The sequence below is a fragment of the Lissotriton helveticus genome, chromosome 2_2, assembly GCF_964261635.1.
Source record: "Lissotriton helveticus chromosome 2_2, aLisHel1.1, whole genome shotgun sequence".
Classification (NCBI taxonomy): Eukaryota; Metazoa; Chordata; class Amphibia; order Caudata; family Salamandridae; genus Lissotriton; species Lissotriton helveticus.
In genome coordinates, this window is record NC_136060.1 from 503,553,528 (window position 1) to 503,697,706 (window position 144,179).

Genomic DNA, 144,179 nt, shown 5'->3' on the forward strand with positions numbered 1-144,179 from the left:
TCTTGCTCCAGCTCCGGCGGGGAACCTGTTGCGGGTGGTGGTGGGTCGCAGTTTTTCTGAAGCTGAAGTGGACGCAGCTATGGTCGGTCCAGTGGAGTCCGGTGGCGTGGCTGAAGGAGATGTGCTTGCTGGATGAGAAGACGGGGTCAAGCGTGTGGCCGGCGTAGTGGGTGGGAGTGTTCACCAGTTGCTTGAGTCCGAGGTTGGCGAGGTTGTCCAGCAGGGCGGTGGTGTTTCTGTCGTTGTTGTTCTCCAGGTGGAAGTTGAAGTCCCCTAGGAGGATGTAGTCGGTAGAGGGCAGGGCGTGCGGTCTGACGAAGTCTGAGATGTCTTCGCTGAATTGTGTGCGTGGTCCCGGGGGTCTGTAGATGAGGGTTCCTCGGAGGGTGGTCTTGGGGTCAGTGTGTATCTGGAAGTGCAGGTGTTCGGCGGCGGTGGAGGTATCGTCGGAGTTGGTTGTGATGTGGATGGTGTTCTTGTGTACGATGGCGATGCCTCCTCCCGTCTGGTTGATGCGGTCCTTCCGGGTGATCTTGTATCTGTCCGGGATGGCTATGGCGATGTCGGGCGCTGAGGAGGCGTTCATCCAGGTTTCGGTGAGGAACGCGACGTCCGGTGCTGTTGCGTCGAGCAGGTCCCAGAGTTCCACGGCGTGCTTGTGGATGGAGCGGGTGTTCAGCAGGATGCACTTCAGGTGGTTACTGCTGGTGCTCGACTTGGCGGGGGTGTAGCAGGTCCGGAGGCAGGTGAATCTGCAGGCTTGGCAGGTGAAGGGTCCGTGGGTGTGTCTTGGGGCGGCACGGCAGCAGGCAGGGTTCCGGCCAGCATTGAGTGCGTTGAGGGTGGCGGCGTCGTAGGTCCGTCGGTTGGTCTTGCATCGCTGGGGACCAGGGGTCCTGGCGCTGGGTGCGGTCCAGGCGCGGACCGGCGCACAATCGGCGCGCCCGCTGCGCGTCCGCGCGGTCGCCATTTATGGCGAAGTGGGAGGGAGGGAGGAGCAGCTGGGAGGCTGGAGCGGGGAGGGCACAGAACAAAAAGGGGGCGTGGCCGCTTGGACGGCGGCGGGAAGCGGGGAGCGGGGCTGGCACAGGGGAACTGAAACGAGCGACAGGTCCAACACAACAATGAGCAGGGGACAGCAGCAATAAAAAGGCAAAAACAATTAGGGAACGAAAAAGTTTAAACACAATCAAAAAGGCAAAAGGAAAAAGGCAGACAAGGCAAAAACAATTAGGGAAGGAAAATAGGGTTACAACACAGTAAAAGCAATCACGCACACGCAAAATACGGCGGGGGGGCGGGGAACAGAGAGGCAGGTGCAACGAGGCTGTGGGCAGCAGCGAGGAGAGGGGCACACACACAGCTGGTGGCCGTGCGGCGCGGGGGTGTCCTGAGAGCAGGTCCCACTCACCTGCGCCGCGCCGTCGCCATTTATGGCCAAGTGGGAGGGAGGGAGGAGCAGCTGGTAGGCGGGAGCGGGGAGGGCACAGAATGAAAAGGGGGCGTGGCCGCTTGGACGGCAGCGGGAAGCGGGGAGCGGGGCTGGCACAGGGGGACTGAAACGAGCGACAGATCCAACACAACAATGAGCAGGGGACAGCAGCGATAAAAAGGCAAAAACAATTAGGGAACGAAAAAGTTTAAACACAATCAAGAAGGCAAAAGGAAAAAGGCAGACAAGGCAAAAACAATTAGGGAAGGAAAATAGGGTTACAACACAGTAAAAGCAATCACGCACACGCAAAATACGGCGGGGGGCAGGGAACAGAGAGGCAGGTGCAACGAGGCTGTGGGCAGCAGCGAGGAGAGGGGCACACACACAGCTGGTGGCCGTGCGGCGCGGGGGTGTCCTGAGAGCAGGTCACCCCATACCCTCTGAGACGCTCCCCTCTGACACGCCACTCGTCTCTAAAACACTCGACTCCACTCTATGCCCTTCCACTCTACGCCACCCCATTCTGTGCTACGACACTCTGTTCCACTCTATGACATGCCACTCCATTCTGAGACGCTCCCCTCTGACACGCTACTCGTCTCTAAAACACTCGACTCCACTCTATGCCCTTCCACTCTACGCCCCGCCACTCTATGCCACTCAACTCCACTCCACTTTACTCTACGCCCCTCATCTTTACACCCCTCCTCTCTGCACCCCTCCTCTCTGCGCCCCACCACTCTACACTACTCTACTCTACAACACTCGACTCCACTCTATGCCCTTCCACTCTACGCCACCCCATTCTATGCTACGACACTCTGTTCCACTCTATGACATGCAACTCCATTCTATGACGCTCCCCTCTGACACGCCACTCGTCTCTAAAACACTTGACTCCACTATATGCCCTTCCACTCTACGCCCCGCCACTCTATGCCACTCAACTCCACTCCACACCACTTTACTCTACGCCCCTCATCTTTACACCCCTCCTCTCTGCACCCCTCCTCTCTGCGCCCCACCACTCTACGCTACTCGACTCTACAACACTCGACTCCACTCTATGCCCTTCCACTCGCCGCCTCGCCACGGCGCACCACGCCACCCCACTCCACTCCATTCTATGACACTCCACTCTATGAAATTCCACTCCACCCTAAGACACTCTGCGCCCCTCCATTCTAAGAGTCCGAGTATGACTTTGGCGGTGTGGCACCAGCTCCGCTCTGCTGCACTGTCAAAGCCGTGGCCAGACCGCCTGCCAGATTAGGAGTTATTTCCTGTCAGGCGGTGTTTGTTTTTGACGTTCCCACGATGGTGCCCTGTACATGGGCACTGCAATGGAAATGCCAAAAACAGTTCCTGTGTGGCATGCACTGAAATGTCCATGCCGTGCAAGAACTGCTGTGCATCACACAGGGGGGCTCATGTTGAGCCTGTGTGCATCCACAGGGCATGAAGCACCAGGGGGCCCCCCTTTGTTTTCTCTCTGCCACGGTTTTCTTGGCAGTGGAACTGCCATGAAAACCATGGCGGAAAGGAAATTTGTATTAAGCTTGGCAGGACCACAGTGGTCCCACCAAGCATATTACTACCTCCTGACTTCTGCAACACTGCCAGGGAACCGCTATTCTGCGGCAGGGCTGTGGGCGTCCCACCGTTGTATCAGAGCGGTTGGGAGCCTGCCACCGCTGCGTCCCTGCGAGTCTTGTGGTCCGTGGACTGCCAGATTCATAATCGGGGCCTAAGACACTATGCGCCCCTCCACTCTAAGACACTCCACGACACACCACTCGACTCCACGCCACTTTACTCTACACCTCTCCTCTCTATGCCCCTCCACTACACACCACTTACCCCTCTCCACTCTACTCCATTCTACCCTGCTCCTCTCCAATCTATCCCAATCAATCCCACTCCATTCCAGTAGAGCCCACTCCACTCCACTCTAATCGATTTCACTCCACTCCAGCACTTTTTGCTTTTTTGCACACTTTAGAAATCAGCCAGAACACGTTTTCGACTTCCTCTTCTGCGCTCACGCAGTTTAAGTTCTTTTCAGCAAGGTTTTAGATTTTGCCAGGTCCTGGACTTGCCAGAGATTTGCCGTCCTGTGAGAAGAAAGCCACTTAATATCAGAAAAAGATATTGTTAATCGGGGTGGCTTTTGGTCTTGGCGGTGGGATCTTCTATTGTCATTGATATTTCTAACCCATGTTTTGTATGTTGAGATTTTAAGTGTTTTTACTTGTTTACCTTATGAAATTAACTGTGTTTGTAATATGCTTGTAATTTGTATTACAATTTATGACTGACTGACTGTAGGTGTCTGTGGTGTGAGCACTGTGTGTTCTTGTAGGTGTCACTGGTGTGAGCACTGTCTGTTCTTGTGGGTGTTGTTGGTGTGAGCAAGTTCTGTTCTTGTGGGTGTCAATGGTTTGAGCACCGTGAGTTCTTCTGGGTGTTGGTGGTGAGCACCATGTGTTCTTATAGGTGGTGTTAGGACTGCCTATTCTTGTGGGTGTCGGTGGTGTGAGGACCAGCTGTTCTTGTGGGTGTCGGTGGTGTGGGCACTGTGTGTTCTTCTGGGTGTTGTTGGTGTGAGCAAGTTCTGTTCTTGTGGGTGTCAATGGTTTGAGCACCGTGTGTTCTTGTGGGTTTTGGTAGTGTGATGACTAACAGTTGTTGTGGATGTCGTGTTGTGAGAACTGTGTGTTCTTGTGGTTGTCGTTGGTGTGAGCACTGTGTATTCTTGTGGGTGTCGGTGTGAGGACCATCTGTTCTTGTGGGTGTCGGTGGTGTGAGCACCGTCTGTTCCTATGGGTCTTCTGGTGTGAGCACTATCTGTTCTTGTGGGTGTCAGTGGTGTGCACATTGTGTGTTCTTGTGTGTGTCGGTGCTGTGAGGACGTGTGTTCTTGTGGGTGGCCATGGTGTGATCACTGTTTGTTCTTGTGGGTGTCAGTGGTGTGGGCATCGTCTGTTCTTGTGGGTGTCGGTGGTGCGAGCACTGTCTGTTCTTTTGGGTGTCTGTGGTGTGAGCACTGTCTGTTCTTGTGGGTGTCGTGGTGTGAGAAAAGTGTGTTCTTGTGGTTGTAGTTGGTGTGAGGACAGTGTGTTCTTGTGGGTGTCGGTGGTGTGAGCACCCTGTGTTCTTGTGGGTGTCTGTGGTGTGAGCACTGTCTGTTCTTGTGAGTGTCGGTGGTGTGAGAAAAGTGTGTTCTTGTGGTTGTAGTTGGTGTGGGGACTGTGTGTTCTTGTGGGTTTTGGTGGTGTGAACACTGTGTGTTCTTGTGGGTGTCGGTGGTGTGAGCACCGTGTGTGCTTGTGGATGTCGGTGGTTTGAGCAGCATGTGTTCTTGTAGGTGTCACTGGTGTGAAGACCGTGTGTTCTTGTGGGTGTCGGTAGTGTGGGCCGTGTGTTCTTGTGGGTGTCAGTGGTGTGAGGACCGTGTGTTCTTGTGGGTGTCTGTGGTGTGAGCACTGTGTGTTGTTGTGGTGGTCGGATGTGTGAGCATTGTGTGTTCTTGTGGGTGTCATTGTTGTGAGGAAAGTGTGTTCTAGTGGTTGTAGTTGGTGTGAGGACCGTGTGTTCTTTTGGGTGTTGGTGGTGTGAACACTGTGTGTTCTTGTGGGTGTCGGTGGTTTGAGTACCGTGTGTTCTTGTGGGTGTCGGTGGTTTGAGCAGCATGTGTTCTTGTGGGGGTCGGATGTGTGAGCATTGTGTGTTCTTGTGGGTGTCATTTGTGTGAGGACCGTGTGTTCTTGTGGGTGTCGGTAGTGTGGGCTGTGTGTTCTTGGGGGTGTCTGTGGTGTGAGCACTGTCTGTTCTTGTGGGTGTCGGTGGTGTGGGCACCGCCTGTTCTTGTGGGTGTCGGTGGTGTGGGCACCATCTGTTCTTGTGGGGTCAGATGTGTGAGAATTGTTTGTTCTTGTGGGTGTCGTTGGTGTGAGGACTGTGTGTTCTTGTGGGTGCCGGAGTGTGGGCACCGTCTGTCCTTGTGGGTGTCAGGGTTTGAGCACAGTGTGTTGTTGTGGGGGTCAGATGTGTGAGCATTTTATATTCTTGTGGGTGTCGTTGGTGTGATGACCGTGCGTTCTTGTGGGTTTCGGTTGTGTGGGCACCTTCTATTCTTGTGGGTGGCGGTAGTGTGGGCCGTGTGTTCTTGTGGGTGTCAGTGATGTGGGCACCGTCTATTCTTGTGGGTGTCAGTGGTTTGAGCAGTGTGTGTTCTTGTGGGCGTCGGATGTGTGAGCATTGTGTGTTCCTGTGGGTGTCGTTGGTGTGAGGACCATGTGTTCTTGTGGGTGTCAGGACCGTGTGTTCTTGTGGGTGTCAGTGGTGTGGGCACTGTCTGTTCTTGTGGGTGTCGGTGGTTTGAGCACTGTGTGTTGTTGTGGGGGCGGGATGTATGAGCATTGTGTGTTCTTGTGGGTGTCGATGGTGTTGGCACAGTTTGTTCTTGTGGGTGTCGGTGGTGTGGGCACCGTCTGCCACTGATTGGGCAGGACAAGGTCTCAAGTACATGTCTAGGGTTCTCTGTTGTGGTCGTGAGTGTGTGGGGTGGTTTTGTGCACACATTTATTTGTTTTTCTGTGTGAAGTGTGTACCCCTAGTGTGCTGTGATGGTATTGCGTCAGTACTTGTCAAACCGCTTGGCTCTGGTGCCATGTAAGGATGGGGCCAGGTCTGTGTAACATGTTCAGTTTGGCTTCAGAATCACTTGTGTGTCATGGGTGGTGGGGGCACGAGGGGGGGTGGGTGACATCAGCAAACCTCAGTTAAAGGAGAGGTTTTCCACTCACAGCCCTACTTGTGCTGTTGAAATTTCTTGCCACAACGTTTGGCCTGGCAATTCTCATTTTAAACGCCGGCTGATACATTTTAGGAACCTTTTCTTCAATTTTGTTCAGACCGTTGCAAACATTAAGGTGGATATTCTCAAGAACTTGTGTTAATTATCGCAAAATTAGCTTAACGCAACTTTCAACACCGCAGTCTATCGTATGAAAATAACGCTGTGCCAACGTGGTATTCTCAACACGGCGGTACCATGCGATAGTCTCACGATAACGCATCAAATGACCGCTGTAATATTACCGCGACTCCTAAAAAATGTGAAACACGAACGTGAAAAAAGCGGCGATGTCCCAAACAGCGATACCAAAGCCAGCGATAACCAGCGACAGCCCTGGAATTCCCACGTGACATGCGTAAAAATGCACCAGAAAAGCATCGACAATAAAATATGAGATGGCAATGTACGAGTACATCACATCCGTGATGTAGTACACATGTCCACTGTCCCGCATCAAAAAGGCATCACCACACAAACATCCACAATGTACATTGTCATGCAGTCCGCATGGAAACTTCGCCAATGCGTAAACATACATGGAGCACACTGTGAAACTGCATCTCCCCATCACATTGGAGAGGGACAATCAACCCCTCCTGCAGATCAGACCCTACATCACATCAGTGATGATGGAGACGACCCCCAGGACATCGTCCTAGACGAAACCCAACGCTTCACGGACAACCTCCAATCCCCACCTCCAGTAGCATGGCAGCCCAGCACTATCTAGGTGAGTCTCCCCACTACACAGATCACACAGCAGGAAGCACCCACCACCACGACTGGCTCCCAGCACCTCACCTGAGAACACATGTCGTTCCAAAGCTGTGCGTTAGACCGCCAGAAGGAGCCGGCTGAACAGGATCGGTTGGGTTTTGGACTCATGGCAGCCAAACTAGATGCCATGCCTGGGTTACTAAGTCCCATCATGGACCACTTACACTCCCAAACAGACACCAACAGTCCTCCACATGCCCTACAACAATGCATGTCTGTCGTCGCTGGAGTCATGACTCGGAGACAACAACTGTCCAGTCAGAGTGGGCACAGCGATTACATCTGTGACTTGGGAAACATAAGGAGAACATGGAGCGGATATAGGCACAAAGAATGGCTACCACGGATGCGAACGAGAAAGCCGTAGATGGGATCAGGCATGCCCTGCAGATCCTCATCATGGGAGTGATGCCACAAGACAGTGTGCAGAAGAATGCTGCTGCAACTTCCACATCCACATCTCCAGCCCATGATGTGTCAGTGTCACACACCGCTGCAGACCAAACACCATCACCCACATGTGAGGCACATGAAACCTCAGAGGACGAAGGTGAGGGTGAATCTGCATTCAAGAAGGAAGCAGTAGCACTCATCTCCACCATATGGCTTGTTTCTGCTTGGCCCTGCCCTCTGCATCATGCCCTGGATGAACACCTTCCACCATCCCCCTATACACTCAGCGACACTAACCTTGAACCTCAACATGGACTGCCATATTTTGTTTGCTCAACAATGATACAGCAATCAGCCTGTGGACTGGAGACTTCCCCATCCGAGCAACTTGTCAGTCCCAAAGGACTTCGGCGGGCCCTCCACGTGGCAACAATGTAAAGTGTTGTCTGCATGGCCCAGTACTAAGACAGCTTCAGCACTCCACTGAACATGAATAATACGTACTGATACACACAGATGTGTCATTTCCATGATTCATCAAGTATGAAAGCCTGGACGAATGTAGGGGAAGTGATTCCCCCTTAAGTCCATGTCGCACATGTTATGGGACTTGAGTCACAGGGTACATCCCTTCATCATGGTGGTACATATCTGACCCCAAAAGAAGCCCTGTTGGTAACTGTAGGCCACAAATGACAGCCTATGTGTAATTTTTGGGGACACGTGTGAAACGCTGATGAGTGGGATTCCCTACTATCTGAGACACACAGAAATTGCATTTCGAAAACATGATACCCCAAACAGCCTCTCTGTACAGAGGTGACACACCAACCATCTATTCCCAAATAATGAGTCTGTTAGCACTACATGTTGCACTTACACTTGTCAGAGTGACGTGCCTGTACGGAGGAGTGACATGCACACAGGCAATGTGTTTCGGAAATAATTTATATTCACATGCTGTGCCCGTGGGCATTTTGGACTGTCACATGATTGTTGAGAACTGTGACAATGTTATGTGCTCATGTGAAGAAATTTGCAATGATGGTGTTCCTTTGTGCAATTCCTGCTGCGGCTGTGGTGGGGTTTGGTCCATCTGCCTCATCTTCCTCGTCATCGTCCATTGCTTCTGGAACTTGTATCCATGGGGCCTTGCTGCATACACATATGTTGTGCAACACACAACATGCAATGATCATCTTGCACACGATGTCTGGGCTGTACAGGAGCCTTCTACCTGTGATGTCCAGGCACCTGAAACGTGACTTCAACACTCCAAATGTGTGTTCCACGATGCCCCTAGTGCGTTTGTGTGCCACATTGTACTGCCTTTGGGCCTGTGTATTAGGGGCTCAGAGGGGTATCATCATCCAAGGGCAGAGTCCATATCCTTCATCACCTGTGACAGTGCAGAGAGACATGAATCTACAATTGGTACTGCATGATGTGTTGGCAGGCTCACTGGTTCATCGGTATGTGATATGTGTGACTTAGTGATTCTGGTTTGACATGTAATGCATGTAGCAAATGAGCGGCATCAATGTGTATTACATAGCCTCACTGCTGCTCCTCCCTCCCCCTGAGCTTATTTACTAGTGTGCGCTGCGTGGTTGCATCACTTGCACTCCTACGACACATCATTGCTCTGCCTGTCTGCGCATGTCCACAAGCCTGACAACGACACTGTGATGATGTGCATTGAAGGTGGGCAGCCACGTGTGTGTAGGCCCATGGTAAGGATAGGGCAGACACAGATGTAGAGTTCATGGCTGGCTGAACTCGCAATGAGGTTGGGCATAGACCTTTGGCTAATGGTGCCATAATAGCGACACACATAGCAGTTGGCATGTATGATCCCTGACCCTGGGGGCTTGGGCTCCCTCATCTACACCTTCGTCCGAGCACGGACCCCGTGTGCATTCTATATTGCAATGTTGGCCAATGCAGGATGTGTGGGGCTGACACTACAACAGAGACGCAATAGTAACTTCCTTGGCAAGGCCAAAACTTTACCACGCCCAGAGCAACCAGTTGATGGAGCCACACACCTATGCTCGACTGTCGTACGCCAGTCCACTCTGCTTACACTTACAGGCGGGTACGATGCAGCTACATGGCCCAGGTCTACCCCACTGCCTGAGGGTACATGATTGAGTCTGCTATACACAGCACAATGTAATGTGGTAGGGCCCGGGGCCCTCATGCATACATAATGAGCACACGGACACACTTATATGGTTTGTGGGACTAGCTCCGGGCACGTGCCACCGACCGCTTTTATTGCCAGGGTCACATGGCCAGTGACGCCTGTGCTGGATGGATGTGGGGTGAGTGTAAGCCTTCCCTCAGTGGTTGTTGCTGGCAAGAACTACAACAGTGATCAAACAATCAGAAGTTCAAAGTTCAAACAGCAAGGGTCTCTGACTTGAGCAGCACAGAGTTAGTGGCCCTGGAGGCACTGCGACCGGCACAGGCACACCGCCACGGGACGGAGACTTGCGGGTGCACTGAGTTAGGGTCACTGGAGCTGAGCGGGTCCTCGTTGATGTCCAAGGTGAATGTTCCAGGGCATGATGCAGAGGGCACAACAAGGCAGGAACAGGCAATATGGAGGAGTTGAATGCTATAGCCTCGTTCCTAACACAAAGTCTGCATCTGCTACATGATGATGAAGACAACACCAAGGCCATTTACTCAGATGCCACCAAAGTTCAACCAGAGTGTGTCCATGAATTCCGGGGAACAGAGTTAGTGGCACCAGTGCTGGAAGGGGATGCAGTCTGCGATGAGGCCTGTGCACTGATGTAACCTCTGCCCTAAATAAATCAAGGCTCACAGCCAACTGTTTGACCTACTTCACCACAGTGCAGGCCTGAGGCAGTGGTCAGCATGGGCCCACAGACACGTGTTGATATGATGCTATGCACAGAGTTGCTGGCAACAGATCGAAGGGAGTACAGTGAGATAAGGGCTGCCATAAATATATGACCTCGGACATCTTGAAATCAAGACTCAGGGCCTCATTTATGAAAAGTGACGCATTGCTGCGTGAAAATGGTGATGCGTCACTTTTCATTGCGCCCTCCTAGCGACGCCACTGATGCGTCATATTTACAGTAAGAAGCATCATGTAGCAAGGAGTTACAGATACCTCAGTATTTCTGACGTATCCGTAGGCGCAAAAATGACGCATTGCTGGAGTGTGTCACTAAAGTGAAGCAACTCCATCAATGAGTCATTACACATGGGCAAGTCCCATTTCAATGTGCCTGCTTCAATCGTATGCCTGCTGTGAGGCAGGCGTAAGATAATGATGCATTTGCGTCCTAGAAGTGATGCAGTGAAATCTGATAGATTTCACTGCGTCATTTCTACGAGGCTTACTTGCGTTGGAACGCACACCCTGCATACATTATACCTTGTGCAGGTATAATGTGGTGCAGGAGTTTACAAAGTGATGCATCTACCTGGATGCGTCACTTTGTGAATATGACGTAACATTGCACATTTTTTACCCCGCTGGTGCATCACAAAAAGTGACGCAACGGCGGCGCAAAAGTGACGCAAGGGCTCATAAATAAGCCCCTTAGTTCCATATGTGTGACCTACTGGACCGCAGTGTAGCCCGGAAGCAGCGGTCAGCGTGGCCCAACCGCTGTCCAGCCAGCTCCTCCTCGAACTCTCACACACGACTTTGGAATGGCATGTGGTGTTGATTTGTGGTTGACGGAGGTAGAGGCACCAGAGCTGGGCGTGTGTTCAGCCTGCGACGATGCCGTGTCCTGCCTGTTCCGGACTGGGTTGGATTAGTTTGAGGCCTGCTGGTCCTCAGTGTAGGCTGAGGCAGTAGTCAGCAAGGGCCCACAGCCACGTGTCATTGGCTTGTGATGCACAGAGTTAGTGGCACCAGAGCAGTGTTCGACCACCTCCGTAACGATGATACTTTTTTCCTCTGGACTGAACCGCGTCTTCCTCTTACTCCTCTCCGTGCGTACAATGTTATGAACTCTGCCATGAAGAAACCAAGACTCAGTTCCAAATGTGTGACTTACTCGACCGCAGTGTAGGCCAAAGGCAGTAGTCAGCAAGGGACCACAGACAGGTGTCGTTGGAATGCTAAGCACAGAGTTGATGGCACCACATCGAAGGGAGTATAGTGGTTTAAATGCTGCCGTTGTGTAATCAAGACTCAGTTCCACATGTATGACCTACATGACCGCAGTGTAGGCCGGTGGAGTATGTCAACGAAGAAGGAGTGCTGGGGGCCTGTGTCGCGGAGGCAGTGTTGGTCTGAGGAGGCTGCCAAGGTCGCGGGCCTCAGGCTTGGAGCTTGCACTGGCATGTGGTGGGCCCTCTTTGACACACACCGGTGTGGCAGGTGTGCGGTGTGGCCTGGTTGCGCATGGGTGGCCAAGACGGACCTGGGGACCTGCGGCCTGGGCTGCCGCAGGCGCACATGATCGCAGGCACCGCCGCTCACGGCGTTGGCCTCATGGTGGGCTGTGAGGCACAGCACTGGCAGACACGTTGTCCATTGCTGGAGTGAACCACGTCCAGAGCAACAGGCTTTTTATTCACACCCCTATGTTGGCCTGGCGTACGCTGGGCCAGCCCACTCCGCTCACGCTTACAGGCGGGACGTAACAAGCTATATTTCCGCGATCTTCCCCACATCCTGAGTAACATGGTTGCGTCCACTGTTCACTACACTCCAGACACCAGCAGTACATGTCGACATGGGCATGTCTGTGGTCTGCATACTGCAGTCTTTCCAGCACATCCACGTCCCACTTGGCATTGTGTACATTCTCATTCGTGTGTCACTTGCCTCCTTCGCACATTCTGGTTTCCACCTCTCCACACATTCTGCTATTGTGTGGCTGAGGTGCCATGCCGTTGTTGACTTGTGTACATGGCTAGCCCAGGTGAGCACAGTAAGTTGTGCTGTCGTGTCTGGTAAGAGTGCATATTGTTTGGCATGTTGTATGTGAGTTTGTAACGTGTGCATTCCCAGAATAGTGATTGGCATGATTGTGAAGTTGAGAAGTGTGGTGTGTTCTTTTGGTACTTACCAACAAACAATACATTCACGTAGGTGCCAGTCTCAAAGCACTGGTTGATGATGGACTGTCGGAAGATGAAGGAATCATGCACACTGCCTGGGTAGTTGGCAACGACATTGGTGAAGAGTCCCCGGTGGTCCACTATTGCCTGCACATTGATGGAATGCGTGTGCTTTCTGTTGCGGTAATTGTGTGCAGTGTTGGCAGGGGGCACAAGTAGGACATTTGTGCAGTTAATTGCCCCCAACACTTGCAGGAAGCCTGCTATGGCGTAGGAGCCTTGCTTGGTCTCCAACTGTTCCTGCACAGTGTGGGGGAAGTATAGGTACTGGGTTACCAAGCTGATGATGGCATCCAGGACAGGTGTGAAGAACTTTGATAGGGCTGGCTGTGAGACTCCTCCGACTCTGGCAGTTGTTGGTTGGAAGGTACCAGAGGCCACAGATGCAGCACAGCCAACAGCTTTGTCTGTGGAGGGATGTTGGTTGTCCGCTGTGTTGATACCGTCAGCCTGTGGGCAATGATGGTCAGGATGCGTAGGATGGTTGTCCTTGTGAGCATGTAGTGGGCAATGACACACTCTGGTGTTAAGTCTGTGAAGCTGGTGTGCTTTCTGAAGGTCCGCTGTCTTTGTCTGCCCTGCCTCTGTGGTAGTACAGAAGGGGTGGGGAGTACGGGAGTAGCTGGCCTGGGAGTGGTGGCCGTGGGTGTTGTGGCCCTCTTGGGGCTCCGAGCTGCATGATGAGTGGCTCCATGGCACCTGTTGTTCGTCAGGTGTGGCTCTGGGCTGGGCTCCCTTTTATGGTGCAGGTTATCGTCCGACTTTACATCAGACCGGAGCAGGTGTTAAATCCCTGCTGCTAACGCGCCCTATCTCCTGATTTGTGATCTTATCGCCAATCTGGCTGGTCGTTGTGAATGTTGTGCAGTGGTGTTGCTGTGGCTTTTTGCACGGGAACGCCTACTCTGCATCTCATTAGCGTTAGTTGCCGGTGTCATCTGTGGTAATGTTTTTTGCAGCTGCTATCGCAGGTAAACTGGGGATATCAGCTGTTTGCACCAGCTTGTGAATGGGGCGATGACTTTATCTCCAGTTTGGCTGTGATAAAGTGCTGCTAACTCGGCGATAAGTCCTTGAGAATATGCCCCTAAGTTGTTTACAAAAGTTGCAGTTTAAAAACCCCTCCTGTGGACTGCCCTGTTAGAGTTAAATAATGCATTTTTGCTCTTGCTTACGAAACAGTGTGTTACTGGACATTGTAGCCATGTTGTGTTACATTATAACTAAGGCTGCCAGTCTTCCATTTTTAATGTTCTTTACAGAAAAATACAGACAGAAACATATCTATTTTCCTTATTGTATTCATTTTTCTATATATAAAAACACGTAGAATAGGTCTTCTTTTGGACGATTATCACTGCTGTCAATCATGGGCGGCAGGTCAGTGTGTGAACATTGATAGGCAGTGGAGTTAAAAAAAGAACAAAGATTTCCTAATGAAGATGAAATGTTTGAAGATGTGCCGATTATTTTCACTATTCTGCAATGTAAATGGTTTCAGGTGATTGCATTGCACTGGAAATGGATAAAACCTGCATCATTCATGAGTATATATTTACTGGTTAAATAAATGTGAAATAGACCAATTGCAGCTTCATTACAAAATAAATATAGATAAAAACATATAAAATGATAACAAAATAAACATGGATAACTACAAATGGAAACATCGAAAAAATAAACACCATAAAACTGGGAGCCCTAGTTATAATTCATTATTCTTGCTTATGATAGTTCGTTGTGTGTGAGGGGTTGAATTGAATGAGCACTCAAGTTTAAGTCAGATAGAAGCTGGAGCTCCTTCACTTACTTAAAAACACAGGGCCCCAGTCAAAAAGGTAAATTTACATGCATAGATTTACTCATGTGTAAGCGTACATCTTTAATTTTATGATCTAATAGAGACTTCTAGCTGGAGATTACCTACCTTTGAATTTCCCAGGGGTCAGGGTGGATCTGGAAACGGTTACTGACCAATACCCCTTGCGCGCGATATCGGGTGGCTCCATTTGGTTCTGCGTGCCGTCATCGGCATTGTTAGCATTGGTTATGACGTTGCAGTCCCAACATAGGTGCCAACCAGGCGCGTGGACTTCAGTTCTTTTCTATCCGCACCAGTTAAGCGCCGATGCGGGAAGAGCTACCGCTCTGTCACTTTTTGGCAGGCTTTTTCTCGACTTTTGTCAAAGTCTTTTGGATTTTTTGACTTCGTGTTCGAGGGATGTCTTCAAGGAAGACAGGTTTCAAGCTGTGCGTGACTTGTTCCCGCATGATGTCACTCACCAATCCCCACGGTATGTCTGTGGTGACTCGAGCACTACCATGATATGAAGTCATGCTCGGACTGTCTGGCGATGGCTCCGAAGACCTTGAGGGAGCGGGCGATGAAGTTACACATGGCCCGGCAGTCGACACCATCAAGCGAGAGTATGAGGAGGTCACTGTCCCAATCGAAGAAGAGGAGGTTACGGGACTGCCCTAAGTCCTCTTCCTCCCATCCAAGGTCCTCTGGACACTCGGGAAAGAGGCATAAGAACAAGAAGAAGAAGAAGTCCAAGCGGACTTTGTCCTCACCTCAACTGGCATCCGTCATCTAGAGAGGTAAGGAGCACTGACGCTCTATGCATGGTTCCCCGGAGTTGAAGCCAGAGTCGACTTTGCGTCGCCCCCCCTTTCCGGGAGCCGGAGCGACTCCTGCTTCCCTAAAAGAATTGTATGAGGCCATGCATCACGTATTTGAGCGGAACAACCCTGCTGATAAGCCTGCGAGCCCCGCGGAATTGGAAGGAGCCCCATTGGGTTTGATGCCGTTGGCTCCATCCACAACGCTTGTGGGGCCCCAGGGATCCGGTTTGTTGCCGGTCGTGCCAACGCGACCTTCCCCAGCATCAACTCCGAAGTCAGTGCCTGCGACGTCACCGATGCCCGTCCGTGGTGCAAGCCCCATCCTCATTCCCAACGACACGGAGCCAGAACGGCGTCAATCGACGCAGATTCTGACATCGACAGAACCCAGAGGTTCTATGTTGTACCCTAAGTACTTTGAGGATGTGCTAGGCTCAGGAGAGGAATAGAAGGGGTCTGGGGACCCACTTGAAAATGAGGAAGTCTCTGAGGAGAATTTGGACTGGTATGTGGAACCTGGGGAGGCAAGTGGACTGGATACTTCTCCAGATACTGGCATGCTCTCTCCGCCAACAGTGGCTACGGAGGAGGGGGCATCCTACGCCATGGTGTTAAGAGGGCAGCCGAGGTCCTTGGACTCGAGCTGCCCTGGGTGCAGGTCCGGACTAATCTCCTGACTGAAGTGCTTCAACCTGGGGCTTCCACGCCCGAACCCCTGTTGCCCTTAAGAGGCACTTACAGATTTCCTTCTAGGGACATGGTCCAAACCTACCACAGGGGCTCTGGTGAATATGAGGATTGCGCGCTGCCATTGCCCAGCTCCGGGTGACCCCAAGTTCCTCAGCCAACACCCCACCTCAGAGAGTTTGGTGGTGCATGCCTCTACGTCCCAAGGTGCATTCCCTTCTGCTCATCCGGATAGGAAATTCAAGAGGTTGGATTCATTCGGAAAGAAGCTGTTTTCTTCCACCAGCCATGCTTATTGGGCCGTTTCTCCCATTCCCTTTGGGAGACGGTTGCACAAGTGCTGCCACAGGTCCCAGGGGAGGCCCGGGCTGTGCTCTGTCAAGAATGGGAGAGACGCAGCAACATTCACCATACGGTGTGGCCTAGATTTGACCAATTCGCTTTAAGAGGCCAATTTAAATGTTTACTAAAAAACTGTTTAAATATTTAGGAGCAAATATTACCCATTTTCCAACTATTGCGCCTTGTTCCTCGCAAATTCACACCCAATATCAGGATTACGTTCACGGGATCTCTGGCACTGGGGGAACATCCTTTACGACGCGGATGTTACCCCGCGCTACCATTACGACGCGTCTCTTACAACGCAAGTCGTAACCACGACTTGCGCTGGAGGACGCTCAAGGACAAGGAATAGTTAATTTACTATTCCAACACATTCCCAACGTTCCACGGGGACTGGTGTTGGAATAGTAAATTAAACTATTCCTAAGTCCGCACCCTACAGCGCAAGTCGTGGTAACGACTTGCGTTGTAAAACACGCGTTGTAACGGTATGCGTGGTAATAGCCCACGTCGTACCGTCATACATCCCTGGCACTGTGGCTGAGATGGGTGCTTAAGGCTGAGACGGAGGTCTTAGCATGTAGCTTTGTGAATAGCATTTTGTCGCACTACAATGACGCTTGTGAACAGACCCCACAGAGGGAAGGTCGGCGAAGGTTGACTGATGGGAAAAGATTCTTAGAATCGGGTTCAGGCTTCTGTTTCCCTCAAAAGGCTCTCTTGTGAACTGCACGCCACCGTTTACAATTTAAGTAATACATGTAAAGGGTTTTTGGATCTTGCTTATTTATTTATTATTTTAATTCTTTCTGTAGCGCTGATCTACCCCAAGGGTTGTCGGTGCGCTTTACAGTCCCAATAACCAAGGACCGCAGCCTCAATAAATATTTAGAAATTGTAAAGCAGCAAGAAAGCATGAAACGTATGAGAGACTCAATATAACATTAAGGGGGGAGATAGTGGAGGGTAAGGGAAGGAGGGGGGAAATAAAAGTGAGAGGAAACAGAGAGAGAAACATGGACTGGCCGAGAGGGAGACGGGGTTGGCTAATAGATGGAGATATTGTCCTGCCACAAGTGTGACATTGTCCTGATCACGTGCACTCCGTGGAGGATGTGATAATTATGGCACATTTAATACATGATACCACAGGAATCAGAATTTATGAAATGAAAATATAACTCCTATTTCTAGTTTTACCCTTTAAGATGCCGCGTAACGGGCAGTCTTTGGGGCTCTGAGCACTAGAATCAGCATTTACCCGAATGTACCAGGAGTTGTTTTCCCAGTACCTTGCCGAGTAGGTAGTAATTACTACAGAACTTGCAATTGTGATTCTGTGTCAACAGGATTTGGTGCAAGGGCCCAGAAAAGAAGGAGCCACTGGAAACGGGGATATAGGATGCTAAAGGTTCAGCTGGGGGCCAAAGGGCGCCTTCGGAGGTTTTTAAACTTCTCAAGTCGGATAGAGACAGAGCCAGGGAGGAGGCAGCCATAGCTTTTAAATGTGCATTCACCAATTCTAAACTCAGATATAGCCCGCGGGGTTAATGCACCTGCTGCAGATACTGGTGTGAAGGTCGCAGGTTCTAATGTGGGTGAGATAGTCAGAGGGGTTAATGCACCTGCTACAGATATTCGTGTGCAGGCCGCAGGTTCTAATGCCAGTGAGATAGCTCGAGGGGTTGATGCACATGCTGCAGAGATTGTGTGTAAGCTACAGGGATAGGTTTCAAGTCCATCCAGCCAGCCACCAGTGTATGTCCACCACACTCATGCCCTTCAAGGGCCTTGTGGCACTACCTGCATGTAAAAGTGAGGCACCGGCCAATGGGAGCAGGTGCTGGGAGGACATCACAGCAGTTTAAGTGACAATATTAATTTTCTGAAAACAAGGCATGATGTGCTTACAAAATGAAACACTTGTATGTTTTCCAATGTGAATACTGCAAGCCACGCATAAAGACAGGCGCGTGGCCCCATTGTTAAAGGGAAAGCGCGGCACGGGGTGTTTCCTGAAATAAAGACTTTGTTTTCCAACGTGAATATGGTGCACATGTCTGTTTGGCCGGGCCTCTCGGGCCGCCCAAAACAGTCATGCGCACTGTCCTTGTTTTCCATGCAGGCTGCATTACAGGCTGTGTGGAGAACATGCCCAGGCCCCCATTCCCTGGCTGAGTGTCAATCAGACCAATCATAAAGCTGCACTGCAGAGTTGTGATTGGTCAGTGAAGCCTGGCTGTGCTTCCTGTTCCTCAAGGCAAGACTTGGAGAGCGGGAGCAGAGATGTGGGACCCAAGGTACGTGTTTTTTTTTTATATTGTGCACAAACGCCCCCCATGTGCCCCCCTGCCTCCGCCACCCGCAAGTTATGCCGGCCGCCACTGTGAAATGACAGCAGCACCCGAGAACAAAACCTACGCCCAACCACATCTACACACGACTGTGTGTCCACCAGCCTGGAAGCAAGTCACCACTAACCACAACATTGAACAGTGGTGGGCGAGAAACCCCAGGGGTATGTGGCGGGCTGAGACAGAAAATAGGCCCGGGTACCATAATAGAAGTGGCCCCGATTAGGTAATTGCATAGCTATACAAGCATTTGCAAAGCAATAGGTCTCGCATTAGTGAGAGTTTGACCTATTGGCGTTGCAAATGTTAATGTTTGTTAGATTTTTTTTTTTTTTTTAAATATGCCAAGCAGTATTATAAGTAATAAAGTAAAATCCAGGCAGCAAGGAAAGGGTGCAGTACCAGAGGCTGTTACTAGGTGTCCCTGTGGAGTTGTGAAGGGACCTCTATCGGCTACATAAGGTACTGCACCCTTCATAATTGCTTTAAGGTTGCAGTACCTTATGTGGCTAACAAGGGTCCCTTTGTGAGGAAGGATTAATAAATGGAAGGACTGACCTGATGCTATGACCCGGGTATGATGGGGGCCACCATTTGAAGCAGGGGAAGTTTGGCCAGTTGCATAGGAAGGATGGCAGCAGTGAACAACGGGGACGCTAAAGTTAAAATGTAAATGCAAGTCACCGGTCAATGGGAGGAGGTGCTGGGAGGACATCACAGCAGTTTAAGCGTAAATATTATTATTGTGAAAACAAGACATGATGTGTTTATAAAAAGAAACACTTGGATGTTTTACAATGTGAATACTGCAAGCCGCGCATAAAGAAAGGCGCGTGACCCCCATTGTTAAAGGGAAAGCGCGGCACGGGGTGCTACCAGAAAAAAAGACTTTGTTTTCAAACGTGAATATGGCGAACCGCGTATAAAGAAAAGTGCATGGCCGCCATTGTATAAGTGAAAGCGCGGCATGGGGCGCTTTAAAAAATAAAGACTTTCTGGGTCAAATTTACAAGCCCCCTGCGCCACCAGTACGTCACTTTATGTGACGTACTGGTGGCGCAGGGGGCTCCTCCATATTTACAAGGACTGGAAAAGCCACCCTGCGTTACCTTTCCTCTCCTTGTAAATACGGCAGCACTTTGCGTTGAAGGGGCGCTCCATGGGTGTTGCTGTGGGTGTTCCCATACAACACCCATGGAACGAGACACATCTCCAGATTTACGAGAAATTAAAAATCTGGAGATGCGTCTGAACGCTACGCCACCCTAGAGGTGGCGTAGCGAGGCTCAACGAGGAGAAATGTTTTCATTTATCCTCATTTTTTCCTCTTTCAATGTGTGCTGCATTCCACAGCACACATTGAATGAGGAAAATGCCTGCAGTGATTGTTTTTGTGCGGAAGGTGCCCCTTCCTGCACAAAAGCAATCTCCCCACGACGCAGGCATCCTTGCACCATGGTGCAAGGGTGCCTGCATAGGCGCATGGCTGCAGTTTGTGCACCAGCACAGGGAGAAGCACAGAGATTTGATATATTCTTGTAAATAAGTTGCATTCCTGTGCTTCGGAAGTGCCGCAGCGTGGCGGAGCCAAAGGGCTTCCGGTGCCGGGCTGCGGCACTTCCTTGTAGATCTGTCCCTTAGTTTTTAAATTGTAAAATAAAAAAACAGAGCTGCCACTACTGTGGAGAAAGTTCCAGACAAGGTCCTATGAGACGCCCCCCTTACACTACAGAGGCGTCCAGTGCACGTTAAGTCACCTTACAGCATGTGAAGTTATCGCCCCTCCTTACTCAATGGGCAATTTTTGCCATCTGTAGGGGGCGCCACAGCACACACCAGTTGGCAGCTTCCGAAGCTGTTCATTGAGCACGGCAGGCAGAATAGTAAATTCGTCGTCCTAAAATGGTGACCTAGGGAGCTATTGTAGGAAATCCATATTTTCACTCCAGATTTCTCGCCTTTTTCTTGGCTCCCATACTTTTGCTGGTTCTAAAATGTTATACCCTTTACCCCCTAACCAGTAGGGAAGTGCTTGTGCTCGACCTTTAACCATAGGTAAATGCACGTATTCTTGATTGGCGCATTTAACTAGCCTGTAAGTATTTGGGACCTCATTTATAAGACCCCTTGCGCAGTCGGAACTTCACTTTTTGTGGCATTCCATGGGGCAGGAGCCTACTCCATATTTACGAGACTCCACTTTTTTGGGCGTAATGCTGCCTTGTGAATATCCTTCCCTTTAACACAGTTTTCTGCGTTAAAGCCTTAAAGGGGCGTGCAATGGGTGTTGCTGGGGGCGTACCCAGCAACATCCATGGCTTCTTGACACTACCCCATATTTACAAGAAATCGTAACTCTGAGGCAGCGCCAAAAACGTACGCCTCCCCAGGGGAGGCATTAAGGAGGCATAATGAGGAGAAATATCTTTATTTCTCCTCATTTTTCCTTTTTCTGTGTTTGCTTCATTCTGCAGCACACATAGAAAGAGAAAAAAGCCTCTTGTGATTGTTTTTGTGCAGGAAGGTTCCCCTTTGTGCACAAACATAATCATCCCTGCAACGCTGGCACCCTTGCACCATGGTGCAAAGGTGCCTGCGTTGGCACATGGCATCCCATAGTGCGACGGCGCTGGGGAAAAGGACAGGAATGCACCATATCTGATAGGTACCAATGCCTACCATCGTTTTTTTACTAACAAGATTTAAGTTTAACCAAATTAATTGTTTTCTAGCTGTCCCCAAATGATTTTTAAAGTTAGGTGGTTTAAAACCATGGCCCTATGACATTTTTTCAAAAAAATACATTTTGCACTTTGTTCTTTTGTGATTTTTACCAGCCACTAAGGTCCATATATATCATACCACTGGTAAGGAATAACCGATTTGCTCAAGCAAGGCGAGCCTTGATGTACCTACAAATGTTTACTTCCCCCATAGTCTGCTTTGGGGTAGCAAGTTTTCTTTCCGGAGCAGTGAGACTCAGGAAAAAGCTATTTACTAACAAGAGTCCATCTTTTAGCTGCAATAGACCGCGTCAAATATGGCTAGCATAAGGGATGCACTTTTTATTTGCACATAGTGTCTACTGGTATTGTAACGATGTGTTTGCACTTTATATGACTGTATGTTACAACCACGTTTGGTGCCATTTTTTAATTTTTAAATAGTTGACTCTTAATCTAATGTACACAAATTAATGGTTTCAGGTAGCCCCGATTATTTCCTGCTAACATAGTGGGCCCTAAATACGAGGTATTTGTTGACAGGTTCTTAGTAGGATGAGCCGCCATACTGTCCTATTTTTTAGTTGTTTCGTTTTTTAATTGCACTTTGAATATCATTTTATGGGATGTTCCGTATTTATGTCAGTAATGAATTTGGATATGTTCTTATCTTGCGCGACATCTGTGTTTTTATACTAGTTTTGTACACCTATGATAAGATAAGTTTGTACGTATAGTTGTGATAAGATTAGATTCATGGGTGTTTTTATGTGCTTTTATGGCCTACATTAGCCGAATAAAGAGATAATGATGACTGACTGATAGATACAGCACATTCCTGCTCTTTTCTTTTGTCATAGGGCGGTGCTGCAGGAAGGCCTGCGGCACTGCCCTACGGCAAAACCTCATAAATGAGGCCCTTGGTATAAAAAGTGCACCCAGGGTCTGGAAGTTAAATGCCACTTGTGGACTGCAGCACCTGTTGTGCCAGACACTATGGTGGCAGTGCAAACCCATCACTGTGTAGCCTGAGTGTAAGCATGCACTGCAACCAGTAAAGATAAATGCTTTATGACAAGTAAAAACCATGGTTGTTGATTCACCAAAATACCTAGGGTAGCGGACAAGACATCACATACACGTTGACCTTAATGACATCACAGGAAGTGACATCATATGACCCGACCCTCATTATTTTCACTAGGGCATGTCACATAACCCTAAAATCACAACAATTGAGTCTTTGCGGTGGACAGGATCACGAAGTAACTCAAAGTGGCACTACGCGCTGCTTTGCAGTTCTTTCTATCAAGGGGCGTTTCATGGAGGGCTCATTGGCGGTCCCATGCAACCACTCACGGGTTTTGACGCAAAGCCCTGTCTGCAAACATTGGTAGACAGGAATTTGTGGCAAAATCAAAAGGCCTAACAAGGAATTTGATTTCATTGCTTCTTGTTTTTCTATCTTTGAATGTATTCTGCATTGTACCGCACAGATATAAAGTTGGGAAAGCATGAAAGCATAGTGTTTGTACTGGAAGGAACCCCTTTCAGCACAAAAACTGTGCTTCAGACAATGCACACACTTTGCACTTTTGCAGAAGGGTATGTGCATTGGTGCATAGCTGCCAAAAGTGCACCAGCGGACAGGGAGGGAAAAAATGCACAATATCTCACTGGATATGGAACATTTTCACTCTACCCTTTTGACGCAAGACAGCGCAGCATCTCTGGTGCAGCGTTGCCGTGCGTCAAAGGATAATAAATATGGGCCTCAATCTCACACAATCTCATGCACTAGCTGTCACTTGACCCTCACTCACTTTCACTCACTCACACACAACCTTACAGAAGCATTTTCTTACACCTACGTGTCTCTCACTTAGGCATATTCATACTAGCACACATACAACATACATTTAAAGCATGTTCCACTTTTTATTATATTAAGGAATGAGGAGGCATGGGGTTGCAAAAGCACAGCCAGTGGTCACAAGGGGCAAGCCAGCGGTTGCAGCTGCAACCTCTGCAGACCCCATAATGATGTCCATGGTAAAAACCTCCCTTTTAAATTTTAATAAGTTACCCCTATGTAAATCAAATCAAATCAAATAAGCTTTATTCGATTTATCAATAAATCATAAAAGCATACAAATACAATTTATGCAGACAGTTTAAGAACAGTTTTCATATGAACAAAGTTACAAAAATAGATAAAACGTTTCTCCAAAAATTAAAATCTAGAGCAATCATTCGGATGAAGGGCCTCGTTTTGCACTAATCAGTCAATATAAACATGTATTAGTTACCTCATTGAGTTTCTAAATTTCATCACTGACATTAAGAAGCGGGAAACAGCAAAGATAACATCCACATCTTCTAAAAGCAATCATTTTAAATATGCAGATTTACATGTTCTTATCCCCCAGCGTTTAACTAAAGGTAGAAGAAATGATTTCCTCGGGCTGGTATATAGATTACAAAAGAACACGACGTGAATGTTACTTTGTGTTGAATGGTCGTCGCATGGACATATTAATTTCAATGAGGCCCAGTCATTCTGTTTCGGCAAAGTGACCAGGCGGAAGAAAATCCCTAGACGCAGCCTGGTTAAAAGCATGCGAGCATAGGGTGCTTTTTCAATCCCAAGATAAGATTGCAGGCCTTCAGTAGGGGTAATTTGCTGATAGCTCAGGGTTGTGCCTTTAAGTTTCTCAGAGTCCCATCTAGCGCTCTCTAAGTGTATGGATAATAGTTTTTTAAGGGCCGGTCTGGTCAAGGTTTGTAGGGTCTCTGGTTCATCGTAAAATTCAGAGTGCCCAATGTTAGTAAACATAGTTTGTACGTATCGCAGCCACTTGACTTTTGCTGCACCGTCCAAAGCCATACAGTCTTTTATGAGATTTCTATTCAATTTGCACTCCTCTGTGGTCCAAATCTTATGCCAGAGCAAACAGGGTGATATTTTTATAATGTCGCTAAGGTATTTAACGCCGGTCTCAATGTGAGTCATAAAAGTCGACGTGGTTTTAGACACACCTAATAAGTAGCAGATGAAAATGTTCTCGCAAGTTTGTAATGAGGACACATTCTCAAACCCCCAGAGACCTGCGCCATATATACCCCTATGTAAGCCTTGTGGCCCCCAAGGCTGAGTGCATAGTATTTAAAAGTAGAACATGCAGAAATGTAATGTTAGCATGTCCTTACAGTGGACAAGGATATTTCACTGTAGAAAGGATGGGTTGCCCATAGAGAAATAATGGGAACCAATATTAAATATTGATATTGTATCCTGGGAATGGGACTGACTAGAAAAATAAACATACCACTATTTTTTAATAGTTATAAAAAATCCAAGTCAATAGTAAAGTGAGATTTTGAATAAATATTAACAAAAATTAACTTTGAGAAAGTTACCCTCTACCCATTATTAAACCTCTCGATCAGTTCGATAATGGTCCCATTAGACTGGAAAGCCGCCCAGGTTATTCCTATTTGCAAGAAGGAAAATCTACCAGCCTCTGAGTTGTCCAATTATTATCCCATCTCACTGCTCCCCCATTGAGAAAATTACTGGAAGGGCATGTCAATAGACGACTTAGGAAGTTCTAGAATCTAATAGGATTCTGGACTCTTCCTAGTCCGGGCTTAGACCCATGCATAGCACATAAACTGCGCTCAGTGCGGTCACGGACTACATCAGATGCTCTCTGGATGAAAACAAGCCCTCACTGTGAGTGCTGCTTGACTTGTCGGCAACATTCGACAGGGTGTCTCATCTCAGATTGCTCCAGAGACTAGAGGAGAGAGGTATTTGTGGCACAGCTCTGCAATTGTTCACAAGCTTCCTATCATATAGAACCAAGACCAAGACCATCAATCTAAGTCCGTTTAAATCCTGTTTTATGCTAATTTGCTGCAACGTTTGGAACTCATAGTACGCGCACAAGGAAACACTCGCTCTCTCACCCTTCTTACGCTTCGCTGGGGCCAAGAGTATCCAGAATCGGTTGTGTTGTCAAGGCGTAGACTTTTATTCACATTAATCATATAAATCTACACAACCACTACGGGAGAAAATGAGTAAAATATTATTTGGATAAATATCAATTTGCAGCAACATACTTTGCAATCTCCACATGTCAAATGCAGTAAGGAAATTAGACACATCATTGTAATTGATTTCAGCTTAGCCATGCACATGTACTTAAATTTGTTGGCTGACTTGGCCGATCCACTCAGCTGCGCACCTCGTGCCGGCAGGCCCCAACGTGCTACAGCCAACATTGCATTACTTGAATATAGGGCACCACATAGCTCTCCGGCCCACCGAGGTACCTGACCACAGGCCTCCTCCCAAATAGTCCACACAGTCCATATGTTGTGGGATAAGGCAGAAGCAGGACCACCGGCAGGTCAGTCCTAACCCTGCGCCTATCCTTGGCAGTAGAGTCCAGGACCACCAGCAGGTCAGTCCCCTCTCCGCTTATCCAATGTACAGTTCCATTGTACCCCCTCTTGGGGTCCCTCCAGTCGCTGAGCCTCCATTGCTGCGCATGCCCCCTTTGTGTTAACTGTCAGCGCTCCGCCGAGCCCTTCTGCCGGGTGGGAGGGTGGCTTTAAAAGTTGTTGCGGCTTCCCCGGGGTCCCAGGAGACAAAGCGGAGGAGACCCCAGGGGAGCCACCTTATATAACCGATACTCTTAGGTTTCGGTTTCCAGACGTGGCTCCTACGTCATCCTCAGAAAAAGGCCGGTGGTCGCAACCAGCCCTTCAACTAAGCTTGGTTTCCTGTCGCGACTAAGGGTGCCCCTCCTCTAGGTGAGGGGAGCGCCTGATCATAGTACGCGCACAAGGAAACACTCGCTCTCTCACCCTTCTTACACTTCCCAGCTTCACTGGGGCCAAGAATATCCAGAATCGGTTGTGTTGTCAAGGCGTAGACTTTTATTCACATTAATCATATAAATCTACACAACCACTACGGGAGAAAACGAGTAAAGCATTATTTGGATAAATATCAATTTGCAGCAACATACTTTGCAATCTCCACATGTCAAATGCAATAAGGAAATTAGACACATCATTGTAATTGATTTCAGATTAGCCATGCACATGTACTTAAATTTGTTGGCTGACTTGGCCGATCCACTCAGCTGCGCACCTCGTGCCGGCAGGCCCCAACGTGCTACAGCCAACATTGCATTACTTGAATATAGGGCACCGCATAGCTCTCCGGCCCACCGAGGTACCTGTCCACAGGCCTCCTCCCAAATAGTCCACACAGTCCATATGTTGTGGGATAAGGCAGAAGCAGGACCACCGGCAGGTCAGTCCTAACCCTGCGCCTATCCTTGGCAGTAGAGTCCAGGACCACCAGCAGGTCAGTCCCCTCTCCGCTTATCCAATGTACAGTTCCATTGTACGCCCTCTTGGGGTCCCTCCAGTCGCTGAGCCTCCATTGCTGCGCATGCCCCCTTTGTGTTAACTGTCAGCGCTCCGCCGAGCCCTTCTGCCGGGTGGGAGGGTGGCTTTAAAAGTTGTTGCGGCTTTCCCGGGGTCCCAGGAGACAAAGCGGAGGAGACCCCAGGGGAGCCACCTTATATAACCGATACTCTTAGGTTTCGGTTTCCAGACGTGGCTCCTACGTCATCCTCAGAAAAAGGCCGGTGGTCGCAACCAGCCCTTCAACTAAGCTTGGTTTCCTGTCGCGACTAAGGGTGCCCCTCCTCTAGGTGAGGGGAGCGCCTGATCATAGTACGCGCACAAGGAAACACTCGCTCTCTCACCCTTCTTACACTTCCCAGCTTCACTGGGGCCAAGAATATCCAGAATCGGTTGTGTTGTCAAGGCGTAGACTTTTATTCACATTAATCATATAAATCTACACAACCACTACGGGAGAAAACGAGTAAAGCATTATTTGGATAAATATCAATTTGCAGCAACATACTTTGCAATCTCCACATGTCAAATGCAATAAGGAAATTAGACACATCATTGTAATTGATTTCAGCTTAGCCATGCACATGTACTTAAATTTGTTGGCTGACTTGGCTGATCCACTCAGCTGCGCACCTCGTGCCGGCAGGCCCCAACGTGCTACAGCCAACATTGCATTACTTGAATATAGGGCACCGCATAGCTCTCCGGCCCACCGAGGTACCTGTCCACAGGCCTCCTCCCAAATAGTCCACACAGTCCATATGTTGTGGGATAAGGCAGAAGCAGGACCACCGGCAGGTCAGTCCTAACCCTGCGCCTATCCTTGGCAGTAGAGTCCAGGACCACCAGCAGGTCAGTTCCCTCTCCGCTTATCCAATGTACAGTTCCATTGTACCCCCTCTTGGGGTCCCTCCAGTCGCTGAGCCTCCATTGCTGCGCATGCCCCTTTTGTGTTAACTGTCAGCGCTCCGCCACAGGGTGAGAAGGTCCCTGGCGCACTCGCCCTCCCCTCTCAACCTGGCGCTGATTATGTTCGGCAATAGCTCCCAGTACAGTGTGGATGATGATCGCTATTCCTTTGGCAGACAGATGCACCCCATCCTCATGGAACAACTCTCTCATCCCAAGGTGTAACAATTTATGCCTAATAGCGCCCATGGATGACCTTGCCAAAATGCTACTAATGGACTGGTTCAACTTCTTCACCGATTCGTTCATGGCTTTCACCGAAACTCCACCTGCCCAGGTTGTTCGCGGAATAACTTCCGACCACAATATTGTTGCCTTTGGTATGCAGTGTCGAAATTTAGCCATGACCGAAAACAAGGCCTTGCGCACCCCGCGCCTTCCTATGGATGCCATATCCTCCCCGCCCACGTGTATGACTACTATGTCCGGTCGAGGAAATACTCCAGATCGCAATGCCTGCTCAAAATGGCCAAACACCTGTTGCATATTTTGCCCCTCCACCCCCAACCAATGGTGCGTGAACCCTGCAGCCTTTTGTGATTCCTCCAGACTGGACCCCCGGAATTGCTGCTCCACTCTGCAAATCAAGGAATGCCCACACCAACATATGTGCACCGGGCTACTGGCATCAACTGAAAGAAAGAGAAAATTGCTGTTACCCACCAATCAATTTGTTGTGCCCCGTGGGCGTTCTCGCTTTCACTACACGAGGTCTGGCCTCACGTACCGCTGAAAACATGCTGACTGCCATCGACCCACCCTTTTTTTTTTCACAACAATTTTATTGATAAAGATGAGCATATGAAATAGAGTGGTACCCCACAGTCAGGATGGTACCACCAACATACCGATACAATCATGAAATAGGACTGAGTGTCCAGTCGAGGAACCAATGTAACTCAAGGATACAAAGAAACATTTTCCCCTTCTTTATCTTTTCGGTTACTTACCCACCCAACTCCCAGTACCCTCCCTGGAACCCACCCTAACCCCATGCATGTGTGTACGTACTGTGCCGATGCAAAGTCCTGATGTGGCAATTGTGTGTGTGGGAAACGGGGTCACCGGGCCACATGGGGCTAAAGGTCTTCCTCCTGTTCCGCTGGGGGGTCCAGTGTCAAGCCCCTGTAGTCCGCCCACCTCCTCCATACCTTAAAGTGCTTACGGGGGCATCCCCGTGCTTCAAAGATCGGTCTCTCCAGACCCATGCAGAAGTCCATGCCAGCCTTCCATGCACTCAGGGGGGGGGGCCTCACATCTTTCCATGCTCGGGCTAGGTCTCTTTTGGCTACCACTAGCCCCAGAAGGAGCAGGTGTCTCTTGTAGACATTGCCACCAACCCCCTCCAGGATGTGCAGTAGGCCCAGACGATGAGTACGGGGGAGGGTCCAGCCCAGCACCTCCGACAAGCAGTCCCATACACCCCTCCAGAAGCCAACCAGTCTGGGGCACGACCATACTGTGTGGAGCAACGTACCCATCTCCACCCCACATCGCAGACACTCCGGGGACTCAATCAGACCTGCCTTCCACAGGCGCTCACGTGTATAGTAGGCTCTATGAAGAATTTTAAATTGTATGAGTCGAAACCGTATTGCAATAGCCGCTCCCCTCGGGGATTCCAAGGCCTCTCGCCAATCATCTTCATCCAGCTGACCGATATCAGCCTCCCAGGCCGTCTTCAGTGGAAGAAGGGTGGAGGAGCAATGGGTGACCATTGTCTGGTAGATGCGTGAAACTTTTTTATCCCCAAGGTCACCCATAAAGACCTTCGCTTCAATTGGGCTAAATTCCGGGAGTGAGTCAAGGTTGGCAAGACTGGGCATCAGTGCATGCCGGAATTGTAGATATCGAAAAAATTGAGATTGGGGCATATCGAATTCGGTACTAAGGGCCTGGAAAGACTTGAGCGTCGCTCCGGACATCACATGGCCCAGCTACGAGATACCGATCGCGTCCCAGCCATCGAAGCCTGATAGCTTGGACAGTTCGGGCAGCATGCCGTTACGCCACAAGGGCGTTTCCGCGGTCAGTCTGCCCCACCAGCCCATGCAACGCAAGGCCTGGCGCCACACTGCAAAGACAAGTCGAGTAACCCTCGGCAGCGAGCGACGCAGTCGGGGTGAGTAGAGGATGGTGTGGAGCGAGTTATCGCCCATCAAAGCACGTTCCAGGGCATAGGCTGGATCCCCACCGTCACCATACCACCATTCATTCAGAATGAGAAGATGCGCGGCTTGATAATACGACTGTAAATCTGATGTGGCCAAGCCCCCACAGTAGGTGGACAAAAAACACGTACGCAGCGCCACTCTGGCGGCACCCCCAGCCCAAAGAAAGCGGCCCAACACTGAGTTGACCTGCTTAAACCATTGAGGCGGGATAGGATACGGATGATTCTGTAGTTGGTATAGGAGGCGCGGTAGCGCCACCATCTTGAAAATAGCGGATCGGCCAAAGATTGACAGGGGCATCCGAGACCAAGTCTTGACATCCGTCTGTACCCGCTCCCAGACGGGCATTAGATTACGTTCCCAGGCAGTGTCCGCCGAGTCCGAAAGAAACACTCCAAGGTACTTCAGACCGGTCGTAGCCACTCGCAACCCCGAAGCCCAGGGATCCGTCACCGTGCCTCCTCCCAGTACCCACAGCGTGGATTTATGTAGGTTCAGATATAAGCCTGAAGCCTCCCCAAACAGTTGCATAACCTCTAGGACACGCGGGCCCGAGTGCTGCAAGTCGGTAAGGAAGAAGAGGACATCGTCCGCGTATAACGCAATCCTATCCGACAGGGTGGCATTCCACTGAAAGCCCCGTATCAGCGCATCTTGGCGCACTCTGGCAGCTAGAGGTTCCATGGCCAATGCAAATAAATAGGGGGAAAGAGGGCATCCCTGTCTGGTCCCACGGCCGATGGGGAACATCTCCGATACTGCCCCGGCGACCCGCACCGAGGCTGTGATGTCTGTATAAAGGAGTTTGATGTATGACAGGAAAACTGGGCCCAGGTTAAGACAGCGCAGTAAGGCAAATAGGTACGACCAGCTAACAGAGTCGAAGGCCTTGTTGATGTCGGCCAGCAACAACGCCGCCTGGTCCCCCAAGACCCCAACAGCGTCGATCGCCGCCTGTGCGCGTCGGATATTATGTCGCGTTGCCCTGTGAGGCATAAAACCTGCTTGGTCCGAATGGACCAAGTCCGAGATATGTGGAGCCAGACGGTTCGCCAGGGCCTTGGCCAAAATCTTGGCTTCAACATTAATTAATGAGATGGGTCTATACGAGTCATGGCTATCTGGGGGTCTGCCCAGCTTCAAAAAGACCACTATTTCCGCATGGCGCCAGTCCGGGGGCAATACCCTCCGTGCACGTGCCACCTCAAGCACCCGGCGATAATGAGATCCGAGCTGCACATGAAATTTTTTGAAAAATTCGCACGGGTAGCCATTTGGGCCAGGGGCCTTACTAGTATTGAGTTGCCCTAGTGCGTCTCCCAGCTCTTCGGCTGTGAGGGGTGCATCCAGGGCCGTCTTGGTCTCATCTGAAACTGGTACAGGCGGCAACTCTGTGAGAAAACGAGCTAAGTCGCCTTCAGACAATTGGTCGCATGGAGCGTATTGGGCTGTATAGTACGTGGCGAAGCTCGCCGCCAATTCGTTTGGGTCGGTCAGGACCTCCCCACCGCCATTCGTGAGACCTGGCAGCATGAGGGGTTGGAAATTGTGTTGGCACAGTCTATGGAGCATTGAACAGGATTTGTCCCCCCATTGGTACACCCGACTTCTGGTGGCCAGCCATGCCTGTCTGGCTTCATCCATCAAGAGGGACGCGTATGATTGCTGTGCCTGCAGAAGCAGCCGTATCCCGACTTCACCACCTCCCTTGCGGCTTTCCTGCTCCAGGGTCGCCACTCGCGCAGCCGCCTCGGTAGTCTGTTCTCGATGCTTCTGACGGGCCGCCGAGCACCATGCGATATCCACCCCCCGTATGGTAGGCTTCATAGCCTCCCACACCACTCCTACATCAGCACCCTCTACCAGGTTTTCTCGCCAGTAGTGGTCAATGGTTTCTCGCAGGTGTTTAGTATATGCTGGTTGCAGGAGATGCCACGAGGACATTCTCCATCTAAACGGCTGTCGTCTCCGGAGGAGTTCCACCCTAACTGAGACGGGGGAGTGGTCAGATAGGCCCCTCGGCAAGATGTCAGCGCCCTTCACCCTATACAAACATTCCCTAGGCACAAACACACAATCAAGCCTCGAGAACGAGCCGTGTACAGCTGAAACATAAGTATATTCTCGGGCTGCAGGGTGCATATGTCGCCAAGCATCTACCCAGCCCAACCCCTCACTCATTGCATGCAATCTGGTGGGTGGAGGGGAAGGGGGGGGGATCGCGGTCTCCTCTAGGCGCCTTCGGCGATCCACACATATATCCATCACGTCATTCCAATCACCCCCAATCACTGCCAGCGATCCGGAGATGTCCTCCCACACTGCAAACAACCTCTCGGCCAGGGCCCACTGTAGGGGGGGGGCGTAAACACTGCCAAATACCACAGATTCCGTGCCCACCATGCCCTTAACAAACAGGTAGCGACCCTGCGGATCCACCCACTGTTTCTCATGGACGTACGCCACCCTGCGGTGAATCAATATGGCCACCCCCCTGGACCCCCTAGAAAATCCCGCATGGAAAACCTGTTGATAACCAAACCTCTGCAGGCCCAGAGTCTTCGTGCCCATCATGTGAGTTTCTTGAAGCAAAAGCACATCTGCAGCTTCTTTCTTCCCCCAGCGTAACACAGCCCCGCGTTTAATTTTGTCTAATAAACCCCTGACATTCCATGTAATCACCCGCATAGAGTCTTCAGGGCGTCTATGAGTCGATTCAGCCATGGTCCATTAAGATCCACCATACGAGCCCTCCATCCCCGCACCACCCACCGCACACCACATGGAACATTATTGCGACACACACATGCATACTACTGTCTACCCCAAAAAAGAAACCCACCAACCCCTCAGTCCCACAGCCCCAAACAGTCCCCATCCCCAACTCAGCGGCCACATCCCCGACCGCCCACATCCCGCCTCCCCCCGCCCTATACCTCAATGAACTATGAAGTACCTGTCGCGGCATGGGTGGTCTCGAGACCAAAACATAGGGCCCGGGCCCACCCATACCAATGGATCCCAACATCCCCAAAAGGAACAGTAAAGTCACCCCCCCTCCCTCAGTGTCCCTCTCTCTAACGGGAGAGTGGTAGCCCCTATCACGTAGTCCCCGAACCCCCACCCCACAACTCTATCCACGATCAGGAGACAGAGGCAGTACTGTCCCAGGGCAGCAACATAGCCAGGTAATCAATGGGTCTCAGGCGACCCGGTGAGCCCAACCAGAATTCACAGCATTAACAGTAGAATAGGGGAGCCGAGGCCCCGGAGCCCTCAGTGATCTGTCCCAGATTGTTCCGAATCCTCGGTTCTACCACTGTTCTGTGTGCCATCGACCGAGGCCGCGCGCCTGCGCGAGTTGGAACGTTTGTTCGGACCATTCTTCGTCGTCCGGTGTCTCTGCGCCCGTGGTGATCCCTCAGGAGAGCCTGGATTGAGCCCTGGTTGAGAATTCGGTCTGAGCCGCACCGTTTCATCTGTCCATTTGAAAAGGTCCTGCGGTGTATCAAAGAACAGTGTCTGTGATTGGAAGATCACCCTCAGGCGCGCCGGGTACAACAGGGAATATTGGAGCTTAAGGCCTCTCAACTTTGCCTTGGCGGCCAAGAAAGAACGACGCTGCTGTTGCACAAGTTTAGTATAATCAGGGAAAATCATGATTTTACTGTTTTCATAAAGGAGGGCTTCCTTGGTTCTAGCTTCCCTCAGTATGGCGTCCCTGTCGTGATAATTCAGCAGTCTAGCGATTACCGCCCTAGGCCGCTCGCCCTCAGGTGGCCTTTGCGTCAAGGCGCGGTGCGCTCTTTCAATAATGAAGCAAGCAGATAGCGTCCCTGGGGGCATCCAGGACTCCAGCCACTGTGTGAGGAATTGTTCCATGTTGCCTTTGTCACAGCGCTCCGGAAAGCCAATAAAGCGGAGGTTATTGCGGCGTGCCCGCCCTTCGGCATCTTCCACCCGGAGCGCTGTGTTTCGTTGCGCAGATTCCATCGCCGCCATTTTCTTTTTAAGGGTATTCACGTCTTCTTCTACCACCGACACCCTGGATTCGGTCTCGGTGATTCGCGCCACGGCATTTCTCAGGTCCTGGCGCAACAGGGTCACATCCACGCCAACTGCCCCTATCTTGGCGTCTAGCATGTCCCTTGACTGGGTGATGGCCGCCATAAGGGCTGCATTGTCCGGCCCCCCTCCAGGTGGAGCACCCCCCGACGGTCCAGGGCCCCCACCGGGCCCCGTAAATTTATCGATTGTCACTTGCTTGGTGGGGCCACCGCCTCCTCTGGTCATGACTGCCGAGGTTATAAGGGCCCCAAGATGAAGCTGAATGTGTGGGACTCCGACCGCCCCCGTCGAAGTCTATCCAATACAATGGGAGGGGGGGGGAAAGCAATGTCCTGTCGCTGGCCCCAGGGTGGGTCCTGGAGGGTTCGCTCTGGTATGGCCCAATGTCAAGTTTAGAGCGGGGCAGGCCTCAATGACCGCCAACGAGCAGGGTCTCCCACGACCAGCAACCCTCCCCTTGAAAGGTGGATAGTCCAAGTGTAACCTGCGCCACAGCGCCGGTGTCTCCTCTGGTCCGGGGGGGTTATGGGGAGGGCCACTACTCACTGTTGCCGCCAGTCGCCCCGCCGGTCATCTGTGTCCCGGGCCACCCATCGCCGGGCGGGATCATCAAGGCGTCCGACCCCCTCCGAGTCCGTAGGCCCCTGGTAGACGCGGGGCCGCGAAAATCGAGGTCCCGGCTGCGCCTGGGCCGCCAGGCCGTCTCGGCTGCCTCCGGTCGTCTGCTGCCCCTGTGTCTCCTCTCGATGCAGCTGGGCCCTGGAAGAGGAATCCTGCGCAATCCTTTCGCGTCTTCGGTGCCCCGGATTGCTGAACGTCGCGGCCGCCACTAGGCCAGGCGACTCACTGCATGGCTCCCCGGCCGGGGAGCTCCAAAATCGAGGCCCCGGCTGCTCCTCAGCCCTCCAGGCCGCACCTCTCGCCTCGCAGCCCAGTCCGGTTCCGGAGCGCGGGACCACCGCTGAGCACACCGGAGGGTCCCCGGCACTCCTGGCCACAATCGCCCCGCTTTGGTTGTGGGTTTTCGGGGTCAGGGACCAGGATAAGTAGTCGGATTAATGGCGGGCTGGCGGGAGCTCTAGCAAGCTGCGACCGCCATCTCCGCTTGCGTAGCCACGCCCCATCGACCCACCCTTTTAATTGCTTCTGACGGTAGGCCGAGTGCCGCCGCTGTGGTGGCCGCCCCTATCCGAAAGGAATGGGAAGAAAACTGGGAGGCATCCTCCCCCAGGCGAGCTAATGCCCGCCTGCACACTTTAGTGAACTGATATCTCGTCATTGGTGTCCCATCCTGGTGTACCAGGAAGAGGGCCGAGGCCACCATTGCCGCCCTTTAAAGTAATCTTGTGCCAGTGCCACAGGACATACCACCTTATTATGCGCTGCAAACAATTTAACCCAGATGCCTCTCTGCAACTGATCGGTTTTTGACCTCCGAATCCTGATATAGAGTGCCTCTTCTTCAAAGCGAACATCTATCACGCTTAGCCCGCCTTCACCCTTTGCTGACTGTGGCACTTACTCAGAAATGCGAAGAGCCCCAAAGAAAGCCAGCACGTAAGCAATACTAAATAACTTAGGGCCAGATGTAGGTAAAAAATATTTACCGATTCTTAATTACCGAATTTTACCGATTCGGTAATTAAGAATCGGTAAATATGAAGGGTGGACATGTAGGTCCATCCAGATGTGTTTTTTACCGATTCGGTAAATATCTGTATTTACCGAATCGGTAAATACCGACCGGTAATGCTCCATTCATTCCTATGGGCTTTGAAGCCCATAGGAATGAATAGGGCATTACCGGTCGGTATTTACCGATTCGGTAAATACCGATTTTGACAAGGGTGCAGGGGGTGTCACTTTGACACCCTCTAGCACCCCCAAAAAAGGTTCGGGGGCCATATGGCAGGCATACCTGCCCTAAGGGCAGGTCTGCCTGTCATATGGCACAGGTGTGCATGCACACATGTGCATGCACACCTGAATCGGTATTTTAACATCAAATACAATTTGATGGTAAAATACCGATTTTGTAGGCCTTGTGGGACTCAGAAGAGTCCCACCTACATATCAATTTTACCGATTCGGTAAGTTTACCGACCGGTATATTTACTGAATCGGTAAAATTACCGATTTGCCCCGTTTCTGTCCCCCTACATCTCAATAGCCAAATACCGGTCGGTAACGGCCGAATTCGGCCGTTACCGACCGGTATTTGGCTACCTACATCTGTCTCTAAGTCTCATACTGACACCGACACACCTGGTGTAAAGCCCCTAAAATCCTTCCCAGCCTTTCCATGTTTATGGGGCGCCTACTGTCTGGAGCACTAGGTGCCATACGCTCCCAACCTCTGATAGCCTTCTTTACTCTAAAATCTTTTGTGGGATCTCTAGCTCCCCGCAGCCCAGCAAAGAACGCAATGGCGGACAATTGCCGGCGCATTAATGACGACTTCCCCTCTTCCTTCTGCCACACCAGAAAACCCAGCACCCTCTCTGGGTAAAACTTGTCTATATTTGATTCGAATGATGCGGAGTACACCCCCAAGCTTTTTCGTACATACGTTTAGTCTTGGGTGCCAGTGATGCTGCAATTAGGTCTGTTGCAATGGGGCACCAAGCTTCCAGAACTCCTCTGGGAAATCCGCCATCACTTCGTCTGCCTGCGGCCACCGTGCCCTGAACTCGAGATCGAGACAAAGCGTCAGCCACTGCATTATCCACCCCTGGTACATGTTTGGCAGAAAAATGCACATTATGCAACAGACATAAGTGAATGAGATACTTAAGCAACCGCAGCACCCAACGACATTTGGCACTTTGATTATTTATGGCCATCACTGCAGACATACTATCTGACCAAAAAATAATTCTAGCGTTACCAAGTGATGCCCCCTAGATGTGCAGGGCGACAGTAATGGGGAAACAATTCTAGAAAGGTAACGTTGCATGTGAGCCCAGACGCAATCCACTCCCGGGCCAATGTTGCATGCACCACCGTGAGCCCAGCACTGCCCCGAAACCAATGCCACCAGCTGCATCTGTGTAAAGGGATATCTCTTTATTGCTCTGAGCTTGTCGCTGCCATAATAGTGTCCCATTGAAATTTTTCTAAAAGTCCTGCCACGTTTTTAAGTCCTCTCTTACCTCCTCAGACAATTTGGTATGGTGGTGCTTCGCCCGTAATCCTGACATTGCTCGTGCTATGTTTTTTGAAAAAACTCTCCCCATCGGAATCACTCTTAAAGCAAAATTCAATTGTCCCACCAACACTTGCAGTTGGTGAAGTGTGACCTTCCTAACTGTTAAACAGGCAGTTATCGCCTCCCTGAATGCCCTCACCTTTGCCTGCGGCAGCCGACAATGGCCGATCAGGGAATCTATCTCAATGCCTAGGAAGCATAAACAGGTGGTGGGGCCCTCAGTCTTATCTTCAGCTAAGGGGACCCCTAATACCCCCGCTAACTGTTGTAAACCTTGCAAGGCCCTTCCACACGCCTGGTCCCCAGAAGGACCCATGAACAAGAAATCATCAAGGTAATGCACGACATCATCCGATGACACCAGGTCCCTCGCAGCCCACTCTAAAACACTGAGCAAGCTATGGAACACCTCATGGGCATGCATCGATCCACAAAGTAGTTACCCTCAAAAATGAAACCGAGCAAATGAGTGTCCTCTGGGTGAACGGGCAAGATGCGGAAGGCAGACTGTATATCAGACTTCGCCATCAAGGCCCCCCTGCCTAATATCTGTAGTTTTGCCACAGTGTCATCGAAGGTAGTGTATCGGACTGCGCACAGAACTGGGTCCAACCCATCATTGACAGACAAGCCAGCAGGATAAGAAAGGTTGTGAATTCATCGGAACTTGCCAGGCTCTTTCTTGGGCACTAAACCCAATGGTGAACATACTAGGGAAACCCATGGCGGGGAACTAAAAGGACCCGCCGCCCTCCCGGCATGCACCTCCTTCATGATTTTGTCTCGCACCAACTCCTGATGACGTAAAACTGACAACTGATTTTTTGGAGGTACTGATGTGGGGGGCGTGTGTGAAGGAATGCGGAAGCCATCCCTGAAACCATAGTACAACATATGAGCATCCCTGCTGTATGCATAAAGGCTGAGGAGATGAGTGAGAACATGCAGGCGAATTGGCGTAGGGAGCGTTGCACCATTAGTTGGGCGGGAGTTGCCCTTTGGGGGTTGTTTGTTCCCCTCGTTTGCCAATCTTCTTGAAACATTTGAACTCTGGGTGTCCTTGCACTCCGCAGAAAGGTGCTTAAACCTACATGCTGTCTCTTTGCTACACTCCTTCCTGTTGTAGTGCCAGCAGGCCAGTTTTTTTTCTCCCAAGGTTTTGTCGAATCGAAAGGACTGAATCGCCCTCCCTGGTGACTGTGACATCTGAAACTCTGCATGCCAAATATTGACCTCTCTCTGGTCCCACGCCATCTCTAGCCTAACCGCCTTCATGTGACGAAACTTAGTGTCGTACTGCATCCAGGCTGGACCTGTAAACTCAGAGGCCGCCCCATGTATGAGAGACATGTACCCAAATAATTGTGGGGCCAGCGAGGGAGTTTTCTCTGTAAGAATGGCCGCATAAATGGCAAACCCCGTCACCCAGTTTCGCAGGGACCACTCTACCCAAACAGTTTTCGGTTTTGAATCAATCCCCTTGCCTGTTCTAGGCCTATTCGGAACGGATCACTGACATAACCTCGACAGACCGAATATCGACTGGACAAAATATCGATGACTAATTATCGACAACAAAATTATCGATTTACTATACTTACACAACAAACATCAAAAATATCGACTACACAATATCGACTACTAAAAACAACGACTACAACAATATCGACTCACAACATTATCGATTTCTAAAACACCGATTATTAAATATTTATATAACAACAGTCAAAATATCGATTACACAAACATAGATAGCAAATTTATCGATTGTAAAAAAATCGACATTAATAGATCCTAAAATAAATGACTTTATTATTTAATAATTAAGTCATACTGATCATAAAAAACCAGATTTAGTTAATATAAATAGATGACATATATTATTTATTTTCATAACATTTACAATACACAATAAATACTAACATACATTTTATAATACATAAACAATGTTTCGACCTTCTACACATTTTTTACAACTAATTATATATATTCCTCCACTTTACAAATATCAAAATAACATTACCTACAACATTACCTATACAAAATAAATCCTTACACATTCTATAAACGTTAATTGGCGTCACCCATATAAGGAAAACAATTAGCATAACAGAAAAAAAAATTCAAATCAACAAATAAAAACAGACTATCCATTTAAACAACCAATCCTATTTCTGAAACAATTAACCTAATACTATATAAATGAAATAATAAGTAACTAAAAACGCAGTATACATCTCCTAAGTAAAGGAAGACGAAACTCTGCTGGATTTCTGGAAGAAAACTGATGGACTTCAACAGAAAGACACCTACACATATCTAAAGTAAGTACTACTACATTATTAGTCAGCGAAAATGTAACTCTCAAAGCTCACACCTATATTTTAAAGCAAAATACATCAAATATATCTTTTTTTTTTAGCACTCATCCTACAGATGAAAAAAAATAACAGAAGACCTACACAACACCTGGACATCAAAAGTTACATATAAAAAAGTAAGTAGTTGCTTGGAAGGCACAATGCCTTCCAAGCAACTACAGGCCGAGGAACGCCTACCCTTCACAAATTAATACAATCCTTACAAAAAGAACAAAGTTACCAGGAGCTCCGAATGGAGCAATCAGTAACTTTGATTGGACCTAAACTCACCAAAGAAACTAAAAAAATGTATAACACACTCCAAAGTCAAGTTACCCTCTATCCAACTAGCAAAGGACTAGAATATCTATCAATGATTGCCAAAACTATTCTTTAAAACATTACATAACTATACACGTAAAACTAAACATATTTTTCCTAAAATTCTTCATTATAATATGTAACAAATTGCAATTAAATTATCAAATACATAATATTAACATATATAAAATGTATTTAGATAATGTATTTACAAAATGTTACATACAACGTAAGTAAAGCAAAATTAAAAACAGTTTTCCCACCCATTAAAAATCCAGAAAATACTTATATTTCTGATGCAGCTTCAAACGTAATCCAATTCCAAGCAATCCATAGGACACCATTCCAAAAACCCATACAATCCATGAAAGCCCAAAAAAAATGCAAAAATACAAGCAAATGCATAGCGACTCCTTTCCACTTCAGTAGACACCAGATACCATAGAAACCCCAAAAATCCGTAATGGCGAAAAATAAACGCTCCAAGAAAATGTAAAAACCCAAAAAATAGTGTGCAAAAATAAGAATATAATACTCGTTACACAGCTGTGATCAAAAAAGAAGGGAGTCCTCCAAAACAGCAAAACGCGACGATAACCTAGAAAAAATAAATAACATACCCACCCACATAAAAACACCCATACATATATAAAAACACATATTTATACATCAAACATATTATCTTAGTAACATTTAAACATATTACCTCACCTCACACACCTACAACAAAAACGCGGTAAAAATCCAATATCGTACACTCTACCTAACACCGAACACACAATCTTCTCTAATTAACTCTACCTACATAAACATAAACACAGCACACATACACTAGCAATAAGTTCAGAAACTTATAAAACACAATTAAAACAAACTTACCCTCTCTAACGCGAAGCAGCACCCAACCGCGATCTGTTGAAGCACCAAATACGCCTAAGTAACATTACGCGGTTAAAAAGTAGTCCCTGTATACAGCTAAATGCTATTTAATTTCTATATTCCAACACTTTAAAAAATACACAGAGTATTATATTAAGTGTAAATATTTTTTTTAAGTGTATAAAATTATTTCATAAATATTCATAAGTTAGAAATAATTATTCAACTGTTATGTTATAGTTAAAAAATTAATTTTTGATTTATAAATACATTTAGTAAATAATGTTAATGTAAAATAAATTGCATATATAAGTTTGTTACAAGAAATGTTTTTTTTAAATTTGCAAATATTATGTAAAACATTATGTATGTATATAATAAATGTTTTTGGTGTTTATGTATTTAAAAATGAATATTATAAATATGTTCAATATTCATAATAATTATTTCCAAAAATATAACATGACTTGGTAATAAACAAAAATGTTACAATTACAAGAAAATGTACATAATTTGCAATCACAATAAATTCAATGTGTATCTGAATAAATATTTTGTTATTAAATAAAAAGTACATATTACCAATTTGTTTCAGAAACTATTTAAATGTTAATATATGTAAAAGATAAAAAAATTATGTTAATATAATTTATGTGTTAAAAACATATACATGTACTTCATATTTTTGTTATGTTAATAAAAACATTGAATGAAATTTTTTGATTATAAATAAAAAATGATTCTCTACTTACAAATAAATTTTTATATGTGAATAAACAATTTATCATTTATGGCATTTAACCCTGACTATGTTTCCTTCTTTATTATTGTATATAAATATTATTTGCATATTAAATATTCTATTAAAAAATACCTTATACATTTAAATATGTTTAAAAATTTATTAATATTTAAAGTCCTACAATACCAATAATTGTTTTAATGTATATTAATTCAAATATTTTATATAAAATATATGAAAAAGTAACTAATTTAATAGAAATTTAAATTGACCATATTTTTACCCTGTATCCCTCTAACCTAAAACCCTAAACTGACCCAAAGCCCTAAAAACACCCCTTTACCCACAAACTAAAAACTGACCCAGAACCCACAAAATACCCCTTTACCCACTAACTGAAAACTGACCCTGACCCCTAACAATAACCCTTTACCCACTAACTGAAAACTGACCCTGACCCCTAAAAATACCCCTTTACCCACTAACTGAAAACTGACCCTGACCCCTAAAAATACCCCTTTACCCAAAAACTGAAAACTGACCCTGACCTCTAAAAATACCCCTTTTCCCACAAACTGAAAACTAACCCTGCAACCAAAAAAATACCCTTTACCCAAATACTGAAAACTGACCCTTAACCCTAAAAATAGCCCTTTACCCACTAACTGAAAACTGACCCTGACCCCTAAAAATACCCCTTTACCCACTAACTGAAAACTGACCCTGACCCCTACAAATACCCCTTACCCACTAACTAAAAACTGACCCTGACCTCTAAAAATACCCCTTTACCCACAAACTGAAAACTAACCCTGCAACCAAAGAAAGACCCTTTACCCAAATACTGAAAACTGACCCTTAACCCTAAAAATAACCCTTTACCCACTAACTGAAAACTGACCCTAACCCCTAAAAATACCCCTTTACCCACTAACTGAAAACTGACACTGACCCCTACTAATACCCCTTTACCCACTAACTTAAAACTGACCCTAACCCCTAAAAATACCCCTTTACCCAAAAACTGAAAACTGACCCTGACCTCTAAAAATACCCCTTTACCCACAAACTGAAAACTGACCCTGCAACCAAAAAATACCCTTTACCCAAATACTGAAAACTGACCCTTAACCCTAAAAATACCCCTTTACCCACTAACTGAAAACTGACCCTGACCCCTAAAAATACCCCATTACCCACTAACTGAAAACTGACCCTCACCCCTACAAATACCCCTTTACCCAAAAACTGAAAACTGACCCTCACCCCTACAAATACCCCTTTACCCAAAAACTGAAAACTGACCCTGACCCCTAAAAACACCTTTATCCACAAACTGAAAACTGACTCTGAAAGAAAAAAATTACCCTTTACCCAAATACTGAAAACTGACCCTGAACCCTACAAATACCCCTTTACCCACTAACTGAAAACTGACCCTGACCCCTAAAAATACCCCTTTACAACTGACTCTGCACACAACATATACCCCTTAATAACCAAACAGAAAAGTAACCCAGAAGACTAAACCAACCTCTTTCCCCAAATACAAAATAATATATATATGAGAATATCTATAATTATATATATATATGTTATATATATCTTTATATATCTAATTATACATATATTATATATATGTAATTAAATGTAATTAGACAATTATATTTCATATATATATATTTTATATTTAATTATTATAATATTAGTTATATCTATTTATATCTATATAATTAACATATTTTAAGTCTTTAACAATTATTTCATTATGAATACCAATTAATTAATTAACATATGTCATTACTTATAATTAATTAACTTCCCACCCTATACCCCTATTAACACACAACCCACTACATAACATAAAAATGTGATATGTAACATAATTTACTATAATAGCATTAATGTTAATAAATTTACAATTACATAAAATATAATTTACATATTTAATTTATTTTACAAATATTTAATTATTCATAACAATTAACTAATTAACATAATTAATTACTTACAATTAAATTACTTCCCACCCTATTCCCCTATAATCCCACAACCCACTACATATCCTAAAAAAGTTTGATTTTACATATTCAACAATAATTCCATTTATTTAAATAAATTAACAATTAAATTATATATAATTAACATATTTTAGATAAATAACAAGTATTTACTTATTCTTACCAATTAATTAATTAACAGATTTAATTACTTACTATAAAATTACTTCCCACCCTAATCCCCTATAATCCCACAACCGGCTACATGAAAAAAATAATTTAAATAAGCATAATTCTCAAATAAGCTATTCAAATAACATATTTACCAATTACATATTATATATTTAATTAAATAGTAATTTAACAATTAATTACATATTAATACTAATAATTATATTTACATATTTAATTAATTAATACCAATTAATATATTTACATATTTAATTAATTAATACCAATTAATATATTTACATAATTAATTAATTAATACCAATTAATATATTTACATATTTAATTAATTAATACCAATTAATATATTTACATAATTAATTAATTAATACCAATTAATATATTTACATAATTAATTAATTATATTTAAAATACTTCCCACCCTATTCCCCTAAAAACCCACTACCCGCTCCTAGAAATTATTATAGTAATATAATTTTTTTTTAATTTTTTTATTATTTTTAACATTAATTCTATATAAATTAATAAATAAAATTAATACATTTTAACACAAAATGCTATTATAAAACATTAAAACAATGTACATTGAACTATTACATATTATATATATACATATTAAAATTCGATATCATGAGAGTCGATATTGTGACAGTCGATAACACAACTTTCGATATTTTTAAACTAATAAACATATCGATATTTTTTACTGACGATATTACTTACTCGATATTTTTTATGTCGATATTTTTTACATACATAACAATCGATAAAAAAAAAATCGATATTACTTACCTCGATATTAATGCCATCTCGATATTCTCTAGTCGATATTATGTCCAGTCGAAATAAATGACTCGATATTAAGACTGTACACCATTCGGAACCACCCCTGCATTGATCAAATCAAAAACATTCACAAATTCCCCTTTGTGGATTTTCATCCGCGTCTCCGCTGGAACGTGCCATGAAATCGCTGAAGAAGGGGCCAACACCAGAGACGAAGATCCAAATATCAAAGGGGAAACTACCGGGGGCGATTGGACTACACCCGACCCTGGAGTTGCTAGGGTGGAGGGGGGCTGCGTCCCGCCCGTGACTCCCATCTCTGGAATCCCCTTAGGCTGTGCCCACACCTGCGCTGCCACCATCCTGAGTGCTTCTGGGAGTAATACCTGCCCCGGTGGTGATGACAGTGGTGAACCCCCTGGCAATACATTAACCTGGAGCGTCGGCGCACTTCCTGCCACTTGTAACCCCCCCTGCGACCCTGTGGATATGCCTGGCACCTGCGGGGACTGCACCAGCGACTCGCTGGCTATCACTGGCAGCTGATGAACGGGGGCAGTCCCTGACGCTTGTGTTACCACTGGCGCCCCACCCTCCTGCGATGACGCCTTCGCCGCCGTTGTCGTTGAAATCGTCAGTATACTGTGCCCCACCGCACCCAAATTCATGTTCATTACAGGCCCCTGCGCTGCCTGGTCCAAACTGGGAGCGGCCATGCTTTGGGGAATTGACTCACCCCTCACAGTGGCAGTATTGACCTGTTGCCCCTCTCTAAAACTAACTGGGACCTTCCTCTGCCGCTTGGGTAATTGCCCTTGTGACCGATTGTCCGGCTCCGCAGCCAACTTTTGCAGCGCCACCTCCATACCGTGCCGCTTTGCTGCCTTCCAAAGTTCGCTCAGGGCCAGGAGACAAAGAGGAGGAGACCCCAGGGGAGCCACCTTATATAACCGATACTCTTAGGTTTCGGTTTCCAGACGTGGCTCCTACATCATCCTCAGAAAAAGGTCGGTGGTCGCAACCAGCCCTTCAACTAAGCTTGGTTTCCTGGCGCGACTAAGGGCGCCCCTCCTCTAGGTGAGGGGAGCGCCTGATCAGGATTGATACAGGACTGCCTTTCCTCTCTAAAGAAATTTCTGCACTTATGATGTTTACTTGAAGACTGTTGCATTATTTAATATGCATCAAGGAAATTACTATGATCCATTGACTAATTAAGAAGCCATGAGAAAGCCATGGTCCTACTGACCCCCTCGGGCGAAATACGTGTCGGCTGTTGCAGTACTTACAATTTAACCCAAATAAAATTCTGGAACAACAAGGATGTAACCGACATTCTTGGTCATGACAAGAGTTGATAAAAAGAATAAAAAATCTGCTTTGTTCAAAATCAACCAGAATTCAAATACGAGTCTTTTCTGATGCTCAAAATACTTACTATTTAAGGAGGAGTAGATGCTCACATTTTTCCTGAGCTGGGAGCCTGTGCCTGCTGATCCCTCCACCCAGTAACACAGCTGGGTTGGAGAGATGTCAGTGCGCATGACGGTTTGGCCGGTCAGAATGTCATGTGTTCTGACGGCAGGGCCCACCACTCCTCCCCCACAGCAGTGCTGTGGCCCCGCCCCCATGACTCAGCTGCAAGACAAAAAGTAAAATGATCTGCATTTAGATCATTTTGTTTTTTGTTTGACTCTGCGGGCAGTGGGGCGACGCTCCTCCGCCATAGCGAAAGAGCCGCCGCTGCCGCAGAAGATACATTCTCAGAGGTGGGCAAGGCACCAGCCTTAGGACAATGGTGAGTTATAAAAAAGCAGTTGTATCTTATGAGATCTTATTCATCGATTAAATTATTTGTGCTGATCCGATAGTTAATATATATTGCACTTTATATCCAACTAACCCTTAATTACATAATAAGATATTTGCCAGGAAGTTAGTAATTTGGGCAGGAAGAATGTCAGGTTAGATAAAATAGTATTTAAGATGCACCCTTAGAGTATCCAGGAAGGGTGCTATCGAGGGGTCAAGGAGTCCGAACATTTTTGGTCCGAGCACTTAATTATTATTGCATGTGCCCTTTATTCTTTACCCATTTTAATTATTAGTATTTTATTGTAACCAATTGAATTTGAGTCTCGAACTAGAGCAGATATGTTAATTTGGGAACCAATTTAAATTTTGAGTTCCATGGTGCTTTTATCATTTGTTACTGATTAATTCTTAGTTTTTAGCTTTCTTGAGTATAGAAAGCTTTATTGAATATCATAAGCATAGTAAAACATCAGTACAGAAAAGTATGGCATTGCAAAGAGAATGGAATAATATTAAAATAAACATAAATGCAATTCAATCCCAAAAAGGGATATAGAAACTATACCAAAGAAATAAGCTATTAAACTTTTTTGAGGAGAAGATGGGAAAGAAAGAAAAGGAAGGCGGGAAGGAGAGAGAAAGGGCAACATGAAATACAGATTCTATAATGAATATTACATAAACAATTAAAAAGGTAATTCTTAATAACAATGGAAGATTGAAAGGAAGAAAGGGAAAATTCAAGGAACGTGTTTAGAAAGAAAATCGGTTGGAGGTAACCATAACAAGTCTTTTTTGATTAATAGAGGTACTGAGGTGGCAAAGGCACGATCGAGCCTATGGTGATGGCATAACAGGTTCCACCAGGCACTGTACGAAATTTTTGAAGTATCAGTTTTTAGCTCTCTAATATGTTCATAACGTGGAGTGCTGCTTATTTTATTAATCAGTACTGTTTGTAACAATTCTGAAGTGGAAGGGAGAAAGTGTGGGCTAAGGGTCCAAGATTGTAGCTGGTGTGATGACAATGTCTAGGGACACCACCCATTTCATCAAAACACAAAAATGTGTCTGCCCTCTAGAAATAATCAAATGGCTCAGCTGGAGTCCAATAATAGAAAAACAACAGAAATGAGCTCGCTGTCACCAGAAGGAACACATCACATAATCAGAGTCACACCAAGTTTATAAAAATATATAAACAATTGTATTCATTTTCTTTAATGGGAATATATGATTTCATTGGGAACAAAGTACCAACACATAGATGATGTGGTACTAGAAATCAAGAGTTATATACACCCCAAACAACCTACAACTTCAACCAACAGACATAATCAACAAACTCATTCAAAAGGGTCACACATTTCATACTAGCAGTCATAACCACACATTCAAATGTGTTGGTACTTTGTTCCCAATGAAATCATATATTCCCATTAAAGAAAATGAATAAAATTATGTGTATATTTTTCTAAACTTGGTGTGACTCTGATTATGTGATGTGTTCCTTCTGGTGACAGCGAGCTCATTTCTGTTGTTTTTCTATTATTGGACTCCAGGTGAGCCATTTGAATATTTCATATTTATTTATTTTATTGCACAGTTACTTAAAACCATCTGCAATATAACTTACATGCGATTTTAAAAGCAAACTGAAACAATTGTTTTAAAAATACATACTTATAAAATAAAGAACATTGTACTAAGTAAGAGGATATATTATATACATTTAAAAAGTCTGCGAATGATTGTCAGTTCATTGTCGGTTCGGCCTTGTTGGAAAATACTGGTTTAACAGACCAAGTTGCCTTTTATAATGCCGGGCCCCTCTTATTCCATAAGCCTAAGACGCAGCTCGGCCATGTATCTCCCAAATCTTGCCAAGTCCTGTGGTGTAGTACAGGAAAAGAGAACCGAAGTTGCTTCTTTCACTGTCCGTACCCCGTTACGGAGCCATATTTGTTTTAAAAGAATCCTACGGGACTGCGACATACCGGGGCAACAACAAATCAAGTGTAGCAAAGATTCAAATTGATAATCACAGATTCTGCATCTGATTCTATTTTCTAGAGATCTCCACCCGGGATTTAATTCCTTAATAGGGAGGGGCACCAGTCTGGCCCATACAATGTTTTTTAGTGCTTTCTTTCCCAGAGCCAGGTGAGCCATTTGATTATTTCTAGAGGGCAGACACATTTTTGTGTTTAGAAGTATCTGATAGTTCCCCTGCGTGTCTGCCCTACATTAGTTTTCTCAGGGGGCCCTTTATATATTGGTGACACCACACATTTCATACAAGACCTCGATGCCGCACAACATCCAGTCGCGGCCTCCACAATAAAGAGGTGGTGGGCGGATGGAGGGATAGTGGGAGAGGGACTGCCGGGGGTGGTGGGGGATTATAATATTAAATACAATTTAAAGTAAAAACTTACATGGAGCTGCCTCCCGCGTCACACTGGGTCTCTGTCCTTCCTGGTCCCAGCAAGCACGGGGGCCACGTCGCGGACTCCCTCCAATCACGCGCTGCTCTCACGCGAGAGCAGCGTGGGACTGGACTGGGCTGAGCAGGCAGGAAAGACGCCCTGCTCAGACCAGGGAGTCTGTGGGGTTTCTTCAGCCTAGCTGCTCAATGCACCAGGGCTGGAAAAAACCTAAGTGCACATGTGTGTTTTGGGCGGCCTGGACGGCCTGCTAAAACACATTTGCGCACTTAGGGAGTGGATGCACATCACGCTCCTCCGCCCAATGCTGCGCCCCTCCCATAGCAAGCTGGCTCAGAGCTGGAAAATGAAAAATAAAACAATTACATTGTTTTATTTTTCATTTACTGGCTCTGAGCCAGATAGTTGGGCGACACTCCTTCGCCATTGATGAGGAGCCGCCGCTGACGACATCATCAGTAAAAGCAGCCACCACCAGCTAAGACTCATACAGTAACTTCCAATGAAGATCTATTACAGGTCGTAGAGTTGTGGGTGACATTGAGACCAGTAGATGCACGAGCTCCATCCTCTCGCCTTCCTCTGAAAGCAAAAAGATTGCCAAGTCCACAAACCAGGCACCTGGCCTCTCACTCCAGTGCTTAATTTGAGGTTTCCAGTGCTCGTCACCGTCACCTATTTGTCAACACCGGCGCTATGGCAGTGTGCAACATGGCGGCGTTGTTAGGGTAATGTAGAAATGAGAGAACAATAACAGTTATTTATTAATTCATTACACATTAAAAATGATTAATACCTGCCACCCAAACCATTCTTAAAGCTTTGGGGACTTGGATTAGCTCTAATTGTCGCCCTTGTAGTTGTGTTGATTGTCACTGGCAGTGTTGGCGGGTGCAATGATTGGCACAAGCTGCAGTGGCCTCCCGACAAGGGCCCTGGCACTTATTTATTGCACAAGGGCAGCGTACATAGGAGGCAGCATCAAATTTAGGACCAGGGAAAACCTGGTCTTAACTTGGCGAAACGAGAAGAAATGTTTAATTTCTCCCCATTTTTTTGCTCTTTCCATGTGTGCTGCCTTGGGCAGCACACATGGAAAAAGCAAACTGCCTTGGATTGTTTATATATAGGAAGGTCCCCTTCCTGTGCATAAACAATCTTTTAAGAAAGCCATTTTGTGACTTTCATGTGTGCTGCATTAACCCCTTCCATGCTTAGAAGAGCCCAGCTCATCATGAGGCACAGTGGAGCTGGGATCGTCATAACGGCCGCGGCACTCCCACGCGTAATTGATTCCCCACCTGTGCGGGAGAATCAATCAGTGGGCGGAGTCGTGACGAGCACAGCTCGTCATGAGCACAGCTCCACTGTGCCACATGACAAGCTGGGCTCGTCATGAGCACCGTGGCCCCCCCGCGCCGTGGGGGAATTACCCCAGCGGTAAAGGCGTTAAGCAGCACACATGAAAGTGACAAAATGGCATTTTAGGATGGAGACCTTCCTACACATAAACAATCCTCCCCTGCACGCAGACACCTTTGCACTATGGTGCAAGGGTGCCTGCGTCCGCCTACACTGCTAATTGTAGCGACAGCGCAGGGGGGAAAGCAAGGCTGCACCATATCCTTGTAAATATGGTGCTGCCTTGCGTTTCAGAAGTGGCGGAGCGGTCGTTAAGCCAAGGAGGCTAACAACACGCTCCGCCACTTCACTGTCCATCCATATGCCCCTTCCTGTCTGTAACCCACGCACTCTTAAACTGCCCTGTTCTCCACTCTGCGCTTGCCATGTCTTGCTAAAATGTCAAATATTGGGAACTATCAGCTATTATTATTTATTATTATTTATCGCATTTATATGGCACAACAGCTAGCCTGAGGGTTTCCCGGCGCCCTGGATCTGTATTACTGGTAAGAGAGCAGGAAGCAATTATTGGTCAAACAGCCATGCTTTCACTCCCTTACGGAAGCGTAAATAACAAGGTTCTTTAAATTCTTAAATTCTAAATTCTTAAATTCATCAACGTAAAATCGGCTCGCAAAGGGCCGGATTCTGAGAATCTGGCCCTTTGTGAGCGCAATTTTTGCTTTTGGGATTCATCATCCCAAATGCAAAAATCGCTATTATAGAATTCCATTTTTGCGAGGAATTGCATTTAAGGAATCTCTATTTGAGATTCCTTAAATGCAATTCATGAACCATTTTTAATTTGCGAATTCGCAATTGTTGGCCGCTATTTACCACAAATTGTAACTTCGTGGTAAATAGCGAAAACTTAGAAAAATGCACTTCAGTGCATTTTTCTAAGTTGCATGTTACACACACACATGTCCTTTGGACATGTGTGTGCGCAACACCAATGTAGATTACTTTTTAGGGGTGCTACAGTGTGACCTTTGGACACCCCTGCACCCTTGAAATCGCATCCTTATTTGCGATTAGCAAATTGCTAATCGCAAATAAGGAATAACTCCCCATTCCTTCCTATGGGCCTAAAGGCCTATTCCTTATTTGCGATTAGCAATTTGCTAATCGCAAATAAGGAAGCTGTAGGAATCGCAATTTTATTTGCGATTTCTACATGAATCCCGTTTTGCAAGTCCTTAATAGCGATTCCTTAATAATCACTATTAAGGACTCGCAAAACGGGACAATGATGAATCTGGGGGTTTCTCCCTCTGCTTGCCCATTGCTTACTGTGCTCTTCATGATCACGTGCTCTGTGTACATTGAGCTTATTTCATGTCCACGCTATAGAAAACCTCAAATAAAAAGAGACTTCAGAACAGTGAAAAGGAGAGTCTGAGGCTGCGTGGACGTCACCGAACCGGTGTCATGTGCGGCTCCATGCGGCAGGCCTGGAGTTTTCACCAGCTGCACTACAACTCCCACAATGCAGCGCGCTGTAGGCTGGAAAGCCGGGAGAGGCTGGTGGTGTGATAAGTGCATCAGCTATAGGAGTGCGCTTGGTGAGTTCTTGGAATGACTCCGGTACATTTTTTTAAAATTAATTTAAGAAAAAATGATTAAGACATTCATAGGTCACTTGCATTATTTAAAATGACTTCATTCACGCTGTCCCTTGCACTCGAAAGAGCCGCCCAGTAAACAAACACCAGGCCAATGATTTAATTCCCCCGACAGGTCAGAGTTTGGGAAACAATGACCTCACCTGGGCAGCTGCGGCCCAGGTTTGACCACAGATTCGTCACACGGGCGCCACACCCTGGCCTGCACCGATGAGCGCTGTAAACTTCCATCCCTGGAGCTGGCACCGGTGCCGTGCCCTCCCCAGGGCATCTGTGGGTCAGCACCACACGAGGGTGGCACCCGGCTATCCACACTCAGCGGGGGGCACACACGGAGGGCCTCATTCACAATATTCTGATGCAAGATAGGCGCAGCAACCCTTCCTGTGGCGCGGCCATGCGTCAAAATAAAAGGGCAGGGGTCTCATTGATAAGAAGTGACGCATCGCTGCGTGAAAGCAGCAATGCGTCACTTCTCAGTGCGCACTCCTTGCGACATACCTGATGCGTCATATTTAATGTATGACGCATCATTGCGCAAGGAGTTACATATACGTCAGTATTTCTGTCGTATCTGTAGGCGCAAAAGTGACGCATTGCTGGAGTGTTTCAGAAAAGTGGAGCAACTCCAGCAATGCGTCCTTTCACATGGGGCAAGCCCTGTGTGAAAGGGCCTGCGTCAGTCTTACGCCTGCTGTGAGGCAGGTGCAAGATTTTGACGCAACAGCGTCCTAGAAGTGACGCAGTGAAATCTCATAGATTTCACTGCGTCACTTTTACGTCCCTTTCTTGCGTCAATACGCCCCCCTTGCATACATTATACCTGGCGCAGGTATAATGTGGCGCAGGGGTTTACAAAGTGACACATCTACGTAGATGCACTACTTTGTAAATATGGTGCATTTTTTATATTACTGGTGTGTCATAAAAAGTGACGTATAAGCGGTGTAAAAGTGACGCACAGCCTCATAAATGAGGCCCCTGGCCTTCTCCCCTGCGCCGGCGCACACACAGCATCCCTGCGCCAGCGAGGACATCCTTGCGTCATTTTGCAAGGGTGCCTGAGCAGAGGAGACGATTGGTTTTGCGCAGGAAGAGACACCTTCCTGCACAAAAACGTCAATTGAAGGCATTTTCCCCTGCAGCACACACAGAAAGAGGAAAAAATTAGGAGAAATAAAAGAATTTCTCATCGTTGCGCCTCCTTACGCTTACCCTCAGGAGGCGTAGGATTCTGACGCATTCCCAGGTTACGGTACCTTAGAAATCTGTGATTGTGTCTGGTTCCATGGATGTCGCGTGGGAACACCCACAGCAACACCCTTGGAACGCCCCCTTCATGCAGAGTTATGTACTTTTCGTGGCCTTGTAAATATGGGCAAGGACATGGCGCTGCCAGTGCGTCAATAAAAGTGTAAATAAGTCCCAGTGTCTTTTTACACCGTGTTGAACTCTCAAACATCCTTCTCAAACTTTCACCCCTTCTTTTTGGCCGTGCAACCCAACTAACAAGCACACAAAAACATTACTTTCAATAAAACTTGCTACTTCCCCTTTTCAATTCCTTTCCAAAAAACTCTGTCCCTGCTCCAAAACCTACAAAACGCACATGAAATCAAGAGCACAAATTTAACACAACGAATGCATAAGAAAAACAGCCAAAAACTTTTGTACTGACCTATTAACTACTGATCCTGGGTTCGAGAGTAGTGAGCTACTCGCCAAAAAGTGCTTCACACACACACACACACACATACACACACACACAGTCTCTCCCTCTCCCTCTCCCTCTCTCTCTCTCTCACTCTTTTGCTCTTTCTTTCTGTCTATACTCACCTTCTGGCAGCAGCTGCCTAAATGCACCCTATGGCACTGATTACAATGCATGCCTTTACCACACAGGTAAGTACCACACAGGTAAGTACCACACAGGCTTGCTTTTTTGGTATTTTACAACATGGCACATTATAACACTGCTATATTACCTACTGGCGGTCGCCAGTAAGTAGTTATAGTTAGGACCTATTTTCCATAGGAAAATCGCAACATTCTATTCCCAATAACTTTGGCGCCGATTGACGAATCTTCACGAAATTTTCAAAACTCATGACCCGCTCCTATCTTGAAAGTTTCGGGGTGATTCATTAAGGGGGGGCGAGAAAAATGGGGGATCCCAAAACATGTTTTCCCCATGCAATTTCCCATAGGAAACTTTAGACATGACTACAGCCCGAACTGCTGAACGGAATTACACCAAATTTGGCAAAAAGGTAGCTCTTGGTTCAGAAAGATCCCTTTTTGTTAAATAGTGTAAATCCGTTCAGTAGAAAATCAAAAGTAAAAAGCTTTATATATCTATGGCCGCGGAGGATCCGCGCACCCTCCCGATCACGAGCTGAATGCTAATTGGCTGTCAACACTTCAAACCAGGAAGTGTTGGCAGCCATCTTGTGCCTCGGTAGAACCGAGGCACAAGAAATCAGTGAAAGAAATCCGCAAAACGCGAAAAAGGGGCAGGGTAGAAACACCCTGACCCCCTAGGCCTGCTCAGGGGGTCCCACAAGGATGATCCGCGCATCCGGCAGCGGAAAAAAAAACGAAGCGCGGGCTCCCGCGCTTCGTTACTATTTAGCCTCCGGGTGTGCCAAGTCACGGGGGCAAACTTGATATTGTAATGGGGGGCCCAGAGGGGCCCCGCAGGCCTGCCACCCCCCGGGGCTTCAAAAATATATGGGAGGGGGTCTCAAAGGCCACCCCAAGCTCCAGGGACCGCCACCCCCCAGGGCTTGATTTTTTAAAATACATTTAAAAAAAAACTCTGTCGGGGGGGGGGGGGGGGTTCAACCTCCCTTACACGCCCCGGGGACCGCCACCTCCCTGGGGCACTAAATAATAAAATTGGAGGGTCCGTGACGGACCCCCAAGCCCTGGGGACACCCACCCCCCGGGGCTTTGTACATGGTGGGAGGGGGTGGCGCGGCCCCCCTCCTGGAGCCCTGGGGACCGCCACCCCCCAGGGCCGGCTCCTGCAGTGTCCCGGGGTTCCCACCACCGGAACACTGCAGTTTGCTATGGCAGGAGGGGGCGTGGCCTGATGTCACAAGTGCGCAAACGCGCCCTGTGGAGTGTTTTAAGTTGGGGAAATAATTCCCCTTCAATCCTGAGGGCCCCTAGGGTCCAACTAGCCCACTATGTACCTCCAGTAAGCGCCACTGTGCTGCGTTGCAGAGAGGTGGTCCAGGCCGTGCCCCTTTTTACACCTCTCTGAAACGCAGCTCTGTGGCGCTTACTGGAGGTAAATGTAAATGTATTTGTATTTATATAGCGCACTCCTACCTGAGGTCTCGTAGCGCTGTATTCATACCGCTGTGGAACCCATCCTGGCTTTCTTGTGAAATGTCCACTCCTGGGCACCCCCAAGGTGCAGCCAGGCATCCAAGCGCTGCTGGGGCCGTTGTGGAGATTAAGCAAGCTATTGCCCAGAGTCACATAGTGGGACCCATGATTAGACTAGGCACCGAGGTGAGAATTATCAGGTCCGCGGAAAAATTGAGTCCAAGAACCGCCGAAGCGGGAATTGAACCCTGGTCCCGGGCCAGACCTCTGCATCACGGTCTGCCGCTCTAACCATTGAGCCACGCTTCTAGGTACCTAGTGGGCTAGTTGGATCCTAGGGACCCTCAGGATTCAAGGGGACTTAATCTCCCAACTTAAAACGGCCACAGAGCGTTTTTGCACACGTCATCTCAGGCCCCCCCACCCTTCACAGTCATTTTTTCATTAAAAAATCATCCATTTAGACACTTATATACCCATTTATTCTTCCATCGACCTTGAGATGTACATATATAAAACATATTTAATTTTCTGAAAAACACACATTCACTGGATGATGTCATCAGTGATGTCATCGGTGATGTCATTTGAGATGTCATCCGTGATGTCATGAGTGATGTATTATGTGACGTCATCAGCAGTGCATTGCTAGCGCACGAATTATAGTTAGCTGAACTAACTATAAAGGGGGAATTTCAATTGTTTTGTACGAGTGAAATGTCCAGCTAACTACAACGCCCCTGAAACCTATGGTTTTTTTCAGTGAATATATATATATATATATATGAATATATATATATATATATATATATATATATATATATATATATATATACACATATATATATATATATATATATATATATATACATATATATATATATATATATATATATATATATATATATGTATATATATATATATATATATATATTACCTACTGGCGGTCGCCAGTAGGTAGTTATAGTTAGGATTGATTTCCATAGGGAAATCGTAACATTCTATTTGGAATAACTTTGGCGCCAGTGGAGGAATCTGCCTGAAGTTTTCAGCAACTTTGCTTCGCGGCGCTCCGGTCCTCCCCTGAAAGTTTGGGGGGGATTCGTCAAGCAGGGGCCGAGATAAAAGGGGGGTCCCAAAACGTGTTTTCCCCATGTTAATTTCCATAGGGCGGTCGGTCGCACTTTTAGCTCGAACGGCTGAATGGATTTTCACCAAACTTGGCAAAATTGTAGGGACTGGTAGCCCGATGTGCCTTTGCTATGTCTCAAGATATGTGCTCCAGAGGATTTTGAGTAATTTAGGTTCAAAAAAATTTATATATCTATAGCCGCTCCCCGGTACGCGCACCGGGGAGTGCTCCGGGCGCGCCACGCGACTTGCGCACGGAAAGCTGATTGGCTCTCGGGTGTCTGTAAACATTCGAAACAGTCCGGAGCGGCCGCCATCTTGTGTCTCGGTAGGATCGAGACACAAGAGGTGGTAAAAACAAAGGGGGAAATAACCAAAAGGGGGCAAGGTAGACCCCCCCTGACCCCATAGGTTTGATGTGGGGGCCATAAAAGGGTCCCTCGGGTAAAAAAAATAAAATACATTTTTTTCGGTTTTCGCGGGGGGAGCGCCCGGTACGCGCACCGGGGAGCTTACCGGGGAGCGTAGCATGGGGATAACCCCGTTCATTCACTGCGTCACCTCTCCGACCCTTTCTTGCGTCAATATACCCATTTTGCATACATTACACCTGACGTAGGTATAATGTGGCGCAGGGGTTTACAAAGTGACGCATCTACCTAGATGCGTCACTTTGTAAATATGACTCAATAAGGTGCATTTTTAACAGCACTGGTGCGTCACAAAAAGTGACGCACCGGTGGCGTAAAAGTGACGCATGGCCTCATAAATGAGGCCTTCAGTCTTCTACTCATGCGTCATATTAAATATATGACGTATTATGTCGCAAGTACTTTTAGATACGTCAGTATTTCAGACGTATCTGTAATCGCAAAAGTGATGCATTGCTGGAGTGTGTCACAAAAATGATGCAACTCCAGCAATGCATCCTTTCACATGGGGCCAGGCCCCATGTGAAAGGGCCTGCACCAGTCTTATGCCTGCTGTGAAACAGGCGCAAGATTTGGACGCAACAGCGTCATAAAAGTGACGTAGTGATATCTCATAGATTTTACTGCGTCACCTCTACGACCCTTTCTTACGTCAATACGTCCCTTTTGCATACATTACACCTGACGTAGGTATAATGTGGCGCAGGGGTTTACAAAGTGATGCATCTACCTAGATGTGTCCCTTTGTAAATATGACTGAATAAGGTGCATTTTTAACAGCACTGGTGCGTCACAAAAAGTGACGCACCGGTGGCGTAAAAGTGACGCATGGCCTCATAAATGAGGCCTTCAGTCTTCTACTCATGCGTCATATTAAATATATGACTATTATGAAGCAAGTACTTTTAGATACGTCAGTATTTCAGACGTATCTGTAAGCGCAAAAGTGATGCATTGCTGGAGAGTGCCACAAAAATGATGCAACTCCAGCAATGCATCTTTTCTGACCCTTCCACACCCCCGTTCCTTTTCTACATTTTGTTTGAATAACCACATTCCCCATGTTCACTCTCCTTCTCCTTACTTTCGTTCCCAACACTCACCTTCTTTCAGTCCCCCTACTTCACTTCCTTTCTCCTCATACTTTTCTGTTCTTTCTTACTCATTTCCTTTCATTTATCAATGCACTCCACTTCACTTACTCTTTTTCATTTTTTTAAGAATATAGCTCTTTGATGAGAATTGGAGGTAGTTCTGAAAATAACTTTTTTTTTCTTCTTTTTTCTTTTTTTAGAACTACAACAAAAACAGGGAATGGAAACTGCTCAACAGGAGCAAAAAAATAAATAAAAATTAGGGCTGGTAACGGCAGTGATGGTTCTCCAATGCTCGAACCATGAGCAGAACACTTTGCTCCCCACAGGAAAGTAGCTGACTGATCACAGTATCTGCATTTAAGGGCGCCTTTGTTAAATGCAGGCTGAATGTTCGGAACCTGCTCTTGTGATCTCCCCCTCACCGATGGTGTTCGTCCTCTGGTTGATGTAGAGGCCCCATCCCTGGGAACCTTTTGTGCCAGAGCCCTGACACTTTCCCGGGCAAAATTCTGGGGGTGCCTTCTCTCCACATGGCGAATCATTGTGGAGTTCCCAAAAGAATATTTTTTATTGGGGTTACCCCGTGACAGGACTGTGTGACTGATCCTGCACTCCACTTTTGGAGCAATTACCTTCTTCTGGTGAGCAGGTATGGAAACATTTTTCCAGATGAAATGTTCTTTGTATTTTGGCTGAGGAGGCTCTTCATCGATGAATTCATTGGAGTCATCTTCACTGCTGGATGGTCTGGCAGCCATGATAATCCAAGATATCCAACAAAGAACCGACAGCAAAACAGGCAGGTCTTTCAGTCACAAAAGTGAAAGAAGAAGTGAAGGAAATGGGTGGGGATTTCATTCTTTATAAAAAAAATGTTAGCAACCAATGAAAAGTGTTATTTTCAGGTCACATGACCCGACGCGCTTACGCTATGCGCCCCGGGGCGCGCCCGTAGTCGCGCTCCAGGGCGCGCCCCGGGGCACGCGGCGTAAGCGCGTCAGGATGTTGCGCGATCGTATGCGCTCGCATGCTTCCGGGTGCGCTTACGCAGTGCGTCATATGACGCATTACGCGGTTACGCGAAACGTCACAATGTTGTTTTCGTTCGCAAGAATAGCGCTAACGGGATGCTCCCCGGTACGCGCCCCGGGGCGCGCCATAACATTGCGCTTACCCGTGCGTTCACCGGTACGCGCCCCGGGAGCGCTCCGGGCAAAAAATATTAAAAAAAATAAAAATTTGACATAATTATACAATATAAAATTCGTTTTAAAATTTAGTATTTTTTATACCTATAAAGATTTGCTATTAAAAAACCATTGAAATTCACTGAAAAAAACATAGGTTTCACACCAGTTATAGTTAGGAATTAGCATTAAAAAAAACCTATTAAATTCACTGAAAAAAACATAGGTTTTACACCAGTTATAGTTAGCTGGAAGTTTTACTCGCATAAAACCATTGAAATTCCCACGTTATAGTTAGTTGGACTCACTATAACTTGCGCGTGCAATGCACTGCTGATGACGTCACATATTACATCACTCATGACATGGTCAGTGACATCACTCATGACATCACTGATGACACCATCCTTGTGACAGAGTGACAGACCTCCTTTCACTGTAATGTAACCCTTGAAACACATATTCAAAAATATAAACTAAAATTTTCAAAAAAATGGAGATACCCATACCACTTACAACAACCAATTCAATAATTCCACCATCTATATACACATCCACTCATTCACCAACAGTTCTATATAGTCACTCATACATATACTCCCTCATCATATGTAGTGATACACCTATACATCCTGTACCAAAACGACAGGCATCCAAAAGTTACTCACACACATATTCACACATGCAAATAAACTATTGAACATCCATTTATTTGCATATACAGCTATACACACACTACCACTTTACTTCTAAGGAAACTTACACATACTTACTCTCTTAAACAATCACTTGTAGAAACACATACTAATTTAAACAGGAACTCTTACAATCCCTCACTCTCACATATACTCACTTATATACATCAATATTCACATATACTAGATTAAAACATATGTAGTTACTGATAAAGACACTAGTGAGACAGTCATTCACTCACTAACACACACATATACACACTCATCCACCCATACAGTCCTGCACATATGCTGTCTTCAAAACACATACAAACAGAGAGTCAGTCATTCATGCATCTATGTGCTAAGTAATACCCCCACCAAACCATACAAACACTCATACTGATACTAAGAAAAACATCTAATAACCCATATACATACACATGTAGCTACTCAGCAACCCATGAAGCCACTTATACACAAAATGAAACACTAATACATATATTTAAATATTTAATCATTACTCTCTAATATATGTATTTTAAAAAAACAGCCATGTAAACACGTATTTAAACATTTATTCTTCCATCAACTTTTACATATACATATATAATACATATTTATTTCTCGGAAAGACACACATTCACTGGATGGTGTCATCAGTGATGTCATGAGTGATGTCACTGACCATGTCATGAGTGATGTAATATGTGACGTCATCAGCAGTGCATTGCACGCGCAAGTTATAGTGAGTCCAACTAACTATAACGTGGGAATTTCAATGGTTTTATGCGAGTAAAACTTCCAGCTAACTATAACTGGTGTAAAACCTATGGTTTTTTCAGTGAATTTAATAGGTTTTTTTAATGCTAATTCCTAACTATAACTGGTGTGAAACCTATGGTTTTTTCAGTGAATATATATATATATATATATATATATAATAATTTTTTTTAAATGACATTATTATGTAATAAAAAAAGGGGGATTAAGGATCGTGGGATGGGTAATGGGTAATGGCCCAGGGTAGTATGGGTCTTAAAGGTTTTTTTTGTATTTAGGATTTTCGTGTTCAGGGATGGGTAAGGTTAAATGGTAGTAAGAGTTTTAAAGGAGTTTTTAGGGTCCACTGATAAGTAAGGGCACAGGTTAGTAAGAGATTTCTAGGGTTCAGGATGGTTATGGGTATGGGTTATTAAGGATTTTACAGGGTTTTCTAGGGTTCAGGAATGGCTAAGGGTATGAAGTAGATTTGACTGCTCACTAGAAAGGGGTCCCACACTCATTGACCAGTCTCGAATCCTGCCTGGTGTAGTGTGACACTATACACACTGAATCGGATCCATCGCCTGCTGGCCATCCACATAAAAAAAAAATGTAAATCAGTATTTGTAAAGCACAAACTACTCATCCTAACGGGTCTCAAGGCGCTGGGGGCCGTCGTGGAAATTAAGTGAGCTATTGCCCAGAGTATCATGATGCTGAGCTGAGCTGCTGCGGGAGCCAGGGATCAAACCATGAACCCTGTGCTCCGAAGTCAGCTGCCCTGGCCGCTGCTCCACACCTCTCCACTATACTTTGTTGAGGAATACATTCTATGACACATGCGCTGTCAGCAGACACTCAACCTTGTACACGCGGTCTTCCTCTGGAAGGGTTGTCCATGACACCCTGTACCTGTGTGCGTGCACCGTCTTCTAGTAACAATTGACTCGACACAACAACCTCAACGGCCATTTCTGTTTCCCATCAGAGACTCTAATTCCCAGACCATGTACCTCTGGTCGTCATCAGAAGGAGGTTTGAATTAGTTACTCTCGCACATTTTCTACTCGGCGTACAATGTACTGTGCTTTTCACGTTGCGTGGTTGGGTCAACAGACCTCAAATTTGGGGGCTGTTGTTTCACATTATTGGTGAGTCCTGCAGCACATGATCTGATGGCCCTGTGAACAAAGATGACCTTGTATCTACGTGTACATTCAATGTCACTCACAATAAATTCACTGAGCGTACTAACCAACAATGTCCGCCTTTGTCGGCAGCTAGGGTAAGGGGAACTGGACTGGTTGCAAGTGAACATGCAAGTTGTAATATTGGATTGTCCTAGAATGCTGTACAGGAGGGCTGGGTCAGAGGTGGAAGGAAGATGTGGCATCGTCAGATTGGCCAGGGGAAACTGGCATCTAGAACCACACAAGAAAGTTCCCTGACCCAGGCAGACACAGTTGAGAGGATCCCGAACCTGGGAGGCGACAACAGCGAAAGGATGCCCAACTGGAAAGAGAAGCCTCTTAATGCTCTAAAAATATGGATTAAGGACTTTGACTCCCCACAGCTGGGATAGGATTCAAAAAAGTAAATGGATTGCAGCTTCCTGCTTTGGGGAGCTGCTAATATAATATTCATGGATTCTCGCAAAGTGATTATCAGGTGTCACGGCGGGCTACAGGGAGTGCAGCAGCCCCTGAGGAGAATTTTGTGAAAATGTCCATCTATGTCTCCTGGGACCATGCATCCCAGGAGAAGCTTCCACGCCCAGAACTGTTGCCTTTGGGCTCTGGAGGACAGGGAACGCTTGTGTTTGGTCCTAGAGCGGCATTTTTGTTGTGGCCAGTGGAGTGTATAAGAAGACTCTGACACATGTTTGTGGTTGTTTTCAATACAAATGTTTTATAGGCAATTCTTTTGAGAGCGCAACAATGCCTATGCTTATAATGGCGGTACATGAATATGGTTATTGTCCCCATCAGTCTTAAAGATGCTACCCTGGTAAATCCTCACGTGTGGTTACTGCTATTAATTTGCTGAAGCCAGCAGACCTATATATGCATGTGGTAAACCCTTGACAAAGCCATTAGACCTGCTTTATATATGATGAAACCCCCTGATATTGTGATGTTACATCTGGTAGAGGTTGGGGTATCGTAATTATGGGGTTCAGGACCCACTGGAGGTGTAATGTGTTATAGGGGTCCCAACAAAGGTATTACCATCCACCTGACATACATATTTGTAATTTAATGTATTAGGAGTGTGGGTGTAATAAAAATTATTTTCATTTTTTAACAAAAGTGCAGTGAGTGGACAATAATGCATTGAGTGTTGTTGTTGTGTGCCAGCGAATGGAGTTCACTACCCCACACCACCTCTTATGAGTAGCCCTTAGATTGCTCTCCTTCTCTAGGGTACTTGGTTGCCAGAAAAAAGACAATTGCAGACGTATTACTTGTTCGGGAATAACATCCTTCACAACTAAAAATCCAATTTCTTACATTGGTTGCCAGCGGTGGGATCAATAGTATCCAGTTCCAGGAGTCATTGATAACATTTGATAAGTTCAGTTTTGGAACAGATTACCTACATATTAATGCCTAAATATTGAGTGTAAGGCTCTGAGAGGGTTTCAGATGTTTGGTTGTGTGAACTCAAGATATGGAAAAGGAAAGCCCGCGCACATATTCCATGTGACGACACTGATGGTTGATTTATTAACTGTCATTAATTTGAGTGGTTTGCATTTTTGAAATGAGGTTGTGGTGGAGTAGGCTTTCACAAAGTGTTTCCACTAAGGAGATCCCAGGCCATAGTGTCCTCTGAACCCCAACATCACACACTAGGCCTGTTTAAGTAGGGGCCTTCTTAGGTTCTAGGAGGTAGTTGGGTGGCTTTGGGATATTCTCACGCTTTTCATGAGCAAGGCAGATTTCCCAAGGTAGTAGGTGCAATGGTAGCCCCTGAGGACATGGTGGATGTGTAATGAGTGCTTTAGTTCCCCAGGTGGGCTAGTGACTGACCCAGGGAAGATCTAAGAGGGGGTAGTGGACTCCCTAAATCCCTGGGATGGGTTAGTGGTGAACCCTGAGGTGTCAGGTGAGGTGATTGTCCAAGTACAGTGAAGGATGTCATCCTGGAGACTTTTCCTCAGAACCTGAGTTAAAAGGTAATACCGACCCTGGTGTCCAATCTGACCCCAGGACAAGAGACAGACCTGTAGATGGAATAGGCCCTAAAGTGCAGTTTTGCTCCACGTAGACCTACAGGGTCCAACAAGGTGTCAGACTGTGATATAAAATGCACTATGACTTTGAATTTGCAGCTCACAAACTACTATATCCACATCTTTTGGTTCTTCGGTAATTTCCGTATTTCTTGGCCTCAGCTCCCAGGCCTTTGTCCCCCAAACTGGGTCAAGTTAATTACACTGCTCCCCAGCAGAAGGAACACAGGCCTCCCACACAAAAGGGACAATTATCAGCGATTGACCCAATTCCTGAGAGAGGAAAGGAGCATGGGAGAGATCTGCAACTAATAATTAGCTAGTCACACTGCACCTGGGCTGGGACTACTAGCACAAAAGGGGGGAGGGCCAGATCTCTGCAGCCAACACAGGTCGAGCTTGCCTTTGAGGTTTTGGCGGGAAGGGGTGAAGCAGTGATGTCAGCAAGGGGTGGAGCTGAGACCCTCAGAGGAGCTCTTTCCAGAGAAAACTTGAAGTCACCATGTTGGATTCTCCCAGAATGCTGTTCAGGAGCGTTGGGAGAGAAGTGGAGTGATGATGTGGCATCGTAGACGTGGCCAGGGTCGCTGGCATTTAGAACTTTCTACCCCAACCTAAAATCGCCTTCACTAGGCAGGGTCAGTTGAATAGATCCTGGACAGGGGAGGGTAAAACAGTGAAAGGACGTCCACCTGGAAAGAGAAGTTACCTGATACTCAGTAAACATGTACTAAATACTTTGACTCCAGCTGTCCTAGATGGGTCAATCCAGGGCCAGTGGCATTGACCCTTAGTAGCCCCTGAGGATCATTTTGGGTAAGATCTGGACTCCAATGCCAGAGTGGTAATATTCCTGATAAGATGACGGCAGCATGCACAAGAACCTATTGAAGAAAAAGGAATTTCGAAACACATGTATAGGGATACGGGCACTGGCCATGAAATTTGACAAATCAGCAACTTTGAAAACTACATTTACCATGATGCAAAAGGTAATTCCGTTGTGCATGTCCGCGGCGTGCCCCACCCCCCTTGACTCCATTGCCAGCTGGCTTGTTGAAAATGCTCATGGTGGCTAGCACTCACAACTAGGATTAAATCAAGCCAAAGATGTTCCAAATTGGCCCAACGAGGACTCAGATATGCACTTAGGATGGTTTCATCTTTGACCCGAGGACGGAGATCCATGTGTGTGTTGCTCCACTGTGTTTGTAACAAATACCCACAGGGTGGGCCAGGGCCCAGGGGTCAGTGCAGAATGATTTACTTAATTCTCTGGGGGAGGCGTGAGCAGAGCCCCCTCCCCCGAATGCTTAATGTCCCTAAGGGCCCCCATCTCCCAGAAGGGAGCTGAACAGGAAAACCAAAGGTGCCACTGTGAACAAACCTCACTGGTCCCAAAGGCCCTAAGTTCCTGGGGACTGAAGACAAACCTGGGCAGGAGTGCCCAGCAACTCAAGATGGCTGGAGCAATGGACAGCACTGCTCCTGCCACAGAAGAACAAGGTAAGTTGCTCCAGCGCAGCAGGTGCAGAAACAAAGATGCTGACTCCCGTATTACTCCAATAGAGGAGCCGGCGAGGGTTGCAGGTTCATTAGGGCTCCCCCTGCTGTTTCCAATTGACCACTGCCACGTTTGGGGCTCCTAGGTGGGACCGGGACACCCTGGATAAAAGAAAAACAAAGCCAAGAGAACGTGATGCTATGCCGCAAAGTGAAGAAAAAGTGGTGTTGCAATGATTCTGCTGGTAAAGTAATTGTGATATCAGAATGTAGGGGCTGACTCTCTCTATTACGTCAGTTATTGTCTGCCCAAATCCTGGCTAGCTCATAATGCCTCACCTGAACTTCTAACCTTCACGAAGTCACAGGTGATTCTGGCAACTTAGAACATGATCATCTAGTCCCTAAGGGATCTATGGAAACAGATCCTCACCGTTCGTCACTCACTCATGCATGTCCGTAGTAAACAAATGAAAGACGAGAAGAAAGTTAATAATGCATTTATTGAAACTATTGTAGTCTATTATAAAGCAAAGTTGCTGTGATCACTCGTCTGGTGAAACTAAACAAGGTAATTAGCACTACTACCACGGTATATAAAATAACCATTCCCATTATGTCAAATGATCTATCTGTCTAGGCCTACCTTACTGTATAAGCACAGGGATATACAAGCGATCTCTGGAATCAGCAACAGACCCCATACCTGGTGTAAGTAAGTAGGTGGTCCTCATCATTAGTGTAAGTTCATTTTACTTAAGTCCGCTTGTCAGGCTCTGTGTTCGTTAGTTCCAGGACAAGTCTCTCTGCATGAATTCTCCTCTCTGCCCCCAAGGGGATGAGACGCAGTTTGTATGATAAAAACTACTGTCTAGGAAAGCTGCAGCTGTGCTCCTGTGTTCTGTCTAAAACGTTTGGAGCTGTTTCTCTATGAGCAAAGAAAACTGTATGCCATGTTGTTATGTATTCAGGCAACCTTGGACAAAATGTACAGCCTGAATCCCGAGAAGAATCACTGAATAATAAACAACATGTACAGCGTAGTTCTAAAATAGTGTCACAAAACAAATGTGCTATGTGTGGCAGCCTAATACGCAAAACTAAGAGAGAACCAAAGTGGGCCCAGAAGGGAAAGCACTACAGTGGCAGGTGCTACTCATTGTACATTCACTCCTCAATGAAGGGAATGCCACATAATACCTTGCAAGGGCTTATTTTGGCCTGATTTCTTCCTCCTGGTGTCCCTAAGGGAGGCAGGGGCACCACCAGCAAATAGTGCATGTGTTGTGGGGTGTATTGCAAAGAATGCAGCACCCCCTAGAAATGTTTACAACATTGTCCTAAGTCTCCTGGGTCATTGAAAGCATTACTCCCAAGAGATTTCTAATATTATTTAAGCATTCTCTTATTCGGGGCACTGTGCTTTTCAGCTTGGAAATGCAGTAATCCCTTGTGGTTGGTTCTTTGGCTATATTATCTGATCTGAAGGTGTAAAAGAAAGCTTTGACACATGATTTCAAGTTGAAAATAGTTTGACAGTTTTATCTTTTTATTAATAAAGAGCACCTTTCATCATGGTTATTTACCCCAGTGGCAGTCTTCACTGGGTGGTTATAGTTTAGCAAATACAACAAGTTGATGGACGGAGTGCTGAAACTTTTCAACCACTCACCCCCAAGTCGAGAGATCTGTGTTGAATCCATCGTTCTTTAGCCCACTTCGCCACCCAGTTTGGACCCAGTGAGATGCAAATAAGTCTTGACCCTGCTCCTCATGGGAACAGTCCAGCCTGAACTGCCAGGCCAGGCGCTCTATGGAATGGAAACAAGCATTCTGGGACTGATTTTGGGGTATCACCCCTCGTCAGCCAAGCTAGCTTGAATCCAATTTGGTTATAGGTTGTTGGACCATGTTCCCATAGGAAATGGATTTTTTGGTTTACTAATAACTTTGGAATCAATAAATGAATCGTCAAAAAACTTTCCAAAAAAAGGTCTTATCCACCTCAGCTCCTTCCTGGAAAGTTTTGGGGTGATCCGTCAAACAGGAGCTGAGAAAAAAGGGGGGTCCCAAAACCCATTTTCCCATGTAGTTTTCCAAAATTAAACATAGCTACATCCAAAATGGCTGAACAGAATTACACCATATTTGGCAATAAGATACATACTGGTTCAGAAAGACTGCTTTTTTTGATTTGGTGTACATTTGTTCTGTAGGCTATGAGAAGTTAAGGTTCCAACTTTATGTATGTATCATGCTGCGAAGGATCAGTGCAACAGGCAGATCTAAAGATATCGCCATCGCCATCCCGGACGGGTACAAGATCATCAGGAGGGACCGCATCAACCAGACCGGAGGTGGCATCGCCATCGTCCACAGGAACACCATCCGCATCACGACCGACGCCAACGACTCCTTCGCCGCAGCCGAACATCTCCACTTCCAGATTCACACCGACCCTAAGACGACCCGCAGAGGCACCCTCGTCTACAGACCCCCAGGACCACGCACACAATTCAGCGAAGACATCACAGACTTCATCAGCCCGCACGCCCTCCCCTCCACCGACTACATCCTCCTCGGGGACCTCAACTTCCACCTGGAGAACAACAAGGACCGCAACACCACCGCCCTGCTGGAAAACCTCGCCAACCTCGGACTCAAGCAACTGGTCAACACCCCCACCCACTACGCCGGCCACACGCTTGATCCCGTCTTCTCTTCCAGCAAGTACATCACCTTCAGCCACGCCACCGGACTCCACTGGACCGACCACAGCTGCGTCCACTTCAGCTTCAAAAGATCCACGACCCACCACCACCCGCAACAGGTACCTCACAGGAATTGGAGCAAGATCACCGCAGACCAGCTAACCACCTCCCTCAGCCAGAGCCCACCCGCCAACACAACGGACCCCAACGAAGCAGCCCGCAACTTCACACAGTGGCTGACTGCCTGCGCCGATGACCTCGCGCCTCTAAAGAACCCTCCCAGCATACCCAGAAGCAAGAAGGCATCCTGGTTCACCGACGACCTCAAGGACTCCAAGAAGACCTGCCGCACCCTCGAGAAAGCCTGGCTCCTCGACCGGACCACCGACAACATGACCGCTCTCAAACACGCTACCCTTAAGCACCACCAGCTCATCCGCACCACCAAGAAGAAATCCCTGAAGGAACGACCGGACAACAACGCCCACGACAGCAAAGAGCTCTTCACTATCGTCAAGGCGGCACCAACGACATCACTCCGTCACAAGACCTCTGCGACTCCCTCGCCTCGTTCTTCCACCGCAAGATCGCCGACATCCACAACAGCTTCGGCGCCCCACCCACGCACCCAACCGTCGAACCAACGCCCCCCACCGCCACCCTTCGCACCTGGACCACGGTGACCACCGAAGACACAGCCCGCACGATGAACACCATCCACTCCGGATCACCGACCGACCCCTGCCCACACCACGTCTTCAACAAGGCCGACTCCACCATCGCACCCCAACTCCGGAACATCATCAACGCCTCCTTCAACACCGCCACCTTCCCGGAGAGCTGAAAGCACACCGAGATCAGCGCCCTCCTGAAGAAACCTACAGCGGACCCCACCGATCTCAAAAACTTCCGCCCCATCTCGCTCCTCCCTTTTCCTGCTAAAGTCATCGAGAAGATCGTCAACAGACAGCTGACCGCCTTCCTCGAGACGAACGGATCCCTCGACCCCTCGCAGTCCGGCTTCAGAGCCAACCACAGCACCGAGACCGCCCTCATCGCAGCCACCGACGACATCCGGACCCTGCTCGACAAGGGGGAACCAGTGGCCCTCATCCTCCTGGACCTCTCCAGTGCGTTTGACACGGTCTGCCACCGCACCCTAGTCCAGCGCCTCAGCAACATCGGTATCCAAGAGAAGGCAGTGGAGTGGATCATCTCGTTCCTCGCCGGAAGAACACAAAGAGTCCACCTCCCCCCGTTTCGCTCCGAGGCCACCGAAGTCATCTGCGGCGTCCCGCAAGGATCTTCACTCAGCCCCACCCTCTTCAACATCTACATGAAACCTCTCGCAGCCATCGCACGCCAGCACAACCTCAACATCATCTCTTACGCCGACGACATCCAGCTGATCCTCTCCCTCACCAGAGACCCCGACACCGCCAGAACCTGCCTACACGAAGGGATGAAAGACGTCGCCGAGTGGATGAAGGACAGCCGCCTGAAACTGAACTCGGACAAGACGGAAGTCCTCATCCTGGGATCTTCGCCCTCCGCCTGGGACGACTCCTGGTGGCCCCCAGCCCTGGGCACCGCACCCAAGCCAACCGACCACGCACGCAACCTGGGCTTCATCCTGCGCCCCTCCCTCTCGATGACCAGACAAGTCAACGCTGTCTCCTCATCGTGCTTCAACACCCTGCGTATGCTTCGCAAGATCTTCCGCTGGATCCCGACCGAGACCAGGAAGACTGTCACCCAGGCACTCGTCACCAGCCGACTGGACTGCGGAAACGCCCTCTATGCCGGAACCACAGCCAAGCTACAGAAAAGACTCCAGCGCACCCAGAACGCCTCCGCCCGACTCATCCTGGATGTCCCCCGATGCAGCCACATCTCCAGCCACCTGAGGAACCTGCACTGGCTCCCCGTCGACAAGAGGATCACGTTCCGGCTCCTCACCCACGCACACAAGTCTCTCCACGACCTGGGCCCCAAGTACCTCAACGACCGCCTGACCTTCTACACGCCCACCCGCCAGCTACGGTCCACCAGCCTCGCCCTCGCAGCCATACCACGCATCCGAAGAGCCACCGCCGGAGGAAGATCCTTCTCTTACCTGGCTGCCAAGACTTGGAACTCCCTCCCCATCCACCTTCGACTGACCCAGGACCATCTCGCCTTCAGGAAACAAATCAAGACCTGGCTGTTCGAGCAGTAGCATACCCCTCCCCCCAAGCGCCTTGAGACCCTCCCGGGTGAGTAGTGCGCTATACAAATGGCATGATTGATTGATTGATTGATTGATTGACTACCACCACATCAAAAAATATGTGGCAGCAGCTGTTTTAGGACTCGGGGACTCTAAGGGCCCGATTCACAGAATGAACTTAAGACTCAATCCTAAACTTACTACTATTTTGGTATTCACAGAATGAACTTACTACTTTTGGTATTCACAGAAGTTAGGATTTTGTCTTAAGTCTTTCTTATGTCTGTCTTAAGACAAACTTAAGACAAAATCCTAACTACTGTGAATGCCGAAAGTAGTAAGTTTAGGATTGAGTCTTAAATTCATTCTGTGAATCGGGCCCATTGTAACCTGTCCTAGAAAAATAATAAAAAAAATATAGGGGTCAGGATAAGGATATCTCTGCTCCCTTAGGCCTAGAGGGTTGGGGGAGGGAGCACCAGAGGGACCGTATTCACAGGACCCGGTAAAAAGAGGGCTGGCTTCTGCCCTCTTCAACCAGGGGTAGGGGTTGGCAGAGTTAGTGTTTCTAGGCAGGGAGCATGTACCCCCTTCCTCTCTGAGCTGTTAGAAAGCCCTGGGGACGCTATCCACTAGGGACCTACATTGATATTTAAGGGAGGGAGGGTGCACCACCCTCTTCCCAAGCTTCAGAGAGGCCCCGGAGAACACTCCCCCCTGGAGCCGACTTTTAAATTGAGGGAAAGTGGACATGTAGGCTCCTTCCCCAAGCCTTGGAGAAACCACAGGGACCCCATCAATCGGCCCCAATCCAAGCAGTGTCCCTGGGATTCCAACTCCAGAACTCTCCTGGGCTGAGAACACAACTTTGCTCCCACCTGGTGGGATCACGCTAAAAAGCTGCTTCCGCCCAGGCGGGAGCAAAGGAATAATGGCTGTGACTGCTAGCAGGGGCTGGGGGCCTTGGATCTACCCCGCAGTCCCAAAGTCAGTATTAAGTGTCCAGGATGGGACAGGGAAACCCCAAAAAAAGAATAATAAACGAGCGGCAGGAGCCTCTGGTGTATTATTCAATGATCCAAGTAAGGAGTGCCCTGTGATGCCCTGAAGGGCTTTTAATTGATATGTTTGGATCCAACAGTACCAATGTTTATTTAAAAAAATGCTTTATTGCAAATATTTTTTGACAATCACTATTACTAAAGATTACAATGTGTAAATGTGCAACATATGCATTTGATTATAGTTATTGATGAATTGTTTACAAGGCCAATAGGTCTGATTTATGTACGTAGATGTGCTGATCTTGATAAACTCAATAGGCCTGCTTTTTATATTTTAGTATTCTGAGCCCTAAAAAACTATAACCCGCCCCCTTCCGTGCACTGCTAATTATATCACATATTAAATCACTAACAACATGTTCTATGACTTAATCCGTAACATCACTGCAACATCTGAAATTATATCACGGATGATAACTCTGTGCACTGTGAAAGTGCTAGCTATAGGCCCATATGCCCATATGCCCCCCTCCTTAATAATTAACGCTGGGCTCCAGGGGATGGGTTTGGGGTCCCTGGGCCTAACTTGGCCTGTGGAGGGAGGTCGCGTGTCCCTCCCCTTCTAAATGGTGCCAGGGCCCTAAGGATGAGGACCCCTGGGCTGAAATCGACCCCTAAAAATGCTGCCGGGCGCCAGGGGATGGGTCGCCAATGCTAAAGTTGGCCTAGGGAAGAGGTCAGTGTGCCCCCCACCCCATAAAAACTACACCGGGCCCATAGAATGGGGTCCCTGGGGCCTAAACAAACCCATGGATAGGCCTTCCCCGTTACAGGACACGCATCGCCTCTTCCTTTTAATTAATAAGAAACAGCCCTGGGGGATGGGGTCCTATGTCCAACCCCCTAATGCTGTGCGCATGCTGGGTTGGCTGTATGGGGGGTTGCTGTCTACAGGTCCTGGCCGCAGACAGGGGGTTGCATTGAATATAGTAATTCAGTATTACTTTACGTAAAAAAATAATGTAGAAATTCACTGAGAAAACCAAAGGTAAAGGTAATATTATAGTTAGGTGAAAATGTCAGTAATAACATTAACAGGGTGAACTAAAAAACTACAGAATTTCACCAGCTATAGTTAGCAGGGCTGACTATAACTTGCGCCCCGCCATGCACTGCTTATGACCTCAAATGTGACATCACTCATGACATGTTCTATGACAACATTTATGACATCATTTTGACATCACTGATGACATCTCAAATGACCTTATTGATGACATTACTGATGACATCAAGATTCATTTTCCCACATATTGCTGTATAAATTACTGTGGCATCATAGGTTTGACAGTGACCACAAAACAGCTCAGGAGAAAATCAGGCGTCATTACTACCAACACAGAAAGAACTCTCTTAGGTGTTAAAAACATGCATTGTGTGCAACATTGACCCTACACCATGCACTTTACAGGTACGTAGTTCACGTTAACAATCAACCACAGATATATGGGAAACCCTTAATGAGCACAGTGTTCAATCTGTATACCACTGTTGAGAGAAAGATAAAATAGTGAATGCCAATTCCAAAACAAATGCCCTACTAAGGACAGCTTTTATCAGTACGAAACCCCCGACACACGCCAAACCTACATTAAGAAATGAAGTTGATATCAGTAGAGAACTGAGTATTGTAAACAGAGGGCCATATATATGACCAGGTCTTGTTGCTCTTGTGCCACACAACGTCAAGCGCCAAGAAACCGCTCGCTGAACGTGCCTTTATAAATTGTTTTTAACATAACATAACATAACATAACATAACGTGGTGCAACAGCTACACAAGCTGTAAGTCATATTTTTGAAGCCACTCAAAACCTCTTTGCGTAACTTTGAGTGGCTCCAAAAATATGGAGTAACACAACAACATAGCGCAAGTTACTGCATTGCATTACTCTGCCTTGGGTAGGCACTCCATGGGCATTACGTGGGTGTTCCCACACAACTCCCATAGTTTTTATGCATTCCCAGACTTACAAGACTTTGTGACCCTGGGAATCACTGGCGCTTTAGCTTTAAACATCTTAAGCTAAAGCGCGGGTTCCACGATTGCTTCAAAAGTAAAGAAATAGAAAAAACACCTTTTTTCCATTTCTTTACTTTTGAAGCACTCATAGTACCTGCGCTTTAGCTTAGGATATTTAAACTTGAAGAGGGAGAAGCGCCATATTCCCAAAAGTAAATAAACTGAAAAAAAGAGCGTGCAGCCGCTTTCGGCGCTGCAAATAAAAGAAAGGTGTGGCTGCCATTGGGGTAGCTGAGGTGTGCCGTGCTGGTTACATTAAAAATAAAAAAGCATTGCAGGAGAGTGTCTCCTACAGCAGGCAGGAGAAAGCCATGTAAGAAAATAGTGCTCGGAGGCTGTAATTAAAACGTACTGAGTAGCAACACTTGTACCAGGGGTGTCCTCATGGGAGGGACCACAAAGACTATTGAACAATGAAAAGTCCCCATTTACAAAGGACAGGAGCCAATTCAAAAGATGGACAGACAGTGAGAAGAGCTTCATGTCCATATATCCTGAATACAGCATGTCTCGAGGAGACAGCGCGAGCGCTGCCACGGCGAGACCCAACACCACAAACCAAACTAATCTTGTGAGTGAAATGGGAAATGGTTAGACAAGAAGCACTAGCAGCCCTACCTTTGTCTCTGGTGTACTGGGAATAACTTGCACCACTCAGACGGGAAGCGGCAACAGCCATGATGGCGCTCACAGTCACAGTGAGAACAGAGTACTTGTCTTGCGAGGTAAACACACAGGGTGTGCTGTGCTTAGTTTGGTACCTGGGATCATTAACACACAGAGCCACATGTACAAGAATGATGGACTTGCGATTTCCACATTACAATTCTCACCTAATTGCAATTGGGATATCACAATTACTAATGTACAAAAGAATATATTTAAAAATAGCAAATCCTAGTGGGATCGCAAATCAAATTATCTAATGAATATGTTAGAGCTGGCAGTATTGGCGTGGGTCTCCCTTCCATTTTTTGCTGTTGCCTCCTATGTTTTTGCTGGTCTAGATGCTTTGGGCACTGTGCCACTGCTATTCCCTGCCATAATGAAAGTGCTCCCTATTGTAAGTTGGTGTAATGGATTTGTGACTCCATGATTGGTTTAATTGGTTTACTGGTCAGACCCTAGTACAGTGCACCGTGTGTGCCCAGGTGTAAATCAAATGCTTCTGGTGGGCTTGTAGCACTGGTTGTGCCACCCACAGAAGCAGCCTGTAAAGTGTGTCTCATGCTGCCATTGCAGTGCCTGTGTGCAGTCTAGTACTGTCATGTTGACTTGGTAAGTGCACCCACTTGCCAGTCCCTGAAGCTTCCCTTTTCTACATATCAGATACCCCTAAGGTAGGCCCAAGGGCAGGGTGCATTGTATGTAATAGGTAGGACATGCCCTGATGTGTGTGGCATGTCCCGATAGTGAATTGCAGCTAATTTCGTTTTTCACTATTGCAAGGCCACCTGTCCCCATAGGCCAGAATGGGTAGTTTGATTATAACATCTTATAATCATAACTGACCCAGGGAACATAGTAGAAGAACACATTTAGTATGTCTGAACTCAGAATGATGAAGTACATCTTTTAGTGAAGTTGGTTTTGACATTCTGTGTTTGAAAATACCACTTTTAGAAAGTAAGTATTAGAAAAATGTGAAGACAAGGGAGGGATAGCAACATGCCTTTTAAGATCGAAAACACGTAACGTATTTTCACATCATGGAACCAGCCCTGATAACTTTTCAGAGTATTTCTCAACCTTAACAGTCCTTCCTCTATTTTTTCTCTTCAATTGCAATATGGTTTTTGTGGTTCTGTATATAGCAGTTACTCTACTGCTTCACAAGTTCACCCAGTCCTTGGCTCAGTATCTTTTATGCTGAAGTCTCAATGCATTATGGTCATTGTAGTAGGTGATGTGATAACTGCTGCTTCCTGCCATCTTGCTTCAGTACAACTGGTTTCTCTCTGCGCCATTATTCACCTGGTAACATCTCCTCCTGTTCTGCCTCAAGGCACCTCCGGAAGGCTCCTGTTTGTCTCACTCATTATAAAAGATTTTACTGGGAATAATTTTACTTTTGAGGTTTGGTTGCTCTTTGATACGGACCCAATTGATTCCTCAGATCCCTTTCTTTAGAGAAAGAACTTGAATGCCAGAAGATCCGCCCGCAAGGAGCTTAGTGCCTCGAATCGGGGTTGACTTAGGTCTGTGGAAGAGTGCTAGGAAGGTGTTAGTCTGGAATTGAGTCTTGTAGAGAAGCCCTGACCGACCAAATTTTTTGCTTGAGGAAATTCGGAGACAGACCCACTGATGTCACTCAATCAATCAGGCGTTTGTAAAGCGCACTACTCACCTGTGAGGGTCTCAAGGCGATGAGTGGGGGTTTCGGGCAGCTCCGGCTCATCCGAAGCGCCAGATCATTTTGCTGCTGTTCTCTGCCGCTTTTCTCTGGACACTGACCCGCCATCTAGTCCATTCCCTTGTCCTTTACCCTTTTCCCTCGTTTCCCCCTTGACGATCCACTGATTTGCCTTTTCTCCATACCCTTGTATCCCTCCCACCCTCCCTTGGTGCTGTGACTCCGTGCCCCCTCCGACCCCACTTAACTCTGCTTTTCTGTATATAGAGATAGATAACTCTCATCACTAGTATATGCAGTAGACCTTTGTACTCTCTACCATTCCTATGTGACTCTTAGAGTATATCCATTCCCTTCCCTATGTATATAGCGATTACTCTAATCACTAGTATATGCGTAGACCTTTGTACTCTCTGCCATTCCTATGTGACTCTTAGAGTATATCCATTTGTATCCCTTCCCTATGTATATAGAGATAACTCTAATCACTAGTATATGCGTAGACCTTTGTACTCTCTTCCATTCCTATGTGACCCTTAGAGTATATCCATTCGTATCCCTTCCCTATGTATATAGAGATAACTCTAATCACTAGTATATGCGTAGACCTTTGTACTCTCTACCATTCCTACGTGACTCTTAGAGTATATCCATTCATATCCCTTCCCTATGTATATAGGGTAAACTCTAATCACTAGTATGTGCAGTAGACCTTTGTACTCTCTGCCATTCCTATGTGACTCTTAGAGTATATCCATTCGTATCCCTTCCCTATGTATATAGAGATAACTCTAACCACTAGTATATGCAGTAGACCTTTGTACTCTCTACCATTCCTACGTGACTCTTAGAGTATATCCATTCATATCCCTTCCCTATGTATGTAGAGATAACTCTAACCACTAGTATATGCAGTAGACCTTTGTACTCTCTACCATTCCTATGTGACTCTTAGAGTATATCCATTCGTATCCCTTCCCTATGTATATAGAGATAACTCTAACCACTAGTATATGCAGTAGACCTTTGTACTCTCTACCATTCCTACGTGACTCTTAGAGTATATCCATTCGTATCCCTTCCCTATGTATATAGAAATAACTCTAACCACTAGTATATGCAGTAGACCTTTGTACTCTCTACCATTCCTATGTGACTCTTAGAGTATATCCATTCGTATCCCTTCCTTGAGTGACTTTACTACTTGTACATTTGCAATTTTTTCTGTTTGTAGCTCTTCCTTGTGTGGCTTTTTAACTGGTACATTTGCAATTTATTTTCTGTTTGTATCTTTTATGTAACGCATGTAATCCTAAGTCCTTATGTATTGCAACTGGTTCTTATGTAAAGCGCTCTGACACCTTCGGGTAATGTTTGCGCTATATAGAATTGCATTAAATAAAATGAAAATAAAATAAAATATTGGGGAGAGGATGTGGTCTAGCGGCTAGGGCGATCGATCTCAAATCTGGGTAACCGGATTCGAGTCTCTGCAATGATGCTCAACATCGACTCTCAACAACCTGTGATTCTGGGCAAATCACGTAATTTTCCTGTGCCTAACAAAAATGAATGTGTCCTTGAGTAGCGTAACTGGTGCTCATGTAAAGTGCTCTGATACCTTCGCGTCAAGTTTGTGCTGTATAAAACTCCAAACAAAAAACAATTTATGTTCCAGCCTCTTTTCGCCTCATGGCTTCCATTGATAGTTTCTTTCTTCTCTTTCAGATGCCTGCAGTTCCTGGTCCTTTACTTGCCGGTAAGTGGTAAGAGACAGTCCTGCGGGAGCATCCCTTGCTACTCAGGTGTGTCCACTTCCTCTTTGAGACTGTGAGAGTTCTCTTTCATGGCAGCTTCCTAAAGCTTGGGGCTGTTGTGGTAGCATTCCTACAGGTGGCTTAGCTCCATGTAGACCTTTGGCCTCCGCCTGTAGTCTCGGTGTCTGGTGTCCAGACCTCAGGGAGCAGTACATGGTTCCGCCATGACACCTGTAAGGTCCATCTAAAGAGTGGCCAAGCACGCCTGTTGTTTTATCCTTCATAATTGTGACCGACCAGGAGGTTTGTATCTGTTTCTGGTGACTGTTCAGCTATAGTGGCAGTTTCTGGTGACTGTGTCACTGGACTGGGTGTCATTGCGTGCCAGCGAGGATCCTACAGGGATGTACTCTGGCTTCTATGCGCATGGCTTTGCCATCCTCTGTGCTAAGCCTGACCTCTTCTCCTTCAAGGAAAGAGAACACACAACTTTTGCCAGCAGGGGTTTGTGGTTGTAACGTTAATGCCCTCTACCAGGCAGGGCACAAAATTTTGCACCTTCTGCTTCAAGGCACTCAGAGCATTATCAATGTGTCGAGATCACCACTTAATACCTTAAACAAGCACCGCATGAGGTGTTGTGTTAGATTGGTTTGCATTGTGTTATGTTTTGACTTGGGATTGAATGAATTGAGTTGGGTTCTGTTGAGTTATGATGTGTTAGGGTTGTGTCCTGTTCAGTTGTGTTGTGCCTAGTTATCCTGAGTTTGTTGTGTTTAGTTCTGTTGTGCTAATCTGTGATGTGTTGAGGTTGTGTTGTGGATGGTTGTGTTGGGTTTCATTGTATTGGGTTGTGTTGAGTGGTGCTTTGGTAGGATGAGTTGTGTTTTCTTTCAGTTGGTTTATTTTGAGCTGTGTTCTCTTGTCTTGCACAGTTTAGCGATGTGTTGTGTTATGTTGAGTTTTGTTGTTAAGTTGAATTGAATTGAGTTGCTCAGTGTCATGGTTTGTGCTACCTGAAGTTGAGCAGTGTTATGTTATATTGTAAGGCTCTTAATAGAGTGTGTTAAGCTGCACGCGGAGTCGTAATCACCCATACCACATGGGGCGTTCCTCCAGGTGTCCACCCACTCCCCCGCCGGACATTACACCTGTATCCATCGACCGCAGTGCCCGAGACTAAGGGGCGTAGCTTCGGGGGATGGGGGTGTGGGGTTTTACACCCCCCTAAACATGTATTCTGTGGTAAATAGTTGGCTACAAGTGCTTACAGTCGGGTATTGTGAGGTGTCTGTCGGATTTCACCTGGGATTTTTACTCGTCCACACTGACAAAAACACACACACTCTCTCGTTTGTTTGAAAGGCCTTAAAAAATGTTGATACGTTTACAAAATATTGTGTTTTAAATACCTCTAACAATCCACACTCCTTTTCGTCTACACTGCCTCTAAAGCCCCCTCATGTCCTGCTTCTCATATAATGTACTCTATCAAGATATGCCGGAGAGGTTGTTGGGAAATTTGAATAATCTTACTGACCAAGCTACTCCCCTGCATGACTGTCTCTACACATCCCGTGACATCAATCAATCGATCAATCAATTGATCAATCAGGATTTATAAAGCGCTGCAAATCACCTTTGAGGGTCTCAAGCCGCTGTATACACATCACTTTCAGTGACTTGTAGGCTCAGTCAGCTGACGTTGCACATCCGCACTGCGCCGGATGTGCGGAGTCAGCACTGTGCCGCACCATTCGCCATTCCACGGGTGGGCATGACTCAGCATGGCACTCCGCATGGTGCCAATCCCATGAATATATGGCACCCCTCAAAATTTCTGCAAACATTGAGGACTTCTCTGCAAGGCCAGCACTTGTCTTTAGCTTCACAAGGTGTGTGGGGAGGAGAACCTTCCGGGAGCTAAAGAATTAAATACAGGTTGGGGAACCAGAAGACGCTCAATAACACTCATTAGCTCGCGCCACAGGCAGGAGGTGGGCACAGAGCTTATGGAGGAATACCAGCCTGTGCCCAAGAAACCCACAGGTAGGAAGTGATAATCACAGAAGTTGTCATTATCATGACTGCTGCTGGTTATGATAACGCGTGCTGTACTCAGCATCCTCCAAGCATCAAGGGTGCTCTCTGCCTGGGCACAGCTCTGGGGTGGCAAGTCTCCTCTGGGTTCACGGTGCCCGCATTAAGGATCCTGTCTCCCTGGCAAGCTCAGGGGTGGGCAGGCAGTATCGTCTCGTGGAGGGAGTGCTGCGGGGTGGTGGGGCAGGGCGGGGGAGGTGGAGCAGGGTGGGGGGTAGTAAACTACGGAATACGGCCAAACAGAGGTAAGTAAACGAATAAATAAACAAAACAAATTTCATTATGAAGGCTGCATCGTATTTGGCAATGAAGTGCGCGCAATGAAATTCGTTTTATTTATTTGTTTGTTTACTTACCTCTAATCGGCCGTATTCCGTAGTTTACTACCCACACTCTGCTCCTCCCCCGCCCAGCCCACCGCCCGCAGCACTCCCACCACGAGCCGCTACTGTGGGCAGACTCATCTGGGCTCACAGTGCCAGCATCGAGGATGCTGTCTGCCTGGGCACATAGTCACATCAGGGCCACAGGAAATCCCCCGCCCCCACATTCCCCAAACGTGCAAAATAATACACAGACATCGTATTAGTTTGGGAAAAATGTGCTGCAGGTTTATTACATACAACATATGTAATGAAGGTGGGTAAACATTACGGGCGATCCCGGGCCGGCTGCATTCTCGCCACCTGCCCGCCTGTTGAGCCAAACAGCACAGTGGCGAACCACCCAACTGCTGTACAATTAGAATATAACTACTGACACGCCCCTTGTGGGGCGTGACTAGGCAAACCCCCGGTTGCACAGGCCCACAACCGCCCGAAGGACTACTGGGGCGCCGACACGAATTCCTGCACCTCCCATGAGGTTACAGGTTAGGCTCTGGCACCCTTATGTGCCCGCTGAAGTACATCGTTTGCACCTATCTTCTTCCGGATCGCCCAGTAACTCCGCTTAACTCCAACCTGCAACGATAAATAGACACATTAACAAACCTCCACAATTCCCTCATACAGACACTCTGGGTTAGAGGCAAGGGAGGGAAAAGAGTGTCCCGACGAGCTCACGACGGCGTCCGGAGCGGCAAAGAGGCCCTCCAACGGGGTACTGGAACTTAAGTACCCATGGAGGCCCCTCCCAGCCGCCCCGGACGTGAATCACCGCCAGCCGCCTCCTCCAACCAGTGAGGAGGTGAAGCTGAACATCCTGCTGGGGGCGGGACAGCCCTCCGAGACTAGTGGCCCGCCCTCTCTATGGCCACTGCGTGGCCTCGGGCAGGCGCATAGTCACATCAGGGCCACAGGAAATCCCCCGCCCCCACATTCCCCAAACGTGCAAAATAATACACAGACATCGTATTAGTTTGGGAAAAATTTGCTGCAGGTTTATTACATACAACATATGTAATGAAGGTGGGTAAACATTACGGGCGATCCCGGGCCGGCTGCATTCTCACCACCTGCCCGCCTGTTGAGCCAAACAGCACAGTGGCGAACCACCCAACTGCTGTACAATTAGAATATAAATACTGACACGCCCCTTGGAGTGACTAGGCAAACCCCCGGTTGCACAGGCCCACAACCGCCCGAAGGACTACTGGGGCGCCGACACGAATTCCTGCACCTCCCATGAGGTTACAGGTTAGGCTCTGGCACCCTTATGTGCCCGCTGAAGTACATCGTTTGCACCTCTCTTCTTCCGGATCGCCCAGTAACTCCGCCACAGCCTGTGCGGTGGTACCCGCTGCCGCACAGGCCCCCCACCATTGCAACCTTTACTACCTGCAACCTTTGCTCATGAGTGCTTCTTTCAAGCGAGCAGGAGGAGGTCTAAGCCTACAGGCGTGAGGGAACACCATCCTCCTACAAATAACCCTTCACTTAGTCCTGACACATGTCATTGTTTGGACACGCCTCGACCCCTACGCTGGGTGAACCTTTTCATGGCACCACCACCATGCTTTCGGGGAAAAAACCTGCAATCTTTGCTCTGCAGAGCATCTAGTCAGTCAAACTGAACAAGACCAGGACGACGGTAGAGCGGTGGACCCTTACCACCTCGCAGATACCTGATGCTGGCATGAACCTTACATGCCTAATGAGACACCCAGGCCTCCCGCCACTATCTGCGGATACCCCTAGGTCTTTTAGTCCTTACAACCATAGTGTAGCCATCCCCAGAACGGGAGGACATACTAACAGGAAATGACGAGAAGAGCGGGGGCCCCTGACTGCTGAAGGTGCTTCGTATCGCACCCTAGACGTAACAGCACATGCCCTGAAACTCAACCAACCCGTCACAACAAGCGCAGCAGGCAAACCCCGCTAGGTTACCCCTACTGGAGAAATGCCATCCTCCTCCAAACATGGAGAAAGTGTGCTTACGATAAACGCCTGTGCAGCAATGCTCAAGAGCACCGGGACAATGAGGGGGTCAGTACCACGTATCCTATACAACTCGGGTGATGTCATACATATGCCAATACAGGATTGGCGTAACAGCTGGCAACACATGCCCACACGGGTTGTTGACAGAAGGCCACTTAGGCTATAGAACAATAGGCCTTGCCGCCCATGCCCCGAAACTCAACCCCCACCGTGGGCTGTAGACTGAAGGCCACTTAGGCTATTGAACCTTAGGCATTACCGCACATGCCCTGAAACTCAACCCCCATCCTTCACCACAGGCCCCCTCCAGTAAACCCAGCTAAGTTGCAACTACTGGTGAAACGCCGCTCATCGCAAAACATTGCGAAAGTGCGCTCACAAAGAACGCTAGAGCTGCTAAACTTCGAGAAAGCGCAGGGACAAGGGGGACAATACAAATTATATTATAACTTGGGCAATACCTACATATGTCAATACAGGATTGACAGGACTTAAAGGCGGGCCACACCTGCCCTCTTGAGATGAGGACTGGGGGCAGCTCGGACATGCTACCTCCAAGATAGCTTGGTCAGAGAGGAAAACTTAGGACCACCAACAAGCGAATGCTGGGCCTAAGACTAAGTGCACCCTTAAGATCCCGCCCTGCATCATGACGCTTGGCCATGCTACCTCTAAGATAGTTTATTTGTAGGCAGGCACGCCTGCCTAAAAAAGCCCCTTAGCCACTAATCAGCATATACCCCCGGGACAAATCCCCCTACAGCAATAGTGCAGGCTCTACCAGGTATGCGGATCATACCCCGAGAAGAGACCGTGGGATACAGCGACCTCCCCTGCTGCTAGCGCTCCTAACTATGGGATGGGAGAACCAGCGCAGCCACTGAAATCAGCCACACACCTACACACAAAGCCTCAGCAGACTACACCCAGTCTCGTCAAACTTCTGCTGAGGCGCAGTTAACAACTTCAACTGTTAAATTGCGCTATATGTACGCTTGTGCAACTAGACTTCGGCCAAGTACAGAGGGGTATTTCAGTGCGCAATGTTAAATTAGTATCGCTTGCCGGAGACATTCCGAGTTTCAAAGCAGCTGAAACTTCACTTCTGGAGCACTCTTTATTGAGAGTCTACTAGGGGCCCACGTCTATAGATATTATTGGCATTTCAGGCTCAAGCAGTGGATGCAAACAATACTCCACTAAATGTGGAATGGGAAACGCTGCCGACTGCATACCGGACGTACTACTACTACTGCAGGGGCCAAGAAAAGTTCCACACAGCCATATAGAGTCACAACGCGGCTCTGGGCCCCCCTAGCACACAAGGCCGAGACCTTCCGTGGGGTGCCTGCTCTAACGTATTAGGACCGACCTCAAAGACGCCAAATGCGTAAAGCGTGACTGAATATTAACACCTTTGGCACACTGATTGCACTGTTGTGTTCTATTTACATCTGTTCAAACAGTCGAACTAACCTGTTTTTGGGAATGATACCAATATCGCATTGCTGCTTTACTACTCACTTACTATGAAATAGTGGTGTCAGGTCTGATAGTAGTTATCACGCATGGCACTCAAATGGAAGGTATATCTGCCCCTTGGTGATTTAGATGAAATTCACTCAACTTTGCTTCTGCATATTTCTATGATTTGTCATTTGAATACTCCTTCATACCCAAATTGGCTCTTAGAACCCTATACAAGCGATCCACCGGAATGGCACCAAATAAAACCTGGTAAAACATTCCATACAGAAATTGGCTTAATCTCCATTGTAATTGCCAGGGCAAAAGGTCCCAACGCTCCACTTGCATCCCACGGATTTGCTGCTTTATTTACACTTATGATGTCGGAGACCTTTAGTACTCAAGCTCAAAGCAGTCTTTACAAGATGACAATCTGTAACCGTCAGTAATCCGTCCGCCAGCCGACTCTCAGGCTTACACATGAATGGGGTGGCAACAGCGGTCTAGACTACACAGCTGGACCGAACAACACTAGCTTCGGGGGGGAGGGGACCTAACCACAAGACATTGCATGCAATTACCTGGGCCCTGTCGAGGTCCCCATCGTGCGATTAGGATCTGTTATGAAAATGAGCAAAAGCAAAAGTAGGCCCCACCGTTGTGACTACTTCTACTGATCCTGAAGCTATCTGTACCTGTGACATTAGGCTCACGCAATCAAGCAATACTCATCCAATCTTAAAATGCACCCGCATTCGTTCGTTCGTTTTTTCTAAAGAAAACTAAACCCAGTCATTTCCAACGCTAATGTCCCGTGTGTTCTAAAATTGATACCGCGACGTTGCATTCTTTCAAATATCACCATTGCCGTGTACTTAATAAAAGCGGAACCGATCAGCAGTGATTCGGGTAGGCGCATAGCATCGGTTGCCATTAACAACGACGCTTCAGCAACCATTGGCTGGTTACTCCCGGCGCCTACAGCACGTTGATTGGCCCGCTGTGCACGCTCTCACGCAGGCTGACCGCGCCCACCAGGAAGCGGTGAAACGGAGTGTTTACTTAAGCGTCCTCGCTACCTCGAGCAGACATCTTCGGGGTCCAGCAGAGGGTCGTCTTAGGTATACTGAGGGTGCCGAGCGTTGAGGGCGTGAGTACAGACGAGCCACAAACCTTCTACCTCCTACTAAGCTAAGTACCGATCTGAGTGTTGCATCTGCCTTACCTTAATTTCTTTGTTTATTTCTGATGACCACAGGGTGTGCCGATTACGCCTCCACCCCCCTCCTGTGACCCATGGTGTGCATTTATCACACTATCAAAGTGAGAAATTACCTTGATTTTAACCTTCCGGCACGATTTTTGATCGCGCCCAATTTTAGGTTGATAGCGCTTTTTAACCCACAACCCTTGTAAATATCACGCGTTGTACATAGCACGTATAGCACTACGCACTACCTACCCATAATATTCTATACTTTGGGGACCAAGGTGGTGTTAACTATACTGTTATTCAACCACATGTTGTCTCTGATACCACCAACTGGAGCACCTTGGACTGTAAATAGGCAACCAATAAGACAACTGATTGTATGTTTTGTTTTTATGTTTGTCTCTGTCCTTTCTTTCCCTAATAGGTGCAGAAACCGTAAAATCGGAAGCCTCCTAAACCAGGAGTTATTAGAAAGACAGTTTTTCTTTCTAATTTTTTGCACTTTTTCATTATTTATTTTCACTTTCACGTCCCTAGGTTAGGGTGGACCTTAGCGAGTCCATGCCGCCAGGGTTTATTCACACCAAGTCCTGAAGAATGCCAGGTAAATTCACACCGTTTCGTGGCTGAAACATGTCGACTGACTTAAGGAAACTACCACTTGAATAATTGTGGACGCATTTCCGACACATCATTTTATTGATAAGTCCTTAGTGATCCTAATAAAATTGTTGTGATACACTACAGACTGATTTTAAACCTCACATCACTCACTTAATATTCTTTGCACATCACTGTCCTTACCCACTACCCGCTCCGCAGTAGTTCTGGCGTTGCAGCACACAGAGGGGATGCTAGATTCCCTCTGTGGGGCCCGATGATGAAGCATGTCATCACTAGGTGGTGAGTGAGGGCTTTCTTCCAAAAAAAACGCCTTAAGTGAAGTCGTTCCTTGCTCCATATTGATGGTCTCCAATCCTTCCTTGGAATACTCTTGTTTTGTTTATGAGATTAACACTGGGGTGCGAGAGTATCCCACTACCCTATCTCTCTTTTTGTTGTAATATACTTCTACTAATCACCACCTCGTGCAACATACACCAGATAGGGACTTTAGGTTTACACAGAATATAATGAAAACACTTTACGCCAGTGATGCAGTTCTACTATGGCCCAACTTAGATGCTCGTTGCGCCGAAGGCAGAAAGTAGAACTGTATAGGCCCTATAGAGATATAAGTATATCATATGTAGGCACTACAGATACTTAGGCCGCCTGCCTGCAGTACTCAGCCCGCTAAGCTTTCAAGCCCAACCTATGGAGCAGACGTAGTCTTTGATGACAGTGATATCAAGTAAAAGGGGGGGCCACACTACCTTGCATATTGCAGCGATAATGGAAGGGAGGGTGGCAACAAAGCCTTCTTAGTGAAGGTGACACCTCGCATAGGCACGCTGAAGAAACTTTTCCCTCCGGTATCAGGTAACACAGTCTAATTAATGCTGCGCATTCCTATACTCGAATCTCGACGCCAGATCCCCAGAAACCTAGTAGGACCCAAAGAATAGACCCCACATGCAAGAACAGTGGATGAAAGCGAATCTACTACAAGGTATCACATTTGGATCTACATAAGTGTTGGTATCTTGTGATGTGAAAGGAGCAGAAATAGCATCATTTACGCTTCTAAATCGCACTATTCTATTGAATTAAAATCCCCTTTGACCAGGTTTTATACTATCCGGCAGGAAGCCAAAAGATGGCGATATAGAGCTATTTTGGAGTTCAGCAGGAGCCCTGCATAGCATGTCTGCTTTTGTAATGGAACTTGGAGGCAGTTTCAAATCCCTTATCACTCACTATACCTATATAAATAACTAAGCTTCACCAGCTAGTCCATCTATCTCGTCCGTATGCAGGTTTTACTGTCATGTCTAACTCATCCTACATCAGCGCTGCCAGCCGTTCTATCTCCTGAGACTGTGTGATTATGACAGGAACCACCCTTACATATGCAACACGTAACTAAAGGGGAGGGTGCTAAAACTTCGCTCGTAGCTTGGTCGAAAACCTAACTTCTTATGACCACACAATAACTCTGGACGAGACAAAATTAGTCGGGAAAGTAAGTGACGCAATGTACTGCTCACCCCGAAGAATACACAGGTGGTACAGGCAGAAATAATTTCAACGACTTAGTTTCTGGGACACACAGTTACAAATGGAATCAGGTCAACACAGGTTTCACAATACCCAAGGAGCGATCGTTGACTAGCTCTGCGATAATTCTTTTTGTGGTAGCATGGCACCCTCAACTGCGCTCTTTATTCGACAGCACTAGGCAACCACGCACTTACACCAAGCTGAACAAAAGGAGTAGCATCATACCTTATTACTCAAAACGCTTGCAAACTTTAGGAGGGTCACGCCTCGCTAAAAATTAAACCACCCCTCAAAAGAGATGAGCAAATAAACGAGCAGTGGGCGGAGCTGTACTCGACATATGCGCAGACTTTCATGGCATGCTACCCGGCCAGCTACCCTGGGGAGTACGTTCAGAAAAGATAGCACAGTATATGCCGTGCACAGGCAACTGTAAATCTTGTAACCAAGAATCTCACCCCGGCCAACGTAAGGCCTCAAACCTTCCACATGATCACTCGCCCACCCGACTCCATCTTGAGCTGGCCCCCCACGCTTCGCTGATACAAACCTCGCCAATTGTCTGAAGCTGTGGGACATAATACAGCACCTAGGAACACGAAAAGAAAGTCCGGCAGGGGGCGGCATGTGAATCGGGCCTGCAGCGGGAGGAAATAAGACAATATATGTTAGCTTACTCCACAACGTGGGACCTGGAGTAGCGCATCGTGCCCCCACACCGACCCCCACGACCCATTGCCAAACTGTCCAACCCAGGCGTACGCCGCAAAAGACACCGGACACACCACCCTAAAATTGGCGCTTTGAGCAATCCTTACGCCACATACCAGGCATATCACCTCGCAATGTTCAGACATGAGGGAGGATTTAAACCCAACAAGTGGCCACCAAACCGAGACGAACCCGCTGCGGCTGCGCTCCCACGAGGTCAGAAATAGCTCAGCGGCCTCCCACCTACGCCTGGCGTGATAGAGCTGCCCTTTACCTACACTGCAGCCACGCACAAGCTTAGCGACCTGATACTACACACATGACATCAATAACAAGCGATAATATGCTGAAATTACCGAGCATGTTGCCCAGGGTGAACGCACCATACACCCCAACACTGCAGATGCAAAGAAGCGTTGGCATGCTAACGATAGTATTGATCCTCGAGATACTAGGCCCAATGATACTGTGTTCCCCTCGACATTACGGTCGCACCATACATGCACACGCGTGGTGGGCTGCACCCTCGCGCAGTTATCTAATAACCGGAGTCAACACATCAATCGCACTATACAAATTGCGCTTGTAAGGCTCATTCATAGCCTTGAAGTATGCACAGGCACACTTTAAAATAAACGGTGCTCACAATTGAGCGTCGTGAGACCCGCGAAGCTCGCGCAACAGAATAAATACCTCAGTTCCGTGGCCCCGAGGCACATGCCTGAATGCACCCCTCATCTCGCGCACAGTATGCAAAACAAAGGTTGTAGCACGAGGCTCGCGTCCGCCCTCCGTGCTAGACATGGGACAGGAGCTTAAATTAAAACACTTGGGCTACCTGGAAGAACTAAAATCCTTAGTGGGGGGGGGGACCCCTTCGTGGCACTGGCGCAAGCATTGGCTGATGCATCGAAAGACCAAACGGCTACCACATGTACTCTACCCCCCACTCGCCTCGTCGTGTCCACCGAACTATTCCGTTCCACCTGCGCACAGCGACAGATAGAGGCGCACACTTGATGAATCACGCTCGCACTGGGGCCTAACTCACGGGATCACCCACTAAAATATGTACGTAAAATTAGCCACGTGGAATAACCTCAGGGGTCACTTTTGCGAACCGCATGTAAGGCGGGCAATACAACGAAAGCCACGCTCACAGATCCTCTGAAAACCTACCATATCATCAACTGGCTGCCAAGGACCTCTAAACGTTCGTCCACTGCAATCCGATCGAACCTCCACTCAGAAGCAGTGAAAAAGGTGTGTACCCACGTGCAAACCCACCGCAGGCCAGACCTGCACCCCTCTTGCCAGAACCAAGCCTCGCAGCACAGCAATAACAGGACAATACGTACAATTCAAACATGTTGCAATCAAATAAATGGCAATGCAGTACAACAAACAGCACAAATTTGGTATGAACTGTAACTCCACATCAGCCCCGCATGAACTGCTCGTCGGGTCCAAGGCCCACGTGGACCGAACACCGACCTCGCCACCATATATCTTTTGTAACATATCGTACCCAGCCGCCCCGCACACTGAACATTTTCCAAAAGCGACATAAACTTACATGAGCAATTGAAAACGGGATTGCAAAAGTATCCCCCGCACCACGACCCTACGAGCAAAACATTAATAAATTCAAGAATGCTCGCCGCGCTAACACCAGCAGGAAGAGGCGGGGAGGGGAGGTGGGATTCACCCGCGGATCTCCGGAGAACTCAGCAAACCCAACCCGAGGGAGATAGGCGAGCGCCGGCTCAGGGCCCTGCTCGAACCAAGAGCGCCCCGGGACTGGTGGATGGAAGGGAAAGCACAGCCAGCCCCAAAAGGGGACCGGGAATCGCCTCACCCCCTGGCCATACGAACTTTCCCATACAGGCCGAGGGGCGGGAGAAAAGCCGCACGGGACCCGAGCCGGGCCCCAAGGGAAACAACAAGCTGCGCATGACTAGGACCCCCCGAAGGGAGGCCAAGAAAACCCGGGGAGACCGGAACGTCCCCCCCTCCACAGCGGCCCGACACTAAGCGGGCCGCCTGACCATGGCTCGCACCTCCAAGGGAGGGAGTAGGCGGAGGGGGGGGAGGCCCGAAGGCCGAGCTCACCGTCGAAGTCCCGACGAAAAAGAGTGTCCCGACGAGCTCACGACGGCGTCCGGAGCGGCAAAGAGGCCCTCCAACGGGGTACTGGAACTTAAGTACCCATGGAGGCCCCTCCCAGCCGCCCCGGACGTGAATCACCGCCAGCCGCCTCCTCCAACCAGTGAGGAGGTGAAGCTGAACATCCTGCTGGGGGCGGGACAGCCCTCCGAGACTAGTGGCCCGCCCTCTCTATGGCCACTGCGTGGCCTCGGGCAGGCGCAGTTCAGGAGTACCTCGGCTCCTCTGGGCTCATGTGTAAATATTAGGCACTGATTCTGTTTCGCTGGTCTAAAGTCTCACCAGTGGTGGAAAGAGATGATATGAGACAAGGTAAGAAAGGTACAGAAAGATCTTGTAGGACAAGAGAAACAAGAGAGATACCACAAAGAATAGATAGAAAGAAATAAAATAAAAAGTCAGGGCCTCATTTGCTCGTTATTGACGCAGTGCAGCATGCAAGCACCGTGGTGCAAGGGTGTCTGCGTTGTAGGAATGATTGTTTTTGTGCAGGACGGTGTTTTCCTCCTTCCGTGTTTGCAGCAGAATGCAGCACAGAAAGAAAGAGGAAAGCATTTCTCCTCGGAGCAGGCTTTTGACGCATTCCCAACTTTACAAGTCCTTGTAAATCTGGAAATGCCTCAAAATTCAAGGGTGTTGAGTGGGAACACCCACCGCAACGCCATAGACTGCCTCTTTGATGCAGAGTACGGCAATGCAGCAGCTTGAGCTGCTTTGCCTCACTCCATAACTACGAGGCCATGAAAAGCCACGCAGAGTGGCTTTGCGTGGCCGCATAGCTATGGGTCTGCACTCTGCGCTGACGGTGCATAAAAAAAAAGTGAGACACCGACAGTACAATGGGCTTGTAAATAATCCCCACAGTGTGATATGAAAGTGAGATAAGTGGACTGGTGAGAAATAAGTCAGGCAAGTGAAGATAAAGAGATAGAAAGTCAGCTGGTGAGCCTACTAAATGAATCATTAGAGGCGGGCTATCTTCCATCGAATCTGAAGGAAGCTAGGATCACTCCACTCCTGAAGAAAGCAGGAGCAGACACCAAGGCTTTAAAGAACTACAGGCCTATCTCCCAATTACCATTTCTGGGGAAGATCCTGGAAAACAATGTTCTGAACACACTGGCCGGTTATCTGGAGGAACACGGTCTACTCCACGCAAGACAGGCGGGCTTTCGGCCACAACATAGTACAGAACTGGTGATGGCCACAGTTGCTGACGAGCTGAGAGTCGGGCAGACAATAAACAACCTTGTGCCCTGATTCTATTGGACTTGTCAGCGGCGTTTGATACGGTCAGCCATACCATCTTGCTGGACCGTATCGCGAAGCTGTTAATAACAGTGCAAGCACTCAAGTGGCTTGAATCTTTTCTTACGGGTTGGACCCAGAGAGTGCAGTTGGGAGAGCAGCTATCGGAGGTAAGTGCAGTGGCCTGGGGTGTACCCAAGGGGTCCGCACTATCCCCCCTGCTATTTAACATCTATCCCCAACCTCTTGTGGAGGAGTAAATGCATAGGAGCTGCCAAATCTTTCACTATGCTGATGATACCCAGCTACTGGTTCAGCTGGGGGACACTAGGGAAGCGCAGGAATCGGTAAGGAATCTGCTCAGATTCACTATAAACTGGATGACCAACAACCTCCTGAAAGTGAACGCCGAAAAAACGGAGGTCCTGGTCCTGACCAATCAAGTAAACCCCTGGGGTGAGTTGTTTTGGCCCCCAGAATTAGGGACTACACCTATTCCTGGAAGGGTGGTCAAAAGCCTGGGGTTGAAGATTGATGCAGACCTTACTATGGCTCCCCAAGTCTTGGCAGTGGTGGGGTCTTGCACGGGGTGCTTAGGCAATTCTGGAAGTTAGTACCCATTTTATCGGCCCCCACATTGCAATCTATAGTGTCCGCCACGGTCATCTCGAGATTGGACTACGGCAATGCTTTGTATCTCGGCCTCCCGCAGAAGCTTTTAAGGAAACTGCAGGTGGTACAGAACGACGCAGCCAGGCTGATTTACTCCCTTCCGAGGAATACGCATGCTACCCCCTTACTTCGAAAGCTGCATTGGCTGCCCGTCAAACTCAGAGTGCAGTTTAAATGTCTTTGTATGGCCCATAAAGCCATTTTTGGCAGAGCCCCGGAATACATCAAAGAGCGCTTGAGGAAGTACACCCCAGGTAGAGCCTTGCGCTCGGGCAAAGCCTCCAACTTGACTCAACCCAGATTTAAGCTAAAATCCAAAGGGGGCAGGGCTTTGTCCATACTTCTCCCGCAAATCTGGGACGAGTTACCAGTTAGCCTGAAGGAAGACTCGCAAATACTGTCTTTTAGGAAGAACTTGAAGACGTACCTGTTTAAAAAGATAACATCCACACCCTAATCGGGTTCGGAGGGTGCAGAGGTTCGGGAAGCGGTAGGTTATGTACCTGTTCTGTTGCGAGCGCTTAGAGACCAGTGGTGATTTGCGCTATACAAAAACATGTTAACATAACATAACATAACATAACATAACATAACATAACATAACAAAAGAGGAAATAAGGATTGAAAGAGGGAATGAGGAAGGTAGGGGGTTATTTACAAGAGGCCTGCGCTGCCGGAGCGTCACTTGATGCTCCAGTGGTGCAGACCCCTTAATCATATCTATGAGACGACGCAAAGACACTCTGGGTGGCTTTGCAGGGCCTCATAGATATGAGCAAGGTAAGGCAGCGCAAAGTTCTGCGTTGTCTTACTCTATGTCGGGGGGCGTTCCATAGGCCTTTCAATGGGTGTTCCTTCGTAACACCCATGGATTTTGAAGCATCTCCAGATTTACAAGATAATGTATACCTGGGGGGCGCCAAAACCTTACATCTCCCCAGAGCAGACATAATGAGGAGAAATTTTTCATTTCTCCTTGTTTTTTCCTCGTTCCATGTGTGCTGCACACATAGAACGAGGACAAAGCCACCATGGATTATTTCTGTTCAGGAAGGTGCCCCTTCCTGCACAAAAACAGTCCTGCCAACAACACAGACACTCTTGCACCACGGTGCAGAGGTGCCTGCGTTGGCGCTAGACCGCAAATTGTGTACCTGTGCTGGGGGAAAGGACAAGAATGCACTGTATCTTGTAAATACGTTGTAATCCTGACCTTTTGAATTGGCCTAGGGCAGTGCCACACAAAGACTTGCGGTACAAAAGGGGGTGGTGATGGACGGAGCATCAGAACCAATCAAACATTCACACCCAGTCAAAAGATCTGGGTTTGATCCATCACCGTTCTTTAGCCCACTCTGTCACCCCATTTCAGACATGGCTATATGCAAATCAGTCTGACCCTGTGCCTCATGGGAACAGTCCAGCCCGAACTGCCAAATCATGCCTTCCCTGGACCGGAAACAAGCTTCCGAGGACCGGTTTCTGGCATTCCAGCCGTCTTCAGCCAGGCTTGCTTGAATCCAGTGGCAAAGTGAGCAAGGGACTCACGTCTGAGCATACCCTGCCACACTTATGGTGGCCAAAGCAGTACAAAGACTTGCGGCACTGCCCTATGCCAATTCTTAGTAAATGATGCTCTTAAGGTCTCATTTACAAGGCCGCTTGGGCCACCGGAGCGTCACTTATTTTGACGCTTCAGTTGCGCACTGTGCTGGGCTATATTTACAAGGCCACGCAAAGCCACTCTGCATGGATTTTCATGGCCTTGTAAATATGGTCCCTCTTCATGCCGTACGCTGCGTGAAAGGGGTGTTGCTGTGGGTGTTCCCATGCAAGACTCATGGAACCTGATGCATTCCCAGATTTACAAGGACTTGGAAACCTGAGAATGCGTCAGAATCCTACATCTCCCCAGGAGAGGCGTAAGGGATGCACCACGAGGAGAAATACTTTTATTTTCCTTGTTTCTTCCCTCTTTCCGTGTGTGCTGCATTCTGCAGCATGCATAGAAAGAGGAAAACACCTTTCTTGATTGTTTATGTGCAGGAAGGTGTCCCTTCATGAACAAAAATAACCCTGTCTGCAATGCAGACACCCTTGCACCACTGAGTAAGGTTTCCTGCGTTGGCGCACGGCAGCCCATTGTGCTCTGGCGCAGGGGAGAAGGGCAGGAATGAGCTGTATCTGCTCGACCTGGCTGTTCGAGCAGTAACGACACCCCCCCCCCTAGCGCCTTGAGACCCTACGGGTGAGTAGTGCGCTCTATAAATGTCTTGATTGATTGATTGATTGATTGATTGTATCTCAGAGGTACGGTGATTTCACAGCCTTTTCTTTTGACACAAGGCAATGCAGCAAGATTCCTTGCGTCGCTGCCCTGTGCCAAAACTTCATAAATGAGGCCCTTAGGCCCTTATTTATGAAGGCTTGTGCAGCCATGGGGGTCACTTTTATTGAGACACTGCAGCAGCGTAAACGATGCACCACACTGCGCCCTATGTACAAACTGATGCATCTAGACAGATGCGTCACTTTGTAAAGCCCTGCGCTACATTATACCTACGTCAGATATAATGTATGCGGGTGGGCGTTCCCGCGAAAAAAAGCCACGTAGGAGTGGTGCAGTGAAATCTATAAAATTTCACTGCACCACTCCAATGACTGGACTGCGTCACAATCCTTACGCCTGCTTCAATCAGGCGAAAGGAGTGAAACGGCCATTCAGATGGGACTCGCACATGTGTAATGACACATTGGCGGACAATTTACCAGCACGCTCCAGCAATACGTCATTACTGTGCCACCAGATACGTCAGGATTTCTGGCGTTATCTGTGCCATCCTTGTGACACGGAGGGCCGTAGTGTAAATATGGCGCATCCATGGTGTCGCAAGGAGGACGAAATGAAAAGTGTCCATTGCTGTTGCGAGGAATTCGGAATGGAGGCCGAGACGAGGAGGCTGTTCTGCACCAAAGGTAAGGCTGTGAGGATTCACGATTGAAAGAGAGAAGGGGGTTCATTCAGGGCCAAAGGGGGAGATTCTGAACTGAAAGAGGAAATTCTGGAATCAAGAATAGATGGGGAGGGATCAGGACAGAAAGTGAGAAGAAGTGTCTATTCAGGGGTGAAGCAGGGAAGAGGAGTTGAAGTAAGGAAAGTGACAATTCAGGACCGAAGAAGGGTTAGAGGGAATTATGGTTTGAAGAAGAATATTCCCAGTGAAATTCTTGATCGAAAGAGAAAATTCGGGACTAAAGAAGAGAATTCAGAATTGAAGAAGAGATCGAAGGGATTAAGGTGGAAGGAGGGAAGAAGTAAATTCAGTAATAAAGAAGAGGTTGAGGTAATTTAGGAATGGAATTTAGAACTGGTGGTGGGGATTCAGGAGGGAAGGAGGAAATGTATGATTAAATGAGGGAGTTCACAATGGAAGATATGGATTCAATTCAGGAGCTGACTGTACCACCAGTGTGGTAGTAGCACCTGAACCACCTTTGCCAGCTCTCCCACCGCGCCTCTTTGGACACCTTTTGGACAGCCGCGACAGCCTGTGTCGAATGAAGGAGTCCATTGACTCCAGAAGCAGCAAGGAAAGGGCGAGGCCTGTAGTGCTGGTTCGCGTACAGCCTACACCGACCCACTAGGCACTACCTGCTCTAATGCACCACCAGGCTGGAGAGGGGGGAGGTGCATGTAACGCACCCCTGGTGTGGGCCATATTCTACAGTTCTGTCAGGCACAAGGGATGCTGCATGGTCCACACCACATCCATGAGGGCCTTGGTAGCTGATGATAAGAGGCTTGTTCCTCCCAGCTCTCAAGGCCAGACTGGCCCATATTACTCCATGAAAGAATGGCGACTACTGACTACAAAGAGTACAGAACGCTGCAGCTTGGCTCATACTGACTCTGCTTCAGCGTGCATCGATCACAGCTGCGCTCAAGCAGCTCCATTGGCTCCCTGTCGATGGCAGCTGCACTCAAGCCGCTCTGTTGGCTCCCTGTCGATGGCGGCTGCACTCAAGCCGCTCCATTGGCTCCCTGTCGATGGCGGCTGCACTCAAGCCGCTCTATTGGCTCCCTGTCGATGGCGGCTGCGCTCAAGCAGCTCCATAAACTCCCTGTCAATGACTGCTGAGCTCAAGCAGCTCCATAAACTCCCTGTCAATGACTGCTGAGCTCAAGCAGCTCCATTGGCTCCCTGTCGATGGCAGCTGCACTCAAGCCGCTCTATTGGCTCCCTGTCGATGGCGGCTGCGCTCAAGCTGCTCCATTGGCTCCCTGTCGATGGCGGCTGAGCTCAAGCCGCTCTGTTGGCTCCCTGTCGATGGCGGCTGCGCTCAAGCAGCTCCATAAACTCCCTGTCAATGACTGCTGAGCTCAAGCCGCTCCATTGGCTCCCTGTCGATGGCGGCTGCGCTCAAGCCCCTCCATTGGCTCCCTGTCGATGGCAGCTGCACTCAAGCCGCTCTATTGGCTCCCTGTCGATGGCGACTGCGCTCAAGCCGCTCCATTGGCTCCCTGTCGATGGCGGCTGCACTCAAGCCGCTCTATTGGCTCCCTGTCGATGGCGGCTGCGCTCATGCGTCGATGGCAGCTGCGCTCAAGCAGCTCCATTGGCTCCCTGTCGATGGCAGCTGTGCTCAAGCTGCTCCATTGGCTCCCTGTCAATGACTGCTGCGCTCAAGCAGCTCCATAAACTCCCTGTCAATGACTGCTGAGCTCAAGCCGCTCCATTGGCTCCCTGTCGATGGCGGCTGCGCTCAAGCCGCTCCATTGGCTCCCTGTCGATGTCGGCTGCGCTCAAGCAGCTCCATTGGCTCCCTGTCAATGACTGCTGAGCTCAAGCCGCTCCATTGGCTCCCTGTCGATGGCGGCTGCGCTCAAGCAGCTCCATAAACTCCCTGTCAATGATTGCTGAGCTCAAGCCGCTCCATTGGCTCCCTGTCAATGACTGCTGAGCTCAAGCCGCTCCATTGGCTCCCTGTCGATGGCGGCTGCGCTCAAGCCGCTCCATTGGCTCCCTGTTTTTTTTTTTTTTGAGAGTTTTATATAGCGCGAACTTGAACCGAACCGAATCAGTTATCAGAGCGCTTTACATAGCACCAGTTATGTTACATGAGGACACACTTTCATTTTTTAGGCACGGGGAGATTAAGTGATTTGCCCAGAATCACAGTTTTTTTTTTTTTTTGGCGTCGTTACCGAGACTCGAACCAAGTTCCCCAGGTCCGAGGTCGAGCGCCTTAGCCGTTAGGCCAACCTCTCTCCCCCCGTTAGGCCAACCTCTCTCCCCTGTTGATGGCGGCTGCGCTCAAGCCACTCCAGTGGCTCCCTGTCGATGGCGGCTGCGCTCAGTCAGCTCCATTGGCACCCAGTGAGACAGAGGTCCTCATTCGAGGGCTTGTGTTACTGTCACAAGGCCTTGGATAACAAAGGTCCACGATATTTGCAACCATTTATCAGACATTATGTACCGATGAGGAACCTTAGATCAGCAGCGGAGATGCTGGCAATTGTCCCCATATTTAAGAAAGTGCACATGGGCGGAAGCGCGTTTGGTTATGGGCACTTAAATTGCGGAATGCTCAGCCTTTAGCAGTTCACCAGACCAATATAGAAGACCTTTTCAGGAAAAAACGTAAATCATGTTTTTTAAGCTCAGGATGTAGGGGGTTTGATAATGGCATTGAGACTGGTGACACCGGTCCCTAGCGCTGAGACACCTCAAATGAGATAGTTATGCGCTTTAGAAATTTGCATTATCATTGTTAATACTCAGGGTAGGTGAGGAAGTTCCATTAACCACCTACATCTGGTCCAACAGAACTTGTGCAGAACAAGCTTCAAAGCGGTTGATGGAGCTCCTGCCTGCACTGAACCAGTGCCGCGCGTGCCCCGGCACTAGAGTAGGCCCCAGGGCTAGCACTGCTCGCTGGTGCTCCAGAAGCAGCACTGGAAAACACAGCTAGCCAGCAGAGGTGATGAGGGTCAACACCAATCCCAAAGGAACATTCTCTCACCTCCAAGACCAACTCTACCTCACTGAGGACAAAAGACCCCGGACTCACAGTTCGAGCGAGAGTGTCCTCCAGGATGTATCCTCGCCCTCGCTTGCTTCACGTGGCTCAGCAGAAGTGTCCTGTGATGGTTTGGATAAGACCCACTCATGTCTGGTGACCATGTCTCAAGAGTGAATCCAGTGAAACCGCCCAGTAAAAGATGCCCACGGCAATGACGGAGTCCTTCGTCACAGAGACATTAACGAGCACACCGCTGATGAGAGGGATGAAGGCCACACCGGATCCAGGTCCTCCAACATCATTGCTGTCTGATCCTGGTGCAGCACTCACTGGTCATGAAGCCTGACCGCAGGCAAACCAGCAGACTGCCAATACAGCCCCAGGATAGGCAGCACAGCCTCCAGCCTCAAGCGAAGACCATGAATGCGGGACATCGGTGGACAAGCCATCAGCCACTGCTAAAGTTTCAAAGGTTATGGTAACCCACCAATGGATTTACCACCTCAGGCATTTCACAACAACCTGGGCAGCTGGCTTTAATCTAGGAATGAATTCACACAGTCATACAGTAGGAGTGATGGAACTGGAGACAACAGGAATCTGACACTTCCACTGAGAAGGGCAAGGAGGGACTTCACAAACCATTCAAGTCAAGAAGATTCTTATTGTCCAGCTGCTAAGTTCTGGAAATATCCTTGAACTATTCTAGAAATATCCTTGGCACACTGGCACAGAAGAACAGTCAAACCACTGATCTTCATCTGCTCTCCCTGCCAGAACATCACAACCTTGATCTACCTGACCAGGAATGTCCTGTCGTGGAAACGGCATTGGCTCAGCGGCAGTCGCAGTGGTCCGGCAGTCACTCACATGCAACCCCATCACAGCCCACACACAAACCCGTGGTCATGCGTCAACAGACCATCTTTACACGAGAGATGACCTCACTGCTGCTCCACTCAAATCTGAATGTGGCCCAGATGAAGACTCTAGAAAGTTGAAGTGTGCCGCCACGTTTCCAAGTCTCTTGAATGTTGTCTTTGGAAGTCAAGCATCTCCACTAATGACACACGTGTACCATGCGATCTAGCGTATTCTTAGGTCATGAGCTGGCTCCAGTATCATTCATTGTCCAGTGCACAGCTTGTGTCAGTGGACAATGACCCCCAAGAGTCACATGCATCAGTAAGGTGGACTGACCTCAAACTCTCCAGGTAGGGTCCTGCCATATACGCAGTAGTTCATCAGTCGCTGTTGTCAATAGTCTGGAAAGGTTCATACTAGTCTGTGTGTCCTGAGCCACCAGACAGGGTGAGTGACAAGCTCCTAGTTGAACAGGTCACCTTCAGCATCCACTGGTTCCCTGCGGGTGACCTTGGCACAATTTTAAACTAGTCCCTGTGTCCTGTAGGCATCAGGGTCTGACCTGCTGCACTCTATGACCTCTTATTTGTTCTAGGAGGAATGTAATGTCCATGAGGACATGTCTGATGGTCCCTCTCACAGCTGTTGTTTTTCGAACACACACACACAACCCCACCCACCTCACAAACCGCTTGTACCTCCCTCCAGTTACCACTCACCTGTGTCTGCGTCATTCCTGTTGTGCTTTCAACCTGACGCATTTGTAAGCTTTTGCAAACTCTTGAACACTTATCTGGTGAAAGAAGTTTACCTTTTTTATCCATTGATTGTTGAGGTTTCCTAACGCGGGAGTCAAACCCCTTGGTGCAGCGCAGTGAGGCACACCTTTGTATCTCTTCTCTGCGAGAGGATTTCTGGTTTCTACACAACTGCTTGAGCTCAATAGCTGCAGAGTAAGGTCAGAAGCATACACATGCTAACAGATCTGATTCGGGTGGGAGGCTCCCGAATTTTTAAAAGCAAAAAGAACAATTGATGGACAGAATGCAGAACAATGTTATTCATTCAGCCCAGTACAAAGATCTGGGCCTAAATCCATCGTTTTTTTACTCACCATGCCATTCCAGTTTGGGCCCAGCCATATGCAAATCAGTCCTGCCTGCATGGCTTGGCAGTTCGGTCCGGACTGTTCCCATGAGGCACAGGGTCAGGACTGATTTGCATATGGCTGGGTCTAAACTGGGGTGGCATGGTGAGCAAAAGAATGATGGATTTAACCTACATCTCTTGACTGGGGTTGAATGTATGATTTATTAAGCATTCCGTCCATCATTTGTTTGCTTAACACCCACATTTTTAAAGGCGAAAATGGTTTAATTTTAACAACATTCCACCTGACATTGCTGCTGCTTCAGTGAAAGTCTATGGGAAAAAATAAATACCCTATATTTTTATTTTCAAAATCCTCCTCTTTCTAATTTAAAAATGTTGGAATGTTTGGTGCCTGTTTTACTACTCTTACACACTGCATTTACAGGTCTCATGGCATCATTTACCCGTGAGCATGTTGTGTTTTATAACTAAGAGCACTCTTTTACTGTTGCTTAGCATTTATACCGCACAGTCTGCCATTCGTATGTTTTAAAGACAGTACTGAGTTTGTGTTGGGGTTGCAGGGGGTGGGCACACGTACACTTTCGAGGGACTGGTAGCAGTGCTTACTTTGAGGCGGTGGTTTCCGGTGCTCGGCCCCGTCACTTAGTTGTGAACATTTGCATTTATGGCAGTCTGGCACATGGTGGCGCTGTCTGGCTAATTTAGAGATGAGCAGATCAACTGTTGTTTATTAATTAAATATACATTAAAAGCGACTAATACCTGCCACCCAGCCATTCTTATAACTTTGGGGGCTTGGAATAGTTCGAATTGTCACATTTATAGGAGTGTTAAGGTTAGTCAGTGGCGGCTGCTATGGGGCTGTGATGGTGGAGAGGGTGGCGGGGGCCCTAGGACTTATTTTATTACAAATTAAGCAGTGCCAGGGGTTATTTTTCAACATCAAACTCCCAGAACAAAAGAGAGAAAAGAAGAAAATGGAGAACAAAAGGGGGGAGCCAAATGGGGAGAAACTGTGACAAAGAGAAAGAGTGGTTAGAAAGGAACCTGGAAGAATAATGTAAGGAGGAGGGCGGAGCGGGGCAAGGAATGGGCTTGAGATGGAATCCGGACTCAGCAGCTCTGGCATCTGGCAAACCTTGCCTTGGGCTCCTGCACTCACTTATTAATGATATATATATTTACAAATGAAGCGCTGTCCAAAGAGATCATTAAACGTGATCATAAAGGAATTAACTAATAATCAGGGCTTTAAGTGGGCCGGGTCTCACCGGGTCTGAGCACCGGCAGTTTTTTGTGCCCTGGCACGTCCGGACTGCAGTGACAGCGGCAGATCGATGTGCGCTGCTCACTTCTCACTAGTGGAAGTTACGGCATGACGTCTCATGCCAGGTGAGCGTTGTATGGGAAGGATAAACCTTTTTAAAGAGTCATTTTCTCTCTGGATTCCCCTTCTCTTTTTGAATCTCAGGAGCAGCAATATTGTCGTGACGTCACCTGGGCTTTAAGTGGAAGCTTTTTCAATATTATATACAAGCCATAGCTGCTGCTTATTTATCCTTTTGCAACTAACAACCATTGACAAAGACAACAGTCCTTACTTTTTGTAAGTATCATGTTACTCGCTGTGTCATATATCGTGATGCAATGACAGAAACAGCAAAATACAAGTCGGTGGCACACTATGCTAAGCACAGATTTTTAGCTTATGTGTTTTTAAGCCACGCCCTTAATAACATTGGTCACGCCCTTTGAGAGACCCCCCAGTTTTATTCACCCCACTTTAAGCCCTGCTAATAATGAAACACGGCACTGGTGGCGGTTCAGAGCGACAGGATTGGTGGGGCTCGTCTGGCCGCCCGGCTAGTCCTACTTCTGTTTCCATTGAAGGAGCCTGTAGACGCCCTGGCATCCTGCCACCCCCTGCCAGTGTCTCAACCATAAAATCACAGCAGTAAAGTAAACAGTAATCATCTCGCCACAGATAAGCTGCCACTTTAAGCCTCGTGCCCATCGCTGCCACGTGCCAGGGCTGCGGCGGGCCTGGCCTGGCACTCAGGCGCTGCACGCGGGCGGCATTTAAATGGCAAGACATAATTCTGCAACAGTCGGGATCACATCATTGAATCGCAGCAAAAACTGGCTTTAGAGGGAGCATCTAAGAACATTTTTTTCTGCAAACGAAGTTTTGTAAGGTGGAAAGTTCTTAAAATTAAAAATAAATACAGGTGAAATTATCATCTCATATCCCGAAAACTCGAAAAGGTGGGGTACTAGACGGTGTGGGCCCAGTTATCCCTGTGAGGGGCTCGCTTGCTACAGGGCTATCACTGGAGACGTGGTCACGTGGCCTGACGTGAAAACACTGCCCCAGACATCAGACTCTATCAAGAGCCACAAAGCCCACCGTGGACAGGCAGTTTCCAAGTGCTTCCTCGGCCTGATGTGGCTCTCAAGTCTGGCTTCAGGGCATTCCTCTTTCTATGGCCTTTGACCCCACCGGCCTGCCTCGTTGGTTCAGTTCTTTAAAGTTGTATTGGTTGATGAAGTCTGCAGTCACTGAGCACAGCTTTCTGGGTGGGGTCAAGGACTAGAAGTATTTTGGGCAGACAGTAATTCCTCAGGCAGTATGTGTAAGGACAGCAAAGTATTCTGGGCAGGCAGTAATCCAGAAGGCTCTATATGTAATGAAAGCAAAGTATTCTATGCAGGCAGTAACTCAGCAGGCAGTATGTGTAAGAACAGCAAAGTATTCTGGGGAGGCAGTAATCCAGAAGGCTCTATATGTAATGAAAGCAAAGTATTCTATGCAGGCAGTAACACAGCAGGCAGTATGTGTAAGGACAGCAAAGTATTCCGGGCAGGCAGTATCTCAGAAGGCAGTATGAGTAAGAACAGCAAAGTATTCTGGGCAGGCAGTAACTCAGCAGGCAGTATGTGTAAGGACAGCAAAGTATTCCGGGCAGGCAGTATCTCAGAAGGCAGTATGAGTAAGAACAGCAAAGTATTCTGGGCAGGCAGTATCTCAGAAGGCAGTATGTGTAAGGACAGCAACGTATTCTGGGCAGGCAGCAACTCAGAAGGCAGTATGAGTAAGAACAGCAAAGTATTCTGGGCAGGCAGTATCTCAGAAGGCAGTATGAGTAAGAACAGCAAAGTATTCTGGGCAGGCAGTAATCCAGAAGGCTCTATATGTAATGAAAGCAAAGTATTCTATGCAGGCAGGAACTCAGCAGGCAGTATGTGTAAGGACAGCAAAGTATTCTGGGCAGGCAGTATCTCAGAAGGCAGTATGAGTAAGAACAGCAAAGTATTCTGGGCAGGCAGTAATCCAGAAGGCTCTATATGTAATGAAAGCAAAGTATTCTATGCAGGCAGTATGTGTAAGGACAGCAAAGTATTCCGGGCAGGTAGTATCTCAGAAGGCAGTATGAGTAAGGACAGCAAAGTATTCTGGGCAGGCAGTAACTCAGCAGGCAGTATGTGTAAGGACAGCAAAGTATTCCGGGCAGGCAGTAGCTCAGAAGGCAGTATGAGTAAGAACAGCAAAGTAGTCTGGGCAGCTGGGCAGGCAGTAACCCAGAAGGCTGTATATGTAATGAAAGCAAAGTATTCTGGGAAGGCAGTAACTCAGCAGGCAGGACGTGTAAAGACAGCAAAGTATTCTGGGCAGGCTGGCAGTAACTCAGAAGGCAGTATGAGTAAGAACAGCAAAGTATTCTGGGCAGGCAGTAACCCAGAAAGCTGTCTATGTAATGAAAGTAAAGTATTCTGGGCAGGCAGTACCCCAGCAGGCAGTATGTGTAAAGACAGCAACGTATTCTGGGCAGGCAGTAACTCAGAAGGCATTTTATGTAATGAAAGCAAAGTATTCTCTGCAGGCAGTAACTCAGCAGGCAGTATGTGTAAGGACAGCAAAGTATTCTGGGCAGGCAGGCAGTAATTCAGCAGGCCGGGTAGAGAATAGACACAGGCTCCCGGTGCTGTCTGAGCGCCAAAGCTGGTTGCTCAGGCCAATCACATCGCTGCTGTCATGCTGGTAAATAGTTTTACCAGCATGAGAGCCGCGTCTGGATTGGCCGCTAGGAGCCTGTGCGGTGTACACCAGCGTCGGGAGAGGAGCACCAGCAGGGAAGTGATTTCATTTATTATTTCCTCCTTCCCTTCCCACCCCACACTCCCTGCCTTCGCATTGCCTACCACTTTTAAATTCGAGCAGCCGCCACTGCATGGCAGGTCCAGATAGGGGAAATAAACAATGGCCCCACATTCAGGGCAAAAACACCCCCTGTGTCGTGGCCATTGCTTTTTGTTTTCAAGGAACAAGAAACAAACCCATGCTTTGGAAGACTCCATGTTTCAAGCAAATAACGGTGCAGAGTGCGGGCAGTGACCATGGCACCTCCTTGGTAAGGCTTCTGTGCCCACACCCACTGCGCTGCTGAAGGCACCAGGGTCCCTCCGCCGGGTGGTGGTCTCGGAATGTGGCAAACACTCCTCCACCAGGGGACTCCATGACCCTGTGGGCTGGCAGGACACCCGCCATGGTCTACTTCACCTCCTCTGTCTGTACACTAGGACCTTCATTAATGGGGATTTGGCATAGGGCAAATATTTAATGAAATACGGTGCATTCCTTGCCATTCCCCGGCACTGGCGCCATTTATGCAGCCTAGCGCCAATGCAGACACCCTTGCGCCATGGTGCCTCTGTTGCATGCAGGATTGTTCATGTGCAGGAAGGTGCACCCTCCTGCACAAAACAGATCTGGGAGTTATTCCTCCTCACCATGCCTTACCTCGGGAGCTGTAAGGTTTTGGTCCTTCCCCGGGTTTACATGCTCTCGTAAATATGGGGAAGTGTTAAAATCCATGGGTGTTGCGTAGGAAAACCCACTGCAACCCCCGCCTGTGGAAGGCCTGCTGAATGTAGAGGAAGGTGGCGCAGTTATTTGCGCCGCCTTGCCTTACTCCATATCTACGAGGTCATTCAAAGCCACTTATTGTGACTTTGCGTGGCGTCATACATAGGATTGTTCAATCAGCGCCACCGGAGCGTCACAAAAAGTGATGCTTCGGCAGCGCAAGGGTCTCGTAAATAAGCCCCTGTGTGCTAGACACGGCTCTCCTGGGCAAAATAGCAAAGACCCCAGGGCTTGAGGGCTGCATCTGAGAGAGCCACCCCTTCACTGCCAACACTCTCAAAGGTTTCTAGGCAACTGGGCAACGTACACAAAATGCACAAGCCACAATTTTTGTATTTTCAGAAATTAGTGTAATTTGATGCACTTTTGTCAACTGATTTACCAGCAATTATGCATTTTCAGCACAATTTGAGGGCAATTTGGGGCTGATTGGTGGAGTTCATCTTTCTATATTTAGGCCCTGAGTGGGGTTGTTTTGGAAGAAAAGGTTGAGCCGCAGCTTGAAGTGTGAAGGGCTCTCTCATTTGTGAAGTGAAGCTGAGGGAACAGGGTCACTACATTCAGCTTTTATTTTTAAATCTACATTTAAATTCATCATTCAGTGTTTCTCAATATTGGACGTTGCTCAGAAAAAGTTTGTTGGAGTTTCGTGTTTGTTCTATGAAGTAACATTTTCGGTTAAATTGCCACTTCAACAATTCTTTTAGAACTGCTCCTGTCAGCCCCCCCCTTTATATTTTCAGTGCACCCCCCCCCCTTGCATCTCCTTGACTCTATGATGTTCTGTGCAAGGCTGTGACATTGTGTAGGCACGCGGGATGACGTGTGTGTGGCTTTATATAGGATGCATCTGTTTGAAGTCCTCTGGCCTACAATTCGAATGCAGTGATCAGTAATGGCTGCAAACGTCACTCTCAAATTATTCTGAAACTCATCTTTCAAAATATCTAGAAAGTGCAACCTTTGAATCCCTCGCAACACCTTGTAAATATCTAAAAAACTGCTTGAGGATTCACCTAAATACTTAGGGGCTGATTATGATGGCGGGCAGACTAGGCCCGCCTACCATCGTAGCGGTGTTTGGGACATGCAGCGGTCCCACCACTGCGATTAGGATACGCCCACCAGGGCTTTTAACATTGCGGGCGGTGCTGCCACTTGGTGCATGGAAATGCAGGGGGGTTCCATGGATACCACCCAGTGCAGCCACACATCCCCCAAACTAGGAGGGCCCGCAACGGGCCCTCAAACCCAATCCCCGCCAGCCTTTCCATGGCAGCATCGACACCATGGAAAGGCCTTTACTATGCCCACATCCTAGTTTGGTGGACGGTGCCTGCTAGGCACCGCCAGCATTTTAGGGGCCTTGCACCGTCTTCCAGGCAATCGTTGTGATTGCCTTTGGCAGTGAAACGGTGGACGGAAAGTCCGTCCACCGCAGTACCCACCGCCATCCAAATTTGGCAGTAGGTAATACGGTTGGTGATGACGAAAGGAACGCCACCACCGGTCTGGCGATGGCGGTCATCCGCCATCATGATGACCCACTTAATTTTGATTAAAGTTCTACTTTTACACCAGGTCTCATTCAATAACTCCCCTTAGTTTTATCTGGAGCGGAGAACTCGCTAAATAACTCTGTATACCTGCCCCAATCTATCTCCACAAAATTTGAAATAAACTAATTGACCTGTAAGTCTCTCATTGTGTGCAGATTGGTGCAAATCAATGCAGCCATTACCTGGAAAGGGAGACATAGCCATAAGCACAGAGTTAGGGTTGCAGACTTCGGTACAATTCTAGTACGGATAGTGGGTGACACACAACCAGGACCTTTTCAAAGGTAGCCTAAGAGCCGTCAGAGTAATAAAGTGCTCCTCAAGGTAGATCATCGATGCTGGTGAAAGAATATGCAACCAACCTCTTGATTGGACATGAGAGAGGGACAAAAGGAATGCCTTTGGGGACAGGATAGCTATGCTGGGGGGTGAGCTGTGTGTGTGTGTGTGTGGTGGCTCTCCAGGGGGTCTTGTGTTCTCCTCTCACACTTATCGTTCTTCTCACCTCTCCTGCAGGGATCCCACCAGACCCTGGCAGACTTCCGGGTCTATGTGGAGAACCGAACTTGGAACCCGGATGAACTGAGCCGGAAACAGACCCGGATGTACCAGCTCTACAGCCGTACCACCAGCAAGCACGTGCAGGTCCTTGGCAAGAAGGTGAATGCCAACGGCGAGGATGGCAGCAAGCATGGTGAGCATTGAAGACGCTTAAGAAGGGGTCAACTGAAGCCTGGCGCCCTCAGGCAAAGCGTTCCTGGCTTAGACCCAGGGGGAATGCAACCATGACTGCAAAACATTACACTTGTTGTCAAGCTAGCAGAGAACAAAAGGTAGAGCACTAAAGTATTTTTTGTAATCCGCTCACTATTTCTAACTCAAATGCCAGTGTGGTGTAATCAATCAATTAATATGGGGAATTGTAAGTGCGCTACTCACCCATTATTGTCTCAAGGCGCTGAGCCTCGGGCCCGCAGGTCTGTTAGCCGAAAAGCCAGGTCTTGAGGGTCTTCCTGAAGGTGTTGAGGGAGAGGACGCGTCTGGTGTCTGCCGGTAGTTCGTTCCAGGTCTTGGCTGCAATGTGAGAGAAGGATCTTCTGCCTGCTGTGGCTCTGTGGATGTGCGGGGTTTCAGCCAGTGCGAGTTTGGAGGATCGGAGGTTTCGTTGGGTATGTGGAAGTTGATTCTGTCGTTAAGGTATTCAGGTCCGTTGTTGTGTAGGCATTTGTAGGTGTGAGTGAGGATTTTAAAGGTGACTATTTTCTCCACGGGGAGCCAGTGGAGTCTTTGTAGGTGTTGGCTGATATGTTCATGCCGGGGTATGTCTAGGATGAGTCTGGCTGCGGTGTTCTGTATTGTCTGGAGTTTGTGGAGGAAGGACTTGTTGATGCCGGCGAAGAGTGCGTTTCCATAGTCCAGTCTGCTGGTGATGAGTGCGTGAGTGATGGTCTTCCTTGATTCGGGGGGATCCATTTGAAGGTCTTGCGGAGGATGTAGAGGGTGTTGAAACAGCTGGAGGTGATGGCGTTGACCTGTCAGTTCATGGTGAGTAATGAGTCGAGTAAGATGCTGAGGTTTTCGGCGTGGTCTGAGGGTGTAGGAGAGCTTCCGAGGGCAGTCAGCCACCAGGTGTTGTCCCGTGCTGAAAGGGTGGTTCCAAGGACGAGGACTTCTGCCTTCTTGGCCTTGAACTTTAGGCAGCTGTTGGTCATCCACACTGCGATGTTTTGCATTCCTTTCTGGAAGTTGTGTTTGGCAGTGGTGGGGTCTTTAGTGAGGGAGAGGATGAGTTTGGTGTCATCCGCGTAGGATCCGATGTTGAGGCCGTGTTGTCGGATGATGGCAGCGAGGGGGGCCATGTAGATGTTGGAGAGGGTCGGGCTCAGAAACGACCCCTGTGGGACTCGCAGGTGATTTTCGTGGTATCGGAGAGAAAGGGTGGCAGTCTGATCCTTTGGCTTCTTCCGGTGAGGAATGATTTGAATTTGAAATTTTTTTTTGTTTGAATTTTTTAGTTATTTATAGAGCGCACATTCACTAAGCAGTTTCTTGGCGCTATGGGATTTCAGAATCGAGGGAAGCATCGGGAAGCTAAGGGCCGAAAGCCTGCTGGAACAGGAAGGTCTTTAGAGCCTTACGAAACTCCAATTAGGAAGGGGAGGATCTGAGGGGAAGGGGAAGGGAGTTCCAGAAGGTAGGTGCGAGTACTGAAAATCTCTGGCCACCGGATCGTTTTTTCTTGAACCAGGGGATGACTAGCAGGGACTTGACAGAGGAACGTAAGTCTCTGGCTGGGCAGTAATTAATGATGGCGGAATTAATAATCGCAGGGGCAGTGCCCGCCCGGGCTTGAAAGGTGAGGCAGCCAAGCTTAAAAAAGGCTCTTTGTTTGATCGGTAGCCAATGTAGGGCAGTAAGAAGGGGGAGGAGTGATGGTATTTCGGTAGGCCATGCACCAGGCGAGCTGCCTGGTTCTGCACTGTCTGAAGACGTTGAAGTGCATAAGCGGGGCCACCATTATAAATGATGTTCCCGTAATCGATCTTGGATAAGACCATGGCCATAACAATCAGTTTAAGTGCTGAGGGGGAGAAGAACCGGGATATTTTCCTGATGATGCGTAAAGTAAAAAAACAAGAGGAAACAACAGAACTAATGTGGGTGTGAAGTGTCAAGTGGTGATTGAGCATAATTCCGAGGGTCTTGACAGAGTGAGAAGGGGTGGGAGGGGGACCAAAGGAAGGGGGCCAGAAGGAGGGTGTCCAGGGATTGCCTCTACCTCCAGTCAAAATCAACTCTGTTTTATCCGGGTTGAGTTTGAGATGATTGGCTCCAGTCTAGGGCTGTTCCTTGTATGCCAACGTCGTGTAGTCTGGCGATGAGCGTGCTGTGGGAGACAGTGTCGAAGGCTGCTGGTAGGTCGAGTAGGATGAGGGCTGCAGAGTGGCCTCGGTCCAGGAGGGTGCGGATGTCATCTGTGGCTGCGAGTAAGGTGGTCTCGATACTGTGGTTGTTTCAGAATCCAGATTGGGACGGGTCGTGACGGCGTTCTCTTCGATGAATCGTGTCAGTTCCCTGTTGACTGTTTTCTCTTTAACTTTGGCTGCGAACGGGAGAAGCAAGACAGGCTAGTAGTTCTTGAGGTCGGTGGGTAGGGTTGGTGCAGAATCCAGGGTACACCACCCCTCTTTCCTTCGCCTTGGGCTGAGGGGCTTTGTGCCCCCACTATAAAACTAGTGGTGGTGCCTTCTCCCTGTGCCCACCATCCAATCGTGCCCAGCATGGAGGGCCGTAGGGCTGGGCGCACACACCTGCACAGCGCAACGATGCCCTCGCGAGTGGTAGATTGCTTGACAGCTACACATACCACACCAGAGCTTTCATCAGACGTGTCTGCTGGCAGTACCATGTGTCAGGCATGTGTCCGGCATGTATCAGGCGTAACCTGACATTTTAAAATCCCAGTCGTCAATTTTTAGGAACAGAAATCTAAAAGGAAATCAGTGCACCCGTTTTCCTAAGTTTCCCTCACTCCAGCGCCTAGAGACCCTCACGGATTATTAGTCCGCGCTTTACAAATCCTTTTACATTAAATTACTGCAGCCAAATCTTTATGAATCAGCCCTCTTCTCTTTCTTCGAATAATCCGATATCTCTTGTCTTCATCCCCTCTCCTCAGTCACTCTTTTCTCTCTCATGATTTTACATTTCCTTTGCTCTAACTCGTTTATTCCCCTTTCTCTCTTTTGACACTTCTTTCTTCCTCCTCTTCTTTCTCCCTCTTCTCGATATTTACTTCTCACCCCATTTCAGTTCTTTTGCCTTTGTTTCCTTTTCTCTTCTTTTACTGATTTTTTCTTCGCCCCTACCTTTCCCTCGCCCTCTTCTATCTCTCTCACCCATGTCACCTGTTTCCCCTCCGTACATATTAGTCCTCCATCTTCTCTTGTTTTCTCCCCGCCCTCGTCCTGACCTCGGGATCCCCCCTCGATCACCTCTGTCTTTCTCTTCACTCCTGTCAGTGCCGCTCTCTCTCCTCTTCTTTATTTATTTAGTGTTTTATAGAGCGCGAACCAGATCAGTGAGTATATGGTAGAACAATCAATCAAATTCAAATTCAAAAATCTTTATTTCGATCACGGAAGATCATAAAAGATATATGCAGCAATTTAAACATTAAAATGTGTGTGAAACGCATTAAAAGCATTATACAAATATGCTATTTTAAAATACAGTTCTATAGAAAAATAAATGTGCCGAATACTATGTATGATACAGTTTAAAAAAAAAAAAAAAAAAGAAAAGACAGGTATGCCAAAGCAAGGTAGGTGGAAGAGGTATTTCACAAGGTTGTAGTGTCCTTAATTCATCGTGCTCGCGCACGCCACATTGCAGCCAGAAATTTTGCCATAGCGAACACTGTTGGCGCAGATAGATCCGTCTTTAAAACTCTATAAGCCGGGGCGTATGTTCTGAAGCCCAAGTTTTTTAAATGAGGGACCAGCCAGTGTCTCCTAATTCTGGTATAGGCTCCACAAAACAGAACCACATGCAAATCGCTCTCCAGTTTATAAGCACAAGCCGGGCACACCCCTGTCTCTGTTCCACCACCCCAAGCCTTTGTAAAGGACCTTAGAGGGTGGGACCCGTACCTCCATTGCAACAAAATCTTCCGTGTGAACGCCAATCAATCATAATATCCGGATACATTTTGGGGTAGGAACAAATTGATACATTAAGCTAGAGAAGCAGTCTCAACCCCCGGGGGGTTTGTTCGGAAGTGCAGGGTGGGTATCATAAGGAGAAAAGGCCCCAGGATAATGCCGCAACGATAGGCGAGGCCAGGTTACGGAGGTGATTGTAACGTGAGCATTAGGAGAGGAATTTGCCCATCAGGAAAGTTTTGGCCGCTTTTTTGAAGTGAGGTAGAGACGGTATTCTTCTGATGGTGAGTGGGAGTGAGTTCCATATTCTTGGGGCAGCTCCAGAGAAGGCCCTCTTCTTTCTTGCTCTCTTCTCTCCCTCCCTCTTCTCACCTGACCCTCCCCTGTGAGCAGGTCTTCTCCCTCCCTCCTCTCCCAGAGGCGGACTGGCCTCTGCACAGTCACTGTTGATGAAAGGCCAGCGAAGGTGGGGAGCATTTCTAGGGTCGGCCTGGGGCGGGGCATAGACCCGGACACCAAAGTACAAGTGCCCACATTAGCCAATCAGAGAACTAAGAAGCAGGCCCACATTTGCACACTGAGACAGTTTTGAACTTTTAAAGACAGCTTTAAAATGGGAGGGGAGAAGAGTTGGCCTAACGGCTAGGGCGGTCAACCTCGAATCTGGGGAACTGGTTACGAGTCTCGACAATGACGCTGAACATCCTGTGATTCTGGGCAAATCACTTACCCCCAGATTCATCAATGTCCCGATTTGCGAGTCCTTAATAGCGATTATTAAGGAATCGCTATTAAGGACTCGCAAAACGGGATTCATGTAGAAATCGCAATATTATTTGCGATTTCTACAGCTTCTTTATTTGCGATTAGCAAATTGCTAATCGCAAATCAGGATGTGATTTCAAGGGTGCCAGGGGTGTCCAAAGGACACCCTGTAGCACCCCTGAAATGTCAATGTAGACTGATGTTGCGCACACACATGTCCAAAGGACATGTGTGTGTGTAACATACAACTTAGAAAAATGCACTAAAGTGCATTTTTTTAAGTTTTCGCTATTTACCACGAAGTCAGACTTCGCTGTAAATAGCGGCAAAAAATAGCGAATTCGCAATTTTTAAAAGGTTCATGAATAGCATTTAAGGAATCTCTAATTGAGATTCCTTAAATGCGATCGCAATTTGAGAAATCGAAATTATTTGCGATTTTTCAAATTGCGAGTTCATGACCCATTGATGAATTCCAAATGCCATTTTTGCGGGCGCAAAAATGCTTGATGAATCTACCTGTTAATCTCCCCGTGCTGAACAAAAAATGAATTTGTCCTCATGTAATGCAACTGGTGCTATGTAAAGCGCTTTGATACCCGATTCGGGTGAAGTTTGTGCTTTTTAAAACTCTGTAAAAAAAAAGGTATGGAAGGCCGCACGGATTTGTGCTTGCTGCAGGCAGGGCTGTCCTTTGGCTGGGCGAGCTGGGCCCAGGCCCAGGGCCCCAGTATCCCAGGGATGCAGCAGGGAGAGGCCTGACGTAATGCCACGCAAACAACAGCTCGTCCAGCCCTCTTGGTCGCAATAATGTACCTCGGTGTAATTGCTTCCACCACATCAACCCCTTGCCCCTACCCCATCTTCCTCATGCCTCTTACCATGACACCACAACTACCCCGCCCCCACAACAAACACCAACGTTTCTTTCCGCACAGGGCGCTGTCCCGGCCAATCCGATTTAGAGCCGGTCGTGGCTGCAAGCAATGTTTGTGGTAATATCAGGAGCATCAACAGTAAAAACTGGCCCACCAGACCAGAAAGAAGACCCTCAAACATCAAAAAAACACCTCATACACTGACCTGTCAGACCAGCCCATCGGGCACTGTCCGGTTGCCCTCTAGGCCAGCCCGGCCCTGAGCATGTTACATGTGAGTCAGAGCCCCACCTTGCACACCTCATCTTGTACCGCTCGCACTATTGCGGCCAGAGTTGTTGGTTTTGCTTGAGAAATGACTGTGCACAAGCCTGGTCTAGCCTGGTGAAGCGAGCCATGATTGAAAAACTAGGGGGTTTATTTACAATGAATTGGCGTGGGGAACAGCATTTACAACGCAACTTTTACAACGCAGTACCTTTACCACGCAACTTTTACAACGCAAGTCGTTACAACGACTTGCGCTGGGGGGCGCTCTGGGATAGGGAATAGTTAATTTACTATCCCTACTATCCACGGGGACTGGAGTTGGAATAGTAAATTAAACTATTCACTATCCAGCACCCCCCAACGCAAGTCGTTGTAACGACTTACGTTATGAAAATTGCGTAGTAAAGGCATGCATTGTAAAAGCATGCGTGGTAACGACATACATCCAATTGGCGTAGGGCAGCGCAACAGCTGTGCTGCCCTACGTCAATTCGAAAGGGCAGGAATGCACCGTATTTACAAGTTATGGTGCTTTCCTGTCCTTTCAGCCGGCACACAATTTGCAGCCGAGGGTGTCTGTGTTGCTGGCACGTTTGTTTTTGTGCAGGAAGGGGCTCCTTCCAGCACAAAAACATTCTCGAGAGGCGTTTATTCTGCAGCACACGTGGAAAGAGAAAAAAACGATGAGAAATGTAAACATTTCTCCTCATTACGCCTGTTCTAGGGAGGCGCAAGGTTTTGGTGCTCTCCCTGGTTTTCGAGATATTGTAAATCTGGGTCAGCGTCAAAGTCCGTGGGTATCGTGGGGGAACACGCATCACAACACCCATAGAACGTCTCTTTGACTCAGAGTAAGGCAAGGCAGTGACTGGTGCTGCGTCGCCTCACCCCAAATCTACGAGGCCACGAAAAGCCACACAAAGTGGTTCTTCATTGCCTCATACATATGGGTCTGCACACTGCGTCTCCAGAGCTTCCCAAAAGTGACGCTATGATGGCACATATGTGTGGCAAGGGGCTTGTAAATAAGCCCCTTGGTTCTAGAGCTTCTAGACAGCACCAGCGCTCTCCCATTATATATGCCTGTCCATTTAAAGCAGAGCGTCCAGTGGGTCCACCCAGAAGGGAAGGGGCGGCCATCTTGCAGAGCCCAGACAGAACAGAGGCCATAAGATGGCGCTAGATTGGTTGACTGGGCCGTGCCTTTGACACATCCAGAGCTAAACTGTGTGTGGAGGGTGTACCTACCAGCAGCAGGGATCCTGAGTGTGATTCCAGAGTGCTCCTGGTAGGCCTGCAGGAAAGTGGTTCATCCGTGCGATGTGTAGGGGAGGCGGGTGACATGCGCACTGCGGAGCGTGGTACAAGAGTTCTAGGAACTATTGGTTCGGGTGACCAGACGTCATGGATGTGCCAGGGCAGTGCCAGGTTTTAGACTTCTGTCCCAGCGTCCCAGTTTTTGCCAAGTTTACTAATTGTGGGGTTTGCGTAGTGCGATGTGTTGCATTTCAGTAACTTCAGAGCGCTCGCAGGTGGGAGGAACGGTTGCATATGGAGCTTTCTTGCTCTCTCCCTGTCACGCAACGCAGCTCAGCAACTTTGGGTGCGGCGCTACATTCCATGACATCTTTCTAAATCTAGGGCTAAGAGGAAAGCGGAATGAAGGATCTAAGGGGCTGGTTGGCCCAGAAGGCACCGGTAGGCCTGGAAAAGCTATAAGTAACAGTGGAAGGTGTAGTTGTAGGAAAGGTGGCAGAAGGTGTTAGTGGCAGAGGGGTGGGTTGAGTTGATTTTAGGGCAAGGGGGGTTTAGGCTATTGATCCTAGGGCAAGGGGGGTTTAGGCTATTAATCCTAGTCTGATAGGGGGGTTTCTTCAACTTGTGTTACAAAAACAGAAGGATGTGTTCTTGAGCTCTTCCTGCTTCGAATCAATAAAAGCAACCTTTTCAGATAATGACGCGTTTCGGTGTTTCTAGCGCCTCGCTAACTCTCTCCCTCTGTCCCATGCAGCGCTTCTCATGGTGGAGACCGACACGTTTGGGAGCCACGTCCGCATCAAGGGCAAGGAAAGCGGATATTACATCTGCATGAACAGGAGCGGCAAGGTCCTGGGCAAGGTGGGTAACATAACATAACATGTGTATTTGTAAAGCGCACGTTCACCCAGAGGTCTCTTGGCACTGAATAACAGATGTTCATATCCCCCCCCCCTCTCCAGAGGTGGTAGACCCCTAGTGACAATACATGGTGGACCCCTAGTGAAATCACATGTGGAGCCCTAGTGAAATCACACGGTAGAACCCTAGTGACATCACATGGTGGTTGCCTAGTGACATCACATGGTGGACCCCCTAGTGACATCACATGGTAGACCCCTAGTGACATCACATGGTAGACTCCTAGTGACATCACATGGTAGACCCCCAGTGACCAGTAGCGCTGTAGGCAGGGTAAAACGGTGGGCAGCACGGGGGGGATTAAAAAATAGAAAGCCTGTGCTCCTGAGCCTGCCGATATCGCCAAGCAATAGCCTGGAGGTATCGAAGGGCGCATGTCGGTTTGGCCGCCCGTGGACGAACGGCCAAACCGACATGCGCACTGGCAGTGTGTCCTGAGCCCACCACTCCTCCTGCTGGCCCGCCCTCACGTCTCAGCAGCCGTAGTAAAATAAAATGAGAATAAAGCAGTTTATAACTTCTTTATTATCATTTTAATTTTACATACTTCTGCTGGTTCCAGCAGTGGGGCGACGCCAGGAGTGGCCCGTGCAGGTAAGAGCAGTGGGGCCGGTTTGGGGGGAGTCGACAGACGACCACAAGGGAAAATTAAGTAAATAAGTAATTTTCCCTGGTCCTCGGTCGAAATGCCCTCTCAACCCGGCCCCACTACTCTGACCTGCATGGGACACTGCTGGACGATGCTCCCCCACCATAATGGAGGAGCTCCCCCTGCTAGTGACATCACATGGTAGCTCTCTAGTGAGATCACATGGTAGACCCCTAGTGACATCACATGAATGACCCCCTTACCCCATCCACGGTCTCGCAACAGAATCCTCTGTGCTTCCAAGAGCTCAGGGTGAGACAGGCCATGGGAAGTAGAGACACTTTGAACCCCTAGTGACATTACATGGTGGACCCCTAGTGACATCACACAGTGGACCCCTAGTGACATCACACAGTGGACCCCTAGTGACATCACACGGTGGACCCCCTAGTGACATCACAAGGTAGACCCCTAGTGACATCACATGGTGGGCCCTTAGTGACATCACACGGTGGTCCCCTAGTGACATCACACGGTGGACCCTAGTGACATCCCACGGTGGACCCCTAGTGACATCACTAAACGTGTGTAGAGAACTCCGCTCCACCCGTGGAGTGTGCAGAGATTTGCCTACTCCGCGTTCTGCGGAGAACGCGGAGTATGCAAATCTCCGCACACTCCACAGCGGAGAGGAGTTGGGCCGCCGCCCGCCTCCACCCCCCCTATTAAGATATAAGTCACAAGTAATTTGAAAAAAGTAAAAACCACTTACCTGTTTACCGCGGCGTCCCCGGGCTGTCCTCCTCCTCTTCCTCGCCATACAGGTACTGCTTGAGAGAACTGCCCATGCGCGAGCGCCCGTGAATGCCCATTTCTTAAGTGAAATGCACATGAGCGGGCGCGCGCGCATGCACAGTTTTCTCAAGCATTACCGGTACAGTGAGAAAGAGGAGGGCAGCCCGGGGCGCGCGCAGTACAGAGGTAAGTGCTTTCAAGTTTATTTTTAATTAATTTGAACTTACTTCTTAATAGGGGGTTGGCAGCAGGCGGTGTAGTGGAGCGGAGTTCCACGGAGGTTGTTGCAACTCCATGGACCTCCGTGTAGCCGGGCTACGCCCAATACGCCGAGGGTTAACAAATACCCCACAAGCCAAATTACAATTCTATTATATCCTATGGAACTTGTAATACGGTGGATGGAATATCCGTCACATTTGTGATGGAGTAACCCTGTCTGCCAAACTCATATTAATGCCCTTTGTCTCTCTGGACCCATTTTCAACCGCACCAGGAGTGGCTCGAAGACAGAGGTTCCCACCAGAGGTCTAACCGCTTTTCTTCTGTCTTTCTCTCTGTCCGTCTGTCCACAACCTTATTGTAGGTGAACGGAAGGAGTGCGGAGTGCGTCTTCGTGGAAGAGGTCCTAGAGAACAATTACACCGCCTTCATGTCTGCCAAGTACAGGGGCTGGTACCTGGGCTTCACCCGCGTGGGCCGGCCCAGGAAGGGCCCTCGGACCCAACAGAACCAGCGGGAGGTCCACTTCATGAAGCGCCTTCCCAAGGGCAAGGGGCATGGCCACCATCCCTTCCGCTACACCACTGTCACCAAAAGGACTAAGAGGGCCTTCCGTGCGAGGCCGGGGCCCCGGTGGCAGGGCAGCCCTACGTCCAGGCCGTAGGCTGGCACGGACACTACCCGCTGCACTGTACATACCTGTGGACCATGCAACCTGTGAAAAAGCTCTATTTTTATATTTTCAAGGATGGACTGCCTGCAGCTGACCCTTATTTATAACTCTATTCAGAGCCAGAGGCCTTGTCACCAAACAAGAAGATTAAAAACATTCCCCTATCAGAGTCTTTCTTTACTGTTGTTTTCCTTTTATGAAGTCATATCACACGCTGTATGGGAGTAAAATTAAACAAGCATTGGCAAAGTCAATACGTGAAACAAGCTTTGGCAAAGTCAATAGGTCTCGCCTTTCTAATGCGAGTGCCGAGCTATTGACTTTGCCAGTGTTTTGTCTGTAAAGCATTTTTTTTTTAAAGTAAAAGAAAAAAATCAAAATCAAGGAGGAAAAGCAAACACATATCTTATGGTATCTCAAAAGTGTACTTTGATTTCAATCTTTATGACTGAATTATCTTATTTTTCTAATAGTTTTGACGCAGGAAACACTCAACAGAATTTAAAAAGAAAAAGAAAGTGTTAGAATGCAAATGGAAATACTTGCACAGGCCTAATTTACTTTCCACAAGATTCAGCCATTTGTCAACTGTAGTAGCACAGGAAATAGATTTATAGACCTCGAGAGAAGTGTCATACTAGGTACACCTTCTGCCTCAGATGCCAGCTGAATGAGTCCAGCAGGTGGCACTTTCCCCAGAGCCTTGTTATGTTATTTTATGGTAACATATCGAGTGCAAACAATTACCCAAAGGTGTCAAGGCGCTAGCTCTAAGTCAGAGAAATATGAGGCCCAATCTTAGTTCTACTTGGGGAAAAGCCAGGCGCCTTATTTACAAGCCCCTTGCATCGCTGGGACGTCACTTTTTGTGACGCACCAGCAGCGCATTTTGCTGCCGCATATTTACAAGGGCAGGTAAAGCCACCCTGCTTGGCTTTTAGTGTCTTTGTAAATGCGGCCCCTTTTCATGCAGCACTTTGCGTGAAAGGGTCATGCCACGGGTGTTGCTGTGGGTGGTCCCACCTAACACCCATGGCTTCTGCCGCATTCTCAGATTTACAACCTTTCATAAACCTGGGAATGCGTCAAAATGCGACGCCTCCTAGGAGAGGCTTAGGGAGGCGCAATGAGGCACAAAGAGGCACAATGAGGAGAAATGTTTACATTTCGACCCATTTATTTCGGCAGCACACATAGAAAGAGAAAATCACCTCTCGTGATTGTTTTTGTGCAGGAAGGTGTCCTTTCCTGCACAAAAACCATCTCCTCTGAAAGGCAGACACCCTTTCACCGTGGTGCAAGGGTGCCTGCTTTGGCACATGGCAGCCAATTGTGTGCCAGCGCAGGGGATAGCACAGAGATGCAACATGTTTTTGTAAATATGTTGCATCCCTGTGTTTTGAAAGTGACTCAGTGCGGCGTAGCCAAATGGCTTGCGGTGCCACGCTGAGTTACTTTTTTGTAGATTAGGCCCCATGGGGCAGATTTACAATAACTGGCGCATCCCTGTGGAGTGGTGTGGCTCACTGGTTAGAGGTGGCAGACCCGGAAGCAGAGAACGGCCGGGACCAGGGTTCAATTCCCGATGCGGCAGGGTCGTGGACCAGGGTCAGCGGACTCGATAATTCTCGCCTCGGTGCCTACTCTAACCAGGGATCACACTCGGTAACTCTGGGCATTAGCTAGCCTCCTCTCTACAACGGCCCCCCACATTCGCTGGGGATGCCTGGTTTCACCTTGGAGATACCCAGTAGGGACCATCTCACAGCGATAGCCAGGATGGGTTCCCCAGCGGTCTACAGCGCCACGCCGCCGCAGGGCAGCAGTGCGCTTTACAAGACACATACATTTACATTTACATCCCTGCATATCAGCAGGGATGCGCCAGTGATTGTGCGCCATGTGTCCGCCACCATGGATGCGCGGTTTTTACAATGCTGCGCACTGTGGGGCAAAAACGGCACAGATGTGTGAAGCATCTCTGCCGCAAAGGCGGCGCATTGCTGGAGTTCCGTCGCAAGCGCGATGCAGCTGCAGCAATGCTCGGGGGGGCCCTATCTTTACAATGCTGTGTCATTCCTTACGCCTGCTTCAAGCAGGCGCAGGGTTTTGACGCAGCATTGGCCCCAAAGTGACTGAGTGAAATCTTGTAGATTTCACTCAGCCACTTTTGAAGGTTCCATTCATTAGCCGTAGTATTCACAAAACTTCTTCCTCCCCAATTGGTTCATTTGAACCTACGAACGACCAATTTCCGGGCACCCATGGACCTTAGATTTCTTCATGGACTACACCACCTGAAGGAGTGTTTAAGGAAATCCGGGCCAGGTTCATGAAGAGCCTTGTGGCTGAGGCAAAGGGCTTTGAATCTAATATGCTGCATAGCAGACAGCCAATGAAGATGTTTGATGGCTTGTGAGACTGATCTGTGTTTGGGATCCAGTCAACATTCTGGCAGCGGCTGAAGCCTATTAAGGCGTTGATGCTGCATTTTGAGATACAAGGCATTGCAGTAGTCTATTATGGCTAAAAATAATGCAGTGATCACCGTTTTGGGGGAATTTGTTGGGATGAAAGGAAAAACCTTTCTGAGTTTTGTTACGACTAGGAAAGCGGTGGATGTGACTACATTGACCTGCAACCCAAATGCCAGTTTATTGTCCATTACCACTCCTAAGTTCCTAAACTTGCTCCATTGGGTGGGCAGGACCCTAAATTCCTTTGGCCACCAAGACGGGGCAACATAGAGAAGCAATCTTTCCAAACAGGATGACCTCTGTATCAACGGAATTTAGTTTTAAATAGTTTAATCAATTTGCCAATTGCTACCATACAGTCATGGAAATTTGCACCAGACTGGTTGTTGGGAGAAGACACTGCTACCACGATTTGGGTATCGCCGGTATACGAGGTAGGATCCAACCCAAATGATCTTATCAGTGTGGCCAAGGGTTCAATGTAGACATTAAAGAGGGTGGCGAGGAGCGTGGATCCATTTGGAATCCCACATGGCAGACAGAGAGACTCGGACAGAAAAGAATCCAGGGCCACCACATGTTTTTCATGAGACACAAAAATTTTTAGCAGTTTTAGAGCCGACCCCTCGATACCGACAGCCTGGAGATGGTCAACCAAGATCTTGTGATCGACCGTATCAAAGGCTGCCGACAAATGCTATGCTGCTGCCACCCTCATTTATTGATCTAATCTCATCCCTGGTTTTAAGCAGGGCTGTTTCGGTGCTATGATCACTTCTAAACCCAAATTGGATGGTATCTGGCAGCTGGTGGTAAGATAACAATTGAGTTAAATGCTGGTTCATCACCTTTTCTATTACCTTTGTTGGTAGGGGTAGAGGGGAAATAGGCCGATATTTGTGGCTTTGGGATTTAGGTTTGATTTGTTTAGCAGAGGAGGCTGGAGACCTTCTTCCATAGAGTAGGGAAATGTCCTGATTCCAACCTGGAAATAAGGATACTAGTCAAACAAGTTGGCACAGTTTCTATAGCCAAGTTAATAACTGTTGGAGGACAAGGGAGGGAGGGAGCTTTCCTGATAGCTCTCAAGCGCTAGTTTTACCTGCTGGTGGGCTATACCTTTACCATAGTGCATCGATCGCATGGTGGTCACTCGCTATTATTTTTAAACTTACGGCTATTTTTAACCCAGAACTGCTTTTTTATATATAGTTGTTGCACATTTGCTTTTGTACTTCTTTGTGTCCTGCTGTGGGGGTGGGGGATCTGAAGTGCTGCCCCCTCGTTCCGCTGCAACTAACTGCACGATTGATGCGGAGGTGGGCAGACATCTTGCCTGACTCACTCACTTCCACTTTTTGGGAAGAGAGGCCAGAACTAGGGTAGCGGTCCAGGGGCTCTCGCCACAGCCACTACTTAATTGGATGGAGACGGGGGCACACAGCGGACGTGTGCAGGGAGCGTGCCAAAGGCAAGCCCGTCTGTGCACGTCCGCAGCCGGCGGGGGACAGGGGCCAGCCATTATGTCCAATTAATTAAATATTCTTCATTGGACCTACACTCTTTTGCCCCTAAGGCTAATCAGGGGATCAAGCCTATCACCAAACACAAGTTAGAAAGCTAAGGACTTTTAAACCTCGCACTATTGCCTATCCAAGTATATGCAACCCCGCCTCCAACTCAGCACAAGCACGCTAATACTAGGACAAAGACTTCTGATCCTAAAGAGTTAAACATAGTATACCTCAACACACACTCTATGGTCAAGCACCAGTTAGAAATGTTCAACCTCTTAGATCTATTATTAATCACAGAAACTTGGCTAACCCTGGAATCTATGACGGACATTCTAGCGGCTTTACCAAGTAGTTATCATTTGCTGCAGGCCTACAGACCCCCTGGGAAAAGAGGAGGAGGAGTAGCAGTGGTCATTAAAAAAGATCTTTCGGTCACTACTATTGCCTCCTTTGAAGTGGATTCAGTGGTTCAGTCTCACACTAAAATACATTTTTCCTAAATCCCCATTAGTGTGCATACTGCTCTATAGCCCCCACTGCAATAGGAGATTTTGTCACTGAACCAGCTAATTACCTGACCCCACTCACCATAGACTATGCTAAAATATTGTTAATTGGAGACCTAAATTGTTGGCCTATGGAGGAAGGGGGAATCAGGGCTCCAAGGAGCTCACAGACCTATTAAACAACCTGAATTTAGAAGGACATATAATGGAACCCACACACATTAAAGGGCATGCATTAGATCAACTATGGACCTCTAACTTCTTGGTCCGCAACTTATGAAGCTGTGTGGGTGGTCAGATCACCACCTCGTACACTTTGGTATAAGCGGCCTATCTTTAGTTAAATCATTGATTGGCATGAAAATACTGACTAGAAACTGGAATGTGTCCGATTACCAGAGTTCCTTACAGCCTGATTCATGAAAAACGGTATTTGCGAGTCTCAAATAGCGAAAAATTGCGAATCCCTATAGAGAACTCGCAAATCGGAATTCATGAAGATTACCGAAAATAAAAAGCGATTCGCACGCGGGCGCAAATTCCGTTAGCGATTAACGATAAACGCAGAAAAATCGGTATTTCCGGCTACTCGCGTCGGGATAGCGAAATCGCTAATACACGTGATCGGGAAAACGGGAAGTCGCTTTTCGAGCACAGTGATGACATCACAATCAGGAAGCAGCCAGTTCCCACCCCCATTCACCACAGTGAGGCAGACCTCGAGTCAGGAACTGTGAGAGCTCCTGCTATCCCATTTTTGATTCCTACTCTGCAACAACAGTGCTGCCACGTCTGAGGAAGCTGTTCCTGGCCCCTCCAACACCACAGGGCGGAAGAGGAAGCTGAAATTCTCAGAACAGGAGCTGGAGCATCAGATAGAAGGGGTGGTGGCCAACCACTCCAAACTCTTTGGCAAGGACTCCAGGAGGGTGCTGGAGCAGGAAAAAAGGAGGATCTGACAGGGAATAGCGTCCACCGTCAACTCCGTGGGTGTGGCCGATAGGTCACTGGACGAACTTAAAAAAAGATGGTACGACCTCCGAGGTCGTGCCAAAGAGAAGGTGGCGGAGCGCCTTGGAGAGGCATCGGGCACTGGAGGGGGAGGACCTACAGTCCCTCCAAACACAGCCTTGGAGGACCAAGTGGAAGACACGCTTGAGAGGGAGGCGTGCATTGGATTCACGCGTCTGGACTCATCCCGCACCACCCAAAACACCCAAGGTAAGTGGCATGCGACTGCGACCCTGTCCCCTATGATTGTCCATGACCATATAGGCTCCCATAATCTTCCATAGTCATGCCATTGTTGCACATCAGGTAATGCCCTGAAGCATTGTGGGACATGTAGTGTGGCCACAATGTAGTAGTACGACAATGCAGCCAGGCAGGTTCCAAAGTACGCAAAGCCATAGCCAGTCAGGGAATGTCACCCAGCATGCATGTAGCAACTGCACGTCTGACAGATACATGCAACTAATGAACGTCCACTTACCCTCACAGGTGGAGCTGAAAGCAGCGACAGCGAAAGGCTGCTAATTGATGAGGAGACCCATGATGAGGAGGAGGTGCCGCCACAAACACAGGCACCAGCCCCTGCCGCAGCAACAACACCAGCAGCCAGGTCCACGACTAGTGTGCCCCCAGCCTCAGCCGCACCAACTGCAGCCGCAGCCAGGCCCACGACTAGTGTGGCCCCAGCCTCAGCCGCACCAACTGCAGCCGCAGCCAGGCCCACGACTAGTGTGCCCCCAGCCTCAGCCGCACCAACTGCAGCCGCAGCCAGGCCCACGACTAGTGTGCCTCCAGTCCCTGCCGCACCAGCAACGACTGCTGTGACGCCACCAGCAGCTGCTGCGACTACATCAGGGCCCGCGACAGCCGCAACACAGCGGCCAGCCACTGTGTCAGGCCAGCAGAGCAGGCCTGGCAGTTCTCGCCAGCACACCAATGCAGCAATCAGCAGGAGGGGCAATGGACAGCGGCTGGCGCGAATGAGCGTCGAAAGACGCATGCTGCGTATTCATCAGCGGCAGGCACGGCAGCAAGGTGCCATACAGCTACAGCTGTACAACATTGGGCGCAATGTGGCCGGAGTGGGGGACCGCATGACGGCGGCCATGGCAGGTGTGGGGGAGGGAATGGCCCGCATGACTGCAGCCATGGAGGCCAACACTGCAGCGATGACAACTCAGCGCAAAGCAGCATGCCGGCGCCACCATCAGATTTTGAGCCGGCTGGCGGCCTACACCAGGTCCAATTATGTTGCAGCCAATGCCACATCACAGTTGTCGCGGCGGTCCCTTGCACAGCAGCACCAACTCATCCAGTGCTGTGAGGATATGACCAGGGTCCTGGAGCACCTGACCACGGCGGTGACAGCACTACACCCTCCTGCTCTACCTGCCACTGTTGGGGGTGATGATGTCAGTGAGGGGACATCAAGCATGAGCAGCCACTAAGCCACACAATTAGGGTCACTCAGGCGCAGCACCAGGCCAACGGCAGGAACACGTGCCTTGGAAGAGGATGAGCCTCATAGGCGCTTGGGTGGTACGCGCAGGAGGCGCAATTGACAACATATGACTATTACAGGCACAGGCTGAGTATAAGCCTGCCCTGTCCCTTCACACAGCAGTATGCAGTAATACTGTTCGCAATGACGTTATTCAAAGTGGTACCATTATTGTGAAAGAAACAATAATAAATGTTTTTGCAGCACACATTGGCGTTGTGTCTTTATTACATTTTGCATGCATTTGTGATTTGTGGGGTGAGGGAAGAGGGTGCTCTAGAAACTGTTCACTGTGATGTGGTTGCGACGTCTGTGGCCTTCAGCTGGGTTCTCCCCGCGTGCATGGTGCGCATGTGCAGGTGGCCGGTCATCCCCTTCAGATTCACTGCCAGAGATGTCGACAGGTATCCGGCGCTTGGTTGCAATGTTATGTAGTATTGCGCAGAGAGCCACAATGCGGCAGCACACTGCAGGACTGTAATACATGGCCCCACCTGTCTTGTGCAGTATGCGGAACCTGCTCTTGAGCAGGCCAAATGTCCTTTCTATGCAATTCCTTGTCCGTATGTGCGCAACATTGTAGCGCCGTTGCTGGGGTGTAGCAGGGTTGAGGTATGGGGTGAGGAGGTATTCACGTAGGGCGTAGCCACTGTCACCTGAATGAGAGGAGCAGATGTTGATTGCCTTTGCTGCGCTGCTACTTCATAGCAATGTGACATTGTTGACAAAGTGTACTTACCAAGTAGGTGTCCTTCCCCAAAGTCTCCCCTGGCCAGTCGTGTGTGGATGCCGCTGTGCCGGAATATGAAGGAGTCATGGGTACTCCCTGGGTACTGGGCAACAATGTCAGTGATGTATGTCTTAGCATTGCAGACCATCTGTATGTTGAGGGAGTGGTAGGACTTCCGATTGCGGAACATATACTCCGTGGCAGCTGGAGGGCAGATGGCGATGTGGGTACAGTCTATGCATCCGAGGACATGTGGAAAATGGGCTACATTGTAGAATTGTAGCTTGGTCAAGTCCAATTCCTGTTGGCTGGTGGGAAATTTGATGTGTCGGTGTAGCTGGGTAAGCATGGCGTCAACAAAACTCTTGAGGCAGCATGACATGGTGGGCTGGGAGATCCCCCCAGCAACCGCTACTATCCCCTGGAAGCTCCCGGAGGCCAGGAGGTGCAGGCTACACAATACCTGCACATGTGTAGGCACCGCATTGGTACGCCTTGTTGGGTGCTGCATCAGGGGGTCAAGGTCATGTATCAGCTGGATTATCATTTCCCCATTCAGCCTGTATTTTGCATATATCTGCTCTCTGGTTTGGCCCAGCAAGGTGACCCGCTGGCGGAATATCCTGTCCTGGATCCTGCGTCTCCTCCGTGCTGCTCGCTGTAGCCTTCGCCGCCTGACCACCATGTACATTCCTGGCATTGTGGAACTCCTAATGCTGCTGCTGAATGTCCTTATGTGTGATTGGTCAGGCCTGAACCTGTTACTGATTGGCCAACGGTTTTTTGAAAGCAAATTTGTAATGGCTTTTATGGTTACCACCTGCTTTGAGTTGTCCTTAAATTGCGCCGCGCAAACTGCGATTTTTGGGTTTTTTGCTATTTTCGATTTTTCATGATTACCGATTGCAATTGTTTAACGAATTCGCAATTTTTTTCGCAGAATCCGTGGATTGTCGCATTTTCCGATTCGCTAATGCTCTCCTCCAGGGATTCTGCGAATATTATTGCGATTTCGCTATTATGTGTTTGTGATTTCGCTATTTTGGTGTTGAATGCCGATTACGGACATTGCGCCCGCAATTGCATTTTCGCAGCGATTGCGGGCGCAATTTTGCTTCATGAATCAGGCGGATAATACCTTAAAATCTGCACTTCCACCTATGACGAATAATGTTAAAAGCTCCCACTGGCAACTATGTGCATGTAAGATCCACGCCCCATTGCAAAAGAAAGAGAGGGGTTCGGGGCGGCATGAAACCTCCTATTGGTTTACTACAGTGAAGGTTAGTAAAACTTAAAACCCGCCAGGTGGAACGGAAATGGCAAAGAAGCTATTCCCCTGAGGAAAGGAAAAGGAATGAAAAAGCACTTATAGATTATAAAGTTGACATTGTGGTGGGAAACAAAGCCTTCTACACAAACAGGGTGCTTAGCTCTGAAAATAAATTCAAAGATATCTTCAAAAAAGTCTTATGTGACAATCTGAATACTTTCTTTGTTGATAAAATTAAGGTCATTCAGAACTCTATTTCCTCTATTTCCCAAGAATGGAAATCATATAAGCAATATACAAATCCCATAACCATGTCTAGCTTTCCAAACATTACCTTAGATCGGCTCGCAGAACTTTGAAACAAGATACAATCTGGCTCCCCCAATGACCCTTGCCCCCCTAGGATACAAAAAGCTCTTCTTGCACAATTCCCGGATACCTTTCTCTCTCTTCTCAACCTCTCTTTAGAGCAAGGGGTGGTCCCACGTGCTTTCAAAGAGGCAGTGCTGGTCCCCTTGCAAAAGAAGGAGGGAGTAGATCCCAGCCTTCTGAGAAATTACAGACCAATATCGCCCCTTCCATATCCCTCAAAAATGCTGGAGGCACATGTAGCAAAACTTCTTTGTGCATTCATTGAAGAAACCAATTTCCTGGACTCCCATCAGGCAGTCCTCATACCATCACACTCTGCCGAATCAGTTATCTTCTGTGTAGTGGATGATCTGAAGGAGGGTGCAGACAGGGGGTGCACACATGCCTTGTTATTACTCGACCTGTCCGCTGCATTCAATACCATGGAACACACCATATTAGCGGATAGAATGGCAAGGGCGTGCCTGAGGGGCACGGCACTGGATTGGATGATCTCATTCTTAGGTGAACATACCCAGTCTGTTAGGCTGGCACCTTTCAACTCCGCCTGAGTCAATACAACATGTGGTGTACCTCAAAGTTCATCCCTCTCTCTTCATCTGTTTAACATCTATATTTGTCCGCTGATCCACGCCCTTCAAAACAGGGGAATGAAGTTATATTAACCCCTTCCATGCTGGTGACAGAACTGCTCCGTCACCAGCCACGGACGCGCTGTGCTGATGACGGAGCGGTTCTGTAATGGCCCGCTCGGCGCGCATGCGCGCCGCGGATTCCACGCCAGCGCTGGACGTTCTGTTGAGCGGGCGGGGCCGTGATGGAACCGCTCCGTCACCAGCACAGCGCCCCGAGGCTCGTGACGGAGCGGTCCTGTCACGAGCATGGCAGCGCCGCGTGGCCCCCCCAACCCCTAGCACTGCGGCGGAATTGCTGCCGCAGGGAAGGGGTTAATATGCAGACGATATGCAGCTTATTTTCCCGATTGATAAGACGGAGGAATCTAAGGATTTCTTCCAACATACTATGCTCTTCATTAAAGGTTGGATGAGTCACAACTATATCAAATTAAACTCTGATAAAACAGAGATAGTTATATCCAATAACAGACTCGATCAGTGGACTCCAGCGCATTGCCCAGCTGCATCGGGTACTCCACTATCCCTAAACATTCGGTCAAAAGTCTGGGATTAAAATCAATGCCAATCTATCCATGCATGAACAGATCATCCTGGTTACCACATCTTGTGTCTATCACCTGAGGACCTTTAAGAAAATCAGGAAATTCTTCACTAGGGAGGTAAGCATGGTAATCATGCTGGCCTTGATCATGTCCAGGCTGGACTATGCCAACGCCATCTATTTAGGGCTCTCTGTCAATCAAACCTATAGGTTGCAGCCAGTGGCGTAACGAAACTTGAGGGGGGCCCCCTGCAAAGTGCATGGAGGGGGCCCCCCACGCTCCTGACCCATTCAGGAGTTCTCAGGCCTGATCGTGCACAGTTCCGGAGGGGGCATCCTGGAGCTCGGGGCCCAATGCACCACAGTAGTTGTTGCTATTGTTACCCCACTGGAGTGCAAAAAACAAAAAAGGCGGGGTAACAAATGTGTTTTAAAGTCATTCAATGTCTTTACCTAGTTGTTCTGTCATACAACCACTTAGGTATTGCTATTTGCAAAGAGGAAAGTAGCGGGCGATTGGATAGTCTGATGTGTTAGTGGAATACAAATACATGATTGAATCCTCATGCATATAGGCATTATTCTAATCAAAGTGAACGTAGTAGGAATGTGACAATCTGACATGTTTACATGATCAGTTCTCCATGCATGTATCTAGGCATTGCTCTCTGCAAAGAGGAAATAGTGGGCAATGTGACAATCTGACATGTTTATAAAATACCCTCACATGATCATTTTTCCATAAAAAAGTACACTGTTCTTTGCACAGTGGAAGCTCGAAGATCATTCGATTAAGTAAGCGCACTCCTTTTCATTCACAAATACTTCAGTAATATGAAGTTTCTGACACAGTTAGCAGAAAGGGCCTTATGGTACTGGGGACCAACTAAGTACAAAAAACATTGTTTAAAGGGCATGGAATAGCAGAGGAACATTAAAGTACCCATGCCACAATAAATAACTCTTCTTGTCTTGAACTTAAACCAGTTAAAATACCCTTTCTACTCAAATTACAGGAGCATTTCAACAACAATTGCTCATATCAAAACCACCCCTGTAACTCCTTTCATGTTTGCAGCTCATTTCAAGCGCTCATTACCTGTGCTCGTAAACACTAATAACTTCAGAGCCGTGTCTTAAGATCCTTAGGAGTTCCACTCCAAACCAACTACCAATCTATATAGAGCTTCCGTGCCTGGATGTCAAATACGGGCATTGGTCAAAGTGGGGGGAAAAAGTAGGGGAACTGTAGGCGGAGAATCAGAGGGCGGGAATGACCTGTGGATTGGGTCAGTAGGTGGAGTCAGAGGTGAGGCAGAAAGAGCAAAATATCCCAATTTTTAGTATTTGTTTCCCAGTTCACTAACTGCTTACAGCTCATTACGTTATTTATTTTAACCAATGGATACACATATTTATTTGAGGCTTATTATGAGTTATTGACATTAAAATACATTCACACAGTGGGATAAGTTTCCAATCACAGAATGTCCCAAATATCCTTAAAAGTGGAATCGCAAGCTATTGGTCATCAGCACTTCTCCCATTTTCCACAAGAGCAGTTCAAACATGAATGGCAAAATATCCTAGTTTGCAAATGTTTTCCACATAATTATGGTTAGCCTGTGGGGTTTTAGGTTTAAACCTATAATAACTGATAAAACCCCACTGAAAGAAAAATAGCCCTCACCGGTGAAAACATATAAACACTGAAAAAACACCTGGACAACCACAAACTAAATGCCAATTAAAGAAAGGAAAAAGAGAGTGAAAGTCATTTTTTACTTCCTGAAGGGGTCAATACAATGTAACTTTGTTATACAAGTAGCAGTAAGAAAGACTGGCTAACATTATTCTGCTTGAGTTTTGTTCTTTAGGGCTGCCACTAAAATATTGTTTCTTCTTCCTTTTACCTTTTCAGTTTTGTGGCCTTTGGTGTAAAGATGCAGGGTTTAGTTTCATGTTTTAGGTCTAGTTTAATTATTTTATAAACTATAGAGAATCAGGAAATATCAAACTCATATTTGATTTTTTGGCTGCATTTGATTGTTTCACTGATAGGTAAAATGGCTGGTTACATAAAATTCTTTCCTAATATGTGTCATCACATTTACCCACACAGAATGGGTAAACACCCTTAATACATCAGACCATAGTTTCTAGTGGGTCAGTATTGATAATAGGTGAATTGCCAACACCTCAGGCTTTAAACATTCAATGCAAGATATAGTGACAAGTATATATATCACCAAGCATCTGGGATAGTGGTGAAAACATGACACCAGACTTTTGGAAAACATGGAACGCAGTGTCACTTGTAATGCTCTGCAAAAAAGGTTCTTTCCAAGTTCAGCAAAGATTGGAGTGATGTTGTTTGTATTTGCAGTGATTCAGCTACGTATATAAAAAAGTTGTGTGATGACCTGTCAAAATTGATACCCGAGCTGAAGTGATTCCCTGTAGTAGATCCTTGCCACTTGTTAGATGGTATGCTGAAAGCATCTTTACAATCTTAAGAGTTAATGAGGGATGCTATTGACTTTTTAGTCTATTCTGGTGCACTGGTTTCTAATTCACAGGAACTAAAACGCAAATATTTATCATTTTGTGCTTTATGTGGCCTCAAAGAAAGAGTCATCCCAACTGTGTCCCTTAGCTGATGGTTCTCTGCCCAATGGGCTAGGAATGCTGATAGGGCCTTTTCACAGAAGTTTACATGGGAAGGAAAGAGCGAGCGCACATGACCCAAAGACTCACTGAAGAAGTATTGTATGGTGTACTACAATAAGATTAATTTGCAAACATCTATTTGGACCTCATATACACTATAAGTACACTGTCTATATACCATGTTCTTTCTGTGCAGAAAGCAAGCAATAATAAAAGCAAAACGTTCCATAAACACCGGAAAAACACCTTTTCTGCTGTTTTTAGTGGGGTGAAAATGTGTAACCACTGATAACAACTGTTTTTTAAGATATTGAAAACACTGAAAAAACCCCACCAGAATTTACCAAAAATAGAAACTGAAAACAGGAAAGCCTAATTATGGTATAAACATTTAATTGATCGGATTCATTCAGTGACGTGGCTGTGCTGCTGATATTGGTACCGAAGTGGGTTCCTATGTGTTCTGCCATATATTCGCCACATCATACATAATCTTCTGCATAATCTGACAATTTATTTTTTTTAACAAACTTTATTGTCAATTTGCACAATAAACGCAGGGCTCTGTACCCCAGAGGCCACTGCCGTATCCAGTTATTCATGTGCATGACCGCAATGGACCTTTTTATAAACAAAACAGCAAAAATCTTTGAAGTTGAGTGTCATTCCGGATGGCGAACCCACTCACCCCAACCCACCCCCCAACATCCCCTGCCCCAAGTTGCGCAACTCCCACTGAGGACCGCCCACCCACCGATAACAGAGGACCTAAAAGGAAAGAAATAGACAAAATATCAGAACTGAAGAAGACAATACCAATCTTAGCACACACACACACCCCAAGCGACCCCCCACCCCCGATGCCAGTCCCAACCACCCTCATTCCACTGGAATATCCTCTGTTGCAATCGGAGGCTCCAGCCACAGGCCCCTATAGTCGGCCCACCGCTTCCATATTTTATAATGCTTACGCGGACATCCTCGGGTCACAAAGATGGGCTGCTCCAGCCCCATGCAGAAGTCCAGGCCATTTTTTCAGGCGGCCACCGAGGGGGCCCGCATATCCTTCCACATCCTGGCAATATCACGTTTCGCCAACGTGAGGCCCAGCTGCATAAGATGCCGTTTATAAATATTGCCCCCGATACCGTCCATCACATGCAGCAGGGCGAGCTGTGGCATGCGTGGGAGCAACCACCCCAGGACCTCAGATAGGCAAGAGAATACCCCCCTCCAGAAACGATCCAGCGACGAGCATTGCCAGACCGTGTGCAGGAATATGCCCTCCACCCCACCACACCGGAGGCATTCCGGGGAGGCAACCAGGCCCACCCGCCACAGTCTAACCTGAGTAAAGTAAACCCGGTGGAGGTACTCGAATTGGATGAGGCGGAGATGCATCGCTATGGCTGCTCCCCGGGGGGCGGCTAGGGCCTCCCTCCAGTCTTCTTCCTCCAATGTACCCACATCCTCCTCCCACACCTTCCATAGCTTCTCCAATGTAGGTGCACTGTGGGTGACCAGGGACTTATATATCCGTGAGATCTTTTTGGTTTCGAGGTCACCCAAGAAGACCTTCGCCTCCAACAGGCTAATCTTGGGGATGGAGTTGAGGCCCTCCAGGCTGTGGGAAAGCACATGGCGGAGCTGGAGGTACCCGTAGAACTGTGTCCAGGGCATGCAAAATTCTACCTGCAGATCCCGGAAAAATTTAAGAGACCCATCCCGCACTACATCTCCCAGGGTGGAAATACCTATGGCATCCCATCCCCTGAAGCCCTTTAGGGCCGCCAGGTCAGGCAGGCGTCTGTGGTGCCACAGAGGAGTTTTCCCAGTTAGTGTATTCCACCACCCCATTCGTCTTAAACGACTGCCGCCAGATTTGGAAGACTACCTTTGACGCCGGTGGCAGCGCACCCCGCAACGTAGCTGAGAAGAGGATTGTGTGGGGAGTGTAATGCCCCATTACGTGACGCTCCAATGCATAGGCCGGTTCCCCCCTGTCCCTAGAACACCACTCATTGAGGGGTAACAGGTGCGAGGCCTGGTAGTATGAAAGAATATCTGAGGTCACCAGGCCTCCACAGTAGGTGGAGAGAAAGCATTGTGCAACACCACACGCACCCCCCCCCCCCAAAGGAACTGCCCCATCACCGAATTCACCAGCCGGAACCAGCGAGGCGCGATCGGGAACGGGTGATTCTGTAACTGGTATAGAAGGCGGGGGAGTGCAACCATCTTAAAGATCGCCGATCTGCCATATATAGTTAAAGGCATACGGGACCAGGTCTTAATGTCTGCTCGAATGCGCTCCCATTACGTTGCCAAGTTCCGCTCCCACGATTTCGCAGGCACATCCGAAAGGAATACTCCTAGATATTTAAGTCCTCCCACCGCTACCTGTAGTGCATACGCCCACGTGCCCACACTCACCAGAGCTCCCAAGACCCACAGCGTGAACTTGCGGGGGTTCATGTACAGCCTGGTCGTTTCCCCGAATATTTGCATGATCTCCGGGATTCACGGCCCGACCTATCCAATGCCGTTAAAAAGAAGAGGACATCATCCGCATATAGTGCGAACCTGTCAGATAGGCCAGGAGCCCACTAAAATCCCTTCAACTGTGCGTCTATGCGCACCCAGGCCGCCAACAGCTCCATGGCGAGGGCGAATAGATAGGGCGACAGGGGGCACCCCTGTCTGGTGCCACGTCAGATGGGGAAGCTGGACGAGACCGCTCCCGCCACGCGGACCGATGCAGTCAATTCGGTATATAGAAGCATCACATAAGACAGGAAGCGGGGGCCAAGATTAAGCCTATGAAGGAGGGCGAACAGGTAAACCCAGTTCAGGGAATCAAATGCCCTGTCCATGTCCGCCAGTAGGAGGGCAGCCGGCTCCCCCGTCTGTCGGACCGCTGCCAGTGCTACGTGTGCCCGGCGTATGTTATGGCGCGTCGCCCTCTGAGGCATGAATCCGGCCTGGTCCGGGTGGACCAAAGCCAAAATGTGGGGTAGGAGGCGATTAGCCAGTGCTTTGGCCAAAACCTTGGCCTCAACATTGAGAAATGAGATGGGGGGGGAAAGAAGCATGCTGCTCCGGGGGCAGACCAGACTTATGAAACACCATCACCTCTGCGTGCCGCCAGTCCGGGGGGAGCCGACCGGCCTCCCTGGCCTCCTCCACCGCCGCCCGATAATAAGATGCTAGTTGTAGATTGTATCGACGATGGAACTCACTGGGGAACCCATTGGGTCCCGGCGCCTTCACTGAATGGAGCTCACTCAGGGCCTTACCCAGTTCCTCCTCCGAGAGGGGGAGCTCCAGCTGCTGGCGCGTCTCATCGGACACCGCTCTGGGCGGGAGGTCCGCAATGAATTTGTCTACCGTTGCCTCCAGTAAGTACTCCCGAGGGGCGTATAAATCAGCGTAATAGGTGGCGAAACTCTCTGCTATGGTCTTAGGGTCAATTATCGGCGCCCCCCTCTCATCCAGCATCCCCGGGAGTCCCTGAGGATGGAAAACATCCTGGCAGAGCCGATGTAGCATCTTCCTTGACTTGTCGCCCCACTGACAAATTCTGCTACATGTTGTAAGCCAGATTTGGCAAGCCTCATCCATCAGGAGAGAGGCATAGGACTGTTGCGCCAGCAGTAGCTGTCGCACCTCCGGTCCGCCACCGGCCTCCCGGCTCTGATGCTCAAGCGCTTCCACCTCCGCTTCAGCCCTAACCAACTCATCTCTAAGCTTTCTATGGGCCGCCATGCACCATGCAATATCCACCCCTGGGCTTCAGTGCCTCCCAAAGTGTTACTGCCCTGGAGACCGACCCCACATTAGCGACAAAGTATTCCGCGATCGCCTCCCTCATATGCCTCTCGTAGTCAGCATTCTGCAAGTTCCATGCTGCTGGGTGCCAGCGAAAGGGTTGCCGCCCGCTGCCCAGCTGCAGATCCACGAACACCGGAGAGTGGTCCGACAATCCCCTAGTGGACACTACACTCGTTGCCGTCGCCCGGGGGTCGAAAACATAGTCTATCCTAGAGAAAGACTTATGGACCGCCGAGAGGTACGTAAATTCCCTCCTATTACCGCGTACCGCCAGGTGGCTACCCAATTGAGGCTTGTAACCAGAGAATGCAATTTCGTGGGTTGAGTGCCACCCAGACACGCTCCTGCCCTACTTCTGTCCCTGCCCATATCCATAACATCATTCCAATCTCCACCCACCACTGAGGTCACATCCGGCATTTCAGCCTATATGGAGAGCAGCAATTCCACCAAGGGCCACTGTAAAGGGGGTGGGGCGAATATACAGCCCAGCACAATAGAGTCTTTCCCAATCTTGCCCCGAAGAAACAGGTACTGCCCCTGCGGGTCCAGCCATTGTTGCGCGTGCACATATGGAATCCTGCGATGTATTAAAACTGCTACTCCCCTAGAACCCTGCATGAACCCAGCGTGAAAGACCTGCTGGAAGCCATAACGCTGCAGGCACAGGACCTTGGAGCCCATCACATGGGTTTCCTGCAAAAAGAGAATGTCAGCTCCGACCCTCTTTGCCTGACGTAGGACTGCCCCTCGCTTAATTTTATCCAGGACTTGTGCACATTCCAACTGACAATACGGAGGGTGCCCGGGGACACCCGAGCATCTACAGCCCCACTAGCCATTGGGCAACAAGCATTGATGTAGCACGGATAGGAGGTCCCAACCGTGCGTGTGAATGACGTGATGGGCCCAGTGTAAAAGCGCAACTCATACCCCTAACCAAACCCCTTCCCCATAACAAACACCCACCCCATACCTCAAGAACACTGAAGTACCTGTCACGGCGGGGTTGGCACCAAGCCCCCAACGGGGGGGGGGTCATAGTCCGCACCCACCAATGGATTCCCCAACTTGCAGCCCATGTCCCCCAGGCCCACCCCTCACAGCTTGCATCCACGCCCAGGGCTTACACAGCAGAGAAGGTCCATCACGATCCGCCGTCTTCACCCTGTGGCTGCGCTGTCCCTCCTGGCCCTGCTCTTGCTACTGGCCCGTCACGGGGCACCCCCCAGGCCCGGCCGACCTCCTCTAAGGCCCAGGAAACCCCCAAGGCGAGAGCACCACAGTGTCAATTTGCCACCTCCATCACGGGACCCCGAGAGACCAGACAGCTCCTTTAGGGCCTCCCTAGCCCTCCCAACGCAGCCCAATGCAGCCTCTGGTCCCCAGGCACAGGCACCAGCCCGAGGGGGGTTAGGGGGGAAGCCTCCCACTCTCCCCACCGCCCTGTAGCCACCAAATGTCTGGGAGGAGGCACCTCCCGCGCCCGGGTCCCCAGAAACCGGCCTCTCTCCTGGGCGTGGTGTGCGGGTGCAGCAGAGTCTCGTGGCCGGGGCACCCCCTCCGCCCCTTAGCTCACAGCCTAGACCCCGGGGGCCGGGGCCGACCTGCCCCACGAAGCCCGCCGCCACCACTGAGCCGTCAGGACCGCAAGCCGCCGCCGCAGGCTCTCAAGGGCAGCCGAGCGGCTCGCGCCCCCTCCAGGGCTCGCTAAAATCCACTCCCGGCTCCGCCACCAGACACCAGGCCGCGCCTCGTGGACGCGTCGGTTTCAGTGCCTAGCCGCTCCAGACACCGTTGCTGCTCACCGGACTGCCCCCACAGGTGACTGGTGCCGATATGCCCCCTCCAGGACTTGTCAAAGGTCCAAGGGAGCTAGGATAATAGTCGGATTAATGTTGAGCTGAACGGAGCAGGCTAGCACACGTCTGCCATGTCGGCCTGCTAAGCCATAATCTGACGATTTTAACTAGTAAATTGTTTATAGCTCAATCGGATCAAAAGTTCCTAAAACATATGACTTGTGCTGCTGTGAAGTGGAGGGCCCCTTTCAAAAGTTGACTGATCACCATTCTCACTGCTGCAGTTGCATGTTCCACTGGTTCTAATAAGGACATATCTTTGCTGAGACTGTTAGCATGTGTAAAAATGTCAAAATAATAAAGTATCAGAAAATGTACAGCACCACTAATACCAGTGTAGGATGTCAGAGCACTTTACATGACACATATTACACAGAGACAATCAATCATATATGTGTAAATCACTGTATGGGAAATGTTAGATAAGACAAAGGACGACAAGTTGTAGGAGTCACATGACAACCATACTAGTAGGCAGCATAGTTTAATAGTGATTGGTCTGGAGAAACACAAACTCAGAATTTAAAACTTAATACATGGTTGGTGGTTCTCTTTAATAATCAGAATTGATTTCTACCCAAATGAGCCCTTTTTCTGCAACATTACAATAATCAAAGACTGGGGGAAAACTATAATGCTCTAATTTATACCTTGCAGTATGCATACAGCTCTTACATGACAGTTAAGAGCTCACTGTTCTATGTTAGGATTTTAACATATTAACTACATGTAACAATAGGGTCTCTCTGACAAAAGCAGTAACCCACTGACCTATTTACATTATGCGCACTTTGTGATCTGCATGGCACAGGTTCTTAGTAGCAGGCACATGAACCCTCCGCGCTTCCTTTCCATGAGTCAAAATGTCCACCACACAAAACACCATCTCTCTCTACTACTAATTAATCACTAGAGTTATCATGATATTTTTATTGTTGCAGAACAGTGTTGGAGGCCTGGAAGGAGGTAGCAGGTGCTTTTAAAACCATATTATACTTACAAACACAACACCCCACCTGAACTCAGCGCCAGTCGCGGTCTATGCAGGTAACAGAGGTGACCCTGGGTAAGGGGGGATTTCGAGGGACGATTCAGAGGGAAAATTATTTATTTATTTAATTTTCCCTCTGTATCGTCCCTCGAAATCCCCCATTACACAGCCCCTCTGCCCCACCGCTGTTAGCTGCATGAATCGTGGCTGGTCAGCGCCAGGTGCGGTCGCACTACCCTAGAGCCACCCTGCTCAAGGGTCCTGTGACCTCAGTGACAGAGTCACTGCCACTCTATGGTGTGCTGCTTCATAGGCCTGCCTGCAAGACCGGAGGTGAACTTCAGAATGAATTGTGGCGGACAGGTCTTCATGGTTAACCCACACCTGCCACTGCTAGGGTCCACCTGCTGCTGCTGCTAAGACACCAGGGCTTCTAAGATCCTGCAGGGCCTTCTACAGTCTAGCATGGGAATGTGCTCCCTCAGGGGGAGTGGTCTGGTGGCCTGGTCATGAAGGCTGAACCTGGATCTACACTTCCAAATTCAGCAGCTCTGACCATAGTGCCACATCCTCTCCCCCACTGAACACCATACTGCCCCACTGAGAGAAACTTGCACTGCACTGACCCGCTATAAACACCTTGATGTGACTCCATTCAAATTATGCACTAGACAAGAGCAATATGCTGCCTAAAAAGAAATTAACAAAATCCTAGAAAAAGCAAACACTCATAGGGAATGCAAGATTGAGTAAAGCATGTGCAATTTAAGCAGGAACAACATGGTTACCTCTTTCTTTTTACACTCATTATTCAGAAATGAGTGAGTGCTTTTGCCTGAAAAGTTGAGTCCATGACTACAGGGCCCAGAAGGGACCCGCTTCAATTCCCATTGCTTATATCCTAACAAAACGTAAGCAGTATGGTTTAAAGACCACATTTGTGAATACAGAGCCACAGTATGCATTTTGTTTTCCAATTCACCCATCAAGCTGGTATTTCAGTACCTCCAGGAATAGTGCACTTTTCCACCCAGGGAAAACAATGTTGTTCAAATAGCGACGAGAAAACAAATGTAGCGCTTCGCTGGCAAAAACGGTAAAGTGCCGCTAATGTGTTTAGGTGTGAATAAATCAATCTGGCCCCCTTGCAACCTCTCAGTCTTCCTTTAGTTATTTAGTTATTTTTCATATTTTGAATGTTTTATTTCTCTCCACCCCAAGGCTGCACTTGGAAAGTGAAACATGTCAGAAAAAGAGGACGTTTCCAGGAAAAGTGTTTTTCTTTTTTGGATCCATTTCACAGGGGAACAAATAAACGAAACGAGGAAAGAGAAGGTAATACCTGTTTCTTGAAGTCTTGGTTTTCACCAAATGAAAGTGCGAGACAGAAAGAGAGGGGGAACAAAGAGGAGGGGGTGGCAGCTGCCAGCGGCAGGAGAACTGGACACTATCCATGTCTTCTCTGGGCACGAAGGAAAAGACAGAGGACCTCATTTATGAAAAGTGACGCATCACTGCGTGAAAACAGCGATGCGTCACTTTTCACTGCGCCCTCCTTGCAACACCAATGATGCGTCATATTTACAGTATGACGCATCATGTCGCAAGGAGTTACAGATACGTCAGTATTTCTGACGTATCTGTATGGCGCAAAAGTGACGCATTGCTGGAGTGTGTCACACAAGTGACGCACCTCCAGCAATGTGTCCTTTCACATGGGGCAAGCCCCATGTGAAAGTGCCTGCGTCAGTCTTACGCCTGCTGTGAGGCAGGCGTAAGAAATTGACGCATTTGTGTCCTAGAAGTGGCGCAGTGAAATCTCATAGATTTCACTGGGTCACTTCTATGACCCTTTCTTGCGTCAGAACGCCCCCCCTGCATACATTATACCTGGCGCAGGTATAATGTGGCCCAGGGGTTTCCAAAGTGACGCATCTACCTAGATGCGTCAATTTGTAAATATTGCGCAACAAGGCACATTTTTTACGCCACTGCTGCGTCACAAAAAGTGACGCACCGACGGCGTAAAAGTGACGCACGGCCTCATAAATGAGGCCCAGAGTCCTTTTCCTTCTCTGTCCGTTCCGCAGTATGCAGGGCTGACTTGATGAGGGGGCCCCTGGAGGCTGGAGCATGAGGCCATGTCTCCGAGACTCTGACTCACCTGGTGGCAGGCAGACGCAGGCATCGATCAACTATTCAATTATGAGTTCACGGTCTGTCTCAGTGCCTCAGACGCACCGGCCTCCTAACGTGCAGTTTCGATTGCGCATGACCACTGAGCCCTGCCCCATCCCGAGGTTGAAGACCACGCAGCCGCGCACCATGTAGCCAGTAAGCATGCAACATTTAATTTACGAGGCCATGCAGCAACGCCAACAAGCGTAACTTTAAAAATACGTCCCCGACGGACGTCACCGACCCAGCTGTCATCGAGTGTAATACTGTGTGATCCTAGGGGGCCCCTGGAGTGCAGGGGCCCCCACGCAATGCAGGGGCTGCGGGGACCTTTGTTATGCTCATGGTTGCAGCTGGTTCAAAATCAAGCGGCTAGGCTAGTCTTTCAGCAAGCAAGACATTGCCACACAAAGTCTCTTATGAAGCAGCTACACTGGCTTCCGGTGATTCAGCGGTCCATGTTTAAGACAGGTTGTATGATTTTTAACACACTTTACGAGACGGTACCCAAATTCATATCCACATAGAGCTCAAGATACTTACCCGATCTTTTGCTTTAGTGGCAGGAAACTGCCACTAAAGCGGCGATAAGGGGCTTGATAATATGCCCTAGAGAATTCCAATAGAAGCCCAGGTTTGATGTCCTTCACACCAGAACCTGGGCTTCTATGGGAATTCACAAGGGCATATTATCAAGTCCCTTATCGCCGCTTTGGCGGCAGTTTCCTGCCGCTAAAGCGGCGATAATGGTATCGCCGTTCTTGATAATATGGCCCATGATTGTTCACCCTAGCCTGCTGTTAGAGCTCTTCAGGAAGGCTCTCCCACCCCCCACCGAGCCAAGAGACCTTTTGGTATACGAGCGCTTAACAAATTCCCCAAACATAAACATAAACAAGGGTCCATGGGTGAACCAGATTTAGTGTCTGCAAAAATTGTGGTCACTTGCTGTACTGAGGGAGATGAGAAATTAGTAAATTTAGGCATTCCTCAGGTGAGGTTAACTGGGATGAACCTTCCGGGCGGTCGGCCAAATTTTGGTCAAGCTTGTTAAAGAGCTGGACACCTTTGAACATGAAGACATTGGCCAAGCTATCACAGAAGACCTGACTATTATTAGTTAGAGTGTTCTAGGGGCTGAGACCAGATTGAACACTACCTGGAAAATCTCTTTCAAGGAGTTTTAGGCTGCTGGTATTTTTTAAGTGAAGTATATGATCTTTTCCTAATGCAAAAGTGCTTTGTACTTGCTCAAGCAAGATAATTAATAATATTAATAATAATATTTGTAATGCAGGAGATAAAACTTAAACATCCTTTAAAGTCTGCTTTTCAGCCATACCCCAGTGAAAATACCCCCTGTGCTCTGCTTTTACTGCCAAACTAGAAGGGGTAGTGAGCAACACAGCAAAGGGGAGAGGGTTGGATATCTGAAGTGGGAAAACAGCACACTAGGGATTGAGCCTGAAAACACATGCTCTCTCATGGGGGCACATTCACACTGAAGTGAAGGAGTGCGGTGTTAGCCTTGTTGGCTTAACGCCATGCTCCGCCACTTCAGAAATGGAGGGGTGCATCGTATTTACAAGAATATGGTGCAGCCCTGCAATTCACCCTGCACTGGCGCTAATTGCAGCTGCCTAGCACCAACGCAGGCAATCTTGCACCATTGTGCAAGGGCGCCTGGGTTGCAGGGAAAGATTGTTTGCATGTAGGAAGGTGACCCTTCCTGCACATCAACAATGGCATTTTGTAACTTCTATGTGTGCTGCAAAATGGTATGTAAAAGATGGATCCAGGAAAAGATGCACTATGGAACGAAAATGATTTGTCACGATGGAAGGAGAGTCTTGGATAAAAAGAATGGCAAAATGGAAGAAATGGGTTGCAAAACAGAATTGGATTCTTAGAATTGAGCGGATCTACCAAGAATTGGGATTATGAGTAAGAGAGATTGAAGCAAGGATTGGTATGGTGTAAGACAGAGATTGAAGTAAGGATTGGCATAGTGTAAGACAGAGTTTGAAGTAAGGATTGGCATAGTGTAAGACAGAGTTTGAAGTAAGGATTGGCATAGTGTAAGACAGAGTTTGAAGTAAGGATTGGTATGGTTTAAGACAGAGATTGAAGTATGGATTGGCATGGTGTAAGACAGAGATTGAAGTAAGGATTGGCATGGTGTAAGACAGAGATTGAAGTAAGGATTGGCATGGTGTAAGACAGAGATTGAAGTAAGGATTGGCATGGTGTAAGACAGAGATTGAAGTAAGGATTGGTATGGTTTAAGACAGAGATTGAAGTATGGATTGGCATGGTGTAAGACAGAGATTGAAGTAAGGATTGGCATGGTGTATGGTAGAGTTTGAAGTAAGGATTGGCATGGTGTAAGACAGAGTTTGAAGTAAGGATTGGCATGGTGTAAGACAGAGATTGAAGTAAGGATTGGCATGGTGTATGGTAGAGTTTGAAGTAAGGATTGGCATGGTGTAAGACAGAGATTGAAGTAAGGATTGGTATGGTGTAAGACAGAGATTGAAGTAAGGATTGGCATGGTGTATGGTAGAGTTTGAAGTAAGGATTGGCATGGTGTAAGACAGAGATTGAAGTAAGGATTGGTATGGTGTAAGACAGAGATTGAAGTAAGGATTGGCATGGTGTAAAACAGAGATTGAAGTAAGGATTGGTATGGTGTAAGACAGAGATTGAAGTAAGGATTGGCATGGTGTAAAACAGAGATTGAAGTAAGGATTGGCATGGTGTATGGTAGAGATTGAAGCAAGGATTGGTATGGTGTAAGACAGAGATTGAAGTAAGGATTGGCATGGTGTATGGTAGAGTTTGAAATAAGGATTGGCATAGTGTAAGACAGAGTTTGAAGTAAGGATTGGCATAGTGTAAGACAGAGTTTGAAGTAAGGATTGGCATAGTGTAAGACAGAGTTTGAAGTAAGGATTGGTATGGTTTAAGACAGAGATTGAAGTATGGATTGGCATGGTGTAAGACAGAGATTGAAGTAAGGATTGGTATGGTGTAAGACAGAGATTGAAGTAAGGATTGGTATGGTGTAAGACAGAGATTGAAGTAAGGATTGGCATGGTGTAAAACAGAGATTGAAGTAAGGATTGGTATGGTGTAAGACAGAGATTGAAGTAAGGATTGGCATGGTGTAAAACAGAGATTGAAGTAAGGATTGGCATGGTGTATGGTAGAGATTGAAGCAAGGATTGGTATGGTGTAAGACAGAGATTGAAGTAAGGATTGGCATGGTGTATGGTAGAGTTTGAAATAAGGATTGGCATAGTGTAAGACAGAGTTTGAAGTAAGGATTGGCATAGTGTAAGACAGAGTTTGAAGTAAGGATTGGCATAGTGTAAGACAGAGTTTGAAGTAAGGATTGGTATGGTTTAAGACAGAGATTGAAGTATGGATTGGCATGGTGTAAGACAGAGATTGAAGTAAGGATTGGCATGGTGTAAGACAGAGATTGAAGTAAGGATTGGCATGGTGTAAGACAGAGATTGAAGTAAGGATTGGCATGGTGTAAGACAGAGATTGAAGTAAGGATTGGTATGGTTTAAGACAGAGATTGAAGTATGGATTGGCATGGTGTAAGACAGAGATTGAAGTAAGGATTGGCATGGTGTATGGTAGAGTTTGAAGTAAGGATTGGCATGGTGTAAGACAGAGTTTGAAGTAAGGATTGGCATGGTGTATGGTAGAGTTTGAAGTAAAGATTGGCATGGTGTAAGACAGAGATTGAAGTAAGGATTGGCATGGTGTATGGTAGAGTTTGAAGTAAGGATTGGCATGGTGTAAGACAGAGATTGAAGTAAGGATTGGTATGGTGTAAGACAGAGATTGAAGTAAGGATTGGCATGGTGTAAAACAGAGATTGAAGTAAGGATTGGCATGGTGTAAGACAGAGATTGAAGTAAGGATTGGCATGGTGTATGGTAGAGTTTGAAGTACGGATTGGCATGGTGTAAGCCAGAGTTTGAAGTAAGGATTGGCGTGGTGTATGGTAGAGTTTGAAGTAAGGATTGGCATGGTGTAAAACAGAGATTGAAGTAAGGATTGGCATGGTGTATGGTAGAGTTTGAAGTAAGGATTGGTATGGTTTAAGACAGAGATTGAAGTAAGGATTGGTATGGTGTAAGACAGAGATTGAAGTAAGGATTGGCATGGTATAAGACAGAGATTGAAGTAAGGATTGGTATGGTGTAACATCGAGATTGAAGTAAAGATTGGCATGGTGTAAGACAGAGATTGAAGTAAGGATTGGTATGGTGTAAGACAGAGATTGAAGTAAGGATTGGCATGGTATAAGACAGAGATTGAAGTAAGGATTGGTATGGTGTAACATCGAGATTGAAGTAAAGATTGGCATGGTGTAAGACAGAGATTGAAGTAAGGATTGGCATGGTGTAAAACAAGGATTGAAGTAAGGATTAGTATGGTGTAAAACAGAGATTGAAGTAAGGATTGGTATGGTGTAAGACAAAGATTGAAGTAAGGATTGGCATGGTGTAAAACAGAGATTTAAGTAAGGATTGGCATGGTGTAAAACAGAGATTGAAGAAAGCATTGGCATGGTGTAAGACAGAGATTGAAGTAAGGATTGGCATGGTGTATGGTAGAGTTTGAAGTAAGGATTGGCATGGTGTAAGACAGAGATTGAAGTAAGGATTGGTATGGTGTAAGACAGAGATTGAAGTAAGGATTGGCATGGTGTAAAACAGAGATTGAAGTAAGGATTGGCATGGTGTAAGACAGAGATTGAAGTAAGGATTGGCATGGTATAAAACAGAGATTGAAGTAAGGAGTGGCATGGTGTATGGTAGAGATTGAAGTAAGGATTGGTATGGTGTAAGACAGAGATTGAAGTAAGGATTGGCATTGTGTTAGACAGAGATTGAAGTAAGGATTGGCATGGTGTAAAACAGAGATTGAAGTAAGGATTGGCATGGTGTAAAACAGAGATTGAAGTAAGGATTGGCATGGTGTATGGTAGAGTTTGAAGTACGGATTGGCATGGTGTAAGCCAGAGTTTGAAGTAAGGATTGGCATGGTGTATGGTAGAGTTTGAAGTAAGGATTGGCATGGTGTAAAACAGAGATTGAAGTAAGGATTGGTATGGTGTATGGTAGAGTTTGAAGTAAGGATTGCCATGGTGTAAGACAGAGATTGAAGTAAGGATTGGC

At 47.8% G+C, this 144,179-nt stretch overlaps 1 protein-coding gene across 1 annotated transcript; it reads left to right on the forward strand.

Moving 5' to 3' along the window:
* The first annotated feature begins 10,073 nt into the window (after positions 1-10,073).
* Positions 10,074-117,027, forward strand: LOC144821692 (fibroblast growth factor 18-like). Its single transcript, XM_078678911.1, has 5 exons — positions 10,074-10,213; positions 77,207-77,237; positions 106,363-106,540; positions 114,435-114,541; positions 116,572-117,027. Exons 1-5 carry the CDS (start codon positions 10,074-10,076, stop codon positions 116,869-116,871), a joined length of 756 nt encoding a protein of 251 aa, XP_078535037.1. The 3' UTR covers positions 116,872-117,027.
* Positions 117,028-144,179: the final 27,152 nt, after the last annotated feature.

What these genes read in the sequence shown, in the direction of transcription:
- LOC144821692 (XM_078678911.1), top strand. Translation starts at nt 10,074, where the DNA reads ATGGAGGAGTTGAATGCTATAGCCTCGTTCCTAACACAAAGTCTGCAT. An exon ending in CGAGGATGGCAGCAAGCATG is followed by an intron (nt 106,541 to 114,434) that starts GTGAGCATTGAA and finishes TGTCCCATGCAG; the next exon opens with CGCTTCTCATGGTGGAGACC. An exon ending in GCGGCAAGGTCCTGGGCAAG is followed by an intron (nt 114,542 to 116,571) that starts GTGGGTAACATA and finishes ACCTTATTGTAG; the next exon opens with GTGAACGGAAGGAGTGCGGA.